Source organism: Oncorhynchus nerka, linkage group LG17 (genome assembly GCF_034236695.1).
Source record: "Oncorhynchus nerka isolate Pitt River linkage group LG17, Oner_Uvic_2.0, whole genome shotgun sequence".
NCBI classification, from domain to species: Eukaryota; Metazoa; Chordata; class Actinopteri; order Salmoniformes; family Salmonidae; genus Oncorhynchus; species Oncorhynchus nerka.
In genome coordinates, this window is record NC_088412.1 from 12,305,605 (window position 1) to 12,449,783 (window position 144,179).

The 144,179-nt window shown below is 43.1% G+C and overlaps 2 protein-coding genes across 6 annotated transcripts in view; one reads left to right on the forward strand and one right to left on the reverse strand.

Moving 5' to 3' along the window:
• Nucleotides 1-4,400, forward strand: part of LOC115144698 (microtubule-associated protein 1A-like) — a 26,099-nt gene extending 21,699 nt beyond the window's left edge. The window contains exon 5 of the mRNA XM_065002971.1: nt 1-4,400. This exon is cut by the window's left edge and continues 1,690 nt beyond it. The gene's annotated coding sequence lies outside the window, so the exon portion shown is untranslated.
• A 28,198-nt stretch (nt 4,401-32,598) lies between these two features.
• LOC115144699 (inositol hexakisphosphate and diphosphoinositol-pentakisphosphate kinase 1-like) lies at nt 32,599-113,543 on the reverse strand. Of its 5 annotated transcripts, none has more exons than XM_029685721.2 (29): nt 113,473-113,543; nt 94,696-95,316; nt 94,261-94,456; nt 92,480-92,570; nt 92,294-92,379; nt 91,729-91,883; nt 91,298-91,399; nt 85,786-85,947; nt 85,364-85,485; nt 83,447-83,548; nt 82,964-83,050; nt 82,203-82,278; nt 79,960-80,069; nt 76,664-76,749; nt 74,891-75,016; nt 67,174-67,295; nt 66,808-66,990; nt 66,133-66,274; nt 65,611-65,834; nt 63,110-63,237; nt 61,402-61,516; nt 61,056-61,163; nt 60,847-60,963; nt 59,582-59,719; nt 54,392-54,491; nt 50,830-50,892; nt 39,451-39,588; nt 38,610-38,732; nt 32,599-34,952 (listed from the first exon to the last, which is right to left on the reverse strand). In XM_029685721.2, exons 2-29 carry the CDS (start codon nt 94,858-94,860, stop codon nt 34,861-34,863), a joined length of 3,459 nt encoding a protein of 1,152 aa, XP_029541581.1. In that variant the 5' UTR covers nt 94,861-95,316; nt 113,473-113,543; the 3' UTR covers nt 32,599-34,860. The 5 variants fall into 5 exon arrangements, with proteins under 5 accessions (XP_029541581.1, XP_029541582.1, XP_029541580.1 ...); XM_029685722.2 differs by having other exon boundaries at nt 32,599-34,948; nt 94,249-94,456; XM_029685720.2 differs by having other exon boundaries at nt 94,249-94,456.
• Between the last annotated feature and the right edge of the window lie 30,636 nt (nt 113,544-144,179).

Below are 144,179 nucleotides of genomic sequence, written 5' to 3' on the forward strand. Positions count from 1 at the left end.
TGGTAGTAGCTTCGTAAGTCTCCTAAATCAGACTACGCACAATGTTGTATAATGGTAGTAGCTTCGTAAGTCTCCTAAATCAGACTACGCACAACGTTGTATAATGGTAGTAGCTTAGTAAGTATCCTAAATTGAGGCTTTGTTTTCGATATATAAGACAATACTCCTGTTCGGAGATATTACGTAAGATGCAGCTCTAGATGCTGTACCATTTGACTTTCTCAGTACTCTTAACTACGTCAACTGGTGTTACAGAGGACTATTACCACATCGCTTGTCGTGAAGCTTTAGGAGGGGCCGGAAAGTGCTACTTTCAGTTGAAATAACTAGCTAGCTTTTATGAATTATTTTTCCTCAGTAGCTGAAGCATGATTCTTGCATTTAGCTCAGACTCCTCCCTCAAGGAAGTAGAGTTTTTTTTTTTTTTTGACCGTGTGTCTAGTCCTTGCAGTCTCCAAGTAGGGAGCAGCCTAAAAACATGTTCCAATACTTTACCGCTTGGCTGTGTGTTTGCTAAAATGAACATTACACTGTAGCACCAGGCAAAGAGATTGTTCTCTTGTATTTGCTATATTTGTGCTGGATATAATGGTTCTTTATCAATATATGAAGCAGTGGAGGCTGCTGAGGGGAGGGACGGCTCATAATAATGGTCGGAACAGAGTGAATGGAATGGCATCAAACACCTGGAAACAATGGAAACCATGGAAACAATGTGTTTGATGTATTCGATAACATTCCACTGACTCCGTTCCAGTCGTTACCACGAGCCAGTCGTCCTGTGATCTGAAGCCATTATCATGGTCTTTGTTGGTATGTTGATATGTTGATACATGGAGAGATTGTGTTATAACACATTAGAGGAGGATGTTTAAATGAATGCAGCTGACTGGTTGAGACAGAGGCAACCGAGATGAATTTATTACATGACATGACTGCGGTGGTAGACAATCGCTCTCATGTTCCTTCTGGTTGGGGTATATCGATCAAGTGAGAAGGGTTACTTTTATAGTAGGCATTGTGGAGAGGGGAACCTGGATCCAGGGATAACACAAGGAACTGTGGAGAGGGGAACCTGGATCCAGGGATAACACAAGGAACTGTGGAGAGGGGAACCTGGATCCAGGGATAACACAAGGAACTGTAGAGAGGGGAACCTGGATCCAGGGATAACACAAGGAACTGTAGAGAGGGGAACCTGGATCCAGGGATAACACAAGGAACTGTAGAGAGGGGAACCTGGATCCAGGGATAACACAAGGAACTGTAGAGAGGGGAACCTGGATCCAGGGATAACACAAGGAACTGTAGAGAGGGGGACACTTTAGAATATCAAACAAATCCATAGTTGTTGTCCAGGAATAGTGCATCTAGTCTGATCCATGTGGATGGATGCTGTATCCTGTATACACACAGTTGGTAGGCAAAAAGGTCATTAGCCAGCTTAGCCAGCACATTTAGCCAGCACATTTTAGATTCAGTTTCTTATCGGTTTATTGCTGGTTAGCATTTGTCCCCTATCTTAAAGTGCCGCCCAGAAAATGCATCATACAATAACGTGGTCAAAGGGGAGAAGAGGAGCTTAGGAGTGGGGCTGTGGTTCTAGTGAGAGAAGCACACATGTTCTTTACATTTTCATTCAGCGTTCTTTACCATAACGTGGACTATGGTAGCCTTTGATTTTAGAATAGGTGGCTAGAGCAAACGCTCCATACTGTATGTTAAGACGTTCCAACAATAACAATAAAAACAATTACAAAATACTTTTCAACCCTAAGATCATATTTATGAAACGAACATGAATGTGATGTTGTCGATTGTAGTGGATAGAGATGTGGCACGTGTACCACAGGTCTTACGAGTAGGATGCCGTTTTGTGTTGTAGTACGTGCTTGAGTGACACACACAGAGAGACGGGGACAACATAGTGGGTCTTAGAAGTGACCGTTTGTGGTGGGTAACCAGAGGTGGAGATACTTACTTTGTCGCACTGCTCATCGGAACTCATTACAAAACGTGATTCAGATTTGCATTCAATTCCATAGAGATTATAGAGTCACTTTTTTGATTGTTTTGCGTTTTATTATACTTTTCTGGTAGTTATTTTGTAGTTTTATTAGTTACATTTAATTCATGAACAAATTATCAGTATTAGATTTTTTATTTTATTGATTTGAAATCTTTTTCAATATTTCAGTTACATGTAGAACTAACAATTATGATTGTCTCTTTTGTTTACATTTCTTAGATTGTATTTTTGAAAAGACTGGCTAAAAATGTATTTTATAATAAGCGTCTGATTTTCAGCATTATTTTTTGCTTAGTGATTCTTAAATGTAAGGTGTTTCTGTTTAGAGCTGCTGTGTTGTGTGTTTGGGGCTCCTGGCTTAAGGCCAGAGAGAGTGGACTGGGTGGGGCAGACAGAGGTTGCTGGAGAGTCTGTCTATGATATCCTTTACATCAAACTGCAAGAGGAACATTCTCTCCCTCTATTGGATCCAGAACCTAACGGAGTCTCCTCTTAGGCTAAACCCATAAAGCCACAGTCTGTAGCCATCTTGCACTAGCCTGAGAACAGTGCCATCTTTGTCTGTTTTTTTTCTTCTGAACTTACTCAAATGTACGCTGCTATAATAGGCTGCAGGACAGCTTCCCCCAGGTCTGTTCCTAGCCCGGCCCACTCTCTGACTAGCAACGCGGCAGAGCCAGCCGGACTCGCGGCTCCGGCTGAATGGTTTCTTTCAGTATTATTGAGATACTCAATTTTGTTCGCTTTAGAGTCAGTATGCTTGTCATGTTGATTAATAGGAAGGTCAGAATAGCTGCTACGCTGAGTGAGAGCATCTCTATCCCCCGGAGGATAGAGATGGAGGATGTTTATCAAATAGCTGTGTATGAGCCACACTAAGCCTACGACAGGTTGTCAGTGATGGTATAAATAAATGGCTTTGGATATATTACAATGTCGTCACGAACTACTGTTTCTAAACTGATCATATCAATCTAAGTCTCTCTACCCCTTTTTGGCACTCTATGGCAGGTACAGATCTAGTACAGGGAAGGTAAGGGGGAAATCTGAACCAGGCTCAAGATTGGCTGTTTAACATATACTGTCTATGACATGGGTTTTCTGAATGGGCTGATATGGTGTATTGTCCTCAAGTCTGACTTAAGTCTGAGTTTTGTTTTAAGTTGTGGTGGAGCATCTTGGTGGTTCGATTCCAAATACCCAGCCTTAGGATCAAGCACCCTGGGGCCTTGGCAGATGGCTGTGAAATACTAAATAAAAAATAATATACAAAATATGACTTTGCAGAATGCACTAAACCTGAAATAATACTATTGATACAGTTGGTACTGTACTGAATGTTGCTGGACAAAACCCCGCGAAGAAAACAGAATTGTACGCAAATATCTAAGAGATATATCAGTGGAGGAAAGCCTAAGGAAGAGACAGACTACTGTATTCAGATTTAATTTCTAGAACAATGATTGTAACTCAAAACAGATAGTACAGTTTATTCATAATGCAGTGGCTGTTGTTTCATTTGCGGTTCTGTCCCAAGAGGAGAAAACTGTCATTTATGACAACACAAAGACTCGGTGTCCCATACAAACAGAAACATACTTACAATAACACAGAAACTAACTGCAGCTGAAACTTTCCTGAATATGACTTGAAAACACATTGGAGACAGAAGAAAATAACGAATGAGTCAAATGAAAGATACATGTACATGTATGTACTGTACACAACTATGTATATACACCTTAAAACAAAATCTAAATAGATATGTTATGAAACGTATGATCCTACTTGTTATTTTAGCAGATTTTAATCAAGTGTATGATCAAAACTTCCCAAGCCTTGAACAAAGAAACATAGCCAATGCTAACTAGGTAGCTACAGATGAAAAATAAACGTCTTTCAGTTTCATTTCCATTCTCCCAACTTTCTCATCATAAAAAGATTTGAACTCTTTTGAACATGTATCATTGTCCCATCTTATCTCTCTGCATGTGAACTATTTGGTTATAATCCTGAATGTAATTGTTTATTAACATGAAAATGAAAACAGGAAATGCTCTTTTAAAATGGTATATTTGAAACAGCTGATTGTTTAACTGGTACTGGGATGGCATATATTATTACCGTGCTGTGCTTGACTGTTTTACCCTAAGATGTTGTTATAATAAAAAATGTTGTAGTTCTTCGGTCTTTGTCGCTGTATTAATCTTAGTTCTGTTACTATCTTCAATGCAATTGTAGAAAATTGTCTCTCTCTCTCGCTCGCTCTTTAAATCTAAAATGCAAAACTACAACTAGGCCTACCGCAGATTAATTGTAAAAGGGAAACAGCCTGGTGATCACCAATAAAAATGCATTTATTGAAATCAGACCACGAGCCTCTTGTTGTTTTGGGATCTTTCTCTTTCATGTGAGTCAGTTTTGTGTTGTGACTCCTATGTAAACGAAGGGGGAGGGGCATATGCAGACTAAAAGGAACACATTGTGAAAGATTTATTAGCCCAAAAATGTAGCCAAATGTAGAAATTAATGAAATAACTATGAAAACATTGTACTCTGAGGCTGTCCTAATATGGACACCATACATTATATGGACACCAAACAATGAATGAATTCCTTCACAAATCCATTCGGGTTGAAATGTTTGAGGAAGGGATAGTATAGAGAGAATTGATGATAGTGTAGGATATTATAGATTAGGATAGTATAGAGAGTATTGATAGGGTATTATAGAGTATTGGTAGGATAGTATAGGATATTATAGATTAGGATAGTATTGTAATGGGTCCTATGTGTAGCTGGTGTAGAGAGTCAGGCGCAGGACAGCAGATATGAGTAATCAATGTACTTTTACTCAAAATGTCAAATATACAAAGTAACAAATACACGCACACCATGACAGACTGAAAATACAATAAACAATCACTCACAAAAAACCATGGGGGAACAGAGGGTTAAATAATGAACAGGTAATTGTGGGTTTGAAATCAGGTGTGTAAAACAAAGACAAAACAAATGTAAAATGAAAAGTGGATCGACGGTGGCTAGATGGCCGGTGACGTCAACCGCCGAACGCCGCCCGAACAAGGAGAGGGATCGACTTTGGCAGAAGTCGTGACAAGTATAGATTATTGGTAGGGTAATATAGAGTATTAGTAGGATCATATAGAGTATTGTTAGGGTAATATAGGATATTATAGATTAGGATAGTATAGAGTATTGGTAGGATAATATAGAGTATTGGTAGGATAGTTTAGGATAATATAGATTACGATAGTATAGAGAGTACTGGTAAACTAATATAGAGTATTGATAGGATAGTAAAGGATATTATAGATTAGGATAGTATAGAGAATATTGGTAGGATAGTATAGGATATTATAGATTAGGATAGTATAGAGATTTGGTAGGGTAATATAGAATATTGGTAGGGTAATATAGAGCATTGGTAGGATTATATAGGATGTTATAGATTAGGATAGTATAGAGAATATTGGTAGGATAGTACAGGATATTATAAACTCAGGAAAAAAAAGAAACGTCCCTTTTTCAGGACCCTGTCTTTCAAAGATAATTCGTAAAAATCTGAATAACTTCACACATCTTCATTGTGGGTTTTAACACGGTTTCCCATGCTTGTTCAATGAATCATAAACAATTAAAGAACATGCACCTGTGGAACGGTCGTTAAGACACTAACACCTTCAGACGGTAGGCAATTAAGGTCAAAGTTATGAAAACTTAGGACACTAAAGAGGCCTTTCTACTGACTCTGAGAAACACCAAAAGAAAGATGCTCAGGATCCCTACTCATCTGTGTGAACGTGCCTTAGGCATGCTTCAAGGAGGCATGGGGACTGCAGATGTGGCCAGGGCAATAAATTGCAATGTCCGTACTGTGAGACGCCTAAGACAGCGCCATATGGAGACAGGACGGACAGCTGATCGTCCTCACAGTGGCAGACCATGTGTAACAACACCTGCACAGGATCGGTACATCCGGACATCACACCTGTGGGGCAGGTACAGGATGGCAACAACAACTGTCCGAGTTACACCAGGAACGCACAAACCCTCCATCAGTGCTCAGACTGTCCGCAATAGGTTGAGAGAGCCTGGACTGAGGGCTTATAGGCCTGTTGTAAGGCAGGTCCTCACCATACATCACCGTAAACAACGTCACCTATGGGCACAAACCCACCGTCGCTGGACCAGACAGGACTGGCAAAAAAGTGCTCTTCACTGACGAGTCGCGGTTTTGTCTCACCAGGGATGATGGTTGGATTCGCGTTTATCGTCGAAGGAATGAGCCTTACACCGAGGCCTGTACTCTGGAGTGGCATTGATTTGGAAGTGGAGGTTCCATCATGGTCTGGGGCGGTGTGTCACAGCATCATCGGACTGAGGTTGTTGTCATTGCAGGCAATCTCAACACGGTGCGTTACAGGGAAGACATCCTCCTCCCTCATGTGGTACCCTTCCTGCAGACTCATCCTGACATGACCCTCCAGCATGACAATGCCACCAGCCATACTGCTCGTTCTGTGCATGATTTCCTGCAAGACAGAAATGTCAGCGTTCTGCCATGGCCAGTGAAGAGCCCGAATCTCAATCCCATTGAGGTCATCTATAAGTCTTTGCTAGGTAAAGCCCCGCCTTATCTCAGCTCACTGGTCACCATAGCAGCACCCACCCGTAGTACGCGCTCCAGCAGGTATATTTCACTGGTCATCCCCAAAGCCAACTCCTCCTTTGGCCGCCTTTCCTTCCAGTTCTCTGCTGCCAATTACTGAAACGAATTGCAAAAATCGCTGAAGCTGAGACTCATCTCCCTCATTAACTTTAAGCATCAGCTGTCAGAGCAGCTCATAGATCATTGCCCCTGTCCATAACCCATCTGTAAATAGCCCAAACAACTACCTCAGCCTCATATTATTTTTTTGCTCCTTTGCATCCCAATATCTCTACTTGCAATTTCATATTCTGCACATCTATCACTCCAGTGTGTCATTGCTAAAATGTAATTATTTCACCACTAAGGCCTATTTTTTTTGCCTTACCTCCCTAATCTTACCACATTTGCACACACTGTATATATACTTTTCTATTGTGTTATTGACTGTACATGTGTTTATTCCATGTGTAACTCTGTGTTGTTGTATGTGTCGCACTGCTTTGCCTTATCTTGGCCAGGTCACAGTTGTAAATGAGAACTTGTTCTCAACTGGCCTACCTGGTTAAATAAAGGTGAAATAAAGAAATTAATATAACAATATTCAACAACTGAGACATAAACTGTACAAGTTCCACAGACATGTGACTAACATAAATTGAATAATGTGTCCCTGAACAAAGGGGGGGGGGGTTAAAATCAAAAGTAACAATCAGTATCTGGTGTGGCCACCAGCTGCATTAAGTACTGCAGTGCATCTCCTCCTCATGTACTGCACCAGATTTGCCAGTTCTTGCTGTGAGATGTTACCCCACTCTTCCACCAAGAAACCTACAAGTCCCAGAGACGCTCAATTTTTTTATACAAATATTTACACATGTTAAGTTTACTGAAAATAAACGCAGTTGACAGTGAGAGGACATTTCTTTTTTTGCTGAGTTTAGATTAGAATAGTATAGAGAATTGGTAGGGTAATATAGAGTATTGGCCGGGTAGTATAGGATAGTATAGAGAGTATTGGTAGGGTAATATAGAGTATTGGTAGGGTAGAGTATTGGTAGGGTAATATAGAGTATTGGTAGGGTAGTATAGATTATTGATAGGGTAGTATAGAGTATTGGTAGGGTAATATAGAGTATTGGTAGTGTAGAATAGAGTATTGACAGGGTAGTATAGGATAGTATAGAGAATATTGGTAGGGTAGTATAGGGTAGTATGGAGAGTATTGGCAGGGTAGTATAAAGTATTGGTAGGGTAGTATAGAGTATTGACAGGGTAGTATAGGATAGTATTGGTAGGGTAGTATAGAGTATTGGTAGGATAGCATAGGATATTATAGTATAGGATAGTATAGAGAGTATTGGTAGGATAGTATATGATATTATAGAATCGGATAATTTAGAGTAATATAGGGTAATATAGAGGACTGGTAGGGTAGTATAGAGTATTGATAGGGTAGTTTAGGATAGTATAGAATAGAATGTATTGGTAGGGTGGTATAGAGTATTGGTAGGGTAGTATATATTGGTAGGGTAAAATAGAGTATTGGTAGGGTAGTATAGAGTATTGCTAGGGTAGTATATATTGGTAGGGTAAAATAGAGTATTGGTAGGGTAGTATAGAGTATTGATACGGTATTATAGGATAGTATGACTACCCTGACATAGAATATGTGGACAACTACAAATACCTAGGTGTCTGGCTAGACTGTAAACTCTCCTTCCAGACTCATATTAAGCATCTCCAATCCAAAATTAAATCTAGAATTGGCTTCCTATTTCGCAACAAAGCCTCCTCCACTCACACCGCCAAACATACCCTCGTAAAACTGACTATCCTACCGATGCGCGACTTCGGCGATGTCATTTACAAAATAGCTTCCAATACTCTACTCAGCTAACTGGATGCAGTCTGTCACAGTGCCATCTGTTTTGTCACCAAAGCCCCATACACCACCCACCACTGCGACCTGTATGCTCTAGTCGGCTGGCCCTCGCTACATATTCGTCACCAGACCCACTGACTCCAGGTCATCTATAAGTCTATGCTAGGTAAAGCTCCGCCTTATCTCAGCTCACTGGTCGCGATAACAACACCTACCCGTAGCACGCGCTCCAGCAGGTATATCTCACTGGTCGTCCCCAAAGCCAACACCTCCTTTGGCCGCCTTTCCTTCCAGCTCTCTGCTGCCAATGACTGGAATGAATTGTAAAAATCGCTGAAGCTGGAGACTTTTATTTTCCTCACCAACTTTAAACATCAGCTATCTGAGCAGCTAACCGATTGCTGCAGCTGTACATAGCCCATCTGTAAATAGCCCACCAATCTACCCATCTCATCCCCATAGTTTTTATTTACTTTTCTGTTCTTTTGCTCACCAGTATTTCTACTTGCACATCATCATCTGCTCATCTATCACTTCAGTGTTAATTTGCTCAACTGTAATTACTTCGCTACTACGGCCTATTTATTGCCTTACCTCCTCACGCCATTTGCACACACTGTTTATAGACTTTCTTTTTTTCTATTGTGTTATTGACTGTACGCTTGTTTATTCCATGTGTAACTCTGTGTTGTTGTTTGTGTCGCACTGCTTTGCTTTATCTTGGTCAGGTCGCAGTTGTAATTGAGAGCTTGTTCTCAACTAGCCTACCTGGTTAAATAAAGGTTAAATAAAAAATAAATGAACAGTATATAGAGTATTGATAGGGAAGTATAGAGCATTGATAGGGTAGTATAGAGCATTGATAGGGTAGTATAGAGCATTGGTAGGGTAGTATAGAGTGTTGATAGGGTAGTATAGAGCATTGGTAGGGTAGTATAGAGTGTTGATAGGGTAGTATAGAGCATTGATAGGGTAGTATAGAGTGTTGATAGGGTAGTATAGAGTATTGATATGGTAGTATAGAGTATTGGTAGGGTAGCATAGAGTATTGATAGAGTAGTATAGAGTATTGATAGGGTAGTATAGAGTATTGATAGGGTAGTATAGAGTATTGATAGGGTAGTATAGAGTATTGATAGGGTAGTATAGAGTAGTGATAGGGTAGTATAGAGTATTGATAGGGTATTATAGAGTATTGGTAGGGTAGTGCAGAGTATTGATAGGGCAGTATAGAGTATTGATAGGGTAGTATAGAGTATTGATAGGGTAGTATAGAGTATTGATAGGGTAGTATAGAGCACTGATAGGGTAGTATAGAGCATTGATAGGGTAGTGCAGAGTATTTATAGGGTAGTATAGAGTATTGGTAGGGTAGTATAGAGTATCGGTAGGGTAGTATAGAGTATTGATAGGGTAGTATAGAGTATGATAGGGTAGCATAGAGTATTGGTAGGGTAGTATAGAGTATTGATAGGGTAGTATAGAGTATTGGTAGGGTAGTATAGAGTATTGATACGGTAGCATAGAGTATTGGTAGGGTAGTATAGAGTATTGATAGGGTAGCATAGAGTATTGATAGGGTAGTATAGAGTATTGATAGGGTAGTATAGAGTATTGATAGGGCAGTATAGAGTATTGATTGGGTAGTATAGAGTATCGATGGGGTGGTATAGAGTATTGATGGGGTAGTATAGAGTATTGGTAGGGTAGTATAGAGTATTGGTAGGGTAGTATAGAGTATTGATAGGGTAGTATAGAGTATTGGTAGGGTAGTATAGGGTATTGGTAGGGTGGTATAGAGTATCGATAGGGTAGTATAGAGTATTGGTAGGGTAGTATAGAGTATTGGTAGGGTAGTATAGAGTATTGATAGGGTAGTATAGAGTATTGATAGGGTAGTACAGAGAGTATATATAGGGTAGTATAGAGTATTGATAGGGTAGTATAGAGTATTGGTAGGGTGGTATAGAGTATTGATAGGGTAGTATAGAGTATTGGTAGGGTAGTATAGAGTATTGATAGGGTAGCATAGAGTATTGGTAGGGTAGTATAGAGTATTGATAGGGTAGCATAGAGTATTGGTAGGGTAGTATAGAGTATTGATAGGGTAGTATAGAGAGGGGAAAGGAAACGGGGCATGTCAGAGGGAGCGTTCCTTTCATGTACTGTCCAGGGTTTATTTACAGTGCATTTGGAAAGTATTCAGACCCCTAGACTTTTTACATATTTTGTTACATTACAGAGTAATTAAAAAATTCATTCAATTATTTTTTTCCCCTCATCAATCTACACACAATACCCCATAATGACATCACAATACCCCATAATGACATCACAATACCCCGTAATGACAAAGCAAAAATATGTTTTTAGAAATGTTTGCAAAATGATTACAAATAAAAAATGGAAATACCTTATTTGCATAAATATTCAGATCCTTCGCTATGAGACACGAAATTGAGCGCAGGTGCATCCTGTATCCATTGATCATCCTTGAGATATTTATACAATTTGTGGTCACCTGTGGTCAATTCAATTGATTGGACATGATTTGGAAAGGCACACACCTGTCTATGTAAAGTCCCACAGTTGATAGTGCATGTCAAAGCAAAAACTAAGCCATGAGGTCAAAGGAATTGTCTGTAAAGCTTCGAGACAGGATTGTGTCGAGGCACAGATTTGGGGAAATGTACCAAAAAAATGTCTGCAGCATTGAATGTCCCCAAGAACACAGTGGCCTCCCATCATTCTTAAACGGAAGAAGTTTGGAACCACCAAGACTCTTCCTAGAGATGGCCGCCCAGCCAAACTGAGCAATCGGGGGAGAAGGGCCTTGGTCAGGGAGGTGACCAAGAACCCGATGGTCACTCTGACAGAGCTCCAGAGTTCCTCTGTGGAGATAGGAGAACCTTTCAGAAGGACAACCATCTCTGCAGCACTCTACCAATCAGACCTTATGGTACAGTGGCCAGATGGAAGCCACTCCTCAGTAAAAGGCACATGACAGCCTGCTTAGAGTTTGTCAAAGGGCACCTAAAGTACTCTCAGACCATGAAAAACAAGATTCTCTGTTCTGATGAAACCAAGATTGAGCTATTTGGCCTGAATGCCAAGTGTCACGTCTGGAGGAAACGTGGCACCATCCCTACGGTGAAGCATGGTGGTGGCAGCATCATGCTGTGGGGAAAGATAGTATTGCCCACACAGAAAGCTAACACTGATCACACACAAAGCTAACACTGACCACACAGAAAGCTAACACTGACCACCCAGAAAGCTAACACTGACCACCCAGAAAGCTAACACTGACCACACAGAAAGCTAACACTGACCACACAGAAAGCTAACACTGACCACACAGAAAGCTAACACTGATCACACAGAAAGCTAATACTGACCACACAGAAAGCTAACACTGACCACACAGAAAGCTAACACTGATGACACAGAAAGCTAACACTGATCACACAGAAAGCTAACACTGATCACACAGAAAGCTAACACTGACCACACAGAAAGCTAACACTGATCACACAGAAAGCTAACACTGATCACACAGAAAGCTAACACTGACCACACAGAAAGCTAACACTGATCACACAGAAAGCTAACACTGACCACACAGAAAGCTAACACTGACCACACAGAAAGCTAACTCTGATCACACAGAAAGCTAACACTGACCACACAGAAAGCTAACACTGACCACACAGAAAGCTAACTCTGATCACACAGAAAGCTAACACTGACCACACAGAAAGCTAACACTGACCACACAGAAAGCTAACACTGATCACACAGAAAGCTAACACTGATCACACACAAGTCAACACTGAGCTGTTTACAGAAACACAAAACAAATGGGCAGACTGGGTGGTTGTTGACGCCACATTCATCCTGTCTAGTCTCACTTACAATAAACATTTATTGATTAAAGTCACGAAAGACTGAGATTACAAATTAAATCTAATTCAAACTTCTGCAACCAATGATGAATGGATGTTTATACACTGAGTGTACAAAACATTAAGAACACCTGCTCGTTCTATGAAATACAAGAGGACATGTATAACATGATATTTTCTCCCAACAATGTGTCAGGCTTCTGTCAGGACTTCACCCAATAAATGACTGGGAATTTATACCTGTGGAGTGTGTGACTCTCTTTGTTTTTCATATCTTCCTGTTTATTCTCCGTTAGTCAGCACCTCCACACTAAATAATGTTCTCTGGGTGTGTGCTAGCTCAATGCTTTTTATAGGAATGAATCTAAAATCAATTCGTTTTCCATAACAACAACAAAAATGTACCTGCTCAAACAAAAATTACGCTATTGGTTCTCTAATACCTTATGTGGACTTTTTATTTAATTTGTAATAATAACATGTTTATTATTTCCCAATATAAAAAAATAAAATAAAAAAAGACAGCAATACTAACAATGACATTCATTGTACTGTTGAATGGGATGGCCAATTTAGAGGACAAAACAAAACTTAACTCACACATACACAAAGTAAAACTAAATCCTATTAGGTGGTACATGTATAAGAAGACAGCATATAGTCATTACAAGCAGAGTAGCAGCATTACAGCCCAGAGTAGCAGCATTACAGCCCAGAGTAGCAGCATTACAGCATTACAGCCCAGAGTAGCAGCATTACAGCCCAGAGTAGCAGCATTACAGCCCAGTGTAGCAGCATTACAGCCCAGAGTAGCAGCATTACAGCCCAGAGTAGCAGCATTACAGCCCAGAGTAGCAGCATTACAGCCCAGAGTAGCAGCATTACAGCCCAGAGTAGCAGCATTACAGCCCAGAGTAGCAGCATTACAGCACAGAGTAGCAGCATTACAGCCCAGAGTAGCAGCATTACAGCCCAGAGTAGCAGCATTACAGCATTACAGCCCAGAGTAGCAGCATTACAGCCCAGAGTAGCAGCATTACAGCCCAGAGTAGCAGCATTACAGCATTACAGCCCAGAGTAGCAGCATTACAGCCCAGAGTAGCAGCATTACAGCCCAGAGTAGCAGCATTACAGCCCAGAGTAGCAGCATTACAGCCCAGAGTAGCAGCATTACAGCCCAGAGTAGCAGCATTACAGCCCAGAGTAGCAGCATTACAGCCCAGAGTAGCAGCATTACAGCCCAGAGTAGCAGCATTACAGCCCAGTGTAGCAGCATTACAGCCCAGAGTAGCAGCATTACAGCCCAGAGTAGCAGCATTACAGCCCAGAGTAGCAGCATTACAGCCCAGAGTAGCAGCATTACAGCACAGAGTAGCAGCATTACAGCCCAGAGTAGCAGCATTACAGCCCAGAGTAGCAGCATTACAGCATTACAGCCCAGAGTAGCAGCATTACAGCCCAGAGTAGCAGCATTACAGCCCAGAGTAGCAGCATTACAGCATTACAGCCCAGAGTAGCAGCATTACAGCCCAGAGTAGCAGCATTACAGCCCAGAGTAGCAGCATTACAGCCCAGAGTAGCAGCATTACAGCCCAGAGTAGCAGCATTACAGCCCAGAGTAGCAGCATTACAGCATTACAGCCCAGAGTAGCAGCATTACAGCCCAGAGTAGCAGCATTACAGCCCAGAGTAGCAGCATTACAGTATTACAGCCCAGAGTAGCAGCATTACAGCCCAGAGTAGCAGCATTACAGCCCAGAGTAGCAGCATTACAGCATTACAGCCCAGAGTAGCAGCATTACAGCCCAGAGTAGCAGCATTACAGCCCAGAGTAGCAGCATTACAGTATTACAGCCCAGTGTAGCAGCATTACAGCCCAGAGTAGCAGCATTACAGCCCAGAGTAGCAGCATTACAGCCCAGAGTAGCAGCATTACAGCCCAGAGTAGCAGCATTACAGCCCAGAGTAGCAGCATTACAGTATTACAGCCCAGAGTAGCAGCATTACAGCCCAGAGTAGCAGCATTACAGCCCAGAGTAGCAGCATTACAGCATTACAGCCCAGAGTAGCAGCATTACAGCATTACAGCCCAGAGTAGCAGCATTACAGCATTACAGCCCAGAGTAGCAGCATTACAGCCCAGAGTAGCAGCATTGCAGCCCAGAGTAGCAGCATTACAGCCCAGAGTAGCAGCATTACAGCCCAGAGTAGCAGCATTTCAGCCCAGAGTAGCAGCATTACAGCCCAGAGTAGCAGCATTACAGCCCAGAGTAGCAGCATTACAGCCCAGAGTAGCAGCATTGCAGCCCAGAGTAGCAGCATTACAGCCCAGAGTAGCAGCATTACAGCCCAGAGTAGCAGCATTACAGCCCAGAGTAGCAGCATTACAGCCCAGAGTAGCAGCATTACAGCCCAGAGTAGCAGCATTACAGCCCAGAGTAGCAGCATTACAGCCCAGAGTAGCAGCATTACAGCCCAGAGTAGCAGCATTACAGCCCAGAGTAGCAGCATTACAGCCCAGAGTAGCAGCATTACAGCCCAGAGTAGCAGCATTACAGCCCAGAGTAGCAGCAGATCGTCAACCCAGTTATGAAGCGGGACTAGACCATTTATCCAGTATCGGCTGCCATATTTTGTAAAACATTGGACTTCTATTGGAGGTATTGTATCGTATCTTTTCCATATGTATTACATTCCCCAAATCCTGTAACCACATTTCAAAGGTGGGTACAGTCTCCAGTTTCCAGAATTGTAATATGAGCCTTTTGGCTAATAGAGTACAAAGAGAGACAGCTTTCCCTTCCTGGTTATTCCCATAGACTGTACCAAACAGAGCGATCAATGGGTCTGGGGCTAGAACTCTATCAAAGGCTTTAGATAAGTAATCAAAAATGAGAGCCCAGTAAGCATGTAACTTAGGACATGTCCAGAATAAGTGGGTCAACGTCCCCTCATCCTGCTTGCAACTCTCACACAGTGGTGGGGTGTCCGGGAATATTTTATGCAGTTTCACTTTTGAGTAATGTAACCTGTGTATCACCTTAAACGGTACAAGGTTGTGTCTGGCATTCACTGAGCTGTGGTTTATATTCCTGAGAGCTTCTACCCAGTCCTCATCTGAGATTTCTGAACCAAGTTCTTGTTCCCAAGCCCTTTTAATAGTGTCTGTGGATACCTCTATGTGGGCCTGTAGCACATCATACAGTCTAGAGACCAACCCTTTTGAATGGGGTTTGACAAGGATCAAGCTATCTAATGTAGGACTATTTGTCTTCATGCCATACTGTGGGATATGTGTCCTTAAGAAATTCCTGATTTGGAGGTATGTGTTGTTGAAATGACTGTTGAAATGAAGCTAACTGACCATCTATGTATAGATTACCAATTGTTGTGAGCCCCTTCTCCCTCCACTGTGAAAACACCACATCATCCAATGCAGGGTGGAAAGCATGATTCAGGCAAATTGGGCTGTCAATGTATACAGTGGGTATGTTAAGAAAATACCTAATCTGTTTCCAGATCCTAAGCGTATGACAAATGACTGGGTTAGAGTCATAAGTGTATTATTTCACATATTATGGGCTATTAACAAGTGCAGGGAGTGAGGAACGTTGACAGGAGGCCTGCTCAATCAAAAGCCATGCAGGCATATCCTTCTGTCTCATCGCAGGTTTCCCTCCAGAAAGACACAATGTTCAGATTAGCAGCCCAATAATACAGTTTAAAGTGAGGAAGGCCAAAGCCCCCCTCTATCTTGTACTTGCAAAAATGCTTCTTTGAAATTCTGGCTGCCTTGTTATCCCATAAAAATGGAGTTACTATTGAATCCAGTTTCTTAAAATAGCTTTGTGGTATGAAATTGGGTAGACATTTGAAGAGGTAAAGAAACCTGGGTAGGACAACCATTTTAATAGCGTTTATATGACCAACCAAGGAAATAGGCAGAGTTTTCCAAAAATCTATATTTTATTTAAGCTGATATATTTTCATGTCCCAGTTCGCTTTCAATAGCTCTTGTCACTACAATGCCAAGGCTGTTCTAAACGGGGTAGATTATATTGGCATCAACTCACTTTTTTTGCCAGTTTATCTTGTTGCCAGAGAAGGAGCCGAATGTGTTTATCAAGTTAAGTAAGGGTGGAATAGAAGTTTTAGGCTTGGTCAAAAACAAAAGAACATCGTCTGCAAATAGGGACATTTTGTGCTGGGTGTCTTTTATTTTAACAGAAGCTATATCGGCACATGCCCGAATGCGAGTAGCAAGGGGTTTCATGGCTATAGAGAAGAGAGCAGGCGAAATAGGGCACCCCTGTCGGCACCCCTTGAACAAGCGGAATGACTGCGACATTTCTTGATTGGTTACCACGGACGCCAATGGGTGTGCATAAATCATTCTTATCCAATTAATACATTCCTTTCCGAACCCGAAATGCTCTAGAACCGTCATCATATACTTCCACTCAATCTGATCAGACGCCTTCTCTGCATCAAGAGCTATTACCACTGCCTCAACCTTCTCTGCATCAAGAGCTATTACCACTGCCTCAACCTTCTCTGCATCAAGAGCTATTACCACTGCCTCAACCTTCTCTGCATCATGAGCTATTACCACTGCCTCAACCTTCTCTGCATCAAGAGCTATTACCACTGCCTCAACCTTCTCTGCATCAAGAGCTATTACCACTGCCTCAACCTTCTCTGCATCAAGAGCTATTACCACTGCCTCAACCTTCTCTGCATCAAGAGCTATTACCACTGCCTCAACCTTCTCTGCATCATGAGCTATTACCACTGCCTCAACCTTCTCTGCATCAAGAGCTATTACCACTGCCTCAACCTTCTCTGCATCAAGAGCTATTACCACTGCCTCAACCTTCTCTGCATCAAGAGCTATTACCACTGCCTCAACCTTCTCTGCATCAAGAGCTATTACCACTGCCTCAACCTTCTCTGCATCTAGAGCTATTACCACTGCCTCAACCTTCTCTGCATCTAGAGCTATTACCACTGCCTCAACCTTCTCTGCATCAAGAGCTATTACCACTGCCTCAACCTTCTCTGCATCAAGAGCTATTACCACTGCCTCAACCTTCTCTGCATCATGAGCTATTACCACTGCCTCAACTGTCTCTGCATCATGAGCTATTACCACTGCCTCAACCTTCTCTGCATCAAGAGCTATTACCACTGCCTCAACTGTCTCTGCATCAAGAGCTATTACCACTGCCTCAACCTTCTCTGCATCAAGAGCTATTACCACTGCCTCAACCTTCTCTGCATCATGAGCTATTACCACTGCCTCAACTGTCTCTGCATCATGAGCTATTACCACTGCCTCAACCTTATGATCGTGATACATTACGTTGAAAAGGCGTCTCAAATTGTAGTATATATGTCAGCCCGGGAGAAAACCTGTCTGGTCAGGGTGTATGATGTCGGAAATATATTTTTTCAATCGGTTTGCCAATATCTTTGTCAACACCTTGTTTTCTATGGGGAGTAACGACACGGGGTGATAAGACATCATCTCTATCTTTTTTCAAGATCAGTGCTATTGTAGCCTCATACAGTGTTTGAGGGAGTTTGGCATTTTCTTTGGATTGTTTAAACATTCACAACATAAGGGGAGATAGACTGGCGCAGTACATTTAAGACATTTAAGTCATTTAGCAGACGCTCTTATCCAGAGCGACTTACAAATTGGTGCATTCACCTTATGACATCCAGTGGAACAATAGTGCATCTAAGTCTTTTAAGGGGGGGGTGAGAGGGATTACTTTATCTTATATCCTAGGTATTCTTATAGAATTATATTACTGCCAGGGGCCTTGCTGTTTGGGAATTGTGCTATCGCTGTGTTAATTTCCTCTAAAGTTATCCCTGCATCGAGTGCAGAAGCTGCCCCTCTGTCTAGTTTAGGAAGTTCACATTCAGCGAGAAAGCGTGCCATAGTTTGTGGATCAGTAGCATCACATTTTGATTGGTATAGCTCTGAGTAAAACTGTGCAAAGCATTTATTAATATCCTGCGGATCTGTTACTATTTTACCCTTCTTGTCTTTTATTTTGTGAATAGCTCTAGATGCCTGTACATGCCTTAGCTGTCTTGCTAATAATTTATGTGGATTGTCACCCAGTTCAAAATAACTTTGTTGCGTTCTAGCAAATAAAGAGCCCACCCGTTTCGAAAGGATGGTATTGTATTCATATTTTAACTTTGTGATCTTCTGAAGGACTGTATACGAGGAATTCGTCCTAAAAACGTTCTCCTGTTCCCCTAACTCTCAATTTCTCTCAGCCTAGTATTGACGCGTTTCTTCCTCTCTGATGTATAAGAAATAATGTAACCTCTAATCACAGCCTTTAGAGATTCCCAAAGGGTGGAGTCGTCAACATCCCCCGTGTCGTTAGTTCCGAGGAAAAAGGCAATCTGCTCCTTCAAATACTGACAAAAAGCCTCATCTTTCAACAGGCATGCGTCTAAGCGTCACGGTCGCCGACTTGTCGACATATTGTTGAGTTTCAGCACCATGGACAGAGGAGAGTGGTCCGTAATTAGAATAGGGGGATAGGTAACCGACTCAGCTGCTGTAATTAGTTTGGAGTCCAACAAAATATGATTTATGAACTGATGAAAAGGAAGAGTAATCCCTGTCTGTTGGGTGCGTTAGTCTCCAAATATCGACAATGTTAAGGTTTGTCATCAATGTATTTAGACAGACACTGGCATTTGATTGTTGAAGTGACCTTGATAGCTGTTGATCTAAAAGAGGATCTAACGTACAGTTAAAGTCCCCTCCAACAATAACACTTGTATCTGAGATATTTGGTATGTCCTTAAATACCCTTTGAAAAATAATGGATCATCGAAGTTGGGTCCATATAAATTGACCAAGGTTACTGGTTTCGAATTCAGTGTACCAGCCACAATAATATCCCGACCATTAGGATCTGAAATCGAGGATGAGTAACCGAAAGGAATGTTTTTCCTTATCAGGATTGCTACCCCTCTCGCTTTTGCATCAAAGTTAGACTGGTATATCTGACCGATCCAGCCGACTCGTAGCTTGGCCTGAGCGGAGCGTTTAATATGAGTTTCTTAATAAAGAAGCACTATGTCAGCACCCAGTGATTTAAGATGAGAAAAAAACCTTAGCTCGTTTCACCACATGCCCGAAGCCATTACAGTTCCAGCTGACTATCTTTATTCCACCTGGTCTACTCTGTGCTCTGTCACTATGTGGCATTTCTTATTTTAGAGCAAATTGTTGCTGTCATACAAAACTCAGATGAAAAACGTCCCGCCGTGTGGGAGCTTGTCATGCCACCTGTACTAATAATAAACGTGAACATAAAACACAGACCCCATCCCCCCTCCCGTCCCTCCTCCCGTCCCTTTACTGAGTGACTTCCCCAAACGAAGCACTCCTTGGCTAACACACAAAGCTTAGGGTGTCTAGACATACAGCTTGAACTAACTCATCGTCTATAGATGCTCCGCATATAAACTAATATTAAATAACACTTAACTCTCACGTTAGGGGGTGAGTGGCGCTAATACATGATATGCTAAACAATGCTATATTAGCCACAACATCTCACCTATCATATAAGTCCCAATTTCTGATCTTCTGATCAAAAAGAAATTCAAACACATTCCTGGCCTGTATTTGGCCATTTAGCCGGCTGACACAGCCGTTCTGTATCCTCAGCCAGGGAGCTGACACAGCCGTTCTGTATCCTCAGCCAGGGAGCCGTTCTGTATCCTCAGCCAGGGAGCCGTTCTGTATCCTCAGCCAGGGAGCCGTTCTGTATCCTCAGCCAGGGAGCCGTTCTGTATCCTCAGCCAGGGAGCCGTTCTGTATCCTCAGCCAGGGAGCCGTTCTGTATCCTCAGCCAGGGAGCCGTTCTGTATCCTCAGCCAGGGAGCCGTTGTGTATCCTCAGCCAGGGAGCCGTTGTGTATCCTCAGCCAGGGAGCCGTTGTATCCTCAGCCAGGAGCCGTTCTGTATCCTCAGCCAGGGGAGCCGTTCTGTATCCTCAGCCAGGGAGCCGTTCTGTATCCTCAGCCAGGGAGCCGTTCTGTATCCTCAGCCAGGGAGCCGTTCTGTATCCTCAGCCAGGGAGCCATTCTGTATCCTCAGCCAGGGAGCCGTTCTGTATCCTCAGCCAGGGAGCTTGTCAAGAACAGATCGGCCTCTTTTGGGTTGTCGAACGTACGTGTTGATCCTTTGACTGTCACCTTAAACCAGGCTGGGAAGAGGAATCCATATCGGATGTTGGCCGCCCTGCATTTGTTGCGTACCTCATCATACTCTTTCCGTTGGTTCCTCACCTCCAAGGTAAGATCTGGGTAGAAAGCCACCCTGGCTCCGTTGAAGTTAAGGGGGAACTTTTGACTAGCCAGCTTGAGGATGAGATCCCTGGTCTGGGGATAGTGCAGCCGTACAATGAATGGCCTTGGTGGCCCGCCCTTGGCTGGCTTCGTTGCCTGAGATCTGTGTGCGCGGTCGATCAGGATGGCCGTTTTGAAGTGTTCACTCCCCAGCAGGGCCGGTATCAGCTCCGAGACAAATTCAGTGCGTTTCCCTTTCTCAGTGTCCTCGTGGATCCCACATATTCAGATGTTCTGGCGTCTTGAATGGGACTCGAGTATTTCCATTCGGGCTTTCTGGGTTTTGTTGTCATTTTTGAACGTTGCGCACTGTTTCTCTATGTCCCGTAGCCTGGCCTCGTGATCGACTGTCGTTTGCTCAACCTCATGCACCCTTCCCTTAGTTGCTTTCACAGTTTCGTCCAAAGTCCCAATACACTTTGAGATATCAGCCAACCTTGTGTCCACCTTCTTGTTTAGCGAGTTTATGGCAGCCAGTATGTCACTTTGAGTAGACTCTGTGGGGAACTCTTGGAAGCTAGCCTCTTCAGCTAACTCCTCGTGGGTCGGCGACGTTGAAATTGGTTCGTTGTCTGTCTCATTCAAATTATCTTGTTTAGCGCCCCCTTTTTTTGGTGCCTTTTACCTTTGTCATATTTGTTTGAAGTTCTAGGTCGTGAGAGGTTAAGATAAATACTAATTTGTTTCAAAATAGAGCAGAGCTCTTCCAAAGCACGTCTACTCCATAGCACGCTCTCTAGCGCCCCCCTATTTGGACATTCTTGTTAGCCAGGTATTTGCAAACCTTGATTAATGCCTATTAATGCCTATTCTTCAATGCTGTTAAGACAAATAGCCATTAATAATCCTCACAAAAATGTACTAAGTTTAAAGTAGCACGATATGCTTTGGTCTATAAATTGCTATTGTCAATCTTGGGAGACTATAATATAGGTTCATAGTCAAATATATGCTAATAATTAATATTTAATCATTCAGCAAGAGCCAAGTCAATGTCTGTCAATCTTTTTACATTGTCTAAGGGCTGAATCCTGACTTAACATACTGCATAATTCAAACCAGAAAACTGTAAAGTAGGAGAAAATGCAGGGATGATATCTTACTTTCCGTTCTGCAAATGTTCCCTTTACATCAGTGCATGATTTACGAATGCATACAGTATGTCAGGTTAGGAGGCAACTGTATGTCAACAGAATATGTACGGAGAGACGTCAGAGAGCATGTTACAGACTTGGTCACCATATAATTTGACAGGTAAATATTACTGTTACCCCTGTTGCCTACAGGAGGTTTGAAAAGTTAAAGATACATATGGGAAATATGAGAGTAAGCTTTACCAGTGCAGACTGCACCACACTCACACTGTACAGTGCCTTCAGAAATGTGGCTAAGTAAGTATTCAACCCCTTTGTTATGGCAAGCCGAAAATAAGTTCAGGAATTTTCTTTAACAAGTCACATAAGTTGCATAGACTCGTGTGCAATAATAGTGTTTAACATGATTTTTGAACGACTACCTCATCTCTGTACCCCACACATACAGTTATCTGTAAAGTCCCTCAGTTGAACAGTGAGCCGCCCTGTGGGTCTCCCGATCACAGCCGGTTGTGATACAGCCCGGGATCGAACCACGGTCTGTAGTGACGTCTCTAGGACTGAGATGCAGTGCCTTAGACCACTGTGCCACTCAGGAGCAGTTATTAATTGCACTTTGGATGGTATATCAATACACCCAGTCACTACAAAGATACAGGCGTCCTTCCTAACTCAGTTGCCGGAGAGGAAGGAAACCGCTCAGGGATATTCCAAAACATGTATCCTGTTTGCAACAAGGCACTAAAAGTAATACTGCAAAAAATGTGGCAAAGCAATTCACTTTTTTTCCTGAATACAAAGTTTTATGCTTGCGGCAAATACAATAAAACAAATTACTGAGTACCACTCTCATATTTTCAAGCATCGTGGTGGCTACATCCTGTTATGGTTATGCTTGTAATCATAAAGGACTGGAAGTTTTTTCAGGATTTTTTTTTTTTACTGAATGGAGCTAAGCAAAATCCTAGAGGCAAAATCTAGGAAATGCAAAATCCTAGAGGGTTGAATACTTACCCAGAAAGATTCACAGCAAGGTGATTCTAGAATGTATTGACTCAGGGGGTTCCTGAGGTCTGCAGTTGGGTGACCAGACCCACACACAGCCTCTCTGCCACCCTCAAGCCAAGCAAAACAGCCCCTTGCAGGTTGTCTCCCTAGGAACGGAACAGGGGTTGCCATGGTGACCCATTTCGCTTTAGAAAGTGTAATTGGATACCGATGGCTGCATGTCTGATGTTCCAGTCAGAGGACCATAATGGTGAGAGAGAGGCCCCTTGATTAGGTTTGTGCTCATTAGAGCACACAGCGGGAAATCGTTTTACAAGGGACATTTGTATTTTGTATTTTTTTGGGGGGGCCCATTTGAACACAACCCATTTGAAATCTAATTTGGGTGAATAGCCTTACATAATATAACTTTCACTCGCAGTCAATATCTGATTCTCTCTCACACTGTCTCACACACACTATGACCTAGAAAATCTGTACAAAAATCTGGACCTAGAAAATCTGTATTTGCTGTTTGTATATCAAGTTCTGGTTACAAGGATAAAAGGCATTGCTAGGACATCTCAGTGCAGAATGGAATGTTCAGTAAAGGATTTACATGGTCCTTGTGGGGAACAGCCGGAGACCACTGGCACCAGTTCGATTCCCCTCTGGCTGTGAGCTCCTCATAAATCATTGAAATAGCAATGAGCTGATTGTGCTGTGTGTGTGTAAGAGAGAGGGAGGTGTGTGTGTGAGAGATAGATTGTGTGTGAGAGAGAGAGGGGGGTGTGTGAGAGAGAGAGAGAGAGAGAGAGAGAGAGAGCGAGAAAGGGAAGTGTGAGAGAGAGAAAGGGAGGTGTGTGAGGAAGAGGTGTGTGTGTGTGTGTGGTGTGTGTGTGTGAGAGAGAGAGCTCCACTTCCTAACCTCCTGCCAAACGTATGACCATATTAGAGACATATTTCCCTCAGATTACACAGACCCACAAAGAATTTGAAAACAAGCCCAATTTTGATAAACTCCCATATCTACTGGGTGAAATACCACAGTATGCCATCACAGCAGCAAGATTTGTGACCTGTTGCCACAAAAAAAGGGCAACCAGTGAAGAACAAACACCATTATAAATACAACCCATATTTATGTTGATTTATTTTAAATTTTTTACTTTAACTATTTGCACATTGTTACAACACTGTATATAGACATAATATGACATTTGTAATGTCTTTGCTCTTTTGGAACTTGTGTGAGTGTAATGTTTAATGTTTACTTTTATTGTTCATTTCACTTTTGCATATTCTCTACTTCGTTTGCTTTGGCAACGTTAACATATGTTTCCCATGCCAATAAAGCCCATTGAATTGAATGGAGAGAGAGAAAGACAGAGAGAGATATGTGTGTGTGAAAGAGAAAGCGAGAGAGAGTGATGTGTGTGTGTGTGTGTGTGTGTGTGTGTGTGTGTATGTGTGGTTGCCAGTGGTAGGTATGAATGACATCAGTGTTTGGTATGAATGACATCAGTGTTTGGCATCCGGTGAAGAAACACAGCTTTCACCGTCTCTCTCCCTATCGGGTGACACAGCTCTCTGCATTCACCCACCGTCTCTCAGGAGAAGTCAATTACGTGGGGGGGGGTAGCTAAAATGAAGCGGTTTCCATAGCAACGCATTGGGCGCCGGAGCCGAGGAATGAGTCATCATTATTGTTTACGGATAGGGAGGGAGCGGGGAACAGAGGGTGGGTGAGAGGAGAGAGAAAGCGAAGGAGAGGGACACAGAAAGGTGTCCCATCCCAGAGCAGTGACTCAGCTGTCAGGCAGCACCCTCTCTTTCTTTATAGATCAACAACACAACCCAGCCTGTAGACCTTAAGCAGAGACCAGGAACAACATTCCCTGTCTGGACTGGTCAACCAGATGGGACCAGTCTCACGCATACAGAGATACAGTGTACAAAAAAATTAAGAACACCTTGCTAATATTGAGTTCCACCCCTTTTTTCCCTCAGAACAGCCTCAATTCATTGGGGCATGGACTCTACAAGGTGTTGAAAGCGTTCCACAGGGATGCTGGCCCATGTTGACTCCAATGTTTCCCACAGTTGTGTCAAGTTGGTTGGATGTCCTTTGGGTTGTGGACCATTCTTAATACACACGGGGAACTGTTGAGCATGATAAACCAGCAGCGTTGCAGTTCTTGACACAAGCCAGTGCCCCTGGTACCTACTACCGTACCCCATTCAAAGACACTTAAATATTTTGTCTTGCCCATTCACCCTCTGAATGTATATTGATGTCGTGGAGAGATTTACACAGTTATCAAAACGTGGCCCCAGGGTGAGCCTACACGAAACACAGCCCTTACTTTAAGTGTTTCTAAAATACCCCGTGGGACAATAAAAGGGTGGAAAAACAAGTGGAACCATTTCCTCGTTTAATAGCTAGGTTTTATGGGTATTGTGACTCATTCTGTGGTACTCAATATTTAAAAAGTAGGGGACTGAGCCTCATGGATGGATCATTTCTGTTTCAGAATGAGAGGTGGTTTATCTCTGCTGGTGTTGCTGCTCTGTCCGCCTGGGGGAACGGGCTCAGGGAGAGAGAGTGGAGAGGTCAGACAGAATGACATCACTCAACATAGACCACGCGACCTGACATGAGAATGCCGTGACACATGGTGGTGGAACAGAGAGTGAAGCTGAGGAACACAGAAGGCAAGAGCATAGAGAATGAGATAGGCCTCTAGTTGCCAAAAGGCTGTTTTAGCATGGGCAGCGCCATTGAGGGCATCCACCATGATTCCGCCATTTTAAAGTAGTCATAGTAGGAATTCCTATGGGTTGTAGCCTCAGTAGCGCTGCTCATGTCACAGACGCTCTAATGGCACCGATATAAAGATGAGTCCCCTATCTCTATTGGGCTGAAGAACAGCCAATGAGAGCCAGATGGACTGGAGAGAACGCAAACAGACCATAGGTAGCATTCTTGGCTACTTTTAGGTAGTTGCGATGGGACCCTACAATAACAATATTAAATCTGGTCTCCACTAAATGTCACCACTAACATCGGCAACGTCTACAGTCCAGTTACAGGGAGGGGGGGACTCGAGGGAGCTAGAGGTTATGAATAGGTTTACCAATGCAGTGACTCGAGGGAACTAGAGGTTATGAATAGGTTTACCCATGCAGTGACTCGAGGGAGCTAGAGGTTATGAATATGTTTACCAATGCAGTGACTCGAGGGAGCTAGAGGTTATGGATAGGTTTACCAATGCAGTGACTCGGGGGAACTAGAGGTTATGAATAGGTTTACCAATGCAGTGACTCGAGGGAGCTAGAGGTTATGAATAGGTTTACCAATGCAGTGACTCGGTGGAACTAGAGGTTATGAATAGGTTTACCAATGCAGTGACTCGAGGGAGCTAGAGGTTATGAATAGGTTTACCAATGCAGTGACTCGAGGGAACTAGAGGTTATGAATATGTTTACCAATGCAGTGACTCAAGGGAACTAGAGGTTATGAATATGTTTACCAATGCAGTGACTCGAGGGAACTAGAGGTTATGAATATGTTTACCCATGCAGTGACTCAAGGGAACTAGAGGTTATGAATATGTTTACCAATGCAGTGACTCGAGGGAACTAGAGGTTATGAATAGGTTTACCAATGCAGTGACTCGGGGGAACTAGAGGTTATGAATAGGTTTACCCATGCAGTGACTCAAGGGAACTAGAGGTTATGAATATGTTTACCAATGCAGTGACTCTAGAGGGAACTAGAGGTTATGAATAGGTTTACCAATGCAGTGACTCGAGGGAACTAGAGGTTATGAATAGGTTTACCCATGCAGTGACTCGAGGGAGCTAGAGGTTATGAATAGGTTTACCAATGCAGTGACTCAAGGGTTAACCCATGCAGTGACTCGGGGAACTTTATGAATATGTTTACCAATGCAGTGATTCGAGGGAGCTAGAGGTTATGAATAGGTTTACCAATGCAGTGACTCGAGGGAACTAGAGGTTATGAATATGTTTACCAATGCAGTGACTCAAGGGAACTAGAGGTTATGAATATGTTTACCAATGCAGTGACTCGAGGGAACTAGAGGTTATGAATAGGTTTACCAATGCAGTGACTCGAGGGAACTAGAGGTTATGAATATGTTTACCCATGCAGTGACTCAAGGGAACTAGAGGTTATGAATATGTTTACCAATGCAGTGACTCTAGAGGGAACTAGAGGTTATGAATAGGTTTACCAATGCAGTGATTCGAGGGAGCTAGAGGTTATGAATAGGTTTACCAATGCAGTGACTCGAGGGAGCTAGAGGTTATGAATAGGTTTACCCATGCAGTGACTCGAGGGAACTAGAGGTTATGAATATGTTTACCAATGCAGTGACTCGAGGGAGCTAGAGGTTATGAATAGGTTTACCAATGCAGTGACTCTAGAGGGAACTAGAGGTTATGAATATGTTTACCAATGCAGTGACTCTAGAGGGAACTAGAGGTTATGAATAGGTTTACCAATGCAGTGACTCTAGAGGGAACTAGAGGTTATGAATATGTTTACAAATGCAGTGACTCTAGAGCTGGAGGTTATGAATCTGTATCAATTGCAGTGGCTCTAGAGCTGGAGGTTATGAATATGCGTACATTGCAGTGGCTCTAGAGCTGGAGGTTATGAATATGCGTACATTGCAGTGGCTCTAGAGCTGGAGGTTATGAATATGCGTACATTGCAGTGACTTGAGCTGGAGGAGGGGATGTGTCCTACATGGTACTTATAAGCTTCAAGATCGTTGGTGATCACAATAAACATAGCAACTTCAGTGGCTTCCCACTCTTCCCTATGTGAGGAGAACTAATAAATTAAAAGATTGAAGGAGTTTGTCTTTATAGCCTTCAGGATCGTTGGTGATCATGATAAACATAGCAACTTCAGTGGCTTCTGTCTTTCTCTTGATTCTGTAAATGTTGCATTAAATCTCTGTGTGGGCATTCCTGAATCGTACAATAAAGGCTTAGTAAAGGATCAATGGAGATGTTTTTATAGCAATACCAAATCATTTCTGGGTAACAGTTAAGTACTGTACTATAATAGAGCTCCACTAAAATTGGCCCAACATTTTTGCATTTTAGCAAAGCAAGAATTTTGCTAGGACTGTATGGGGGTGATGTGAGTTGGAAAACTGAAAACTAGCTGTTATTGGCAGAGGGGTTTGGAACTCTTTCTAATTGGTCTATTAAAAAATGTACTGCCTTTGTGATGTCACCAGGCAGGCCAAGACTTAATCCCACCAAAAGAGGCTGACATTTCAGCAGTTTTTTTCTCTCCCAACAGCTCTTACACTAAAAGGGCATTATAGTTTTTACAATATTATTCCAACCTCCGTGTGGAAATACTGAACAAAAATATAAAAACGCAACATGTAAAGTGTTGGACCCATGTTTAATGAGCTTCAGTAACAGATCCCAGAAATTTTGCATATGCACAAAAAGCTTATTTTTCTAAAATGTTGTGGACAAATTTGTTTACATCTCTGTTAGTGAGCATTTCTACTTTGCCATCCATCCACTTGACAGGTGTGGCATATCAAGAAGATGATTAAACAGCATGATCATTACAAATCAAATCAAATTTTATTTGTCACATACACATGGTTAGCAGATGTTAATGCGAGTGTAGCGAAATGCTTGTGCTTCTAGTTCCGACAATGCAGTGATAACCAACAAGTAATCTAACTAACAATTCTAAAACTACTGTCTTATACACAGTGTAAGGGGATAAAGAATATGTACATAAGGATATATGAGTGAGTGATGGTACAGAGCAGCATACAGTAGATGGTATCGAGTACAGTATATACATATGAGATGAGTATGTAGACAAAGTAAACAAAGTGGCATAGTTAAAGTGGCTAGTGATACATGTATTACATAAGGATGCAGTCGATGATGTAGAGTACAGTATATACGTATGCATATGAGATGAATAATGTAGGGTAAGTAACATTATATAAGGTAGCATTGTTTAAAGTGGCTAGTGATATATTTACATCATTTTCCCATCAATTCCCATTATTAAAGTGGCTGGAGTTGGGTCAGTGTCAATGACAGTGTGTTGGCAGCAGCCACTCAATGGTGGCTGTTTAACAGTCTGATAGCCTTGAGATAGAAGCTGTTTTTCAGTCTCTCAGTCCCAGCTTTGATGCACCTGTACTGACCTCGCCTTCTGGATGATAGCGGGGTGAACAGGCAGTGGCTCGGGTGGTTGATGTCCTTGATGATCTTTATGGCCTTCCTGTAACATCGGGTGGTGTAGGTGTCCTGGAGGGCAGGTAGTTTGCCCCCGGTGATGCGTTGTGCAGACCTCACTACCCTCTGGAGAGCCTTACGGTTGAGGGCGGAGCAGTTGCCGTACCAGGCGGTGATACAGCCCGCCAGGATGCTCTCGATTGTGCATCTGTAGAAGTTTGTGAGTGCTTTTGGTGACAAGCCAAATTTCTTCAGCCTCCTGAGGTTGAAGAGGCGCTGCTGCGCCTTCTTCACGACGCTGTCAGTGTGAGTGGACCAATTCAGTTTGTCTGTGATGTGTATGCCGAGGAACTTAAAACTTGCTACCCTCTCCACTACTGTTCCATCGATGTGGATAGGGGGGTGTTCCCTCTGCTGTTTCCTGAAGTCCACAATCATTTCCTTAGTTTTGTTGACGTTGAGTGTGAGGTTATTTTCCTGACACCACACTCCGAGGGCCCTCACCTCCTCCCTGTAGGCCGTCTCGTCGTTGTTGGTAATCAAGCCTACCACTGTTGTGTCGTCCGCAAACTTGATGATTGAGTTGGAGGCGTGCGTGGCCACGCAGTCGTGGGTGAACAGGGAGTACAGGAGAGGGCTCAGAACGCACCCTTGTGGGGCCCCGTGTTGAGGATCAGCGGGGAGGAGATGTTGTTGCCTACCCTCACCACCTGGGGGCGGCCCGTCAGGAAGTCCAGTACCCAGTTGCACAGGGCGGGGTCGAGACCCAGGGTCTCGAGCTTGATGACGAGCTTGGAGGGTACTATGGTGTTGAATGCCGAGCTGTAGTCGATGAACAGCATTCTCACATAGGTATTCCTCTTGTCCAGGTGGGTTAGGGCAGTGTGCAGTGTGGTTGAGATTGCATCGTCTGTGGACCTATTTGGGCGGTAAGCAAATTGGAGTGGGTCTAGGGTGTCAGGTAGGGTGGAGGTGATATGGTCCTTGACTAGTCTCTCAAAGCACTTCATGATGACGGAAGTGAGTGCTACGGGCGGTAGTCGTTTAGCTCAGTTACCTTAGCTTTCTTGGGAACAGGAACAATGGTGGCCCTCTTGAAGCATGTGGGAACAGCAGACTGGTATAGGGATTGATTGAATATGTCCGTAAACACACCGGCCAGCTGGTCTGCGCATGCTCTGAGGGCGCGGCTGGGGATGCCGTCTGGGCCTGCAGCCTTGCAAGGGTTAACACGTTTAAATGTCTTACTCACCTCGGCTGCAGTGAAGGAGAGACCGCATGTTTTCGTTGCAGGCCGTGTCAGTGGCACTGTATTGTCCTCAAAGCGGGCAAAAGTTATTTAGTCTGCCTGGGAGCAAGACATCCTGGTCCGTGACTGGGCTGGGTTTCTTCTTGTAGTCCGTGATTGACTGTAGACCCTGCCACATGCCTCTTGTGTCTGAGCCATTGAATTGAGATTCCACTTTGTCTCTGTACTGACGCTTAGCTTGTTTAATAGCCTTGCGGAGGGAATAGCTGCATTGTTTATATTCGGACATGTTACCAGACACCTTGCCCTGATTAAAAGCAGTGGTTCGAGCTTTCAGTTTCACGCGAATGCTGCCATCAATCCACGGTTTCTGGTTTGGGAATGTTTTTATCGTTGCTATGGGAACGACATCTTCGACGCACGTTCTAATGAACTCGCACACCGAATCAGCGTATTCGTCAATATTTTCATCTGACGCAATACGAAACATGTCCCAGTCCACGTGATGGAAGCAGTCTTGGAGTGTGGAGTCAGCTTGGTCTGACCAGCGTTGGACAGACCTCAGCGTGGGAGCCTCTTGTTTAAGTTTCTGCCTGTAGGCAGGGATCAACAAAATGGAGTCGTGGTCAGCTTTTCCGAAAGGGGGGCACAGGTGCACCTTGTGCTGGGGACAATAAAAGACCAGTTTGGTCACACAACAATGCCACAGATGTCTCAATTTGAGGGAGCGTGCAATTGGCATGCTGACTGCAGGAATGTCCACCAGAGCTGTTTAAGGTACAGGCAGGCATACACTACAGACAACGAAAACAATAGCATTTTATCGATGGCAATTTGAATGCACAGAGAGACTGTGACAAGATCCTGAGGCCCATGGTCTTGCTGTTCATCCGCCGCCATCACCTCATGTTTCAGCATGATAATTCACAGCCCCATGTCGTAAGGATCTGTACACAATTCCTAGAAGCTGAAAATGTCCCAGTTCTTCCATGGTCTGCATACTCACCAGACATGTCACCCACTGAGTATGTTTTGGATGCTCTGGATCGTCTTGTACGACAGCGCGTTCCAGTTCCCGCCAATATCCAACAACTCCGCACAGCCATTGAAGAGGAGTGGGACAACATTCCACAGACCACAATCAACAACCTGATCAACTCTATGTGAGGGAGATGTGTAGCACTGAATGAGGCAAATGGTGGTCACATCAGATATTGACTGGTTTTCTGATCCACACCCCTACCTACCTTTGTTTTTAAGGTATCTGTGACCAACAGATGCATATCTGTATTCCCAGTGATGTGAAATCCATAGATTAGGGCCTAATGAATGATTTCATTATATGAACTGTAACTCAGTAAAATCTTTGAAATTGTCGCATTTATATTTTTGTTCAATATATATATATATATATAAAACACACACACATACATACAGTATATATAAATAAACACAGGTATATCACGTTTTTTTGACTGCACTGGGCCTTTAACCAATTTACCGCATGGTGATGTCACCATGGAATACCGAGACTCCGCCCATGAAAACCTGCTGACCAGAAGGTCTTGTGTCGATTTTGTATTTTCAACCAGCAATTATCAGGAAATAACACTGATCACATTGTTTCACACTTCTTCAGTGTTAGTTTCATCAGCTGTTGAACAATATAGTATAAAAACAGGGCCGTTAAATATCTCTCCGTCTTTCTCTTCGTTGCCTAAACAGACAGGAACTGTTCCACTCACTCCTCTTCATATAAAGTACTAATGGAAGCCAGCTGTATTTTGTGATCTGATGTGTGAAGCCACTGTGAGAGCATATCTTCCTCTATAACAGGGGTATTCAACTCTGACCCTACGAGGTCCGGAGCCTGCTGGGTTTCTGTTCTACCTGATAATTAATTTCACCCACCTGGTGTCCCAGGTCTAAATCAGTCCCTGATTAGAGGGGGAACAATGAAATAATGCAATGGAACTGGTTTCGAGGTCCAGAGTTGAGTTTGAGGGCTTTATAATATGATAGTAAACCTTGCTATACCCGCATGCCCACACACACACTTGTGCACCCATCAGACTAGTTAAAATGATGGATTTGTAATGCCTGAGCTTAATGGAGAAACACAACCTTCAGAGAGCCGATATGACTTTTAATAAAACAACCTTGGTATTGTATTTTGAAAGTCTAAGGAGAGGATTCTACACAACATCAACATGTCTTTGGCTGACATTACATGCCACATGAAGTCAAATCACAAATACAGCCCTACATTTCACCTACAAAAACACCAATCGTTAAATAAATCATTACTATCACGATAAAAAACAATGTGAAGTAAAGTCAAAGAAAAGTTTGTTGTACAGATTCAGCAGTGCTACTGTAGGTCTGCATTAGTGCAGTTGAGAACTTCCTTGAGAAAGCATACAAGACTACATACAAAAAGAAGACGTACAAACTACAAAACACAATGACAAGCATGTTCTCTTCAAAATCTATTGAAACGTTTCAGGTTTACAATTCTGAGAATTATGTCAAGAATGTAATGGCACTGTACAAGAAAAAAAAAACATTTTGTATGAAGTTGTATCCATAACGATATGTTTTGTATGAAGTTGTATCCATAACGATGTGTTTTGTATGAAGTTGTATCCATAACGATGTGTTTTGTATGAAGTTGTATTCATAACGATGTGTTTTGTATGAAGTTGTATCCATAACGATGTGTTTTGTATGAAGTTGTATCCATAAAAATATGTTTTGTATGAAGTTGTATCCATAACGATATGTTTTGTATGAAGTTGTATCCATAACGATATGTTTTGTATGAAGTTGTATCCATAACGATGTGTTTTGTATGAAGTTGTATCCATAACGATGTGTTTTGTATGAAGTTGTATCCATAACGATGTGTTTTGTATGAAGTTGTATTCATAACGATGTGTTTTGTATGAAGTTGTATCCATAACGATGTGTTTTGTATGAAGTTGTATTCATAACGATGTGTTTTGTATGAAGTTGTATTCATAACGATGTGTTTTGTATGAAGTTGTATTCATAACGATGTGTTTTGTATGAAGTTGTATCCATAACGATATGTTTTGTATGAAGTTGTATCCATGACGATGTGTTTTGTATGAAGTTGTATCCATAACGATATGTTTTGTATGAAGTTGTATCCATGACGATATGTTTTGTATGAAGTTGTATTCATAACGATGTGTTTTGTATGAAGTTGTATCCATAACGATATGTTTTGTATGAAGTTGTATTCATAACGATATTTTTTGTATGAAGTTGTATCCATAACGATATGTTTTGTATGAAGTTGTATCCATAACGATATGTTTTGTATGAAGTTGTATCCATAACGATATGTTTTGTATGAAGTTGTATCCATAACGATGTGTTTTGTATGAAGTTGTATCCATAACGATATGTTTTGTATGAAGTTGTATCCATGACGATATGTTTTGTATGAAGTTGTATTCATAACGATGTGTTTTGTATGAAGTTGTATTCATAACGATGTGTTTTGTATGAAGTTGTATCCATAACGATATGTTTTGTATGAAGTTGTATCCATAACGATGTGTTTTGTATGAAGTTGTATTCATAACGATGTGTTTTGTATGAAGTTGTATCCATAACGATGTGTTTTGTATAAACGATTTAACGGATCCCTCCCTCCCATCTCATTTTTATTAATTTTTTTTGCCCTAATTACATATTCAATATACGTTTATTATCCTCTCAGGTGCAACACGGATGGCAAAATAATATACATTACAACATATGATATAGAATCGTTTAAATTCATACTAAACACTTAACTATGGCAAAACAGCAGACATGTTTAAACTAGTATGAGGACTGGATCCAGTACATTACATTACATTACATTTAAGTCATTTAGCAGACGCTCTTATCCAGAGCGACTTACAAATTGGTGCCTTCACCTTATGACATCCAGTGGAACAGCCACTTTACAATAGTGCATCTAGGTCTTTTAAGGGGGGGGGAGGGGGGGGGGGGGTGAGAAGGATTACTTTATCCTATCCTAGGTATTCCTTAAAGAGGTGGGGTTTCAGGTGTCTCCGGAAGGTGGTGATTGACTGTCGCTCAACTGGGGCAGAGTGTTGGTTGGCCAGTGGGTTTTGGCTTGTTTTTGTCCACAAAATGAGACTGGGCGGACCTTAGGGTCCAGCACTGTATGTGACTGTGATTAGTTTGAAAGCACTCACAGGCGGGGAGAAGTCATAGTGTGGATGGATGAATGGCTGGGTGGGTGGACAGATGAATAGATGGGTGGGTGGATGGATTAATAGGGAGTGGATCCAGGTGTTGTGTTGTCCTCTAGTTTCTCTGTGGGATCCGGTGAGGGGGCGGTGGTCTACTCACTGAAGCTGAAATTTTTGTCTGGGTTCACTGAGGTGGGGGAAGAGGACCTTCCACTGAACACTGTGCTAGAGGGGCCACTGCTGTCTGCACACACACACACACAAAGAAAAAGAGAGAGAGAGACCCACACAAACATGAACATAAACAAGTAATTGTGATGGGATAATTATTTTGTACCTTCATTTATACATGTAAATCAATTAAAAACAAATGATTATTTACAATGCGTCAAACAACCTATCAAATTTGAAGTGTAATATCAGTCACTCTACCGCTGGGCGGGCGAAACTCTACCGCTGGGCGGGCAAAACTCTACCGCTGGGCGGGCAAAACTCTACCGCTGGGCGGGCAAAACTCTACCGCTGGGCGGGCAAAACTCTACCGCTGGGCGGGCAAAACTCTACCGCTGGGCGGGCAAAACTCTACCGCTGGGCGGGCAAAACTCTACCGCTGGGCGGGCAAACTCTACCGCTGGGCGGGCAAAACTCTACCGCTGGGCGGGCAAAACTCTACCGCTGGGCGGGCAAAACTCTACCGCTGGGCGGGCAAAACTCTACCGCTGGGCGGGCAAAACTCTACCGCTGGGCGGGCAAAACTCTACCGCTGGGCGGGCAAAACTCTACCGCTGGGCGGGCAAAACTCTACCGCTGGGCGGGCAAAACTCTACCGCTGGGCGGGCAAACTCTACCGCTGGGCGGGCAAAACTCTACCGCTGGGCGGGCAAAACTCTACCGCTGGGCGGGCAAAACTCTACCGCTGGGCGCTGGGCGGGCAAACTCTACCGCTGGGCGGGCAAAACTCTACCGCTGGGCGGGCAAAACTCTACCGCTGGGCGGGCAAAACTCTACCGCTGGGCGGGCAAAACTCTACCGCTGGGCGGGCAAAACTCTACCGCTGGGCGGGCAAAACTCTACCGCTGGGCGGGCAAAACTCTACCGCTGGGCGGGCAAAACTCTACCGCTGGGAGGGCAAAACTCTACCGCTGGGCGGGCAAAACTCTACCGCTGGGCGGGCAAAACTCTACCGCTGGGCGGGCAAAACTCTACCGCTGGGCAAAACTCTACCGCTGGGCAAAACTCTACCGCTGGGCAAAACTCTACCGCTGGGCAAAACTCTACCGCTGGGCAAAACTCTACCGCTGGGCAAAACTCTACCGCTGGGCAAAACTCTATTGGTGTTGAATCTAATTTGTTTCCATACATATACAAATCACAGACGTATATCTAATTTCCCGTAAAACTGTTTACCTTCTGCAATGAATTTAGTCTACAGAGTCTAGTGAGAAAATAAACAAATGTCACGCCACACTCAAATGAGAACAAAGCTGCTATTCATCAGAGGGACACTTCTAACCTCCAGCATGCTTTCTACTCCTCCTCTACACCCTAATAAACATTACATGGGTTATTAAGACTGAAGAGAGACAGATAAAGCTATGGTTAGTGCAAGTTCAATTTTGGGGCGAGAGCGAAAGAGATAAAGGAGTGAGACAGAGAAAGGAGAAAGAGAGAGATAAAGGAGAGAGACAGAAATAAAGGAGGGAGACAGAAAGAGAGACACAGAGAAGAGAGAAAGAGAGAGAGAGATAAAGGAGGGAGACAGAAAGAGAGACCGAGAAGAGAGAAAGAGAGAGACAGAGATAAAGGAGGGAGACAGAAAGAGAGAGACAGATATAAAGGAGAGAGACAGAGAAAGAGAGAGACAGAGAAAGGAGAGAGACAGAGAAAGGAGAGAGACAGAAAGAAAGGAGAGATACAGAAAGAAAGGAGAGATACAGAAAGAAAGGAGAGAGACAGAAATAGAGACAGAGAAAGGAGAGAGACAGAAATAGAGACCGAGAAAGGAGAGAGACAGAAATAGAGACAGAGAAAGAGAGAGAGAAATAGAGACAGAGAAAGAGAGAGAGACAGAGAAAGAGAGAGAGACAGAGAAAGAGAGAGAGACAGAAGAGACAGAAAGAAAGGAGAGAGACAGAAAGAAAGGAGAGAGACAGAAAGAAAGGAGAGAGACAGAAAGAAAGGAGAGAGACAGAAAGAGAGGAGAGACAGAAAGGAGAGAGACAGAAAGAGAAAGACAGAAAGAGAGAGACAGAGATAAAGGAGAGAGGCAGAAAGAGAGAGGCAGAAAGAGAGAGACAGAAAGAGAGAGAGAGAGATAAAGGAGAGAGACAGAGATGAAGGAGAGAGACAGAGATGAAGGAGAGAGACAGAGATGAAGGAGAGAGACAGAGATGAAGGAGAGAGACAGAGATGAAGGAGAGAGACAGATGAAGGAGAGAGACAGAGATGAAGGAGAGAGACAGAGATGAAGGAGAGAGACAGATGAAGGAGAGAGACAGAGATGAAGGAGAGAGACAGAGATGAAGGAGAGAGACAGAGATGAAGGAGAGAGACAGAGATAAAGGAGAGAGACAGAAAGAGAGTGAGAGAAAGGAGAGAGACAGAAAGAGAGAGAGAGATAAAGGAGAGAGACAGAAAGGAGACAGAAAGAGAGAGACAGAAAGAAAGGAGAGAGACAGAAATAAAGGAGAGAGACAGAAAGAGAGAGACAGAGATAAAGGAGAGAGACAGAAAGAGCGAGACAGAAAAAGAGAGAGATAAAGGAGAGAGACAGAAAAAGAGAGAGATAAAGGAGAGAGACAGAAAGAGAGAGACAGAGATAAAGAAGCTCACAGCAGCTGTTGAAACTAAAAGACTGGTGAAGGACCAAATTAATCCCCACTGGGGGGGGGCACCGACAACAATGGACCCCAGCGGAGAGGCAGAGATGGCTAGATAAAACTAAGGGGGGGGTTATTATCCCGAGTCCTACTTTTACAGAAGTCTTAAATTGATAGCGCCTCTCTTCTTGGCAAAGAAAGACTACAACACAGCGCTCTTATTTAGTTAATCTGACAGTTTTAGGCGTTTTATATGTCCTGCTCTGGGAAACCTCTGTCTCTGGTGCTGGTTGGCCTGGTAACCATTAGGCAATAATAGACTCCAAACGGACTGTTCAATAAGACATTCATTTTGTTTTAAAACATTCTCTGTTGCCCCACTGAACACCAATGGAGATGTGCATTACTACTGTAGTGTTGAGTCCTAAAACATTCTCTGTTGCCCCACTGAACACCAATGGAGATGTGCATTACTACTGTAGTGTTGAGTCCTAAAACATTCTCTGTTGCCCCACTGAACACCAATGGAGATGTGCATTACTACTGTAGTGTTGAGTCCTAAAACATTCTCTGTTGCCCCACTGAACACCAATGGAGATGTGCATTACTACTGTAGTGTTGAGTCCTAAAACATTCTCTGTTGCCCCACTGAACACCAATGGAAATGTGCATTACTACTGTAGTGTTGAGTCCTAAAACGAACCCTTTTCCCTAGCATCACTTTGATGTTTTCACATCTGAAGGGACTGAGTGGGTGTAATCTCAAACTAACCTACCCACGGGGTTGTGGTCGGACTGACATGCACCTGAACCTGCGTTTGATTGTAAAGATGTGCATATGCATCTACTGTAACTCACTATAGCACTTTGAGAAGCAGAGGTGCCAGACTGCCAGGTTGACCTACTGTAGCTAATTGGTACTCAAAAGAACGCAGCATATTACTCTGTGGTAATAGTATAGTACGGTGATGTTAATGCTCAGTATTTAGTTTAGCGTTTAATATTCTCACATTTAAAAGAGCTAGATATGTTTTAAAGAAATATGTATGAAGACTGAAGAATGTGGACGTCGCTATACTCACACCAAAGTGGGCATTCGGGGGACCGGACAGGAGTTTCTGAGGAGGACAGGGCTTTCGGTGGGGGGGGGTGGATGTGTGTCTGGCTGTACCCCTGACTCGACGTGTCGAACAAGGCAGAGAGAGCTGGAGGGAAACGATCATGTTCGCTACTAAACATCAGAAAAAGGTGGATGTATGATATGCCACTGAGAAAGACAGTGATGATTGACACCAAATATATTCATTTGTTTGCTTGGTCCCAGATCTTTTTCTCCAATCTTGCCAACACTTATGGTCATTATCAGGCCAATGGCCATAGGAGTTGGTACGACAGCACAAGCAGATCTTGGATCAGGTCTGTATTGTAGAGGCTAGGTATGTTGTTCCTAGAATGAATGTTGTAGTTTCATGTAAATGCATCATAATGCTCATTCTTGACATTCTATTCCCCATGAAATGTTAATGGGGGAGCCAACATGGCTGCCATAGAATGTTGTAGTTTCATGTAAATGCATCATAATGCTCATTCTAGACATTCTATTCCCCATGTAATGTTAATGGGGGAGCCAACATGGCTGCCATATAATGTTGTAGTTTCATGTAAATGCATCATAATGCTCATTCTAGACATTCTATTCCCCATGTAATGTTAATGGGGGAGCCAACATGGCTGCCATAGAATGTTGTAGTTTCATGTAAATGCATCATAATGCTCATTCTAGACATTCTATTCCCCATGTAATGTTAATGGGGGAGCCAACATGGCTGCCATAGAATGTTGTAGTTTCATGTAAATGCATCATAATGCAGAAACTTCAATGGCCCTACTCTCTAAATGCATGGCTCTGACTAGAATGCCTACCTTTCATGGTCTTGGCGTGGGCATCGCTGCTATGCTCACACACGGCATTGAGAAACTTGTCCACCTGCTTGAGGGACAGCGAGTTGTGTAATGTCTCCAGCGGGTAGATAGAGGGCACCATGGAGCAGCCTTCAAAGCCTGCATGGGAGAGGAGACACAAACACACAGTGGCACCACCCCTCCATCTGAGCTGTGAGACGTAGCGACACAGTAATATAGCACGTAGCCCCGCCCCCTTTCAATGTGACATCACTCAACGGAGAAATATAGACATTGGGCATTGGGCCATTGGCCTGATAATGACCATAAGTGAATGACCTTCTTGATCCAAATCAGTCAGGTTTCAAGACTAGTCATTCAACTGAGACTGCTCTTCTCTGTATCACGGAGGCGCTCCGCACTGCTAAAGCTAACTCTCTCTCCTCTGCTCTCATCCTTCTAGACCTATCGGCTGCCTTCGATACTGTGAACCATCAGATCCTCCTCTCCACCCTCTCCGAGTTGGGCATCTCCGGCGCGGCCCACGCTTGGATTGCGTCCTACCTGACAGGTCGCTCCTACCAGGTGGCGTGGCGAGAATCCGTCTCCTCACCACGTGCTCTCACCACTGGTGTCCCCCAGGGCTCTGTTCTAGGCCCTCTCCTATTCTCGCTATACACCAAGTCACTTGGCTCTGTCATAACCTCACATGGTCTCTCCTATCATTGCTATGCAGACGACACACAATTAATCTTCTCCTTTCCCCCTTCTGACGACCAGGTGGCGAATCGCATCTCTGCATGTCTGGCAGACATATCAGTGTGGATGACGGATCACCACCTCAAGCTGAACCTCGGCAAGACGGAGCTGCTCTTCCTCCCGGGAAGGACTGCCCGTTCCATGATCTCGCCATCACGGTTGACAACTCCATTGTGTCCTCGTCCCAGAGCGCTAAGAACCTTGGCGTGATCCTGGACAACACCCTGTCGTTCTCAAATAACATCAAGGCGGTGGCCCGTTCCTGTAGGTTCATGCTCTACAACATCCGCAGAGTACGACCCTGCCTCACACAGGAAGCGGCGCAGGTCCTAATCCAGGCACTTGTCATCTCCCGTCTGGATTACTGCAACTCGCTGTTGGCTGGGCTCCCTGCCTGTGCCATTAAACCCCTACAACTCATCCAGAACGCCGCAGCCCGTCTGGTGTTCAACCTTCCCAAGTTCTCTCACGTCACCCCGCTCCTCCGCTCTCTCCACTGGCTTCCAGTTGAAGCTCGCATCCGCTACAAGACCATGGTGCTTGCCTACGGAGCTGTGAGGGGAACGGCACCTCACTACCTCCAGGCTCTGATCAGGCCCTACACCCAAACAAGGGCACTGCGTTCATCCACCTCTGGCCTGCTCACCTCCCTACCACTGAGGAAGTACAGTTCCCGCTCAGCCCAGTCAAAACTGTTCGCTGCTCTGGCCCCCCAATGGTGGAACAAACTCCCTCACGACGCCAGGACAGCGGAGTCAATCACCACCTTCCGGAGACACCTGAAACCCCACCTCTTTAAGGAATACCTAGGATAGGATAAAGTAATCCTTCTCCCCCCCCCCCTTAAAAGACCTAGATGCACTATTGTAAAGTGGCTGTTCCACTGGATGTCATAAGGTGAAAGCACCAATTTGTAAGTCGCTCTGGATAAGAGCGTCTGCTAAATGACTTAAATGTAAATGTAAATGTAATCCCCCAGGGCATTCTGCAAGGACCATGCCAAAATCCAGCCAGTCATTCACACAAAAGTACCAAGCCATAGAGCAGCTCGACCAAGGACAGGCTTTGCGTCTCGAAATGGCGTACAGTACACACGTCCTGCCCTGAGGCCTTGTGTTGTGTGACGACAGGCTTTTCACACACCAACAGGCCTGTGCAGCCAATCAATCCTTTGACATACAGTGCAGCCCGAGATAACACCACAATGGAAGTGACAGCACCACACAAAAACAAGGAATGTATGAGGTCAAGCAATGAGTCATCCAGTCATCCATTTCCCAGAATGCACGCTGTCAGCCTTCTCCCCGAACTGTCCAACTGTTGTAACCTAAATCCCAACAGCACTTCGATGGTCAGCACAAATGGCTTTCAAGGCATTTTACAGTTTCCGCCATAATGTTTCTTCCCCAACCAACTGACAGTTTCATTGAGATTAATCAACGTGTTCATGTCACAAATAACAAGTCAACTTGGTCAGGATGGACTTTTACCAACCCCCAAAAGAGTGTTGTTGTGATTGGTGAAGCCTTTTGTGGAGTCTTTGAGTTTGCAGAGTTTCAACCAGAAGCAATTTTCAGCATCATTATTCACCTGGGTAAGACAAGGTCAGAGTACAACATGAGAGTCTGCCTAAAATTCTCTGATAACGTCGCTAAAGAATATCAACCCATACGTCTGTGGAGAAGGCCTGATAAGATCTCTAGCTTTCTGTTGTCTTTCCCTTCCTCCCTCTGCTTGCCTCGCTCTGTCTCCACCCCTCCCTCGCTACGTGTTGCAGCCTACCACTCCGTAAGGATATTTCATTCAGCTCACACACACCAGATGTAGCAGAAGACACTGATGCTACACTGCGCCATTAATTTACTACCCGTGAAACAGAGTGGAAGAGCAAGAGAGGGAGAGAGACGTAGCGAATTAAGATATGTAATGGAAAAAAAAGTGAGAGGAGGAGGGAAATGGAAAAATAAAGTAAGATGAGAGAAGAAAAAAAAACCCGGCAGGCTTTGACAATTCAAGTGTGCCCAGTCAATTACCTATGGAAATGTAATATTCCTATCAGTCAATTACCTATGGAAATGTAATATTCCTATCAGTCAATTACCTATGGAAATGTAATATTCCTGTCAGTCAATTACCTATGGAAATGTAATATTCCTATCAGTCAATTACCTATGGAAATGTCATATTCCTATCAGTCAATTACCTATGGAAATGTAATATTCCTATCAGTCAATTACCTATGGAAATGTCATATTCCTATCAGTCAATTACCTATGGAAATGTCATATTCCTATCAGTCAATTACCTATGGAAATGTAATATTCCTATCAGTCAATTACCTATGGAAATGTAATATTCCTATCAGTCAATTACCTATGGAAATGTCATATTCCTATCAGTCAATTACCTATGGAAATGTAATATTCCTATCAGTCAATTACCTATGGAAATGTCATATTCCTATCAGTCAATTACCTATGGAAATGTCATATTCCTATCAGTCAATTACCTATGGAAATGTAATATTCATCAGTCAATTACCTATGGAAATGTCATATTCCTATCAGTCAATTACCTATGGAAATGTCATATTCCTATCAGTCAATTACCTATGGAAATGTAATATTCCTATCAGTCAATTACCTATGGAAATGTCATATTCCTATCAGTCAATTACCTATGGAAATGTCATATTCCTATCAGTCAATTACCTATGGAAATGTCATATTCCTATCAACCTCTTCCAAGTCTACCAAGTCATTTCCTGTCCAGTTACAGAGTTCTGGGGCTGATGTCTAGTACTCTCCTGTGGGGATGCGTAGGCTTAAAAGAGGGAAGCAGAAGCTCCAGATACTCTCCTAAAACTCTGTGGTTTAAGGACAGACTACCGCTTACTCGGCCAATTAAAATGAGGTGAGCCAAGATGACCTAGATATTCTTCGCAGATCTCAGATCTTAAATCTGGTCAAAATACCAAAACATCATTCATGAGAGCGAAGGGATTTTCAATGGTAGCCAGGAGGGCCTCCAAAAGTGCAGTCTCCACATCACTCCAATCAAGTGTCCATATGTAGAGCAACTAGTCTCCACATCACTCCAATCAAGTGTCCATATGTAGAGCAACTAGTCTCCACATCACTCCAATCAAGTGTCCATATGTAGAGCAACTAGTCTCCACATCACTCCAATCAAGTGTCCATATGTAGAGCAACTAGTCTCCACATCACTCCAATCAAGTGTCCATATGTAGAGCAACTAGTCTCCACATCACTCCAATCAAGTGTCCATATGTAGAGCAACTATCTTGACAGTCATAATACCCAACTGGACTGTAAAAGGTAAAATAAGGGGTGCTTATATTTTCCTGTTTCAAATATATGAAAGTGTGTGGTGTGAAATGCAAATGTGTTTTTGTTGCATATCGCACTCCCCTGCGACACCCTCGGAGAGCGGGGTCACGGCCCTCGAAGAGCGGGGTCACGACCAGGGATCAGCCAATATTGACGGCGACCCTGGACCAATTAGGGTTAAGTGCTTTTCTCAAGGGCAGATCGACATTTTTCCACCTAGCAGGGACTTTTTTTCCTTCTCATTTCACCGTAAAGATCTGGAAGAGAAAGCTGGCAAACATCCTTTTGGATTAAAAGCCGCAGAAAAATGAGTAAGGGATATTGAGCCATCGATTGGAGAATGAACACTCCCTTTATAGTTGTCACGGCTGCATTCGCAGAGACAGAGAGACACAGACAGAAAGGAGAGAGACAGACAGGTTAACAGAATGACATGAAGGAATAGGCCAACAAACGTCATGTAGACAGTGACAGTGAATTAGATATAAAAAAGTAATGAGGACAGAAGCGACCGTAGAGGCACTCTGGGAGGTCTACAGGGGTCCGACCGAAGAGGCACTCTGGGAGGTCTACAGGGGTCCGACCGTAGAGGCACTCTGGGAGGTCTACGGGGGGGGGTTGATCGTAGAGGCACTCTGGGAGGTCTACAGAGGTCCGACCGTAGAGGCACTGTGGGAGGTCTACAGGGGTCCGGCCGTAGAGGCACTGTGGGAGGTCTACAGGGGTCCGACCGTAGAGGCACTGTGGGAGGTCTACAGGGGGGGCCGACCGTAGAGGCACTCTGGGAGGTCTACAGGGGCTAGCCGACCGTAGAGGCACTCTGGGAGGTCTACAGGGGCTAGCCGACCGTAGAGGCACTCTGGGAGGTCTACAGGGGGCCGATCGTAGAGGCACTCTGGGAGGTCTACAGGGGTCCGACCGTAGAGGCACTCTGGGAGGTCTACAGGGGGGGCTGATCGTAGAGGCACTCTGGGAGGTCTGCAGGGGTCTGACCGTAGAGACACTCTGGGAGGTCTGCAGGGGTCCGACCGTAGAGGCACTCTGGGAGGTCTGCAGGGGTCCGACCGTAGAGGCACTCTGGGAGGTCTGCAGGGGTCCGACCGTAGAGGCACTCTGGGAGGTCTACAGGGGAGGGCTGACCGTAGAGACACTCTGGGAGGTCTACGGGGGTCCGACCGTAGAGGCACTCTGGGAGTCTACAGGGGTCCGACCGTAGAGGCACTCTGGGAGGTCTACAGGTGGGGCCGACCGTAGAGGCACTGTGGGAGGTCTACAGGGGGGGCCGACCGTAGAGGCACTCTGGGAGGTCTACAGGGGCTCCGACCGTAGAGGCACTCTGGGAGGTCTACAGGGGCTCCGACCGTAGAGGCACTCTGGGAGGTCTACAGGGGGCCGATCTGGCACTCTGGGAGGTCTACAGGGGTCCGACCGTAGAGGCACTCTGGGAGGTCTGATCGTACAGGCACTCTGGGAGGTCTGCAGGGGTCTGACCGTAGAGACACTCTGGGAGGTCTGCAGGGGTCCGACCGTAGAGGCACTCTGGGAGGTCTGCAGGGGTCCGACCGTAGAGGCACTCTGGGAGGTCTGCAGGGGTCCGACCGTAGAGGCACTCTGGGAGGTCTACAGGGGAGGGCTGACCGTAGAGACACTCTGGGAGGTCTACGGGGGTCCGACCGTAGAGGCACTCTGGGAGTCTACAGGGGTCCGACCGTAGAGGCACTCTGGGAGGTCTACAGGTGGGGCCGACCGTAGAGGCACTCTGGGAGGTCTACAGGGGGGGCCGACCGTAGAGGCACTCTGGGAGGTCTACAGGGGGGGCCGACCGTAGAGGCACTCTGGGAGGTCTACAGGGGGCCGACCGTAGAGGCACTCTGGGAGGTCTACAGGGGGGGCCGACCGTAGAGGCACTCTGGGAGGTCTACAGGGGGGGCGACCGTGGAGGCACTCTGGGAGGTCTGCAGGGGTCTGACCGTAGAGGCACTCTGGGAGGCCTACAGGGGGGCGACCGTAGAGGCACTCTGGGAGGTCTACAGGGGGGCGACCGTAGAGGCACTCTGGGAGGTCTTGGCTGGACACCAGACGGTTCCGGAAGAAGGCGCCGGTAGTAAGGGCACTGTTGCAGGTAGAGGGCCATGGCCCCCGTCCAGAGGAACAAGACAGGAGGACCGTGTCAGTGGAGAGCCCCTTCAGCAGCTGGGCTACATGGTGCTAGTCTCAGGGCTCTGAGGAAGAGTAGTGAAAGGCTGTAGGCGGGCCAGCATGTTCACAATATTAAAGAGGCTGTGACTCTCTCATTCAAAAAGAAACGAGGCGGCAGGTCCCAGGCTCTCTCCCATCCATTCGATAAGACAGATGGAGAAACATCTCACCGCTGTCCAGAGCTACAGTCTCTCCATCGTTGATGTTCATGGGGTAATACACATTGGAAGATGACAGGCATGTCAGTCAAAACACCTCCTTGCTGGTCACGATCACCAGTAAGTAAACAAGGCTTCTCAACATCAAAGAAAGGACAATGCTTTCTTTCCAGACATAAAACCGAACTGCAACTACAAAACGAGGCTTCAATGTTTTCATGTAGAATCCAAACAGGGTGAAATCTGGAATTCATAGAACGGTCAACAACCGGAACAGAGGCTTATGTATCTACAGTGCATTCGGAAAGTATTCAGGGTCAACCAGAATACCAGACAACGGGAAAAGAGAGACTTATTGGTAATATGGGTAGTACCTACAGTGCATTCGGAAAGACCTCTTGACTTTATCCACATTTTGCTACGCTACAGCCTTATTCTAAAATCAATCTCTGTACTATGCGCCATTTATTTTTTCCCTCAATCCTGACTAGTCTCCCAATCCCTGCTGCTGAAAAACATCCCCACAGCATAATGCTGCCACCACCATGCTTCACCGTAGGGATGATGACAGGCTTCCTCCAGGCGTGACACTTGGCATTCAGGCCAAATAGCTCAATCTTGGTTTCATCATACCAGAGAATCATGTTTCTCACGATCTGAGTACTTTAGGCACCTTTTGACAAACTCCAAGCGGGCTATCATGTGCCTTTTACAGAAGAGTGGCTTCCGTCCGACCACGCTACCATAAAGGCCTGATTGGTGGAGTGCTGCAGAGATGGTTGTCCTTCTGGAAGGGTATCCAATCTCAACAGAGGAACTCTGGAGCTCTGTCAGTGTCGCCATAGGGTTCTTGGTCACCTCCCTGACCAAGGTCCTTCTCCCCCGATTTCTCAGTTTGGCCAGGCGGCCAGCTCTTGGAAGAGTCTTCCGTTGAAGAATGATGGAGGCCACTGTGTTCTTGGGGACCTTCAATGCTGCAGAAAGGTAATGGTACCCTTCCCCAGATCTGTGCCCCAACACAATACTGTCTCTGAGCTCTATGGACAATTCCGTCGACCTCACGGCTTGGTTTTTGCTCTGACATGCACTGTCAACTGTGGGACCTTATATAGACAGGTGTGTGCCTTTCCAAATCATGTCAAATCAATTGAATTTACCACAGGTGGACTCCAATCAAGTTGTAGGATCAATGGAAACAGGATTACAACGGAGCTCAATTTCAAGTGTCATAGCAAAGATATTTCTCAAAACCTGTTTTCTCTTTGTCATTATGGGGTATTGTGATGTCATTATAGGGTTATTGTGTGTAGATTGAGGATAAAACATATATATTTAATCCATTTTAGAAGGCTGTAACACAACAAAATGTGGAAAAAGCCAAGGGGTCTGAATACTTTCTGAATGCTCTGTACATCACCCCAGAAAGACAAAACAACTGCACAGACAGAGATATCTGCCTCAGACAAGGACTAGTCGATCTCAGACCTTTCCTTTGATCTAATGCATCTTTCATGCCAGCACAGTATTGTGACACCTTGACTGTGGATGGATAACTTCAAAATGGCAGAACAACCATCTGGATAGAGGTCTGAACCAAAGACAACAGTTGTTCATGAGCAGACGGAGAAGGTTGGTTACACGGATGAGGAAGTCTTGTTGAGAACTACAGGTCGTATGAATAGAAGCGTTACTGTGCCTCTAATCTGAGCACACACCTGTTCACGCTCGTTTCAAGAACTGGTATCACACTATGGAGTTAGGAGACAATACACCATTGTCCACCTCACTTTTCGGTAAGTACTGCCAACTTATACAGCTTTCTTTATACTTCATACTTGATGCAGGGCTAGACCTTACTGAATCCAGCACACCTCTCGACATGGGCTGCACTGACCCTAAGTTAGGGCCTAATATAAAACCACTGATCACTGTAGCCACTGCAGTGAGTAGCTAGCAGAAGTTCATCCAAAACTCTGTCAACACAGACGCAGAAACCATAAATCGAATATCGCAATTAATCTTGTCCATCCTGTCCTAGGACTGGGGGGGGGCCCGAGTTGCGTCCGGTCCTAGGGGGGACACACGTCGCATCCGGTCCTAGTACGGGGGGGACGCGTCCGGTCCTAGTAGCCAGATGACCCAGGCACTTGGTCTAATACTGCTATTTACCTAGAATTCAATGCCAAATTCACTCAGTTTAACTAGGTGAGAGCCAGGCCTAGAGTCAGCAGTTTCAATGTGTCCCCTCTCCTTCGTCATTCTCCAAGCTACAGGAAAATACAATCAAGCGCAATTCACAAAACATTGACTTGTATCTGTACAGCCCAACAGTAAAGTCATTGTGTCGGGCAAAAATTCTCAATTCAACCACTTACTTTCTTACCACAGCAGCTCCGGTCCTAAAACATTGTTTGAGAGATACCACAGCAGCTCAGGTCCTGTACATTGTTTGAGAGATACCACAGCAGCTCAGGTCCTGTACATTGTTTGAGAGATACCACAGCAGCTCAGGTCCTGTACATTGTTTGAGAGATACCACAGCAGCTCAGGTCCTAATACATTGTTTGAGAGATACCACAGCAGCTCAGGTCCTGTACATTGTTTGAGAGATACCACAGCAGCTCAGGTCCTAAAACATTGTTTGAGAGATACCACAGCAGCTCAGGTCCTGTACATTGTTTGAGAGATACCACAGCAGCTCAGGTCCTGTACATTGTTTGAGAGATACCACAGCAGCTCAGGTCCTAAAACATTGTTTGAGAGACACCACAGTTGTTTGAGAGATACCACAGCAGCTCAGGTCCTGTACGTTGTTTGAGAGATACCACAGCAGCTCCGGTCCTGAAACATTGTTTGAGAGATACCACAGCAGCTCAGGTCCTAAAACATTGTTTGAGAGATACCACAGCAGCTCAGGTCCTGTACGTTGTTTGAGAGATACCACAGCAGCTCAGGTCCTGTACGTTGTTTGAGAGATACCACAGCAGCTCAGGTCCTAAAACATTGTTTGAGAGATACCACAGCAGCTCAGGTCCTAAAACATTGTTTGAGAGATACCACAGCAGCTCAGGTCCTGTACGTTGTTTGAGAGATACCACAGCAGCTCAGGTCCTAATACATTGTTTGAGAGATACCACAGCAGCTCAGGTCCTAATACATTGTTTGAGAGATACCACAGCAGCTCAGGTCCTAAAACATTGTTTGAGAGATACCACAGCAGCTCAGGTCCTGTACATTGTTTGAGAAATACCACAGCAGCTCAGGTCCTGTACATTGTTTGAGAAATACCACAGCAGCTCAGGTCCTGTACATTGTTTGAGAGATACCACAGCAGCTCAGGTCCTGTACATTGTTTGAGAGATATGTGAAAGATATGTGAATGCCCCCTCTCTCTATGTGAATGCCCCCTCTCTCTCTGTGAATGCCCCCTCTCTCTCTGTGAATGCCCTCTCTCTCTCTGTGAATGCCCTCTCTCTCTCTGTGAATGCCCCCTCTCTCTCTGTGAATGCCCTCTCTCTCTCTGTGAATGCCCTCTCTCTGTGTGAATGCCCCCTCTCTGTGAATGCCCCCTCTCTCTGTGTGAATGCCCCCTCTCTCTGTGTGAATGCCCCCTCTGTGTGAATGCCCCCTCTCTGTGTGAATGCCCCCTCTCTGTGTGAATGCCCCTCTCTCTGTGAATGCCCCTCTCTGTGTGAATGCACCCCTCTCTCTGTGAATGCCCCCTCTCTATGTGAATGCCCCCTCTCTCTATGTGAATGCCCTCTCTCTATGTGAATGCCCCCTCTCTCTGTGTGAATGCCCCCTCTCTCTGTGTGAATGCCCCCTCTCTCTGTGTGAATGCCCCCTCTCTCTATGTGAATGCCCCCTCTCTCTATGTGAATGCCCCCTCTCTCTATGTGAATGCCCCCTCTCTCTATGTGAATGCCCTCTCTATGTGAATGCTCTCTATGTGAATGCCCCCTCTCTCTATGTGAATGCCCCTCTCTATGTGAATGCCCCCTCTCTCTATGTGAATGCCCCCTCTCTCTCTATGTGAATGCCCTCCTATGTGAATGCCCCCTCTCTATGTGAATGCCCCTCTCTCTATGTGAATGCCCCCTCTCTCTATGTGAATGCCCCCTCTCTCTATGTGAATGCCCCCTCTCTCTATGTGAATGCCCCCTCTCTCTATGTGAATGCCCTCTCTCTATGTGAATGCCCTCTCTCTATGTGAATGCCCTCTCTCTATGTGAATGCCCTCTCTCTATGTGAATGCCCTCTCTCTCGTTTGAACACCAACCATCCCTTCAAATGAAATGAATAGATTCACTGACATGGTGATGAGTGATGGGACAGGTTTTAAAACCCTTCCATTCCTTACCCACCATATTAAATTAGTAGGTTTAGCATGAACTCACTTTTCATTGGGTCAAATTGAAACATCGCTCAAGAGTTGAACAAGAGGTTTGCCAGTTACTTCAGAAATAAAAGGATGTTTTTTGAAAGGCTATTAAAATAGCTGTAAACAACACACGGGTTATCCTCATCAAAAAGTCAACTGGAATGGTGGAGGAGCTAACCGTCTCTCCAGAGAATGGGGTTTGAATGAACAGAAGGAGCATGTGATGGTATGTACACACAGCCACACAAGGCGATATATTCCACATACATGTACCCCTCCCGTGGGAAAACGGTAGGGTCAGAGAGACGTGTATTAACAGGTGAAATCAGTGTCAAGGCAGAACACGGATGGTGTTAAGAGAGTGAGGGTCCAAACCAAAACAGATGGTGAAGGCAGGAAGTCTTGTGAAGTAGAAAACTCAAAGAGAAATTGACATTCTGGCATAATGACGTCATTATGCAGCCAATATCAAACCAAAATAAGAGTTGTTTCCCCAAAAAGACATGCAAGATGAAGGGAAACTGAGTGGCGAGGTATATTTAAACGGACGTACCATTAGTCGGATGCCTGGCAAACGACACAGAAAATCTCTTTACTGCCGGCATAGAGAAGAGCTCTGAGGAAATAAGAAGGGTAATGGTGTTACTGGGGCCCGCAGGTTAACTGTGAACACGCTTGTACCTAGTATCTGAGGGCATACGTACGTCTGTGTGTGTATACGTACGTGTGTGTGTGTGTATGTACGTACGTGTGTGTGTGTATACGTACGTGTGTGTGTGTGTATACGTACGTGTGTGTGTGTGTGTGTGTATACATACGTGTGTGTGTGTGTATACGTACGTGTGTGTGTATATACGTACGTGTGTGTGTACGTACGTGTGTGTGTGTATACGTATGTGTGTGTGTGTGTATACATACGTGTGTGTGTGTGTATATGTGTGTGTGTGTTCCTGACCCCATGTGAGTCTTCATACTCTCCGAAGTAGAGCCTCTCTCTAATGTTGCAGCCTTATTATGTGTGCACAGTGCATGTTTGTCTGTGTCTCTCTGTCGGTGTCTCTCTGTTGGTGGTGAGACATACGCAGCATGGGAAGGGCTAACAGAGGAATGACAGAGAATGTGAAGGGAAAAGGGAGATACCTAGTCCGTTGTACAACTGAATGCCTTCAACTGAAACGTGTCTTCCGTGGATGAGTGAATGAACAACTCAGCTTGTGATTGTTCTGAATTCAGACAGAGGAGTGACATTATTATTTAGATTTATTTAACTAGGGCAAGTCAGTTAAGAACAAATTCTAATTTACAACGATGGCCTACCACGGGCCAAACCCGGACGACGCTGGGCCAAATTGTGCGCCGCTCTATGGGACTCCCAATCACGGGCCGGATGTGATACAGCCTGGATTCGAACCAGGGACTGTAGTGACACCTCTTGCACCGAGATAGCAGTGCCTTAGACCTCCTGCGCAACATTAGGCACTGGTGAATTGGGCTTTTGAAGAAGTTACCTAAAATGTCCTTTAGCTCATTTTAAATCTTTCTGGAACACTGACTGACTGTTCCATGCCAAAATGATCTGAAACGTACGAGATGAAACGTACGATGAAGGCAAGTGACATTTGACCATTCTGTTATATTGAACATGTGTTATATTAAAATACTGTAATCATCTGGATTACGCGAGGTGTATCTGTAAACACAATCATTATTGTGCATTCGTCTTTGTAACCTACCAGTGCATTACGAGAAATAGACGTTTGCAAAAACACACACTTTAAAACAACCGAGACAACCCCCCCCCTCCCCACCCACCCATACATCATAGAAAAACATTGGTGTTATTTCAACAACCCACACTTGTCACACTCTGTAGTCTCATACAAGCAAACAGTGAAGTAACATCTCAAAGCATAATATTAAAGCAACCGTTTCAAAAAGTGTGACATCACTTGCATAGTGGAAACAGTACACAATGCCACCCAGTGGACAACGTGGGGAACTTCAGTTCAACCCACAGTGGGACAACCTGTCCTCTCCACATGCATGGGGCAGGTCATACAGTATTGTCCTTTATGCCAGGGTTTTTAACAAATCATGCTCTGCATACACTGTATGGGGACAAACAATTCTTAGCATGTAATCACGAATGTGGTCACCATCATGCTGTTGGGGGAGAGGGGGAAATCACTCAAGCAGAGGACTGCTCTAAAGCAGGCCTGTCAAACGACTAAAACCACATCGAAAACTGTAGAACTGATAATGGGCCTGAAATTCATAAACAGTTTCTTGACTGTGCCCGACGTGCTAATAATTACCCCAAATGAAAGCTAGGACAGTCAGGGAGCATAGAAAATTCACCCACATTTCTTTGGCAAATTTTGACAGCAAGGTCACAACCGATTTTCAGTGTGGCTCTTCCTGGAACTGGTTGAAGAGCGAATTAGTTCGACAGCGCTGCTCTTCGAGGCTGATGAAAAGAGGCAGGAAAAGAGGAGGGCTCTTGGATAACTTGTCTGATCAAATAATAACCTCTTGTCCACTAAAGGTTGGAAGAAACAGGATCTAAACATCAGCTCGCGACGCCATTTCAAATCTTCAAGGTAGTCTTACACTATATAGTAGGGCTTCTTCCACGAAGAAGAGATGGGAGATAGAGGTCGATTAAGGAGCTCAGATTTGGAGGGAGGCGTACCATCTCGAAAAGGCAAACAGGGGGGCATGGGGGGGTAGACACAGTCCCAAAGGTTGGGGGTGCTAGAGGACACCCCCAGGACAGAGGTACTGAATAGGCCCGAGCACAGGGACCCTGTTGTGGAAGATCCGCGGGATGGGGGTAGGGAGGAAATGGTTAGTCCTCATTGCATATCATGCAGTTCTTAGTAAGAGCAGATCACTGTTGCCAAGGGAGCTGTGTGTGTGTGTGTGTGTGTGTGTGTGTGTGTGTGTGTGTGTGTGAGAGAGATACTCCTAACACCTGCACCTCTTCCCTGATCAGAGGTGGTGAAGCCCCTCTAAGGCCTTCTGGGGAAGGTGACTGACATTAACAACTGGTGGGATCATGGACTCGTAGGACGTCATGGATTTAAGAAATAAGGGGTCTTTCTAATATGAACACATTTGGGACACTGTCTTAGATACATTCTCTCTCTATTGACCTTTGACCTACATAGTCTAGGCTACTCTGGCCTACATAGTCTAGGCTACTCTGACCTCTGGCCTACATAGTCTTGGCTACTCTGACCTACATAGTCTAGGCTACTATGACCTACATAGTCTTGGCTACTCTGACCTACATAGTCTAGGCTACTCTGACCTACATAGTCTAGGCTACTCTGACCTACATAGTCTAGGCTACTCTGACCTACATAGTCTAGGCTACTCTGACCTACATAGTCTAGGCTACTCTGACCTACATAGTCTAGGCTACTCTGACCTACATAGTCTAGGCTACTCTGACCTACATAGTCTAGGCTACTCTGACCTACATAGTCTAGGCTACTCTGGCCTACATAGTCTAGGCTACTCTGGCCTACATAGTCTAGGCTACTCTGGCCTACATAGTCTAGGCTACTCTGGCCTACATAGTCTAGGCTACTCTGGCCTACATAGTCTAGGCTACTCTGGCCTGGGAGCTTTGGTTGCTGGACCTACCTACTGTACGCAATGATGGCAGCTATGCAGCCATCAGGAAAAGAGAGAACACGAAAGAGAGAGAGAGAGAGAGAGAGAGAGAGAGAGAGAGAGAACACGAGAGAGAACACGAGAGAGAACACGAGAGAGAGAGAGAGAACACGAGCGAGAGAAAGAGAGAGAGAGAACACGAGAGAGAGAGAGAGAGAACACGAGAGAGAGAGAGAGAGAGAGAGAGAGAGAGAAGAGAGAGAGAGAGAGAGAGAGAACACGAGAGAGAGAGAGAGAGAACACGAGAGAGAGAGAGAGAGAGAGAGAGAGAGAGAGAGAGAGAGAGAGAGAGAGAGAACATGAGCGAGAGCCAACAGATAGTGAGGTAGTTCACATAACCCAGAGAGATCAGTGAGATAGTGTTGATGTCAGGGGGCAGAAATATGACAGTGGCAGCAGTGGTTGGTCCAGGGGAACAGAAACCAGATACCCACCTAGGCCAGTCTGTTTAATCTCGGGGGACTGACACGAGCACGAGGGGAAGAGGCGATAGGAGGTGCCCTTGGAGGAGGTGGGCAAGGTCTCGGAGAGGACCTGGTTGGGGACAGGGACACATGGTCACAGTGAGACAGACAGCGATAGACAAACAGCTGACTGTCAGACAGGTAGTTAAATAACCAGGAATAACTTGTAAAAACACAAACATGACTTGACTAATCATCACTAATAAGGACACAGTACACAGACCATATAGTCTACTGTGCCCGAGATTAATAATCAGTGGTGTGAAGCACTTAGGTAAAAATCATTTAAAGTAGTTATGGGTATCTGTACTTTACGATTTATATTTTTGACATCACTACATTCCTAAAGAAAATAATGTATTTTTTACCATACATTTTCCCTGACACCCAAAAGTACTCGTTACATTTTGATGCTTAGCAGGACAGGAAAATGTTCCAATTCACACACTAAATCAAGAGAACATCCCTGGTCATCTCTACTGCCTCTGACCTGGTGGACTCACTAAACACAAATGCTTTGTTTGTAAATGATGTCTGAGTGTTGGAGTATGCCCCTGGCCATCCGTAAAAATTAAATTAAACTTGAAAAGTGACATCTGGTGTGCTTAATATAAGGAATTTGAAATGATTTTTATACTTTTACTTTTGATACTTAAGTATATATTAGTAATTACATTTACTTTTGATACTCAACAGAAAAATCCACCCAAAACCACTCATTCCTTTAATTTACAGTGTTAAATAACACTCATATTTGAGAACAATAATTTTGTGATCAAATTATTCATTTTGACTTTCTAAAACGGTCGGTTGCAACATGGATCGTTGTGTAAATCTGTTGCATCTCAAGTGGACTACAAAATCCACAATGCAATGCGCTCTATACGATTATATGATTGACCGACAGATTTGTCTGCCGTTGATGAACCAGCCTGTCAACCAAAGCTAGCAAAGTTCCCTTCAAGTATGATAAATGGCAAATTACGCTGCTTCTCTTCAAGGTGGTATGACCAGTTCGTGTGGATTGAGTATAGTAATGCATAAGTCTTGTAGGCACTTTCCTGTGGCTAATGTCGGATTCAGATTTATACGAGATGGATTTAAAAACTGGAAAATCACTAGGAATGCTTGCTGCAAACACGAGAATAGCAAGTTGCATGCTAGTGCTCTTGCAGAATGTGAATCCTACAAGGTGACCCACGGGCCTAGAAGTTGTGGGACTGTGTTGAACCAAATACATGGTGATGCCTAGAAGTTGTGGGACTGTGTTGAACCAAATACATGGTGATGCCTGGAAGTTGTGGGACTGTGTTGAACCAAATACATGGTGATGCCTAGAGGTTGTGGGACTGTGTTGAACCAAATGCATGGTGATGCCTAGAAGTTGTGGGACTGTGTTGAACCAAATACATGGTGATGCCTAGAGGTTGTGGGACTGTGTTGAACCAAATACATGGTGATGCCTAGAAGTTGTGGGACTGTGTTGAACCAAATACATGGTGATGCCTAGAAGTTGTGGGACTGTGTTGAACCAAATACATGGTGATGCCTAGAGGTTGTGGGACTGTGTTGAACCAAATACATGGTGATGCCTAGAGGTTGTGGGACTGTGTTGAACCAAATGCATGGTGATGCAAACATGGATTTCATAGAAAGTGGCTGTTCCACTGGATGTCATAAGGTGAAAGCACCAATTTGTAAGTCGCTCTGGATAAGAGCGTCTGCTAAATGACTTAAATGTAAATGTAAATGAAAGAAACCGTGCCCATGTTAAAGTGGTCATAGATATGGTCCTAATGTGTGCAGAGCAGGATATTCCAATCAGAGGACATAGAGAAACCCGAAGAGGCAACCAACAAAGGTAACTTTTAGAAATCTTCAATTTCATCTCAAAGTATGACTCAGAAATACAGGCTTTATGCGCTACCTCGCAATGCCACGCTTATGAGCCCCGGAATTCAGAACGAGTTGCAGCATCGTTGTTACTGTGGAGGATAAAAGATGAAGCTCATTCTGCGTCTTCCACGTATTTTGCCAAACTAGCAGATGAATATAAAGATCAATCTAAACAAGAACTTATTGCTGTGTGTCCAATACATTCATGCTGGAATGATTAAAGAAAAGAGCTGTTGGTTTTAATGAAACTGCTGATTTATCTGCACAAGGAATCTCTCTGAGAATACTTAGTGTTGTAACCCCTGGAGTTGGATCCCCCTGTGTGGGTTTTTATGTCGATGGCACTTCAGTCATGTCAGTGTAACAGTTTTGCTTCCGTCCCTCTCCTCGCCCCTACCTGGGCTCGAACCAGGGACCCTCTGCACAAATCGTCAACAGCTACCCTCAAAGCATCGTTACCCATCGCTCCACAAAAGCCGCGGCCCTTGCAGAGCAAGGGGAACCACTACTTCAATGTCTCAGAGCGAGTGACGTCACTGATATAAACACTATTAGCGCGCACCCCACTAACTAGCTATCCATTTCACACCGGTTACCTCAGGGAACAGAGGAGGGGTACCTGTCCTACTAAAGCAAACATTTAAGCAAGTGGTATATGTGCATTGCCACTCCCACCGTTTGAATTTGGTTCTGTGCAGCGCGGAAAAAGTGTCAGGACCTTTTTTTGGACACAGTAATACATCAGCTACACACATTTATGAGTGGATCCCACAGACATGCTGGATTCATAGAAGTACAGAAAGAGTTGCATCCCCATTAGACTCATGTATCGATCTAGAAAGATCCACGGTGGAGTTCAAAGTCAGGGTCTGTGAGTAAAGTGCTGTTAACACTAGATGTCATTTTTAGAGGTTCTTGCAGAATTTGAGGCTTGAGGACGAACCAAATTAGAGGCCGATGACCTCTTACAACAAATCCAGAACAAGACGTTTTTATTCCTGTTAGTCACGTTTAGTAAATTGTTTTGACATTTAGTGATTTTGCGATGAAGGGATTACAAAGCTCTACATTATCTGTGATAATATGGTTTAAATATGGTTTAATTGAAATCCTCAAAAGCAGCTTTTCTACGTTCAGAGAACTCAGGGGGAGACTTTGATAAAGTTCAAGCTAACTGAAGAGATGATGATGAAGAATGATATTAGTAATTGGGATGTGACGACGTCACGGCAGAGAAAACTGACTGTAAAATTGGCAGACAGTCACAATGTCATTAGGGAAAACATCCAGCATCAAGAGTGACAGTGACCTGAGGCAACTTTGGAACAATATTCTAGACCGACAGATTACGGAGTTGAACTCAAGAAGACACATATGGGATCATGCAAGCGGCAGCCTCCTTTTCCAAAGAATCCCAAACCTGCGGCCTTAAAGAGCAGCTGAAGACCACATGCGATCATTATGCAACATCAATTGAGGATGCTGAATTCACTGTTTTTATTCAGCAGTTGAGTTGCAAAATGAAGATGGGAAAGAGTCTTTTCCTCCATAATGAGTGGACTCGACAGCTGCCCTGATGATATTTTCCCCGATATAAACTCTGTTAAGGATCATTGTCACATTTCCAATGACATCATGCAGCGTGGAGAGACTTTTCTCAACAACAACTAGGATAAAACATAGTCTTCACACATCAGTGACCAGGGCCCAGCTGAACCACTTCAGTTTGCTGTCTTTAGAGCGTCAACTGACAGATCCATTGGATTGTGATGAAATCATCACCATATTCAACTCAAAGCTCGGCACCTTGTGATGTAGGTCACGACTTATTGATATGTCTACTAAAAGGTAAGGTATATAGTACTACTGCCCGTCGTGGTATAAATGGTAACATCAAATATAGGCTTGTTTGCCCATCGAGATTAAAGTGCGTCTGAAGATGAGGTTTATGTTGTTGGCAACTGGTCTGAAGTTAGTCTTATTTTAATATGCTGGGATGGGTAATTATTTGTATATTTAACGAGGTTGCTCCGTGTACTATGCACTAGTATACAATTATTGTATTACGAAATAATATGGTGTGTGTCGCAAAATAAATTAAATAAATAAGCAGAAAAATACCTATCCAAATTTCTCTTGGCCTATCCCCCCAAATAAATATGGCCCCTGATCTATAGTATCAGACAGCTTTGGAATCGTGACATTACGTAGTTGCGAGGAAAATAGGTACGTTTCCCGACATATACACTGATTTTGAGAAGGGATTGCATTACGATTAGCTTAGCTAAAGATTCTAATCTTTTGACAACGTGAACGCGATTGGTCGACAGTCTGCTGGGCGTTTTATGTTCCTTTATTCATTAGATTCCAATCTTTGGATAATATCTCTTGCACGGCACCATGCAATGCATCCTGGTCTAAAAAGGCTAGACCGTCGGTTAAATGACACATTTCTCCAGTTAGGAAAATGGCAAAAATATGATCAACGGCTCATCCGAGAGAAGACAATCTGACATGAAATCTGACATGTATGATAGACGTTTTCACCATCTAAAATATGTTGTATTCCAGTGAACTTCCAGTGTAGTGAGAGAGACTTGACCCACTGTGCTATGTCCTACTGGACGGATTTCTACCTGCTTGAACGCCAGTAACTCAGATACACATGAAAACCGTGAAATGACCCAGGTGATCGATTGAACATCACTCAGAGATGCACAAAAACAATATAACATTCAAAATGGGTGAACCTTCCCTTTAAGTACATTTAAAACCAAATACCTTTAGACTTGTACTCAAGTAGTATTTTACTGCGTTACTTTTACTTGTCATTTTGTCTTAAGGAATCTTTATTTTTTACTCAAGTAGGACAAAGTGCGTACTTTTCCCACCACTGTGAATAATCATCACTAATAGGGTACAAAGACTACGTGATCTGAGATGAGTTGCAAAGTGCACACAGATACCTGGATGTTGTTCATCAGGCTACACAACAGAAAACGTTTAATAAAGTTTTGCAACGGGAAACAGACGTCTGGTCAAGGTAAATCGCTCGCTCTCTCAAATGATTTTTTCCATTATTATTTGGTACCTATGAACAGCCGTCTTAGAAAAATCAGGTCTATCCTAGAGAGTCAATATCTGAACAGATTCACGCTATGCCTGTGATTCAGAAGTGGACTGTACTGAATGTGGGAGAGAGGGCTAGGGTCATGCTAGGGTTAGAGAGGGCACACAGTCATGGACGTGACCCTGGTCAGCTACCTCCATGGAGCCAGTCTTGCGGTTGCGGATCATGGGGGATCTTTTGATGCTGATTGGCTCAGAGAGCGACAGGGCCCGGTCAGTCTCGTCCTGTGATAGGTCCTCCAGACTGCCTTGGTTGGTCTGCTTCTCCTGGTTCTGGATTGGATCAAAGAGACCGTTAACGGCGGTTGTGGACACACACACACACACACACACACGGACACACACACACACGGACACACACCACACACAGACACACACCACACACACACGGACACACACCACACACAGACACACACCACACACACACGGGGACACACCACACACAGACACACACCCCACACACACAGACACACACACCACACACACACCACACACATGGACACACACCACACACAGACACACACACACACACACACACACACAGACACACAGACACACACACACACACACGGACACACACCACACACACACGGACACACACCACACACAGGACACACACCCCACACACCACACACGGACACACACCACACACGGACACACACCACACACAGACACACACCACACACAGACACACACCACACACAGACACACACACACACACACAGACACACACACACACACACACACACACAGACACACACAGACACACACAGACACACACACACAGACAGACACCACACACACAGACAGACACCACACACACAGACAGACACCACACACACGGACAGACACCACACACACGGACAGACACCACACACACGGACAGACACCACACACACGGACAGACACCACACACACGGACAGACACCACACACACGGACAGACACCACACACACGGACAGACACCACACACACGGACAGACACCACACACACAGACACACACCGGACACACACCGGACACACACACCACACACAGACACACACCACACACCACACACAGACACACACACCACACACAGACACACACACCATACACACAGACACACACCACACACAGACACACACCACACACAGACACACACACACAGACAGACACCACACACACAGACAGACAGACACCACACACACAGACAGACACCACACACACAGACAGACACCACACACACAGACAGACACCACACACACGGACAGACACCACACACACGGACAGACACCACACACACGGACAGACACCACACACACGGACAGACACCACACACACGGACAGACACCACACACACGGACAGACACCACACACACGGACACACACCACACACACGGACACACACACGGACACACACTCAGCGGAGGCTGGGCGGAAGCCAAAGCCCAGAGGGACGTTCTCCTCGCCCTCACAGCCCTTCACCCCGGGACTGAAGTGGAGCTCCACGTGGAAACGCTCCTCTGACCCAGGGTCCTGTTCAACACAAACACACGGAAACAAAACAACATGAAAAATGATGTTAAACTACACAGATAGGTACAGAGAGACAGAGACACCTAACTGACCTTGTTGTTATCCTCATACAGCATGATGACTATCTGGGTCATGTAGTTGAGTTCAGAGACGGCGCTGAGGTAATCCATGGCCTGTTTCCACTGCTGGTCCTTCACTTCCTGTCACACACACAACATTACAACCAGAGATATCTGGATCCTGACGATTCATTCTGCCTATATGAGACAACTGCAAAACAAACAAAAACATAGTATGTGAACCCAGGTCTGCAATATTCATGACCACATCTAAATCACAGTTGGTATTTTCAGTGAACTATTCCTTTACATTACAACAACAAATCTGATCCCAGATGATCATTGTCGTGCCAAACAGATCTGAGAGCAATGTACTTACGTCCAGTAATCCCCCGTAGCGGAAGATGCTGAGCAGTGAGTGGACGTGGCTTTCGCTGGTGAAATAGAGACGGGTCCTGACGTGGCGCCCCGGAGACATGACCCCCCGCGAGTACCTGGAACACCAGAGGGAATGAAAGGAAAATGGGTGATCACTCACTGGGGCAAAGAGAGAGATGCTTCAGGGGAGGGTTAACTGGTCCTGGGACAGTGGCTCAACTCAGTGGTATGCCATCGTTGTAACAACAGGGTCTACTAAGAACTGGTCCTGGGACAGTGGCTCAACTCAGTGGTATGCCATCATTGTAACAACAGGGTCTACTAAGAACTGGTCCTGGGACAGTGGCTCAACTCAGTGGTATGCCATCATTGTAACAACAGGGTCTACTAAGAACTGGTCCTGGGACAGTGGCTCAACTCAGTGGTATGCCATCATTGTAACAACAGGGTCTACTAAGAACTGGTCCTGGGAGAGTGGCTCAACTCAGTGGTATGCCATCATTGTAACAACAGGGTCTACTAAGAACTGGTCCTGGGACAGTGGCTCAACTCAGTGGTATGCCATCATTGTAACAACAGGGTCTACTAAGAACTGGTCCTGGGACAGTGGCTCAACTCAGTGGTATGCCATCATTGTAACAACAGGGTCTACTAAGAACTGGTCCTGGGACAGTGGCTCAACTCAGTGGTATGCCATCATTGTAACAACAGGGTCTACTAAGAACTGGTCCTGTGACAGTGGCTCAACTCAGTGGTATGCCATCATTGTAACAGGGTCTAAGAACTGGTCAGTGGTATGTAGGGCTGGGTGACATAGTGAGAAAATCGAGATTTGATTTTTAGGCTAACTCATGGCCGATTCACGAAACAATATATATATTTTTTTTTCTTCATTTTTTCTTAGTAGGATCTGTACTGTTGTAAATTTTGGGAGAGATGAGACATGAAACAGATATCGTTAAAGGTTAAGTTCTCCATTACAGTAAAATAGAGAGTTGAAAAGAAATTTGTGAGTTGAAACTGCTCATTGTCAGAGAGGAAGTAGTGACCTTTCCACTCTTTGTTGTTGTGAGTGGCAGGGGCTCGGAGTCTGTGGACGAGTGGGAAGGTTCACAGTGCACACAGCACAGAAGGTGGTGCTTAATGTCAGGGGGGAGGGGCTTGGTGTCTGGGGGAGGGACTTGGTGTGGTGTCTGGGGAGGGGCTTGGTGTCTGGGGAGGGGCTTGGTGTGGTGTCTGGGGAAGGGGCTTGGTGTGGTGTCTGGGGGAGGGGCTTGATGTCTGGGGGAGGGGCTTGGTGTCTGGGGGGAGGGGCTTGGTGTCTGGGGGGAGGGGCGTGTTGGTGTCTGTGTGTGTCTGGGAAGGTGTACAGTGTACACAGCACAGTCAGAAGGCTGGAAGGAGACACCAAAACAATTAATAAATAACCCCCCAAAAAATGAGGGGGAAAAAATGTGAACTTCGATTCTTGCGATACAGACATTTCAAACATCGCGCTAAAACATTAATTCAGATTAATTTGATATATCGCCCTGCCCCAGTGGTTATGTCATCATCACAGGGTCTACCAAGAACTGGTCCTAGGACAGAGGCACACTCACAGTGATGTGTACCTACAACAACTGATCCTAGATCAGTGGCACTGAGTGTATTAGAGACTGACTCCAGAAACCAGACAAGTGCATCATACAGGTGGCACTGCGACTCACAGCGGGTGCAGCTTATTGACGGCCTCGTCCTCGTGGGTCCTCTGCAGGTCCAGCTGAATCTTCTTCATCAGGGGAAGGCAGTAGGCCTGGGCAATGTCCATCTTCTCTGCCTTATTGATGCCATACTCCTAGAGAGAGACAAACATGCTCAAAAGGTATGTTAAAAAAATACCAGCTTCAACCCAAGTTTTTACTTCTGTTGATCATTTTCTGAAAAGACAGAACTGTCATCAGGAGCTAGGTTTACTGTACTTGAAAAGGCAGAACAGTCGTCAGGAGCCAGGTTTACTGTACTTGAAAAGACAGAACAGTCATCAGGAGCCAGGTTTACTGTACTTGAAAAGACAGAACAGTCATCAGGAGGCAGGTTTACTGTACTTGAAAAGACAGAACAGTCATCAGAAGGCAGGTTTACTGTACTTGAAAAGACAGGTTTCCTGGAACAGTCATCAGGAGCCAGGTTTACTGTACTTGAAAAGACAGGTTTCCTGGAACAGTCATCAGGAGCCAGGTTTACTGTACTTGAAAAGACAGGTTTCCTGGAACAGTCATCAGGAGCCAGGTTTACTGTACTTGAAAAGACAGAACAGTCATCAGGAGCCAGGTTTACTGTACTTGAAAAGACAGGTTTCCTGGAACAGTCATCAGGAGCCAGGTTTACTGTACTTGAAAAGACAGAACAGTCATCAGGAGGCAGGTTTACTGTACTTGAAAAGACAGAACAGTCATCAGGAGCCAGGTTTACTGTACTTGAAAAGACAGAACAGTCATCAGGAGCCAGGTTTACTGTACTTGAAAAGGCAGAACAGTCATCAGGAGCCAGGTTTACTGTACTTGAAAAGGCAGAACAGTCATCAGGAGCCAGGTTTACTGTACTTGAAAAGACAGAACAGTCATCAGGAGGCAGGTTTACTGTACTTGAAAAGACAGAACAGTCATCAGGAGCCAGGTTTACTGTACTTGAAAAGGCAGAACAGTCATCAGGAGGCAGGTTTACTGTACTTGAAAAGACAGAACAGTCATCAGGAGCCAGGTTTACTGTACTTGAAAAGACAGAACAGTCATCAGGAGCCAGGTTTACTGTACTTGAAAAGGCAGAACAGTCATCAGGAGCCAGGTTTACTGTACTTGAAAAGACAGAACAGTCATCAGAAGGCAGGTTTACTGTACTTGAAAAGACAGAACAGTCATCAGGAGCCAGGTTTACTGTACTTGAAAAGGCAGAACAGTCATCAGAAGGCAGGTTTACTGTACTTGAAAAGACAGAACAGTCATCAGGAGCCAGGTTTACTGTACTTGAAAAGACAGGTTTCCTGGCTTGAAAAGACAGGTTTCCTGGAACAGTCATCAGGAGCCAGGTTTACTGTACTTGAAAAGACAGAACAGTCATCAGGAGCCAGGTTTACTGTACTTGAAAAGACAGAACAGTCATCAGGAGCCAGGTTTACTGTACTTGAAAAGACAGGTTTCCTGGAACAGTCATCAGGAGCCAGGTTTACTGTACTTGAAAAGACAGAACAGTCATCAGGAGCCAGGTTTACTGTACTTGAAAAGACAGAACAGTCATCAGGAGGCAGGTTTACTGTACTTGAAAAGAACAGAACAGTCATCAGAACAGTCAGCCAGGTTTACTGTACTTGAAAAGACAGGTTTCCTGGAACAGTCATCAGGAGCCAGGTTTACTGTACTTGAAAAGACAGAACAGTCATCAGGAGGCAGGTTTACTGTACTTGAAAAGACAGAACAGTCATCAGGAGGCAGGTTTACTGTACTTGAAAAGGCAGAACAGTCATCAGGAGCCAGGTTTACTGTACTTGAAAAGACAGAACAGTCATCAGGAGGCAGGTTTACTGTACTTGAAAAGACAGAACAGTCATCAGAAGCCAGGTTTACTGTACTTGAAAAGACAGGTTTCCTGGAACAGTCATCAGGAGCAAGGTCACTTGAAAGGGTAACAAAGTAAGCTGATATTAATAATTAAAAAAGGGAATGCCAAGGAGTAAGAAAGGAGGTAGATGAGCCAAGAATCATCCTCAGATTGAGGGGACTGAGAATTCCCCCTCCTCCTCCCTCTGTGTGTGTGTGTGTGTACGTTGACGTTTCTTTATCCAACCAGGAACATTCAGAAGTCATGGTCCCCACCATAGCAGGTCTACACCACAGCAACAGTCCCCACAATCGGTCTACACCACAGATATAGTCCCCACAGTCAGTCTACACCACAGCTATAGTCCCCACAGTCGGTCTACACCACAGCTATAGTCCCCGCAGTCGGTGTACACTACAGCTATAGTCCCCACAATCGGTCTACACCACAGATATAGTCCCCGCAGTCGGTCTACACTACAGCTATAGTCCCCGCAGTCAGTCTACACCACAGCTATAGTCCCCACAGTCGGTCTACACCACAGCTATAGTCCCCGCAGTCGGTGTACACTACAGCTATAGTCCCCACTTAAGTAGGTAAACATGTGTGTGATAAATAATGTCTTCCCCCTCACCTGAGGTATGACGATGTCGGCCAGGGCTCGGGACAGCCTGAACAGCTCCAGTGTGTCCTCTAGGTCCAGCGTGGCGTTGTGCTGCGTGTCGTACTTCACACAGTCGTAGATGTCTGGGATCTTACTGATGTCGTAGCGACCGCTCTTATTCCGGAAGTCCCTTTCCAGCTTGGACCAGCGTTGCAGCATCAGTTCCAGGGTCTCACTGTGGTACAGCTGCAGGTCTGGGAACAGGACTTAGCTTACAGGTACAGCTGCAGGTCTGGGAACAGGACTTAGCTTACAGGTACAGCTGCAGGTCTGGGAACAGGACTTAGCTTACAGGTACAGCTGCAGGTCTGGGAACAGGACTTAGCTTACAGGTACAGCTGCAGGCCTGGGAACAGGACTTAGCTTACAGGTACAGCTGCAGGTCTGGGAACAGGACTTAGCTTACAGGTACAGCTGCAGGTCTGGGAACAGGACTTAGCTTACAGGTACAGCTGCAGGTCTGAGAACAGGACTTAGTTTACAGATACAGACCTGCAGATTTGGGGTCCTCCAGCCTCCTGCGGATCTGGGAGGTGAGTCTCTGGATGAGGGCGTAGACCTGGTCACACGTGCTCACTGGGTTCCCTATGGTCTTCATAGAGGTGACCAGGGAGGGGCTGCCTGTAGGGGCCAGCTGCAACACATGGTAACAGACCCACTTTAATACAGTGGTACTAATAGTGCAGAACGTAATGGAACGGCGTAACGCTGGTATCCATAACAACCAGTGATGAAATGCGAGATCTCTTATCTGGAGATTGACAGAGATGTCATGCTCAGTTGATGGCTGTACGGTAAGGAATGACTAGGAAATATTGTTTTTAAATCTCAAGAATACTGAAAGACTTGATGGAATTGACGATGGAGCCTCCCATCAGTGAAACAGTTTTAATTTGGGTGACCATTTCTCTACTTCAACCCCGCAGGTAAAAATACATTGATGCAGTGTAAAACTTGTAATAATGACACGTCTTAATATCTCAATGATTCTTAGTTGAATGCCTTATGAGACATTATAAGCTCATTCATGGTTATAACAACTCATAAGCAATTACACCTGCATGCAGTGAATGAAATGTTATTAACCATTAAACAGGGCTTATGTTGTTTTCCAACCCCGATTGGGTGGTTAGTAGTGGTCTAGGTGAACGGGTCTGCTGACTGTACCTTCTGGTAGTCGGCCTCAGTGAAGTCCTGGTCTTTCTGCATGATCTCATGGAGCCGTACCTTCACCCTCTGCTGGCAGTCGGTCAGAGACTCGCTGTCGCTGTCCAGCATGCCGTTCATGTTGGCACTCTTCACCATCTGCACCAGGATGGGAGTCAGCTCCCCCTCCAGAGCCAGCAGACCCTACACACACACACACACACACAGTTAAGAGATATACACATATGTTCACACGTACTGTACACAGAAAGGGTTGAAATATGCAGGGTTGGAGATATATTGACACTGAACACAAATGAAAGAAACAAGGCTAGTGAGCATACTGTACACACGTATACTGAAACATCTACAGACATACGCACGCACCTTGGCAAAAGCAGCAGCGGTCATTTGAACACGGCCTTCGTCTGAGGCGTAGATCTTGAGGTCGTGGCGGTAGGTGCTGTGTAAACGGAGCAGACCACAGCCAGGGAAACCAGCGTAGTCCCCTTCAGAGTCAAACACACAGAGGAAGGAACATCAGCCTTGCAGGACATCACAGAGGAATGAACATCACAGAGGAAGGAACATCAGCCTTGCAGGACATCACAGAGGAATGAACATCACAGAGGAAGGAACATCAGAGAGGAAGGAACATCACAGAAGGAAGGAACATCACAGTGGAAGGAACATCACAGAGGAAGGAACATCACAGACGAAGGAACATCACAGAGGAAGGAACATCACAGAGGAAGGAACATCACAGAGGAAGGAACATCACAGAGGAAGGAACATCACAGAGGAAGGCACATCACAGAGGAAGGCACATCAGAGAGGAAGGAACATCACAGACGAAGGCACATCACAGAGGAAGGCACATCACAGAGGAAGGAACATCAGAGAGGAAGGAACAACAGAGGAAGGAACATCACAGAGGAAGGAACATCACAGAGGAAGGAACATCACAGAGGAAGGAACATCACAGAGGAAGGAACATCACAGAGGAAGGAACATCAGAGAAGGAAGGAACATCATAGTGGAAGGAACATCACAGAGGAAGGAACATCAGAGAGAAAGGAACATCAGAGAAGGAAGGAACATCAGAGAGAAAGGAACATCATAGTGGAAGAAACATCACAGAGGAAGGAACATCAGAGAAGGAAGGAACATCAGAGAAGGAAGGAACATCAGAGAAGGAAGGAACATCACAGAGGAAGGAACATCACAGAGGAAGGAACATCACAGAGGAAGGAACATCACAGAGGAAGGAACATCAGAGAAGGAAGGAACATCAGAGAAGGAAGGAACATCAGAGAAGGAAGGAACATCAGAGAAGGAAGGAACATCAGGCTTTTGCAGAACATCAGAGAGGAAGGAACATCACAGAGGAAGGAACATCAGAGTAGGAAGGAACATCAGGCTTTTGTAGAACATCAGAGAGGAAGGAACATCACAGAGGAAAGAACATCACAGAGGAAAGAACATCAGGCTTTTGCAGGACAACACAGAGGAAGGTAAAGCGTGAAGAAAGGGTACCCACTTACGCAACGGCACAGACTCTGCAAAATGTCGCTAACATTGGTGATTCAAAAAGACGTCAACTGGATTTTTAAAATTGAACTAGGTAAGTCAGTTAAGAACAAATTCTTATTTGCAATGACGGCTTACCCCAGCCAACACTGGGCAAATTATGCGCCGCCCTATGGGGCTCCCAATCACGGCGGGATATGATAGAGCCTGGATTCGAACCAGGGACTGCAGTGACGCGTCTTGCACTGTCTTAGACCGCTGTGCCACTCGGGATTCTGTTTGCATGAAAAAGAAAGTCCTTCGCATCTCATACCTGGGATGAAATATGGTTCATGTAATGAGGTTGAAATCAAACCACTAAAGACCTGGGAAATTCCATAATGGATCCTCCTGCAGGTTGTTTAATAGTCTTCCATGATGAATCCTCCTGCAGGTTGTTTAATAGTCGTCCATGATGAATCCTCCTGCAGGTTGTTTAATAGTCGTCCATAATGAATCCTCCTGCAGGTTGTTTAATAGTCGTCCATGATGAATCCTCCTGCAGGTTGTTTAATAGTCGTCCATGATGAATCCTCCTGCAGGTTGTTTAATAGTCTAACATAATGAATCCTCCTGCAGGTTGTTTAATAGTCGTCCATGATGAATCCTCCTGCAGGTTGTTTAATAGTTTAACATAATGAATCCTCCTGCAGGTTGTTTAATAGTTTAACATAATGAATCCTCCTGCAGGTTGTTTAATAGTTGTCCATAATGAATCCTCCTGCAGGTTGTTTAATAGTCGTCCATGATGAATCCTCCTGCAGGTTGTTTAAAAGTTGTCCATGATGAATCCTCCTGCAGGTTGTTTAATAGTCGTCCATGATGAATCCTCCTGCAGGTTGTGTAATAGTCGTCCATGATGAATCCTCCTGCAGGTTGTGTAATAGTCGTCCACAATGAATCCTCCTGCAGGTTGTTTAATAGTCATCCATGATGAATCCTCCTGCAGGTTGTTTAATAGTTTAACATAATGAATCCTCCTGCAGGTTGTTTAATAGTCGTCCATGATGAATCCTCCTGCAGGTTGTTTAAAACCTCTTGAAGCTATGGGGGCGCTATTTCATTATTGGATAAAAAAACGTGCCCGTTTTAAGCGCAATATTTTGTCATGAAAAGATGCTCGACTATGCATATAATTGACAGCTTTGGAAAGAAAACACTCTGACGTTTCCAAAACTGCAAAGATATTATCTGTGAGTGCCACAGAACTGATGCTACAGGCGAAACCAAGATGAAACTTCAAACAGGAAATGAGCAGAATTTGAGGCTCTGTTTTCCATTGTCTCCTTATATGGCTGTGAATGTGCCCTGAACGAGCCTACGCTTTCTGCCGTTTGCCCAAGGTGTCTGCAGCATTGTGACGTATTTGTAGGCATATCATTGGAAGATTGGCCATAAGAGACTACATTTACCAGGTGTCCGCCCGGTGTCCTTTGTCGAAATTGGTGCGTAATCTTCAGCTCCGGGCATTTTTCCATGGGATTCAGAGGAGAAAGCACACTTCCACGAACGATATATATGTGAAAAACACCTTGAGGATTGATTCTAAACAACGTTTGCCATGTTTCAGTCAATATTATGGAGTTAATTTGGAAAAAAGTTTGGCGTTTTGATGACTGAATTTTTTGGGGGTTTTTTGGTAGCCAAACGTGATGTACAAAACGGAGCGATTTCTCCTACACAAAGAATATTTTTGGACATATTGAACATTTGCTATCTAACTGAGAGTCTCCTCATTGAAAACATCCGAAGTTCTTCAAAGGGAAATGATTTTATTTGAATGCTTTTCTTGTTTTTGTGAAAATGTTGCCCGCTCAATGCTACGCTAGCTATCAATACTGTTACACAAATGCTTGTTTTGCTATGGTTGAAAAGCATATTTTGAAAATCTGAGATGACAGTGTTGTTAACAAAAGGCTAAGCTTGAGAGCTAGCATATTTATTTCATTTCATTTGTGATTTTCATGAATAGTTAACGTTGCGTTATGGTAATGAGCTTGAGGCTGTATTCACGATCCCGGATCCGGGATGGCTAGTATTTAATAGTCGTCCATGATGAATCCTCCTGCAGGTTGTTTAATAGTCGTCCATAATGAATCCTCCTGCAGGTTGTTTAATAGTCGTCCATAATGAATCCTCCTGCAGGTTGTTTAATAGTCTCCCATAATGAATCCTCCTGCAGGTTGTTTAATAGTCTAACATAATGAATCCTCCTGCAGGTTGTTTAATAGTTGTCCATAATGAATCCTCCTGCAGGTTGTTTAATAGTTGTCCATAATGAATCCTCCTGCAGGTTGTTTAATAGTTGTCCATAATGAATCCTCCTGCAGGTTGTTTAATAGTTGTCCATAATGAATCCTCCTGCAGGTTGTTTAATAGTCTTCCACGATGAATCCTCCTGCAGGTTGTTTAATAGTCTTCCACGATGAATCCTCCTGCAGGTTGTTTAATAGTCGTCCATGATGAATCCTCCTGCAGGTTGTTTAATAGTCGTCCACGATGAATCCTCCTGCAGGTTGTTTAATAGTCGTCCATGATGAATCCTCCTGCAGGTTGTTTAATAGTTGTCCATAATGAATCCTCCTGCAGGTTGTTTAATAGTCATCCACGATGAATCCTCCTGCAGGTTGTTTAATAGTCGTCCATGATGAATCCTCCTGCAGGTTGTTTAATAGTTTAACATAATGAATCCTCCTGCAGGTTGTTTAATAGTTGTCCATAATGAATCCTCCTGCAGGTTGTTTAATAGTTGTCCATAATGAATCCTCCTGCAGGTTGTTTAATAGTTGTCCACGATGAATCCTCCTGCAGGTTGTTTAATAGTCTTCCACGATGAATCCTCCTGCAGGTTGTTTAATAGTCTTCCACGATGAATCCTCCTGCAGGTTGTTTAATAGTCTTCCACGATGAATCCTCCTGCAGGTTGTTTAATAGTCGTCCACGATGAATCCTCCTGCAGGTTGTTTAATAGTCGTCCACGATGAATCCTCCTGCAGGTTGTTTAATAGTCGTCCATGATGAATCCTCCTGCAGGTTGTTTAATAATCCTCCTGCAGGTTGTTTAATAGTCGTCCATGATAATCCTCCTGCAGGTTGTTTAATAGTTGTCCATAATGAATCCTCCTGAAATCCTCCTCCTGCAGGTTGTTTAATAGTTGTCCATAATGAATCCTCCTGCAGGTTGTTTAATAGTTGTCCATAATGAATCCTCCTGCAGGTTGTTTAATAGTCGTCCACGATGAATCCTCCTGCAGGTTGTTTAATAGTCGTCCACGATGAATCCTCCTGCAGGTTGTTCAATAGTCGTCCATGATGAATCCTCCTGCAGGTTGTTTAATAGTCTTCCACGATGAATCCTCCTGCAGGTTGTTTAATGATGAATCCTCCTGCAGGTTGTTTAATAGTCGTCCATGATGAATCCTCCTGCAGGTTGTTTAATAGTCGTCCATAATGAATCCTCCTGCAGGTTGTTTAATAGTCGTCCATAATGAATCCTCCTGCAGGTTGTTTAATAGTCGTCCATAATGAATCCTCCTGCAGGTTGTTTAATAGTTGTTTAATAGTCGTCCATAATGAATCCTCCTGCAGGTTGTTTAATAGTAATGAATCCTCCTGCAGGTTGTTTAATAATGAATCCTCCTGCAGGTTGTGTAATAGTCGTCCATAATGAATCCTCCTGCAGGTTGTGTAATAGTCGTCCATAATGAATCCTCCTGCAGGTTGTGTAATAGTCGTCCATAATGAATCCTCCTGCAGGTTGTGTAATAGTCGTCCATAATGAATCCTCCTGCAGGTTGTTTAATGAATCCTCCTCCTGCAGGTTGTTTAATAGTCGTCCATAATGAATCCTCCTGCAGGTTGTTTAATAGTTTAACATAATGAATCCTCCTGCAGGTTGTTTAATAGTTGTCCATAATGAATCCTCCTGCAGGTTGTGTAATAGTCTAACATAATGAATCCTCCTGCAGGTTGTGTAATAGTCGTCCATGATGAATCCTCCTGCAGGTTGTTTAATAGTCGTCCATAATGAATCCTCCTGCAGGTTGTTTAATAGTCGTCCATAATGAATCCTCCTGCAGGTTGTTTAATAGTAATGAATCCTCCTGCAGGTTGTTTAATAGTTTAACATAATGAATCCTCCTGCAGGTTGTGTAATAGTCGTCCATAATGAATCCTCCTGCAGGTTGTGTAATAGTGTAATGAATCCTCCTGCAGGTTGTGTAATAGTCGTCCATAATGAATCCTCCTGCAGGTTGTTTAATAGTCGTCCATAATGAATCCTCCTGCAGGTTGTTTAATAGTCGTCCTGCAGGTTGTTTAATAGTTTAACAATCCTCCTGCAGGTTGTGTAATAGTCGTCCATGATGAATCCTCCTGCAGGTTGTTTAATAGTCGTCCATAATGAATCCTCCTGCAGGTTGTTTAATAGTCTAACATAATGAATCCTCCTGCAGGTTGTGTAATAGTCTAACATAATGAATCCTCCTGCAGGTTGTTTAATAGTCGTCCATAATCCTAATGAATCCTCCTGCAGGTTGTTTAATAGTCTAACATAATGAATCCTCCTGCAGGTTGTGTAATGAATCCTCCTGCAGGTTGTTTAATAGTCTAACATAATGAATCCTCCTGCAGGTTGTGTAATAGTCGTCCATGATGAATCCTCCTGCAGGTTGTGTAATAGTCTAACATAATGAATCCTCCTGCAGGTTGTGTAATAGTCGTCCATGATGAATCCTCCTGCAGGTTGTGTAATAGTCTAACATAATGAATCCTCCTGCAGGTTGTGTAATAGTCGTCCATGATGAATCCTCCTGCAGGTTGTGTAATAGTCATCCATGATGAATCCTCCTGCAGGTTGTGTAATAGTCGTCCATAATGAATCCTCCTGCAGGTTGTTTAATAGTCGTCCATAATGAATCCTCCTGCAGGTTGTTTAATAGTCTAACATAATGAATCCTCCTGCAGGTTGTTTAATAGTCGTCCATAATGAATCCTCCTGCAGGTTGTTTAATAGTCGTACATAATGATGAATAATGAAATTGAGTTGGACTAATGATCATCTTGGCAATACAATGCATCTTCTAAAAATGTCCATATGATTAAGGAAGAGGGGGAAAAGCAGCAGGCAGACGGTTCAGAAGTCTTGAGGGTCTGTCTCTTCCACTGAACCTAGAACAAGCTCCTCAATCACACCCTGCATGTTACAATGCAGTTGCAACGTGACGTCATGGTTGAGTGTCTGTCTCTTCCACTGAACCTAGAACAAGCGCCTCAATCACACCCTGCATGTTACAATGCAGTTGCAACGTGACGTCATGGTTAAGTGTCTTTGGTGGTTGGGGGAGGGGGGTTCACAGTGTAAAATGTCAAACACAAAGAAAAGGTGTGTCCACCAAGAGGACTGAGAGCTCCTCAAGTACATGGTCAACACAAGAAGACGTTTGTCTTTGTTTGAGATGTGATTTCCCTTCAGCAGTGAGAAAGGCAGAAGTGACGTTGGAACAAATCCCAACTTTAGAGCCGCATGCCTAATTTGAGCTCGTACAAAAAAATACCCCCATTAACCTCAACGCATGATTTACTAAAAACTGAGTTATGATTTTGGCCAATATGTCCCAAGTTCTCCCTGACCATGTGACCTCATGAGGACAAACCCAGGGCTCTAGAAAAGTGTTACTGTATGTATGGACAAGCAGGGAAGTTTTCTTATCAAACACTGTACAGCGTAATCTACATGTAGTTCAACTGAATTCAATTGAAACCAGGGCTGCTTTTGATGTCAAATCATTTGGGTTTGACCAAATAGTGAATAGGTAGTATATAGTGTAGAGGTAGTATATAGTGTAGAGGTAGTATATAGCGTAGAGGTAGTATATAGTGTAGAGGTAGTATATAGTGTAGAGGAGAGGAGTGTAGAGGTAGTATATAGTGTAGAGGTAGTATATAGTGTAGAGGTAGTATATAGCGTAGAGGTAGTATATAGTGTAGAGGTAGTATATAGTGTAGAGGAGAGGAGTGTAGAGGTAGTATATAGTGTAGAGGTAGTATATAGTGTAGAGGTGAGGAGTGGAACCAGAGGTAGTGTATAGTGTAGAGGTAGTATATAGTGTAGAGGTAGTATATAGCGTAGAGGTAGTATATAGTGTAGAGGAGAGGAGTGTAGAGGTAATATATAGTGTAGAGGTGAGGAGTGGAACCAGAGGTAGTATATAGTGTAGAGGTAGTATATAGTGTAGAGGTGAGGAGTGGAACCAGAGGTAGTATATAGTGTAGAGGTAGTATATAGTGTAGAGGTAGTATATAGTGTAGAGGAGAGGAGTGTAGAGGTAGTATATAGTGTAGAGGTGAGGAGTGGAACCAGAGGTAGTATATAGTGTAGAGGTAGTATATAGTGTAGAGGTAGTATATAGTGTAGATGTAGTGTAGAGGTAGTATATAGTGTAGAGGTGAGGAGTGGAACCAGAGGTAGTATATAGCGTAGAGGTGAGGAGTGGAACCAGAGGTAGTAGAAGTGTCCAGTTGTAGAGTGCTGTACCTTGTCCTCCTGGGTACATGCAGCGGAAGGCCCTGCCCAGCTCCTCAGCCTGTACCCTGCCTGCCGGGGTCAGCTCCCCGCCCCACTTCAACACCAGCAGCAGAGACGGACCCTCCGTTGGACACTCTGAACACACACAAAAACAACTGCATTCGTTCCTTCAGGCCAAGAATGTGTATGTTAAACATACAGTTGAAGTCAGAAGTTTACATTCACTTAGGTTGGAGTCATTAAAACTCGTTTTTCAACCACTCCACAAATTTCTTGTTAACAAACTATAGTTTTGGCAAGTTGGTTAGGACATCTACTTTGTGAATGACACAAGTCATTTTTCCAACAATTGTTTACAGACATGTTGTTTCACTGTATCACAATTCCAGTGGGTCAGAAGTTTACATAAACTAAGTTGACTGTGCCTTTATACAGATTGGAATATTCCAGAAAATGATGTCATGGATTTAGAAGCTTCTGATAGGCTAATTGACATAATTTGAGTCAATTGGAGGTGTACCTCTGGATGTATTTCAAAGTGTACCTTCAAACTCAGTGCCTCTTTGCTTGACATCATGGGGAAATCAAAAGAAATCAGCCATGACCTCAGAAAAAAAACATTGTAGACCTCCACAAGTCTGGTTCATCCTTGGGAGCAATTTCCAAACGCCTGAAGGTACCACGTTCATCTGTACAAACACCATGGGAACACGCAGCCGGCATACCGCCCAGGAAGGAGACGCATTCTGTCTCCTAGAGATGAACGTACTTTGGTGCGGAAAGTGCAAATCAATCCCAGAACAACAGCAAAGGACCTTGTAAAGATGCTGGAGGAAACAGGTACAAAGGTATCTATATCCACAGTTAAACACGTCCTATATCGACATAACCTGAAAGGCCGCTCAGCAAGGAAGAAGCCACTGCCATAAAAAAAGCCAGACTACGGTTTGCAACTGCACATAGGGACAAAGATCGTACTTTTTGGAGAAATGTCCTCTGGTTTGATAAAACTAAAATAGAACATGAAGCACGGGGGTGTCAGCATCATGTTTTGGGGGTGCTGTGCTGCAGGAGGGACTGGTGCACTTCACAAAATAGATGGTATCATGAGGGAGGAAAATTATGTGGATATATTGAAGCAACATCTCAAGACATCAGTCAGGAAGTTAAAGCTTGGTCGCAAATGGGTCTTCCAAATGGACAATGACCCCAAGCATACTTCCAAATTTGTGGTAAAATGGCTTAAGGACAACAAAGTCTAGGTATCGGAGTGGCCACCACAAAGCCCTGACCTCAATCCCATAAAAAATGTGTAGGTAGAACTGAAAAAGTGTGTGCGAGCAAGAAGGCCTACAAACCTGACTCAGTTACACCAGCTCTGTCAGGAGGAATGGGCCAACATTCACCCAACTTATTGTGGGAAGCTTGTGGAAGGCAACCCGAAACGTTTGACCCAAGTTAAACAATTTAAAGGCAATGCTACCAAATACTAATTGAGTGTTTAACTTCTGACCCACTGGGAATGTGATGAAATAAATAAAAGTTGAAATAAATAATTCTCTCTACTATTATTCTGACATTTCACATTCTTAAAATAAAGTGGTGATCCTAACGGACCTAAGACAGGGAATTTTTACTAGGATTAAATGTCAGGAATTGTGAAAAACAGTTTAAGTGTATTTGGCCAAGGTGTATGTAAATGTCAGACTTCAACTGTGTGTGTAAGAAGTGAATCATGAACATGAGCAGAGATGGTGTATGCCTGCGACTCCTCCTCCCTACCTTCTTCCTCACTGGAGGCTTTGGGCTGTCCGTTGGGCAGGTAGGTGAGCTGCACCTTCCTGTTGATGCCTGAGAAATGGCCGTACCTGGAAGAGACACGCACACAGGGGGCAGGTATCAACCCTTAATGAAGATCAGTCATCATTATACAGGTATCCACCCTTAATGAAGATCATCATTATACAGGTATCCACCCTTAATGAAGGTCAGTCATCATTATACAGGTATCCACCCTTAATGAAGATCAGTCCTCATTATACAGGTATCCACCATTAATGAAGATCAGTCCTCATTATACAGGTATCAACCCTTAATGAAGATCAGTCCTCATTATACAGGTATCCACCATTAATGAAGATCAGTCCTCATTATACAGGTATCAACCCTTAATGAAGATCAGTCCTCATTATACAGGTATCAACCCTTAATGAAGATCAGTCATCATTATACAGGTATCCACCCTTAATGAAGATCAGTCCTCATTATACAGGTATCAACCCTTAATGAAGCTCAGTCCTCATTATACAGGTATCAACCCTTAATGAAGAGCAGTCCTCATTATACAGGTATCAACCCTTAATGAAGATCAGTCCTCATTATACAGGTATCCACCCTTAATGAAGAACAGTCCTCATTATACAGGTATCAACCCTTAATGAAGATCATCATTATACAGGTATCACCCTTAATGAAGGTCAGTCCTCATTATACAGGTATCCACCCTGAATGAAAATCAGTCATCATTATACAGGTATCCACCCTTAATGAAAATCAGTCCTCATTATACAGGTATCAACCCTTAATGAAGATCAGTCATCATTATGCAGGAGATCAGTCCTCATACAGGTATCCACCCTTAATGAAGATCAGTCCTCATTATACAGGTATCCACCCTGAATGAAAATCAGTCATCATTATACAGGTATCCACCCTGAATGAAGATCAGTCCTCATTATACAGGTATCAACCCTTAATGAAGATCAGTCCTCATTATACAGGTATCCACCCTTAATGAAGATCAGTCCTCATTATACAGGTATCCACCCTTAATGAAGATCATCATTATACAGGTATCAACCCTTAATGAAGAACAGTCCTCATTATACAGGTATCCACCCTTAATGAAAATCAGTCCTCATTATACAGGTATCAACCCTTAATGAAGATCAGTCATCATTATGCAGGAGATCAGTCCTCATACAGGTATCAACCCTTAATGAAGATCATCATTATACAGGTATCCACCCTTAATGAAGGTCAGTCCTCATTATACAGGTATCCACCCTGAATGAAAATCAGTCATCATTATACAGGTATCCACCCTTAATGAAAATCAGTCCTCATTATACAGGTATCAACCCTTAATGAAGATCAGTCCTCATTATACAGGTATCCACCCTTAATGAAGATCAGTCCTCATTATACAGGTACAGTACACACTCCTTACAGACATGTGACAAGAGCTTAGCATTGAGCTCAACTCCAATCGAACTCTGTCAATTTAGGAAGTACATTTTAAATATCCTTTAAAAAAAAAAAACATTTTAATAACACTTTTCTTGAACTGAAATCAATTAATTATGGAATGGAATTGGCCATTTTTAAATGGAGCAATGGACAACAGACACAGCAATGACACGGAGGAGGTTTCTACACTGGACTACAGACACAGCAACACGGAGGAGGTTTCTACACTGGACTACAGACACAGCAATGACACAGAGGAGGTTTCTACACTGGACTACAGACACAGCAATGACACAGAGGAGGTTTCTACACTGGACTACAGACACAGCAATGACACAGAGGAGGTTTCTACACTGGACTACAGACACAGCAACACGGAGGAGGTTTCTACACTGGACTACAGACACAGCAATGACACGGAGGAGGTTTCTACACTGGACAACAGACACAGCAATGACACGGAGGAGGTTTCTACACTGGACTACAGACACAGCAACACGGAGGAGGTTTCTACACTGGACTACAGACACAGCAATGACACAGAGGAGGTTTCTACACTGGACTACAGACACAGCAATGACACAGAGGAGGTTTCTACACTGGACTACAGACACAGCAATGACACAGAGGAGGTTTCTACACTGGACTACAGACACAGCAACACGGAGGAGGTTTCTACACTGGACTACAGACACAGCAATGACACAGCAACACGGAGGAGGTTTCTACACTGGACTACAGACACAGCAATGACACAGAGGAGGTTTCTACACTGGACTACAGACACAGCAATGACACAGAGGAGGTTTCTACACTGGACTACAGACACAGCAATGACACAGAGGAGGTTTCTACACTGGACTACAGACACAGCAATGACACAGAGGAGGTATCTACACTGGACTAGACACAGCAATGACACAGAGGAGGTTTCTACACTGGACTACAGACACAGCAATGACACAGAGGAGGTTTCTACACTGGACTACAGACACAGCAACACGGAGGAGGTTTCTACACTGGACTACAGACACAGCAATGACACGGAGGAGGTTTCTACACTGGACTACAGACACAGCAATGACACAGAGGAGGTTTCTACACTGGACTACAGACACAGCAATGACACAGAGGAGGTTTCTACACTGGACTACAGACACAGCAACACGGAGGAGGTTTCTACACTGGACTACAGACACAGCAATGACACAGAGGAGGTTTCTACACTGGACTACAGACACAGCAACACGGAGGAGGTTTCTACACTGGACTACAGACACAGCAATGACACAGAGGAGGTTTCTACACTGGACTACAGACACAGCAATGACACAGAGGAGGTTTCTACACTGGACTACAGACACAGCAACACGGAGGAGGTTTCTACACTGGACTACAGACACAGCAATGACACGGAGGAGGTTTCTACACTGGACTACAGACACAGCAATGACACAAGGACACACTGGACTACAGAGCAACACGAGGAGGTTTCTACACTGGACTACAGACACAGCAATGACACAAAGGAGGTTTCTACACTGGACTACAGACACAGCAACACGGAGGAGGGTTCTACACCAAGCATGGATAAAATGATGGATAGATTAGAGCGTGACGTGTGCACTTAGGATACCAGATTTTCCATGGCAACAAAATAAAAAATACAAAAACGAAGCAGACTTTGTTCCTCGTCAACATTAGGACTGTTTTCCATAAGAAATGAAGTCTACTTCATGTTTTGTTTCCTTGCCAAAATATTTCTGAGTATCGCAATACTGGTCACATGATTGGTCAACCCTGGTGTGAGTGTGTGTGACGTCTCTCACATCTCTAGGACAGTCTTGAGCTGCTCCAGTTTACCCTTCTTCTCCTCGATCTCACAGTCTGTGTGCTGTCCCAACTCAGCCAGTAGGAGCCGGGCAATGTCCAGCACTTCCTACACAAAACACACACAACAGTCAATCGAACTGACATTTGTCACAAAGTGCTTAACCTCTACAGGATTGGTGACCACCACCCCCACCTCACGGGACGGTTGAGCTAACGTGCGCTAATGTGATTAGCATGAGGTTGTAAGTAACAAGAACATTTCCCAGGACATATCTGATATTGGCAGAAAGCTTAACTTCTTGCTAATCTAACTGCACTGTCCAATTTACAGTAGCTATTACTGTGAAAGAATACCATGCTATTGTTTGAGGAGAGTGCACTGTTATGAACTTGAAAATGTATTAATAAACCAATTAGGCACATTTGGGCAGACTTGATACAATATTTTGAACAGAAAAGCAATAGTTCATTGGATCAGTCTAAAACTTTGCAGTGTAGCTAACTACTGGAACTACACACTACTGTTTTACCATGTAGCGGTGTAGCTAACTACTGGAACTACACACTACTGTTTTACCATGCCATCTGTAAATACGAATCAAATTTATCAATTACGAGCCTAGTTGGTTTAGCCACGGAAAAAGTCGGCAACCTTCCTGCTAGCTAACGCAGCTTTTTATAAAGATACCACGTAGTAGAACTACATAAGTGCTGCTCTCCACTTTCTAGAGGACCGAGCTTTGAAATCAGTGGAATTAGAGTATGATAGCTAAAACAGATGGAGAACATCCTGGCGTTTTATTGCAAATACGCAGACGGAGTCGAAAAGAGAACACAGAAGGCTGTTGTATAACCTGTCTCCAACTTTAGCCAGTTAGCTTGGGTGCTTGACTGCTGTTGTTAGGTCAGAATGCTCGGATCAACCCTACTCCTCGGCCATAGCATCCAGTGTGCGCTCGAAACGCTCTGAACTTACAAACAGACAATCTGACAACGCTCTGAGTTTACGAACACCGGGCCTCCCGGGTGGCGCAGTGGTTAAGGGCGCTGTACTGCAGCGCCAGCTGTGCCACCAGAGACTCTGGGTTCGCGCCCAGGCTCTGTCGTAACCGGCCGCAACTGGGAGGTCTGTGGGGCGACGCACAATTGGCCTAGCGTCGTCCGGGTTAGGGAGGGTTTGGCCGGTAGGGATATCCTTGTCTCATCGGGCACCAGCGACTCCTGTGGCAGGCCGGGCGCAGTGCACACTAACCAAGGTTGCCAGGTGTTTCCTCTGACACATTGGTGCGGCTGGCTTCCGGGTTGGAAGCAGTGCGGCTTGATTGGGTTGTGTATCGGAGGACGCATGACTTTCAACTTTCGTCTCTCCCGAGCCCGTATGAGAGTTATAGCGATGAGACAAGATAGTAGCTACTAACAATTGGATACCACGAAATTGGGGAGAAAAAGGGGTAAAAATTAAATAAAAAATGTTTTTAAAAATAAAGAGTTTACGAACACCAAGAGAGCTCCAGATTGAATTTACCAACAAGGCATCCTCTGCCTTCTCCCTCTATCCCTCCATGAATCCTCTGCCCTCTCCCACCCTCTCCTTCCTCTATCCCTCTCAGCCTTTAGTATTGAAATCTTAGGTTGTTTAGTACATAACCTCACATGTGAATCCTTAAAGGGATGGGTGGGGCTAAAGCTTGAGGGTGTGAACGATGCTGAATGGGTGTAGACAAAGAGCTCTCCAGTAGGTACCAAAACATTCAAGGGCCATTTTCTCAAATGTGAGGTTACAAGTTTATCAACTTTCAAAGCAGAATTACTTTCCTATTGTTCCTCAACTGTAGTGTATGATATACCATTTGAGTCTCTACATTTATCCAATGTAAAATACACAATTTCAAATTTTGCTACATAAAATTGAATCAAGCCGGTCGGTCACATATGGGCAATAATTAACTATATTTTTCGACATTAGACTTGCCTAATGCACACCATTTCAGATTAACATATGATCATTTTTCATAATAATAACAAAGTACTGTAGTTTGGATGTAGTGAACTACTTTTTCAAAATAACTTAAGTAAACAAACTGTATTTTTCTTAAGGGTAGCTTAACTTCTTTCAGTGTGAAGTCATTGGTAGCTTGGTGAACTATATTTTCAGAGTAGCTTCCCCAACACCACAAATAGGCTTCCGCTCAACAGAGGGTTTCTGTGTTATGGGAAAAGAAGATATACTTGGACTGACCTGTAGCTGTTTGGGTTTCTTCAACTTCAGTTTCCCTGACTTGTAGCCTCCATACTTTTCAAACAGCGCAAAGAATCTAAAAACAACAGATTCAACACTGAAATGCAACAGGACTGGGGAAGGTGAATTACAAGTTGTATTTGTTATATGGACGAACAGAAAATGAAGTCATTCATTTTGTCAGCGTGTAAAATTTTGCCCACTGTGAATGGGGAGAGGGGGTATTTGAGGTATATAGATTTAGAGGGGGTGTAGATAGACCCACAGAGGGGGTATTTGAGGTATCTAGACTCACAGAGGGGTATTTGAGGTATATACTCACAGAGGGGGTATTTGAGGTATCTAGTCTCACAGAGGGGTATTTGAGGTATATAGACTCACAGAGGGGGTATTTGAGGTATCTAGACTCACAGAGGGGGTATTTGAGGTATCTAGACTCACAGAGGGGGTATTTGAGGTATCTAGACTCACAGAGGGGGTATTTGAGGTATCTAGACTCACAGAGGGGTATTTGAGGTATATAGACTCACAGAGGGGGTATTTGAGGTATCTAGACTCACAGAGGGGGTATTTGAGGTATCTAGACTCACAGAGGGGGTATTTGAGGTATCTAGACTCACAGAGGGGGTCTTTGAGGTATCTAGACTCACAGAGGGGGTATTTGAGGTATCTAGACTCACAGAGGGGGTATTTGAGGTATCTAGACTCACAAAGGGGGTATTTGAGGTATATAGATTTAGAGGGATTGTAGATAGACTCACAGAGGGTGTCGGACTTCCATCTTCATCTTCTGTTTGGGGGTGCGGTCTCCGTGGCGGATGATGGCGATGACACAGCGCAGCTCCATCCTGTGGGATAGGTGACATTATGGAGTTGTTTACTGTACTCATCCTTTGTTATTGAGAATCTCAATAGGCTGAGGGCTGGAAAACCAATAGGCTAAAGGACATGTAAATCAGTCATATACACCGGGTATCAAACTAGGTCATTTATGTGACTCAGGACTGTGTTCAGTCCAATGAGATGAAGCCTAGATGTTAGCTGTGGGAGCTCACAAGTCTTCAAGTCTCGAGAGAGGTTAAATCACCATGTGAGTATAGTTCACTAAACTACCTCAGACTACCTCTAGAAGAGATGAGCAAGGAAGAGTGGGGGGACAGGAAGAAGAGGAGAAAGAAGCAGAAGGATGAGAGGAGAAATGAAAAAAAGGAAGAGGAGGAGAGAAAGAGGAGAGGGGTACTCACATGGTTCCTGAGGTGGTGGGGACTATGGGTATGTCCTCAGCCTCCAGGGGGATGGACCAGGGGATGTGGAACTGAGGGGCCAGCTCTCGCATCACCATGTTCCTGTGTGTGGGGGGGGGGAAACAACTAATAGTGTGAGCTATAGCAGATTTTACTTTGTCAATGTACAGTATGGCTCTAGGTACCCAGCTGTCCCCTGGGTGTCAACGTACAGTATGCTCTAGTTACCCAGCTGTCCCCTGGGTGTCAACGTACAGTACGGCTCTAGTTACCCAGCTGACCCCTGGGTGTCAACGTCAGTATGCTCTAGTTACCCAGCTGACCCCTGGGTGTCAACGTACAGTACGGCTCTAGGTACCCAGCTGACCCCTGGGTGTCAACGTACAGTACGGCTCTAGTTACCCAGCTGACCCCTGGGTGTCAACGTACAGTACGGCTCTAGGTACCCAGCTGACCCCTGGGTAGCAACGTACAGTACGGCTCTAGGTACCCAGCTGACCCCTGGGTAGCAACGTACAGTATGCTCTAGTTACCCAGCTGTCCCCTGGGTGTCAACGTACAGTACGGCTCTAGTTACCCAGCTGTCCCCTGGGTGTCAACGTACAGTACGGCTCTAGTTACCCAGCTGACCCCTGGGTGTCAACGAAGTACGGCTCTAGTTACCCAGCTGACCCCTGGGTGTCAACGCAGTACGGCTCTAGTTACCCAGCTGACCCCTGGGTGTCAACGTACAGTATGGCTCTAGGTAAGCTGTCCCTGGGTAGCAACGTAGAGACGGCTCTAGTTACCCAGCTGACCCCTGGGTGTCAACGTACAGTACGGCTCTAGTTACCCAGCTGTCCCCTGGGTAGCAACGTATGCTCTAGTTACCCAGCTGACCCCTGGGTGTCAACGTACAGTATGGCTCTAGGTACCCAGCTGTCCCCTGGGTAGCAACGTAGAGTACGGCTCTAGTTACCCAGCTGACCCCTGGGTGTCAACGTACAGTACGGCTCTAGTTACCCAGCTGTCCCCTGGGTAGCAACGTACAGTATGCTCTAGTTACCCAGCTGACCCCTGGGTGTCAACGTACAGTACGGCTCTAGGTACCCAGCTGTCCCCTGGGTGTCAACGTACAGTACGGCTCTAGTTACCCAGCTGACCCCTGGGTGTCAACGTACAGTACGGCTCTAGTTACCCAGCTGACCCCTGGGTGTCAACATACAGTACGGCTCTAGGTACCCAGCTGACCCCTGGGTGTCAACGTACAGTACGGCTCTAGTTACCCAGCTGTCCCCTGGGTGTCAACGTACAGTACGGCTCTAGTTACCCAGCTGACCCCTGGGTGTCAACGTACAGTATGCTCTAGTTACCCAGCTGACCCCTGGGTGTCAACGTACAGTACGGCTCTAGGTACCCAGCTGACCCCTGGGTGTCAACATACAGTACGGCTCTAGTTACCCAGCTGTCCCCTGGGTGTCAACGTACAGTACGGCTCTAGTTACCCAGCTGACCCCTGGGTGTCAACGTACAGTATGCTCTAGTTACCCAGCTGACCCCTGGGTGTCAACGTACAGTATGGCTCTAGGTACCCAGCTGTCCCCTGGGTAGCAACATACAGTACGGCTCTAGTCACCCAGCTGACCCCTGGGTAGCAACGTACAGTACGGCTCTAGTTACCCAGCTGACCCCTGGGTGTCAACATACAGTATGGCTCTAGTTACCCAGCTGACCCCTGGGTAGCAACGTGGAAATCAGAGGGCTAAACCAGGGACTGCAGTTGGAAATTAGGCGGCTGGCTAAAACTGGCACTTTCATAGTAATGTTGATTCAAGTGCACACTGTCCCTGTAAAACTAAAAACGTACTAAAGTAAAGGAATGGAGATGTAAGGATGAGCGCTAGTTGAACCTTCAGCATGACAGCCTGCCTCACCTACCCCAAGACCTTGGCACAATCGTCATAGTACTTCATGGAGTTCTTCACGAAGCTGAAGCCGTTGACGTCACAGACGAAGGAGTGGCCGTTTGCTCTCAAGAGGTCGAAGCCACACACAGTTTGCTGGGATAGAAAGAGAGTGTCGCAAGTCAGACATTGAAACTGAATGTAGCCAATCAAGTGGAGTGCATCGCAGTAGTCTAAAGAGGGTTCCTCCCTTCATTCATCAGCACTTACCTGAAAAAACACCACAGATGCTTTTACCAAACGCAGCTCTTGCAGATGAAGGAGATAAGACGAGGTTGAAGAGGAAGCCTCTTCAGACTATTGGGATGCACCGCGAGTTTAAGATGGCTTCAGATTGATTGGGTGAGATGACACTCACACAAACAGCGAGTGGTCTGATTGGTTGAAAAGCCTCACCTTGAAGGCCAGGCAGACCTTGCGAGCCACCAGTTTCTCCATGGCGGAGAGCATGACAGGGTAGCGGATCTCTTTCCCCTCGCTGTCCCTCTCCACCTTACCGTCCAGGGCTGGGGACTTCCTGGCCTCAGCATGGGCATAGTCAGGGCCCACTGTGTACACCTGACATCATATCATAGTCAGGGCCCATTGTGTACACCTGACATCATATCATAGTCAGGGCCCACTGTGTACACCTGACATCATATCATAGTCAGGGCCCACTGTGTTCACCTGACATCATATCATAGTCAGGGCCCACTGTGTTCACCTGACATCATATCATAGTCAGGGCCCACTGTGTTCACCTGACATCATATCATAGTCAGGGCCCACTGTGTACACCTGACATCATATCATAGTCAGGGCCCACTGTGTACACCTGACATCATATCATAGTCAGGGCCCACTGTGTTCACCTGACATCATATCATAGTCAGGGCCCACTGTGTTCACCTGACATCATATCATAGTCAGGGCCCACTGTGTTCACCTGACATCATATCATAGTCAGGGCCCACTGTGTTCACCTGACATCATATCATAGTCAGGGCCCACTGTGTTCACCTGACATCATATCATAGTCAGGGCCCACTGTGTTCACCTGACATCATATCATCGTCTGGGCCCACTGTGTTCACCTGACATCATAGACACATAGTCAGGGCCCACTGTGTACACCTGACATCATATCATAGTCAGGGCCCACTGTGTTCACCTGACATCATATCATAGTCAGGGCCCACTGTGTTCACCTGACATCATATCATAGTCAGGGCCCACTGTGTTCACCTGACATCATATCATAGTCAGGGCCCACTGTGTACACCTGACATCATATCATAGACACATCATCAGGGCCCACTGTGTTCACCTGACATCATATCATAGACACATCGTCAGGGCCCACTGTGTTCACCTGACATCATATCATAGTCAGGGCCCACTGTGTTCACCTGACATCATATCATAGTCAGGGCCCACTGTGTTCACCTGACATCATATCATCGTCTGGGCCCACTGTGTTCACCTGACATCATATCATAGACACATCGTCTGGGCCCACTGTGTTCACCTGACATCATATCATAGACACATAGTCAGGGCCCACTGTGTACACCTGACATCATATCATAGTCAGGGCCCACTGTGTTCACCTGACATCATATCATAGTCAGGGCCCACTGTGTACACCTGACATCATATCATAGTCAGGGCCCACTGTGTTCACCTGACATCATATCATAGTCAGGGCCCACTGTGTTCACCTGACATCATATCATAGACAGGGCCCACTGTGTTCACCTGACATCATATCATAGTCAGGGCCCACTGTGTTCACCTGACATCATATCATAGTCAGGGCCCACTGTGTTCACTTGACATCATATCATAGTCAGGGCCCACTGTGTTCACCTGACATCATATCATAGTCAGGGCCCACTGTGTACACCTGACATCATATCATAGACACATCGTCAGGGCCCACTGTGTTCACCTGATATCATATCATAGACACATCGTCAGGGCCCACTGTGTTCACCTGACATCATATCATAGTCAGGGCCCACTGTGTTCACCTGACATCATATCATAGTCAGGGCCCACTGTGTTCACCTGACATCATATCATAGTCAGGGCCCACTGTGTTCACCTGACATCATATCATAGTCAGGGCCCACTGTGTACACCTGACATCATATCATAGACACATCGTCAGGGCCCACTGTGTTCACCTGACATCATATCATAGACACATCGTCAGGGCCCACTGTGTTCACCTGACATCATATCATAGTCAGGGCCCACTGTGTTCACCTGACATCATATCATAGTCAGGGCCCACTGTGTTCACCTGACATCATATCATAGTCAGGGCCCACTGTGTTCACCTGACATCATATCATAGTCAGGGCCCACTGTGTTCACCTGACATCATATCATAGTCAGGGCCCACTGTGTTCACCTGACATCATATCATAGTCAGGGCCCACTGTGTACACCTGACATCATATCATAGACACATCGTCAGGGCCCACTGTGTTCACCTGATATCATATCATAGACACATCGTCAGGGCCCACTGTGTTCACCTGACATCATATCATAGTCAGGGCCCACTGTGTTCACCTGACATCATATCATAGTCAGGGCCCACTGTGTTCACCTGACATCATATCATAGTCAGGGCCCACTGTGTTCACCTGACATCATATCATAGTCAGGGCCCACTGTGTTCACCTGACATCATATCATAGTCAGGGCCCACTGTGTACACCTGACATCATATCATAGACACATAGTCAGGGCCCACTGTGTTCACCTGATATCATATCATAGACACATCGTCAGGGCCCACTGTGTACACCTGACATCATATCATAGTCAGGGCCCACTGTGTTCACCTGACATCATATCATAGTCAGGGCCCACTGTGTTCACCTGACATCATATCATAGACAGGGCCCACTGTGTTCACCTGACATCATATCATAGTCAGGGCCCACTGTGTACACCTGACATCATATCATAGACACATAGTCAGGGCCCACTGTGTTCACCTGATATCATATCATAGACACATCGTCAGGGCCCACTGTGTACACCTGACATCATATCATAGTCAGGGCCCACTGTGTTCACCTGACATCATATCATAGTCAGGGCCCACTGTGTTCACCTGACATCATATCATAGACAGGGCCCACTGTGTTCACCTGACATCATATCATAGTCAGGGCCCACTGTGTTCACCTGACATCATATCATAGTCAGGGCCCACTGTGTTCACCTGACATCATATCATAGTCAGGGCCCACTGTGTACACCTGACATCATATCATAGTCAGGGCCCACTGTGTACACATGACATCATATCATAGACACATCGTCAGGGCCCACTGTGTTCACCTGATATCATATCATAGACACATCGTCAGGGCCCACTGTGTTCACCTGACATCATATCATAGTCAGGGCCCACTGTGTTCACCTGACATCATATCATAGTCAGGGCCCACTGTGTTCACCTGACATCATATCATAGTCAGGGCCCACTGTGTTCACCTGACATCATATCATAGTCAGGGCCCACTGTGTTCACCTGACATCATATCATAGTCAGGGCCCACTGTGTTCACCTGACATCATATCATAGTCAGGGCCCACTGTGTTCACCTGACATCATATCATAGTCAGGGCCCACTGTGTACACCTGACATCATATCATAGACACATCGTCAGGGCCCACTGTGTTCACCTGATATCATATCATAGACACATCGTCAGGGCCCACTGTGTTCACCTGACATCATATCATAGTCAGGGCCCACTGTGTTCACCTGACATCATATCATAGTCAGGGCCCACTGTGTTCACCTGACATCATATCATAGTCAGGGCCCACTGTGTTCACCTGACATCATATCATAGTCAGGGCCCACTGTGTACACCTGACATCATATCATAGACACATAGTCAGGGCCCACTGTGTTCACCTGATATCATATCATAGACACATCGTCAGGGCCCACTGTGTACACCTGACATCATATCATAGTCAGGGCCCACTGTGTTCACCTGACATCATATCATAGTCAGGGCCCACTGTGTACACCTGACATCATATCATAGTCAGGGCCCACTGTGTACACCTGACATCATATCATAGTCAGGGCCCACTGTGTACACCTGACATCATATCATAGTCAGGGCCCACTGTGTTCACCTGACATCATATCATAGACACATAGTCAGGGCCCACTGTGTTCACCTGACATCATATCATAGTCAGGGCCCACTGTGTTCACCTGACATCATATCATAGACACATAGTCAGGGCCCACTGTGTTCACCTGACATCATATCATAATCAGGGCCCACTGTGTACACCTGACATCATATCATAGTCAGGGCCCACTGTGTTCACCTGACATCTTATCATAGTCACGGCCCACTGTGTACACCTGACATCATATCATAGTCAGGGCCCACTGTGTTCACCTGACATCATATCATAGACACATAGTCAGGGCCCACTGTGTTCACCTGACATCTTATCATAGTCACGGCCCACTGTGTTCACCTGACATCATATCATAGTCAGGGCCCACTGTGTTTACCTGACATCTTATCATAGTCAGGGCCCACTGTGTTCACCTGAAATCATAGTCAGGGCCCACTGTGTACACCTGACATCATATCATAGACAGGGCCCACTGTGTTCACCTGACATCATATCATAGACAGGGCCCACTGTGTTCACCTGACATCATATCATAGACAGGGCCCACTGTGTTCACCTGACATCATATCATAGTCAGGGCCCACTGTGTTCACCTGACATCATATCATAGTCAGGGCCCACTGTGTTCACCTGACATCATATCATAGTCAGGGCCCACTGTGTTCACCTGACATCATATCATAGTCAGGGCCCACTGTGTTCACCTGACATCATATCATAGTCAGGGCCCACTGTGTTCACCTGACATCATATCATAGTCAGGGCCCACTGTGTTCACCTGACATCATATCATAGTCAGGGCCCACTGTGTTCACCTGACATCATATCATAGACACATAGTCAGGGCCCACTGTGTTCACCTGACATCATATCATACACACATAGTCAGGGCCCACTGTGTTCACCTGACATCATATCATAGACACATAGTCAGGGCCCACTGTGTTCACCTGACATCATATCATAGACACATCGTCAGGGCCACAGTAGTGTCACAATACAGTGACATATGGGTATATTATTTTGGATGATATATCGTATCGTTTTGACAATATTATTTTTGCACTAGTTGGGTGTACCTGCATGTTCATTTCCATGACTGATCTATACTTGTTTTCCCGTGGCATCTATCGTGTCCCTCTGCAGCAGACATACGCTGATATGTGTTATGTTTAATATGTTTAGTTGTTTCTATTAAATCACCATTTCTAAATCACAATACATATCGTATCGGCACCTTGGTATGGTGATAATATCATATCGTAAGGTCGCTGAAAATTCACAGCTCTAGTCCCCAGTGTACACCTGATGCAGTATTAAAAAATGTACGGAGAAACTCCCCAAATACAGGTGTGCCAAGCTTATAGCGTCATACCCAAGAAGACTTGAGGCTGTAGTCACTGCCAAAGATGCTTCAACAAAGTACTGATTAAAGGGTCTGAATACTTGTGCAAATATATCCTCTTTTATTTTTTTATAAATTAGCACAAAAAAAAAACTAAAAACACATTTTTGCTTTGTCATTATGGGGTATTGTGAGTAGATTGATGAGGAAAAAACTATTTAATTTTATAATAAGGACGTAACGCAACAAAATGTGGAAAAAGGGCACTATATACATACAGTCCACCAATCGATTAACCTAAACATCAACAAGACACACACCCCATACAGCCGATCAAACAAATGACTGACTGCAACCAGGCTCACACAACAACACACACTTACCTTGACATCAGTGCCGTCCGTTGGCATGAACTCCTCGTATATGTAGGAGCCAGTCTTCCTCACACAGCTCTCTGGGGAGTAAACACTGCTGCGGCTCCCTATCTACAGGAGAGAGGAGACAATCAGACCTGGGTTCAAATAGTATCGACAGAGCGCTTGGTTGAGCCAGCAAGATGGGACGGGGGGGACGGGGGCGGGGTGTTGCACTTTTGGGACTATTCCATTTGTTTGATTCTTTCAAGAAGAAAAAAAATCTAATAAAGTGCAACTAAAATATCTAAATAAGGGGTTGAAAGTTTGGTTTGAGTACTAAGTGTGTACAGTTGAGTTTCAACCCATTCTGTACAGCATGGCTCCAAAAAACTCCACCCATCCACTATAATTCCAACAGCAGTTCCTATACAATACAGCGTCCGACTGTCCCTCAGTACCTTGCGGAAGAGTCTCTGGCTGCCTCCTCCAGCTGAGGTGGGGTAGTAGACGTAAACGTTATGGTCCTCAGCACTCACAGGCTTCTCCACAAAGGGCTTGGGGAACAACTCCCCGTTCACCTCCACATGATCCTCCCCCTCCACCAGGTTACATTCTAGAATGAAAAGCCACCCAGCCAATCAGAGACAGGGCCTCGAAGCACACTTGAATTATGCCCGACTGGTTAGGGGTTGGCGATACGGTAACAGCCTTCATCTTCATTAGGCTAGGTGGAACTTGAGGTCTACAGAAAATGCATATGTAAAAGGAAGTGGCTGTGCTTCCTTAGCTGCAGCACTTCCTCCTGATCTAGCTCATACTGAGACTCGAGCACATTGAACCACCCTCCTGAAGCATTCTAACCAATTGCACTATGGAAAAAGGCCACATTCAGCAGTGCAAGTGGCTACACTTGTAATCTTGGCACCCAGAAACAAATTGTGGGTCCATGCTAGCTAGCTAGCTAGCTAATTGATTTAATAGTACCAGTCTGGCACAAGAGACAGGATGCGTTGTAACACTTACCTTCAGGTCGGTCTGGGTCTCGGGTTAACACTGCGTAACGAGGAAGATCAATGCCCTCCTCCTGCAAGATACGATACACCTCCCTCCTGAGGGGACAGAATACAACCATTATATAATGGAACGAGTCAGTAGACTTTTACAAAAAGTATGAACAGGCTAGGAATGACTGAGTGTTTCCCATCATACCTGTCTTGTATGTAGTACTGCATGTTCAGGTCATTGATGAGAAGCGGGTTTCTGAGTTTGGCGTACTCTACCGCTTTGTCCAATGGGAAACCTACACACCCACCCCAACACATACATAAACACAACCATGTAAATAAATACAGGAAACACATGTCTTAACCATGACATTATTGTTCCATGGGTCTGTATACAGGCTAAATACATGACATTATTGTTCTGTATACAGGCTAAATACATGACATTATTGTTCCATGGGTCTGTATACAGGCTAAATACATGACATTATTGTTCTGTATACAGGCTAAATACATGACATTATTGTTCCATGGGTCTGTATACAGGCTAAAAACATGACATTGTTGTTCCATGGGTCTGTATAAAGGCTAAATACATGACATTATTGTTCTGTATAAAGGCTAAATACATGACATTGTTCCATGGGTCTGTATACAGGCTAAATACATGACATTATTGTTCCATGGGTCTGTATAAAGGCTTAATACATGACATTATTGTTCTGTATAAAGGCTAAATACATGACATTATTGTTCTGTATAAAGGCTAAATTACATGACATTATTGTTCTGTATAAAGGCTAAATACATGACATTGTTCCATGGGTCTGTATACAGGCTAAATACATGACATTATTGTTCCATGGGTCTGTATACAGGCTAAATACATGACATTATTGTTCCATGGGTCTGTATACAGGCTAAATACATGACATTATTGTTCCATGGGTCTGTATACAGGCTAAATACATGACATTATTGTTCCATGGGTCTGTATACAGGCTAAATACATGACATTATTGTTCCATGGGTCTGTATAAAGGCTAAATACATGACATTATTGTTCCATGGGTCTGTATACAGACTAAATACATGACATTGTTGTTCCATGGGTCTGTATACAGGCTAAATACATGACATTATTGTTCCATGGGTCTGTATAAAGGCTAAATACATGACATTATTGTTCCATGGGTCTGTATACAGACTAAATACATGACATTATTGTTCCAGTATACAGGCTAAATACATGACATTATTGTTCCATGGGTCTGTATACAGGCTAAATACATGACATTATTGTTCCATGGGTCTGTATACAGGCTAAATACATGCCATTATTGTTCCATGGGTCTGTATACAGGCTAAATACATGCCATTATTGTTCCATGGGTCTGTATACAGGCTAAATACATGCCATTATTGTTCCATGGGTCTGTATACAGGCTAAATACATGACATTGTTCCATGGGTCTGTATACAGACTAAATACATGACATTATTGTTCCATGGGTCTGTATACAGACTAAATACATGCCATTATTGTTCCATGGGTCTGTATACAGGCTAAATACATGACATTATTGTTCCATGGGTCTGTATACAGGCTAAATACATGACATTATTGTTCCATGGGACTGTATACAGGCTAAATACATGACATTATTGTTCCATGGGTCTGTATACAGGCTAAATACATTTCCATGTAGATTTAATTTTTCTGAACTCTGTTCTAAGACCATGCCAGACGTATACTACGGCTACACACTGGCAAGACGGGAATGTGTGTGTGTGTGTGTGTGTGTGTGTGCACATTCGGTATTTCCTTCCTTTGTGCATGCTTAATGTAGAGATTGTGTACGCATGTATACTACAGGCATGCATATACAGTATTTATCTGTAGCTTTGCAATGTGCATGTGAGAAAACCAGTACCTGATGCACTCAATAGTGTACGGTGGGTGCACGTACGTACGCTGGTTTGTACCTTTGGAGTGGAAGGAGACGAGGCAGTCACACAGGGGCCATTTGTCCACGGGCTGGCTGAGGATGACCTCCTCGGGGAAGATGACCACCGTGATGTACTCAAACTTACACAGCCTTTCCATGATCTCGGTCATGGGCTTTGACTTGGACTTCTTCATCATGGAGCAGATGCCCACCACGATCTGCCTCTCTGGAGGCTGGGGGAACCAGAGAGAAAGGGGGGGTGTAAAGATCACTGTTTGTCATTTAATGTACATGATGTGTTATAAGATTACTTTCTAAGGCAATTTGTTTTTCCTGTTCCGTCATCTCTCCTCTTTTTCAAAATGCATTTGGAGAAGCGGGATCTTGGATTCTTCCCCTCAAATGCGGTTCGAGAAGGAGGTGAGGAAGCAGGTAAAGATTAGTCTTTTTTTCCCTGCTTCCACATACACACCGAGTCATCATCCTTGTCATCGTCCTCCTCCTCTCCTTTTCGCATCTCTCCCTCGTTCTTTATTCTTCCTCCTTCTTCTGAGCCTCGGTGGTCTTCATCGACACAGCCAACCACAAACGAGAGATTCCCACTCTGGTCCTGCCCCTCTCCTCTAGCCTCTGACATCACAGAGTGGGGACGTCACTCGAAGTTCAGCAGCATCGTCACGTGCCAGTACACAGGCTTAGAGCACCCTACTGAGGATACACTCTGGGCACAAAATGGACACCAGGGAGTAGGCACTGACAATGCTTTTTTAAATTCCCCCTGTTGATGTATTGAATGTAATGTAATACTCCGGAGGGTGGGGACAGAGCAGTTTAAGAGCAGCAGGTTTACATAGAGGAGAGTGTTGAGGTAGTAATTAGAGGGGAGGGTTTATGGGTTAGTCAGTGGTGAGGTAATGGGGGTCAGGGGTGAGGTAGGTAGGTAGAGAGAGTCCGGGTTGCTAAGGTTGGGGGGAGGAGTACCCTCCCTGTGTCAGGAGAAGGGTCTCATTCTGCAAAGTGGCATCGCTCTAAGCTGAGGACAATGAGATGACTGGTTCACAAAGGTCCCTCCAGTCTCACCACCAGGCAACACCTACAGAGGACAACACAGAAAGAAAAACTGAGAAACAGACCAACCCTGAGAGACTGAGTTCAGTGCCTGTGAAGAAGTCTGCATGCTGTCTAATAATGCTGCCTCATCTCTCTAACTCAGCCCTACTCATCTACTGGGTGTCGTACCACTGTTTGGAGTTGCTATGGCCACATGCCGTGAAGAGCATAACTAAAACGGTCCTTCTTTTTTGTCCTGTGATATACAGTCGTTTGTTAAAGTTAGTCCATCTTTATTTTCTAGCCGAAATCACATAGTATCTAAATGGACAAACACATAATTGATATGCAAATTAGCCATCGCAACTTCCGACGGATTATGATTGAGCATGTCACATATGCACAGTGCGGTGTCCCTCAGGGCAGTTCCCTTGGGCCATTACTTTTCTCTATTTTACATATGATTTGCCACTGGTCTTACACAAATCTAGAATGATTATGTACACTCTACATGTCAGCACGCAAAGCCAGTGAGCTCACTGAAATTCTAAATAAGGAGTTACAGTCATCAGAATTGCTGATGGTGAACAGAAATTACAATAAGCATTGTAGATCTCCGCTTACAAAACACAGCAAGAGATTTCTTAAGCACTTTGTTTTTTTCCTGCGTGAAAAATAAAGAAATCTCTGTTGCTCGTTATCGAAGTAATTTACTGAATTAATAAATTGACGGGCCATCATATGGGACCGACAGGCACGAGTCGGTCTTATGTAGCAAAATTTGAAATTGTGTTGTTTTTTAAAGTTTTTTATTTTATTTTTTACATCAGATAAAAGTAGAGACTCAGAGCTAGAAAATGGTATATCATACACTAGAGATGAGGAACAATAGGAAAGTAATTCTACTTTGAATGTTGATAAACTTGTAATCTCACTTTTGAGAAAATGGCCCTGGAATGTTTTGGTACCTACTGGAGAGCTCATTGTCTACACCCATTCAGCATTGTTCACAACCTCTTAAGCTAAGCCACACCCACCCATTTAAGGATTCACACGAGGCCTTGTACTAAACAACCAAAGATTTCAAGACTAAAGGCTGTTATATACTACGGGTGTGTTGGTAAATTTAACCTGGAGTGCCAGAGTGTGGCATTTGTAAACTCAGAGCGTTGTCAGATTGTCTGTTCATAAATTCAGAGTGTTTCTCTCGGAGACAGGTTATACAACAGCCTTCTGTGTGTTCTCTTTTCGACTCAGTCTGCATATTTGCAATGAAACACCAGAATGTTCTCCATCTCCTTAGCTATCATACTCTAATTCCACTGATTTCAAAACTCGGTCCTCCAGAAAATGGAGAGCAACACTTATGCAGTTCTACAACGCGGTATCTGACAAAATAGCCCTGTTAGAAAGGATTATCTACACATACTGACCAGCTCATGATATAGACAGAAGGATGCTACATGGCAGACCAATGCAAACTCATCTCTCGGCATGTCCAGCCCACTCATTATCTCAGCCAATCATGACTAGTGGGAAGGTTGCTGACTTTTTCTGCAGCTAAACCAACTAGGCTCCTAATTTAACAATTGTATAATGTATTTAGATGGTATACACGTTTGTTATTAAGGCATATGAAAGTTCACATGTTGCAGAACACATTTCTGCCAAAAATATATATATATTTTTTTATTCAAATGGCTCTCCTGTGAAGTAGTGCCATGCGACATACACATAGTTTCATGAAACGAGTCACATATTGTGTGAGCTTTCTGCCATGTTTAAGAAGTCAAAGCCCTTTGGAGGAGTTATGTACAGCTGCCACCATCTTGATTTGATTTATGCCTTTTTTCTGCTCTCCATTCTCGGCCAGTCTGCTCTTCCCAGTCATCTCCTCCCGCCCCTTCTCCCTCCAGACAGACGCAGTGTACACATGCTGCTTCAGAGCAGACAAGCATGGGTAAAAACTTTGTTCATTCGCTTGTAAAATATCAAAACTTACCAAAAATGACATTCAGTAGCTTCTACTTAAACATGCATCAATTTATGCGCTGGATTGCCTGTTTTTTTACAATGAGTTTATTTTAGTTTCTGCTCATTGGCATATTTATCTCGCAACCTCCAAGGCCCTAAAACGGTCAAAGACTCCAGCCACCCAAGTCATAGACTGTTCTGTCAACGTGGATGAGGGTGTGTTCGGCCCTTCGTTTCCACGATCAGCTCCTTTGTGTTGCTGACGTTGAGGGAGAGGTTGTTGTCCTGGCACAACACTGCCAGGTCTCCGACCTCCTTCATTTAGGCTGTCTCATAAGTGATACCAACAGGATCCTAAACAGCTTCTACCCCCAAGCCATAAGTCTGCTAAATACACTCAGTATGCAAAACATTTGTGTATTTATTCCTGGTCTTACTTTATATGACTTCACTTTTTTTTCTTCCTCTCTGTAATGTTGGGAAGGACCCAGTAAGTAAGCATTTCTCTGTTAGTCTACACCTTTTGTTAATAAGCATGTGACAAATTCAAATTTGATCTGATTTGAAACAAAACCAACTCCTTTCATGATATGCTATAGAATGCTATAGAATGCTATAGAATGCTAGCACGCTAGCTAAAACCACATGCTACTTTTAGACAGATCCTGCCCACACATATCTCAACTTTGTCACACATAACATGTGACCGTGGGTAACCCCAGTCCCCAGAATAGCCTGCCCTCCTTTCAGGGGGGTTGAAAGAGGGCCAGGGGTGGACAGGGTAGAGAAAAGTATATCGGGTGCAGAGGCCTACACTAGTAACGCTACTCAAACATAACTCATCACTCTCCTCTACGGCGTTGACACGGACAGGCCGCACTAAACCAAGTGGAAGCCCGTCTCGGACAGCCGAGGACGGGAGATAAACTCATAAATACACAGCTACAAAGACAGTGTGAAGACACTCAACAACCCTGCGCTCAAAGAAACACAGCAGTAAGGTTATCAGGCCTTGAGTGACTGGGGGAGATAGAACTGGTGGGTTGAGGAGAATAGTGGTACTGGAAGGCCGGCCTCTTCAGTGTCCTTCATTAATTGATGGCTAATGTATGATGGTTGAACACCTAGTGTTGATGGTTGAACAACTAGTGATGATGGTATAACACCTAGTGTTGATGGTTGAACAACTAGTGATGATGGTTGAACAACTAGTGATGATGGTTGAACAACTAGTGATGATGGTTTAACAACTAGTGTTGATGGTTGAACAACTAGTGTTGATGGTTGAACAACTAGTGATGATGGTTTAACAACTAGTGATGATGGTTGAACAACTAGTGATGATGGTTGAACAACTAGTGATGATGGTTGAACAACTAGTGATGATGGTTTAACAACTAGTGTTGATGGTTGAACAACTAGTGTTGATGGTTGAACAACTAGTGATGAAGGTTTAACAACTAGTGATGATGGTTGAACAACTAGTGTTGATGGTTGAACACCTAGTGTTGATGGTTGAACACCTAGTGTTGATGGTTGAACACCTAGTGTTGATGGTTGAACAACTAGTGATGATGGTTGAACAACTAGTGATGATGGTTGAACAACTAGTGATGATGGTTGAACAACTAGTGATGATGGTTGAACAACTAGTGATGATGGTTGAACAACTAGTGTTGATGGTTGAACACCTAGTGTTGATGGTTGAACACCTAGTGTTGATGGTTGAACACCTAGTGATGATGGTTGAACAACTAGTGATGATGGTTGAACAACTAGTGATGATGGTTGAACACCTAGAGTTGATGGTTGAACAACTAGTGTTGATGGTTGAACACCTAGTGTTGATGGTTGAACAACTAGTGATGATGGTTGAACAACTAGTGTTGATGGTTGAACACCTAGTGATGATGGTTGAACAACTAGTGATGATGGTTGCACAACTAGTGATGATGGTTGAACAACTAGTGTTGATGGTTGAACACCTAGTGTTGATGGTTGAACACCTAGTGTTGATGGTTGAACACCTAGTGTTGATGGTTGAACACCTAGTGTTGATGGTTGAACAACTAGTGATGATGGTTGAACACCTAGTGATGGTTGAACACCTAGTGATGATGGTTGAACAACTAGTGTTGATGGTTGAACAACTAGTGTTGATGGTTGAACAACTAGTGATGATGGTTGAACACCTAGTGTTGATGGTTGAACAACTAGTGTTGATGGTTGAACAACTAGTGTTGATGGTTGAACAACTAGTGTTGATGGTTGAACAACTAGTGATGATGGTTGAACAACTAGTGTTGATGGTTGAACAACTAGTGATGATGGTTGAACAACTAGTGTTGATGGTTGAACAACTAGTGATGATGGTTGAACACCTAGTGTTGATGGTTGAACACCTAGTGTTGATGGTTGAACAACTAGTGTTGATGGTTGAACAACTAGTGATGATGGTTGAACAACTAGTGTTGATGGTTGAACAACTAGTGTTGATGATGGTTGAACAACTAGTGTTGATGGTTGAACACCTAGTGTTGATGGTTGAACAACTAGTGTTGATGGTTGAACAACTAGTGTTGATGGTTGAACACCTAGTGTTGATGGTTGAACAACTAGTGATGATGGTTTAACAACTAGTGATGATGGTTGAACAACTAGTGATGATGGTTGAACAACTAGTGTTGATGGTTGAACAACTAGTGATGATGGTTGAACAACTAGTGATGATGGTTGAACACCTAGTGTTGATGGTTGAACAACTAGTGTTGATGGTTGAACAACTAGTGATGATGGTTGAACAACTAGTGATGATGGTTGAACAACTAGTTTTGATGGTTGAACAACTAGTGTTGATGGTTGAACAACTAGTGTTGATGGTTGAACACCTAGTGTTGATGGTTGAACAACTAGTGTTGATGGTTGAACAACTAGTGTTGATGGTTGAACACCTAGTGTTGATGGTTGAACAACTAGTGATGATGGTTGAACAACTAGTGATGATGGTTGAACAACTAGTGTTGATGGTTGAACAACTAGTGATGATGGTTGAACACCTAGTGTTGATGGTTGAACAACTAGTGTTGATGGTTGAACAACTAGTGATGATGGTTGAACAACTAGTGATGATGGTTGAACACCTAGTGTTGATGGTTGAACACCTAGTGTTGATGGTTGAACACCTAGTGTTGATGCTTGAACACCTAGTGTTGATGGTTGAACACCTAGTGTTGATGGTTGAACAACTAGTGATGATGGTTGAACAACTAGTGATGATGGTTGAACACCTAGTGATGATGGTTGAACACCTAGTGTTGATGGTTGAACAACTAGTGTTGATGGTTGAACAACTAGTGATGATGGTTGAACAACTAGTGAACAACTAGTGTTGATGGTTGAACAACTAGTGTTGATGGTTGAACACCTAGTGTTGATGGTTGAACACCTAGTGTTGATGGTTGAACACCTAGTGTTGATGGTTGAACACCTAGTGTTGATGGTTGAACACCTAGTGTTGATGGTTGAATACCTAGTGTTGATGGTTGAACAACTAGTGTTGATGGTTGAACAACTAGTGATGATGGTTGAACACCTAGTGTTGATGGTTGAACACCTAGTGTTGATGGTTGAACAACTAGTGATGATGGTTGAACAACTAGTGTTGATGGTTGAACAACTAGTGTTGATGGTTGAACAACTAGTGATGATGGTTGAACAACTAGTGTTGATAGTTGAACAACTAGTGTTGATGGTTGAACAACTAGTGATGATGGTTGAACAACTAGTGATGATGGTTGAACAACTAGTGTTGATGGTTGAACACCTAGTGATGATGGTTGAACAACTAGTGTTGATGGTTGAACACCTAGTGTTGATGGTTGAACAACTAGTGTTGATGGTTGAACAACTAGTGTTGATGGTTGAACAACTAGTGTTGATGGTTGAACAACTAGTGATGATGGTTGAACAACTAGTGTTGATGGTTGAACACCTAGTGTTGATGGTTGAACAACTAGTGTTGATGGTTGAACACCTAGTGTTGATGGTTGAACAACTAGTGTTGATGGTTGAACAACTAGTGTTGATGGTTGAACAACTAGTGTTGATGGTTGAACAACTAGTGATGATGGTTGAACAACTAGTGTTGATGGTTGAACACCTAGTGTTGATGGTTGAACACCTAGTGTTGATGGTTGAACACCTAGTGTTGATGGTTGAACACCTAGTGTTGATGGTTGAACAACTAGTGATGATGGTTGAACAACTAGTGATGATGGTTGAACACCTAGTGATGATGGTTGAACACCTAGTGATGATGGTTGAACAACTAGTGTTGATGGTTGAACAACTAGTGATGATGGTTGAACAACTAGTGATGATGGTTGAACAACTAGTGAACAACTAGTGTTGATGGTTGAACAACTAGTGTTGATGGTTGAACAACTAGTGTTGATGGTTGAACACCTAGTGTTGATGGTTGAACACCTAGTGTTGATGGTTGAACACCTAGTGTTGATGGTTGAACAACTAGTGTTGATGGTTGAACAACTAGTGATGATGGTTGAACACCTAGTGTTGATGGTTGAACAACTAGTGATGATGGTTGAACAACTAGTGTTGATGGTTGAACAACTAGTGATGATGGTTGAACAACTAGTGATGATGGTTGAACAACTAGTGTTGATGGTTGAACAACTAGTGTTGATGGTTGAACAACTAGTGTTGATGGTTGAACAACTAGTGTTGATGGTTGAACACCTAGTGATGATGGTTGAACAACTAGTGTTGATGGTTGAACAACTAGTGATGATGGTTGAACACCTAGTGTTGATGGTTGAACACCTAGTGTCGATGGTTGAACAACTAGTGTTGATGGTTGAACAACTAGTGATGATGGTTGAACACCTAGTGTTGATGGTTGAACACCTAGTGTTGATGGTTGAACAACTAGTGATGATGGTTGAACAACTAGTGTTGATGGTTGAACAACTAGTGATGATGGTTGAACAACTAGTGATGATGGTTGAACAACTAGTGTTGATGGTTGAACAACTAGTGTTGATGGTTGAACACCTAGTGATGATGGTTGAACAACTAGTGAACAACTAGTGTTGATGGTTGAACAACTAGTGTTGATGGTTGAACACCTAGTGTTGATGGTTGAACAACTAGTGTTGATGGTTGAACAACTAGTGTTGATGGTTGAACAACTAGTGTCGATGGTTGAACAACTAGTGATGATGGTTGAACAACTAGTGTTGATGGTTGAACAACTAGTGTTGATGGTTGAACAACTAGTGATGATGGTTGAACACCTAGTGTTGATGGTTGAACAACTAGTGTTGATGGTTGAACAACTAGATGGTTGAACAACTAGTGTGATGGTTGAACAACTAGTGTTGATGGTTGAACAACTAGTGTTGATGGTTGAACAACTAGTGATGATGGTTGAACAACTAGTGATGATGGTTGAACACCTAGTGTTGATGGTTGAACAACTAGTGATGATGGTTGAACAACTAGTGATGATGGTTGAACAACTAGTGTTGATGGTTGAACAACTAGTGTTGATGGTTGAACAACTAGTGTTGATGGTTGAACAACTAGTGATGATGGTTGAACACCTAGTGTTGATGGTTGAACAACTAGTGATGATGGTTGAACAACTAGTGATGATGACTAGTACAACGCTCTAACCACTAGGCTACCCTGCCACCCCAATACCCTTCAATCATTCATTTAAAAAGTTTTAAAAATAAATATAAAAGATGTAGCAACTGCAGATTGCCCCTTTAAAGAATTAGGTCCGCCCGTCAGCCTGTCCTATAGCCTGCGTGTCAGCCTGTCCTATAGCCTGCCTGTCCTAAAACCTGTCCTATAGCCTGCCCGTCCGCCTGTCCTATAGCCTGCGTGTCAGCCTGTCCTATAGCCTGCGTGTCAGCCTGTCCTATAGCCTGCCTGTCCTAAAGCCTGCGTGTTAGCCTGTCCTATAGCCTGCCCGTCCGCCCATCAGCCTGTCCTAAAGCCTGCCCGTCAGCCTGTCCTAAAGCCTGCCCGTCAGCCTGTCCTAAAGCCTGCACGTCAGCCTGTCCTAAAGCCTGCCCGTCAGCCTGTCCTATAGCCTGCGTGTCAGCCTGCCCTAATGCCTGCGTGTCAGCCTGCCCTAATGCCTGCGTGTCAGCCTGCCCTAATGCCTGCGTGTCAGCCTGTCCTATAGCCTGCGTGTTAGCCTGTCCTATAGCCTGGGTGTCAGCCTGCCCTAATGCCTGCGTGTCAGCCTGCCCTAATGCCTGCGTGTCAGCCTGCCCTAATGCCTGCGTGTCAGCCTGCCCTAATGCCTGCGTGTCAGCCTGCCCTATAGCCTGCGTGTCAGCCTGTCCTATAGCCTGCGTGTCAGCCTGTCCTATAGCCTGCGTGTCAGCCTGTCCTATAGCCTGCGTGTCAGCCTGTCCTATAGCCTGCGTGTCAGCCTGTCCTATAGCCTGCGTGTCAGCCTGTCCTATAGCCTGCGTGTCAGCCTGTCCTATAGCCTGAGTGTCAGCCTGTCCTATAGCCTGCGTGTCAGCCTGTCCTAAAGCCTGCGTGTTAGCCTGTCCTATAGCCTGCGTGTCAGCCTGTCCTATAGCCTGCGTGTCAGCCTGTCCTAAAGCCTGCGCGTCAGCCTGTCCGAATGGCTGCGCGTCAGCCTGTCCTAAAGCCTGCGTGTCAGCCTGTCCTATAGCCTGCGTGTCAGCCTGTCCTATAGCCTGCGTGTCAGCCTGTCCTATAGCCTGCGTGTCAGCCTGTCCTATAGCCTGCGTGTCAGCCTGTCCTATAGCCTGCGCGTCAGCCTGTCCTAATGCCTGCGCGTCTGTCTGTCTGAATGCCTGCACGTCTGTCTGTCCTAATGCCTGTGTGCTTGCCTGCCTGCCTGTCCTAATGCCTGCGCGTCTGTCCTAATGCCTGGGCGCACAATGCTCCATCTTTGTTTCTAGTCTCCAATCTTCCAATCCTTGCTGTGCTTCATTCATCCCTTTACCTCGCCATCTCAATTTTTGTAAGATTCACCCTTCATTAAAAGGCACTACTTCTGCCGAATCCTACGACGTCCTCCTCCGACAACTATGATTAATTAAATCCAAGATGGCTGATAGAACACGTCCCCATCTCCCTCTGGCATCGACCGACCCACTGTCTGTCTGGCAGTGGGTCACCTCCACCACCCAAAGTGTGACGAACCCAATAAAGGCTTTTAACCTTTGAGACAGTAACCTTTGTGACAGTGTCCCTGTAGAAAGGCCTTGCTTCCACCAATGTTTATGATTAGGGTGGGATCATCAACTGAGCTCTCAGAAAAGGCACGCACTATCCGACTCACTGATAACAGGCCCAATGACAGCCACTGATTGGTTGAATAGTAGGGGAGTGAGGTGGTTGGAGTCATCAACAAAGCTGCATGAATAAAATATGATGCCAAGCTTTCAAACTACCGGGAGTTTTTTTTGTGAAGACATATAAAGTGATCTGTGCATTTGAACAGCAGCATAAACACACCCATTTTACTTCTGCATGTCAAAAACCGAATGAACGCAGCTTCACACTGACACGGATTAGATTATACTATTTAAAATGAGCAGTCAGCTCACGAACGAACGCACGCACCAGGGAGAACGCAACAAGCATGCAGATGCAATCTGACTGGGGATAGCTAGCTAACATGCCACAACTAGCCAGTTAGCTAGCTATCCCCAGTCAGATTGCAAGTTAACATGTCACAACTAGCCAGTTAACTTGCAATCTGACTGGGGATAGCTAGCTAACATGCCACAACTAGCCAGTTAACTTGCAATCTGACTGGGGATAGCTAGCTAACATGTCACAACTAGCCAGTTAACTTGCAATCTGACTGGGGATAGCTAGCTAACATGTCACAACTAGCTAGCTAACATGTCACAACTAGCCAGCTAACTTGCAATCTGACTGGGGATAGCTAGCTAACATGTCACAACTAGCCAGCTAACATGTCACAACTAGCCAGTTAACATGTCACAACTAGCCAGCTAACTTGCAATCTGACTGGGGATAGCTAGCTAACATGTCACAACTAGCCAGTTAACTTGCAATCTGACTGGGGATAGCTAGCTAACATGTCACAACTAGCCAGTTAACTTGCAATCTGACTGGGGATAGCTAGCTAACATGTCACAACTAGCCAGTTAACTTGCAATCTGACTGGGGATAGCTAGCTAACATGCCACAACTAGCCAGTTAACTTGCAATCTGACTGGGGATAGCTAGCTAACATGTCACAACTAGCCAGCTAACTTGCAATCTGACTGGGGATAGCTAGCTAACATGTCACAACTAGCTAGCTAACATGTCACAACTAGCCAGCTAACTTGCAATCTGACTGGGGATAGCTAGCTAACATGTCACAACTAGCCAGTTAACTTGCAATCTGACTGGGGATAGCTAGCTAACATGTCACAACTAGCTAGCTAACATGTCACAACTAGCCAGTTAACTTGCAATCTGACTGGGGATAGCTAGCTAACATGTCACAACTAGCCAGTTAACTTGCAATCTGACTGGGGATAGCTAGCTAACATGTCACAACTAGCCAGTTAACTTGCAATCTGACTGGGGATAGCTAGCTAACATGTCACAACTAGCTAGCTAACATGTCACAACTAGCCAGCTAACTTGCAATCTGACTGGGGATAGCTAGCTAACATGCCACAACTAGCCAGTTAACTTGCAATCTGACTGGGGATAGCTAGCTAACATGCCACAACTAGCCAGTTAACTTGCAATCTGAGATAACTTCATACAGTGGCAAGAAAAAGTATGTGCATAAATTTGATCTGATCTTCATCTAGGTCACAACAATAGACAGTGTGCTGAAACTAATAACACACAAATTATTGTATTTTTCTTGTCTATATTGAATATATCATTAAAACATTCACAGTGTAGGTTGGGAAAAGTATGTGAACCCCGAGGCTAATGACTTCTCCAAAAGCTAATTGGAGTCAGGAGTCCGCTAATCTGGAGTCCAATCAATGAGACGAGATTGGAGATGTTGGTTAGAGCTGCCCTGCCCTATAAAAAACTCTCACAAAATGTGAGTTGGCTATTCACAAGAAGCATTGCCTGATGTGAGCCATGCCTCGAACAAAAGAGATCTCAGAAGACCTAAAATTAAGAATTGTTGACTTGCATAAAGCTGGAAACGATTACAAAAGTATCTCTTCAGTCCACAGTAAGACAAATTGACAAAAAGTTTAGCACCGTTGCTACTCTCCCTAGGAGTGGCCATCCTGCAAAGATGACTGCAAGAGCACAGTGCAGAATGCTCATTGAGGTTAAGAAGAATCCTAGAGTGTCAGATAAAGACTTACTGAAATCTCTGGAACATGGTAGAGGTCGACCGATTATGATTTTTCAACGCCGATACCGATAACGATTGTTGGAGGACCAAAAATAGCTGATACCGATTAAATCGGATGATTTTTTTTATTTGTAATAATGACAATTACAACAATACTGAATGAACACTTATTTTAACTTAATATAATACATCAATAAAATCTATTTAGCCTCAAATAAATAATGAAACATGTTCAATTTGGTTTAAATAATGCAAAAACAAAGTGTTGGAGAAGAAAGTAAAAGTGCAATGTGCCATGTAAGTTCCTTGCTTGAACATATGAAAGCTGGTGGTTCCTTTTAACATTAGTTGTCACCAAAGCCCCATATACTACCCACCATTGCGACCTGTACGCTCTCGTTGGCTGGCCCTCGCTTCATACTCGTCGCCAAACCCACTGGCTCCATGTAATCTACAAGACCCTGCTAGGTAAAGTCCCCCCTTATCTCAGCTCGCTGGTCACCATAGCATCTTCCACCTGTAGCACACGCTCCAGCAGGTATATCTCTCTAGTCACCCCCAAAACCAATTATTTCTTTGCTCGCCTCTCCTTCCAGTTCTCTGCTGCCAATGACTGGAACGAACTACAAAAATCTCTGAAACTGGAAACACTTATCTCCCTCACTAGCTTTAAGCACCAACTGTCAGAGCAGCTCACAGATTACTGCACCTGTACATAGCCCACCTATAATTTAGCCCAAACAACTACCTCTTTCCCTACTGTATTTCATTAATTTATTTATTTTGCTCCTTTGCACCCCATTATTTTTATTTCTACTTTGCACATTCTTCCATTGCAAATCTACCATTCCAGTGTTTTACTTGCTATATTGTATTTACTTTGCCACCATGGCCTTTTTTTTGCCTTTGCCTCCCTTATCTCACCTCATTTGCTCACATCGTATATAGACTTGTTTCTACTGTATTATTGACTGTATGTTTGTTTTACTCCATGTGTAACTCTGTGTCGTTGTATGTGTTGAACTGCTTTGCTTTATCTTGGCCAGGTCGCAATTGTAAATGAGAACTTGTTCTCAACTTGCCTACCTGGTTAAATAAAGGTGAAATAAATAAATACATAAACATGAGTCTTCAATATTCCCAGGTAAGAAGTTTTAGGTTGTAGTTATTATAGGAATTATAGGACCATTTCTCTCTATACGATTTGTATTTCATTCACCTTTGACTATTAGATGTTCTTATAGGCACTTTAGTATTGCCAGTGTAACAGTATAGTATAGCTTCCATCCATCTCCTCGCCGCTTCCTGGGCTCGAACCAGGAACACAACGACAACAGCCACCCTCGAAGCAGCGTTACCCATGCAGAGCAAGGGGAACAACTACTCCAAGTCTCAGAGCGAGTGACGTTTGAAACTCTATTAGCGCGCACCCCGCTAACTAGCTAGCCATTTCACATCGGTTACACCAGCCTAATCTCGGGAGTTGATAGGCTTGAAGTCATAAACAGCGCAATGCTTGAAGCATTGCGAAGAGCTGCTGGCAAAATGCACGAGAGTGCTGTTTGAATGAATGCTTACGAGCCTGCTGCTGTCTACCATCGCTCAGTCAGACTGCTCTATCAAATCATATATTTAATTACAACATAATAACACACAGAAATACGAGCCGTAGGTCATTAATATGGTCGAATTCGGAAACTATCATCTCGAAGACAAAACATTTATTCTTTCAGTGAAATACGGAACCGTTCTGTATTTTATCTAACGGATGGCATCCATGAGTCTAAATATTGCTGTTAGATTGCACAACCTTCAATGTTATGTCATAATTATGTAAAATTCCGTCAAATTAGTTCGCAATGAGCCAGGCGGCCCAAACTGTTGCATATACCCTGACTCTGCGTGCAATGAACGCAAGAGAAGTGACACGATTTCACCTGGTTAATATTGCCTGCTAACCTGGATTTCTTTTAGCTAAATATGCAGTTTTAATAATATATACTTCTGTGTATTGATTTTAAGAAAGGCATTGATGTTTATGGTTAGTTACACATTGGAACAACGACAGTCCTTTTTAGCGAATGTGCACCGCATTGATTATATGCAACACAGGACACGCTAGATAAACTAGTAATATCATCAACCATGAGTAGTGATAACTAGTGATTATGATTGATTGTTTTTTTATAAGAACAGTTTAATGCTAGCTAGCAACTTACCTTGGCTTCTTACTGCATTCGGGTAACAGGCAGGCTCCTCGTGAGGCAGGTGGTTAGAGCGTTGGACTAGTTAACCATAAGGTTGCAAGATTGAATCCCTGAGCTGACAAGGTAAAAATCTGTCGTTCTGCCCCTGAACCTACTGTTCCTTGGCCGTCATTGAAAATAAGAATGTGTTCTTAACTGACTTGCCTGGTTAAATAAAGGTTAAAAAACAAAACAAAAATCATAAAAATACATTAAAAAAAATATATGTTTTAAATCAGCGTCCAAAAATACCGATTACAGATCGTTATGAAAACTTGAAAATCGGCCCTAATTAAATTGGCCATTCCGATTAAACGGTCGACCTCTAATGCTAACATCTGTTGAGTCTACGATACGTAAAACACTAAACAAGAATGGTGTTCATGGGAGGAAACCACGGAAGAAGCCACTGCTGCCCCCCAAAAAACACTGCTTCACTAATAATAGACTAACAGGTATTATGAGAACAGACTTCATACAGCCTAACAGGTATTATCAGAACACTGAGACTTCACACAGCCTAACAGGTATTATCAGAACACTGAGACTTCACAGCCTAACAGGTATTATCAGAACAGACTTCATACAGCCTAACAGGTATTATCAGAACACTGAGACTTCATACAGCCTAACAGGTATTATCAGAACAGACTCAACAGGTAACACACTGACTTCATACAGAACAGGTATTAATGAGAACAGCCTAAACAGGTATTATCAGAACACTGACTTCACTTCAACAGGTATTACAGCCTAACAGGTACTTATCAGAACAGGTATTATCAGAACAGACTTCATACAGCCTAACAGGTATTATCAGAACACTGAGACTTCATACAGCCTAACAGGTATTATCAGAACACTGAGACTTCATACAGCCTAACAGGTATTATCAGAACACTGAGACTTCATACAGCCTAACAGGTATTATCAGAACACTGAGACTTCATACAGCCTAACAGGTATTATCAGAACACTGAGACTTCATAACAGGTATTATCAGAACACTGACTTCATACAGCCTAACAGGTATTATCAGAACACAGACTTCATACAGCCTAACAGGTATTATCAGAACACTGAGACTTCATACAGCCTAACAGGTATTATCAGAACACAGACTTCATACAGCCTAACAGGTATTATCAGAACAGACTTCATACAGCCTAACAGGTATTATCAGAACACAGACTTCATACAGCCTAACAGAGACTTCATACAGCCTAACAGGTATTATCAGAACACTGAGACAGAACACTGAGACTGTACAGCCTAACAGGTATTATTATTATTTATTTATCAAACAAGACTTCATACAGCCTAACAGGTATTATCAGAACAATGACTTAAATCTTTAACAAATCTGTTCATCATTATGTTCAATAGTCTGGAGTGGTATTATCAGAACACTGAGACTTCATACAGAACAGGTATTATCAGAACACTGACAATACCTAACAGGTATTATCAGAACACTGAGACTTCATACAGCCTAACAGGTATTATCAGAACACAGACTTCATCAACAGAAATAACACTGCTTCAAGCCCAGGTCTTATCAGAACACTCTCCATACCCCAGCACACCTTGACCCAGATGCCATCTACAGCACAGACAAACCTCACAGTATTCATTACAGCCTAACAGAACACTGGCACGCGCGACAAAAGACTTACAGCCTGGTATTACAGCCTAACAGGTATTATCAGAACACTGAGACTTCATACAGCCTAACAGGTATTATCAGAACAGACTTCATACAGCCTAACAGGTATTATCAGAACAGACTTCTTACTGTATTTACAACCAACCTGAGACTTCACACAGCCTAACAGGTATTATCAGAACAGACTTCATACAACAATTATCAGAAAACAAGGCAAATTGTCAAACAATGAAACAGAAGTTTAAAAAATGTTAAAACATTTTTTTTTTAAAGTCACCACTGACTGATTGCTGACATTAGCAAACATCACTTTAGCTTAAGAGGTAGTTGACTAAACTCCACTGTGAAGGAAGTTTCTGATGAACTCCACTCAAGAGTATGTGAGTGGAGTTGAGAGGTCAGAAATCATAGCTCATGGAGGAGTGCCTTCCCACTGCTTCTGTGCTCCACATCCTTTCCACCTGCTCTGCTAAAAATCTCAACAACAAAAAACTGACACTCCAAATTTGTATTTTTATTTAATCAATTTAACCAATAACCATCTATTTTTCTGATGACCTGGAACTACCATTTGGTTAAAGTATTGAAACCAAAATGGATTTGAATTTAAAAAGTATTTGAATAAACATGAACAGGTGACTAAGAAGCGCTCATCATTTCAAATAGGCTACATGTCATATTAAACAGCATATAAACACTAAATAGGTCAGGAGCCAGACAGGAAACGTAAGAAGGAACTAAATCTATTATTTAGGCTATATTACTTCCATTATTTCAAGGCTATAGCCAACAAAGAAATACACTGAAGCATTTGCAAGTGCGACACAATAGGCTTGTATTTTTTTAAATTTTATTTCACCTTTATTTAACCAGGTAGGCCAGTTGAGAACAAGTTGTCATTTACAATTGCGACCTGGCCAAGATAAAGCAAAGCAGTTCGACACATACAACAACACAGAGTTACACATGGAGTAAAACAAACATACAGTCAATAATACAGTAGAAAAATAAGTCTATATACGATGTGAGCAAATGAGGTGAGATAAGGGAGGTAAAGGCAAAAAAAACACAAAAAATATGTATGGACATAAAGCTCTCAGTATTTAAACAGTATTTAGTTGTATGTACACTAACAAAAACGAACTAAACTTAAGTTTAACTAAACTTTTTTAAATAAATACTTTACTACAAACGTATTAGCTACCTACCTCATTCCTTTCTTTATCATGTGCACTTTATCATGTGCAATTTATCATGTGCAATTTATCACGTGTAATTTATCACGTGTAATTTATCACGTGTAATTTATCACGTGTAATTTATCATGTAATTTATCATGTGTAATTTATCATGTGTAATTTATCATGTGTAATTTATCACGTGTAATTTATCACGTGTAATTTATCACGTGTAATTTATCATGTGTAATTTATCATGTGTAATTTATCATGTGTAATTTATCATGTGTAATTTATCACGTGTAATTTATCACGTGTAATTTATCATGTGTAATTTATCATGTGTAATTTATCATGTGTAATTTATCACGTGTAATTTATCACGTGTAATTTATCATGTGTAATTTATCATGTGCACGTAGTGATTTAGCACCTGTGTGTTATATCAGTTTCTGTATTAAAATATTCCATGCCAGTAGCTAAAGCAATAGCAGCACACAAATGCATGGGATGGACCTGTCTGTAAGAAGAGAGCTGCATTCTCTTTTAGTTATATATAAAAGCAATCTGACAGAAACTCCCTCCATATGGAACATCATTAATTAAGATCACAAGTTACCAAACCTGTTCCATGGGAATGGATAACACTAGAGATCCCTTCAGTCGCCACAGATTTGGGAAAATCTGCATTTTGTTTTTATGCCCCAGATTTGTGTAACAATCTGCAGAGTTCACTGCAGTTAGATTTGGTGGTGTCACTCAGGCAGTTTAAATTATTGATTGAGGACTTATTTGTAGCTGAATGTGATTGCTTTAATTAAATGTTTTTTAAAACATTTTAATTGTCTTATTGTGCTGAATTTTATTGCTTTATACACATGTTGTTTTAATATTCTGTTTTTATTGTTATGTGTACAGGGCTCTCTTGTAAAAGGGGTTTTAATCTCAATGTGACTTCCTGTTTAAATAAATGATGGGCGGCCATGCGTGAGCACTACTGGAGCAGGCAAGAAGACCAATACTTCAGCCTTTGAGAATTTCTGTCCCACCTCCAGTCAAAATTGGCCATGCTCAGTTCCAGCTCCACTTCACCAATGGAGTGGAGCAAAGACCAGGCTTTGTGGAATTCAACTCCAACTACATCGATTCACCCAAGGTCAATACTTCAAAAAAATGTAAATGATTAATTCCAACAAACCTGGGGTGTAATCATTATGAAATTGTTGCAAACAGTTTACTCCAAACAATAGTTTATATTGGACAAATTCAGGAAGTTCCCTTCCCCGTTTACTTCTGTTTGGTTCTTAAACGGTAAACGTTTTCCGCAATGAATACACCCATGAGGCAATTGTTGCAAAAACGTTTATTAAACAGAAGCAAACGGAACGCAGCGGGGAGGGACCTAACATAATTTGTCCAATATAAACTTCGTTTTGTTCCGTTTGGTTCATAAACGGTTTCCGTAATGTGAATACGGCCCAGGTCTCTGCTCCATTCCGTTGGAGTTCATCAGAGTTTAGTCAGCTATATTTTTCTTTTGGGAACAAGCTTTGGAACCGGTCTGTCACGAATGGTTCATGTGTATTCCTGTCAAGAAAGTGTGCACACTGTAACAACCTTGCCTCCATGCCAAATGTTTTTGCGTGCAAATAAATAGTTACAACGTAGCCCACTTCGCTAGTCAACTTTACATTACAGCCAACACACTGCAGTGACGATAAAAATTGGTAAATGAGTGTTGCGGTGCTCAATTAAAGTTACTTACCACTAAATATTAACCAGCTGTCAACTTCCTTCCCCCTCGGTAGTTGTTGTGTCGTGCACGCGGGCTTCGCCTTTCCTTTGAAGTAGGATTTGGTTCTTTAAAACAAAGGCCTTTGTCACTGCCATCTACCGTCTGGAGTGTGCCGGAACATGACCTTGACTGGAAATCAATTTTGTGTTTCTGATAATGAGCTCACAGTGCTATCATAAGTACATAGAAACAAATTATTTACAATGTTTTAAATTATTACGTTCTTGGTAAGGTTATTTCATTTAGAAGGAGAATTCTGCTACCTGTTATACATCTGACAGGCTAGGGATATGAAATCCTGGGGAGGGTGTCTTTGTCAACCATTTGATTTACAATGTTGCCTTTTGTAAATAAAAATACAATTCAATGTCAAGAAAAACATTGTAGGCTGAAGGATTGGTACAGAGCACAGGTAGGTAGGACTCAATTGATTGAAAAGCCATAATGTTCTCTCATCGGTTTAAAAAACAACAACAGCTAAATCAAATGTCTCAACATAAAATGACACTCAAGGTGTAAAAGAGTTCACTGAGAAACAGTATTGTTGTGTCAACCTGACAAATAAACATTCTACCTACACGGGGAAAAAATGAACCTTATTAAATGGTTCTTCCTCAGATTTTAAGGTTCCTTGGAGAACTGTTGCCTGATAAAAAAAAAAGTTGAGTGGGGGGGGGTTCTTGACATGGCATCTAGGGTTCTTTAGAATTCTGAAAGGTTATTGAAATGTATCCCTTTCATAGAACACAGCAAATTGGCCAGTGTTTAACTAGTGTTGATTTTTCAATGTTACATTTCTAGTGTTGATTTTTCAATGTTACATTTCTAGTGTTGATTTTTCAATGTTACATTTCTAGTGATTCAGGAGTTAAATTAACACTGTGAAGAGTTTTACATTTGACGTTTTCAGACGCTCTTATCCAGGGCGTCTTACAGTTAGTGCATTCATCTTAAGATAGCTAGGTGGAACAACCACAGATCTCAGTCATAGTAAGTACATTTTTCCTCAATATCGTAGCTATCGGCAAAGTCAGTACTAGTAGAAAAAAAATAGCTCCATTCAAATTCAGTGGCATAAAAGAACCCCAGTGTTGGTGTAATGCCGCATTCACGTGCTAGTCGGACCGAGGAAACAACAAATTAGCAAGTCGGAAATGTCTGCATTTCCTGTTCCGACTAGCACCAGAACACAGCATTTATAAGCAGAGTTTAACCAAAACCATGGCCATCATTATCATATTTCCCAGCATGCTGTATTGCAGGTTGATTTCATTTTATTTTATGTTTTTGCATTGATTGATCGATTAATTAATGTTATGCTACTCAAATATAAATAACATACATTTTTCTAAACTAATCCAATCGATTATTTTGACTTATTTTACCCGTTATTGAAATGGTTGTTCCATTTTAGATGCTTCACGTCCCTCAAACTCAACTCTGGATCTTGAAACCAGTTCCACTGCATTTTTTCATTGTTCCCTTCTAATCAGGGACTTATTTAGACCTGGAACACAGGTACTGTACCTATCAGGAAAAACAGAAAACCAGCAGTCTCCGGACCTCGTGGGGTAAGAGTTGAATACCCCTGCTTTGGGTAGTCTCATATTTTAATCTTCCTAACCTTGACAGTCTTTCTGAATGCAGATTGTGGGTGAATTAAAATTCAAAATGTTTGTTATCCCCACTCTGGGTGGATTCCAATAGAAATTACACAATACTTTGCAAGCCAGCATAATGTGACTTGCAGGCCTGATGTGGCCCGTAAATCATGAGTTTCAGTCCACTTTATTAGGGTAAAACTAGGCCCTCAAAGTAAGGCCTTATGAAATGTGTGTTTTGTTGTCTTCAATCATTTCATTTTAATGATAACATCACTTAGGATCTCACTTGGTGATGGCCACAGAACTGAAAATGAATGAATGCAACAACCATGTCTCTGTCACTAGCAAACACAGTCATGGGTGATACTGGTAACTCTAAAATTCACTCGAAAGGGACACTGGGATATATGAAAATAAGGCTCAACACCAGTGGAGGCTCATAATAATGGCTGGAATGGAGTATAATGGCTGGAATGGAGTCAATGGAATGGTATCAAACACATCACTCTATTCCGGCCATTATTATGAGCCGTCCTCCCCGCAGCAGCCTCAAATGTTTCACTGTTAGTCTACGAAGCGTGTGACAAATACATTACATGGCTTAATTGTATTTAATTTGTGTGTTGTATTTTCAGGGAAACATGTTCCATCATATCACATAGGAACAGGAGTGGGACCTCCCTTTTTTGCTCAGGTCCATTGTTTGTATATCGTTGTATTTCAAATTTGTGTCCCAGGAAGAATAGCTACTGCTTTGTCAAAAGCTAATGGGGATCCGAATAAACCAAACCAAACCAGGACACGAGGCTATTCTAGCTGACACGGGGACATTGAGGAGAAAGGCCCTACATAAAAACCTGGATCGAGAGCTCAGTTAATATGGTCTCAAATAAGTGCAGGAGGGTTAATGTGTCTTGGGAGATGGGATAGAAGGACAGCATGCCGGTTTGCCAGTCCAGATACACTCTTACTCTATTGGAGAAGGGGTTACTTAAGAAAGTGCCCTTATCATTGTGCCAGGCAGTGTATATGTCATTATAACACCTCAGACTCCAATATATGTCATTGTGGCCTAGCACTATGTAGTGTTGTGTTGTCTCTCTTGTCGTGATGTGTGTTTTGTCCTATATATACATTTTCTTAAATCCCAGCCACTGTCCCCGCAGGAGGCCTTTTGGTAAGTCGTCATTGTAAATAAGAATTTGTTCTTAACTGACTTGTTAAAGAAAGGTTAAATAAATTTGACTCAACCTCCCAGTAACATTGCTCAGTCAGAACCATTGCTCAGGAGGCACTTGTGATCGTTTCTCAAATCTCTCTGGGTGTTCAGGATACGACTGTTCATTTCTCCCACATCACCTTTTTGATCATGTCCGTTAGAGAGAGGAGTCTGTGTGCTGTTTTTAGGTCCAGTGTGAGCTCCAGACATCTGATGGGGAAGACCAATAAAAATAAGAGAATGTCACTTAATAATCTCAAATAACGCTTTTCAGAAAACCTCTGACAGATTCTAAAAGATTCCAGAAACCAGACCACTTAAGAGGCACAACACAAGTACCGTAGGTGCAGAGAAGGGAACTGTACCTAGTAGTATTACTGTACGTTTAGGGTTAAGTACATTACTCAAGGTTACAATGGCAGGAGACGGTATCTAGGATACCTAGAATCCCCTCAGATACTTTGGATTCAAAGTTTTTTGTGAACACAAATCTGTCTTCCGAGCCTACACCCTCCTCATATTTCATTGGATATACTACTGTGACTTGTCATCGTTATTTTTCACTGCGGCCATCAAACTTAGATTTCTGGAACCGGAACTCTCCATCATGGGCCACACTATAGAGAAAAGTAGAACCGGAACTCTCCATCATGGGCCACACTATAGAGAAAAGTAGAAAAAAAATGAATCGTCATTCAGTATCACATACACAAAGACACGCGCCGATGTCCCACCCTGCTGTCCTATTAGTGACAACTCAATAGTAGCCAACCTTAGAGGTCTGCGACATTAAAAGGCAAAGAAAAGAGGTCAACAAACAGTTACCACATTACTGTTTGTCACGGGTGTCATGGGATGAAGGATGAGACCAAGACACAGAGTACTTTGAGTTCTACATAATTTATTAACAAAGTGAAACTTTAGAATAGAAAAGACAAAACAATAACGAAAACAACGACCTAACAGCTTCGTTGTGCAAACTACCTGCACACAAACAAAGACAAGATCCCACCCAGAAGGAGGGAAAAGGGCTGCCTAAGTATGATCCCCAATCAGAGACAACGATAGACAGCTGCCTCTGATTGGGAACCACACTAGGCCAAAGAAATAAAGAACATAGAAAGCCCATCCAAATCACACCCTGACCAAACCAAAATAGAGACATAAAAAGGTTCTCTAAGGTCAGGGCGTGACACTGTTCTTACCATTATGGGAGTTATACTATCAATGTCTAGGTCTAAACAAAATCATTTAAAAGTTTGTTTGGCACAATTTCAATAATGATAACTACCCTTAAAATTCATGTCACATGAATACTGTTGACACAAATATCTACATACTCAGAGTTTCACCAGTCTACAGTGCGGATCTCTCAGTACAGCAGACAGTAGCGTAACTCCTGAACGGCCTAGGTGATTGTAGTGCATGTCCAGCTCTCTCAGGTGTGAGGAGCTGAGAGCTGAGGCCAATGCAATACAGAATTTGGGAGTCAGATTACATTCGACCTAAAGACGTGTAAGGCCTTGTCCACAGCTGTCAGGGGGGATTGCGTTCGAGGCTTGCATTCTATGTTTTCTGGATGATTTTTGTTTTTTTGGCCCAAAGATACACATTGCTGTTGAGAAATGTAGGAAACACATACTGTATGAAGTAGTGTTGGATGAAGTATAAAGTAGTGTTGGATCAAGTATAAAGTAGTGTTGGATCAAGTATAAAGTAGTGTTGGATCAAGTATAAAGTAGTGTTGGATCAAGTATAAAGTAGTGTTGGATCAAGTATAAAGTAGTGTTGGATCAAGTATAAAGTAGTGTTGGATCAAGTATAAAGTAGTGTTGGATCAAGTATAATTCGTTAAGAATTCAAGCTGAATACAAGTTGAATGAGCTAAATATAGTAAAATTCAAACATGGCCATCGGAGATGTGACATTAGTAACAGACCTTATACATTTCCACGGACATACAGTAGCTATGTAAATGAGGATGATCCGTTTGCACACTGACAGAGACGGCCCTGGCGTGTCTGCAGACGGGTCTGTATCGGTCCTGTGGGCTCTCTGTCAAGAAGAAGCCGGCGTGGGGAGGCTCCCGGTCCCATCAAGAAACAGGACATGAGAGGCCAGTCTGTACTGTGGCATAAGGATTCAGTGTTCCCTAAAAACCAACACTCACCCCTCTCAAATCCCCCCTCCACCTCTCAGACACCACTCGGGCTCTACAGTGTACATTTGGATATGATTATGTAGTAAAGGCGAAGGCAGTGGAGGTTGTAATAACCTCTTAGGCGCCCTTTTTCTTCTCCCCAGAGCCTAATTGGTCGACCGGCCGCCTCTGGTGCCAGTACTCTTGGGTCAGTGGTGGCCATCTTGTTTTTTTACCCGGGAAGAAACTAGGGCCTTGTTCCTAGTAAATAGTTTCCAAGGGAAGAGAACTAGAGGACATCTGGGGTGAAGAGGTTTGTGTAAAGAACGCAGTGGCATGTCATTTAGCTCAGGTGCAGAGTGAGCTGTTTAGAACATTAGGAGCCATCAGAGAGAGGTATATGAGCTTCGATACATCTTGTGACAGAGGGAAAAAAACAGTTGGATAAACTCTGTGTATGTCATTGTTTGTCCTGACTAAATTAGCCACATAGTCAATGGTAAAAAATTAAAAAAAAAAAAAAAACTGTCCAGTTAGAGACTTACAGTGAGTTTCAAAAGTATTGGGACAGTGACTATTTTGTTGTTGTTTTGGCTCTGTACTCCAGCACTTTGGATTGGGAAATAATACAATGACTAGGAAGTTAAAGTGCAGACTGTCAGCTTTAATTTGAGGGTTTTTTCATTCATATCAGGTGAACCGTTTAGAAATTGGGACAAATTCACTTATGTGTATTAAAGTAGTCAAAGATTTAGTCTTTGGTCCCATATTCCCAGCACAGAATGACTACATCAAGCTTGTGACTCTACAAACTTGTTGGATGCATTTTGCTGTTTGTTTTGGTTGTGTTTCAGATTAATATTTTGTGCTTAATAAAAATGAATGGCAAATAATGTATTTTGTCATTTTGGGGTAACTTTTATTGTAATTATGAATATAATATGTTTGTAAACATTCCTACATTAATGTGGATGCTACCATGATTACAGATCATACTGAATGAATCGTGGATAATGATGAGTGAGAAAAGTTACCCACAAATGTCATACCCCTAAGACATGCTAACCTCTCAACATGACAATAACAGGAGCTGTTAATTTCTCACGAATCATTATTCATAGGAATTTACAATGTGCTACATTACACACGTGTGTTCCTGTATAGTAGCTAAGCTAGCTACTGTATAACAGTTACAACTTCCACTCTAGTCTCAGTGTGTGATTAAAACATCACTTTTGAGACACTGTTTTGTCGCCTAACAAAATGTTTACAGCACATCAATAGACTGTGCCTTTAAGTGCCTACCTGTTACTTATACACGTTCACCAGTCTATTCCCATCATACAATGTTCAACAGATGATTTCCAGTAGGTCCAGTTTGCCTAGACATCCCAATAAGTTGGTATAGCAGAGGGAGCCATAAATTGGGGTATAAATTGCGTAAACACATATGTAGGCTATATATTTAGTGACTAGGCCCTACCTCCCATAATACAGCTAGCTATTCATTTATATGGAGGGCTGTGAGAAAAAAAAAATCTGTCTTCTCCCTTGACAGACAGTGAGAGGCTGTGTCAACAGAGCCCTGAGCGGGGGGAGAGTAGATGGAAGGCTGAGTGAAAGGAGCCCTGAGCGGGGGTGAGGAGATTGAAGGTTGAGTGAAAGGAACCATTATGTCTAGCCCTGTGGCCCCAAGTCATGATGGAGGAGAGTGATGAGTAGAAGCATTAACGCCAGGGGAGGGACTATTACAGTGCAGTATACAACTAAACCCCATAGAGATGACTGGAGAGTTTGGATAATCCCCTGCGGCTCATTACGGTCTCCAAGTGACAGCGCCATCTGTTGGTTGTGAAGATTACCTGCAGGAGTGAATGTCAGGAATCCATCAATGCAAATATATTTTATCCACCTCAAAATGAAGTCTGGAGTCTGTGTGTTAGTGTTAATGTCCCTTGGAAATATTGTAATGTTTATTTAAAAATGTTCTCTATCTCTTTATCAGACCAGGGTTCAAATTATATTTATATTGTATTTCAATTACTTTCAAATACATTTCGAGATATGCATTTCAATATTTTTTCTTTGAAAGTACAAATAGTTGAGTATTGAATTGTATTTGGAAATACATTAGGAAACTATTGGCATGCATTTTAAAATAAAAATATTTAAATACATGTAAATACTTGAGCCCAGGTCTGTTTGGTCCTAAGGGTATTTTAAATGTATTTGGAAACAAGTATTTAAAAAAAGTTGTAAATAGAAAATTACTTGAAAATACTTTTATATACTTCAAATATAAGTAGTTGATTCGGTCACATTATTTAAAAAAAAACTCAAATACACAGAAAATAAGTATTTCAGATACAAATACTTATATACGCATGTATTTTAATATACTTACCAATAAACAGTACTAAATTGTGATAGGTAGCTCATCTGTGTCATCCTTGTGGGTTTGTTAAATTAGACCTACTAAGCTAATTTTCATGGTTATTTAAAAAAAATCTTTATCAAATATTATCATGAGCTTGTAAGAGAAGCATTCTGACATAGTCAAGCAGAGTAAATAACGGCATATGACAGGACTGTAAATGTATGGACCGCGCCTTGCGACACTATTTTATGTCTCAGGGCGTCTTATTTGAGAATCTCTATTTTAGGTGTGAACGCAGCCTCGTTCAGAGGGGTGTTTTAAAATCATGCAGGTATTTTGGAGCCTCGTTCATCAGCCTTTATGAAGGTAAACCAGGCTCTGTCTGTCTGCCTGTCTGTAAATGTGAGCTTGTGTGAGCATGTGTGTGTGTGTGTGTGTGTGTGTGTGTGTGTGTGTGTGTGTGTGCGTGCATGTGTGTGTGCACACGTATATGCACACAGTATAACAGTTTCAGTTTGAAGTTTTAATGTCACGTGCACAATTACAGTCAAACGCCTTTCTTGCCAACTCTAACTCCAACAATGCAGTAATCAATATCAATGTAGTACTAAAAACAACAAGGTAGAACAAAAACACACAACATATCAAATAAGAAATAGGAGAACACGAGAAAGTAAGAAGCTATATACAGGGTCAGTTCAGTACCATATTAACAATGTGCAGGGATACTGGAGTGATAGAGGTAGATATGTATAGGGGTAAGGTGACAGGAATACTGGAGTGATAGAGGTAGATATGTATAGGAGTAAGGTGACAGGGATACTGGAGTGATAGAGGTAGATATGTATAGGAGTAAGGTGACAGGGATACTGGAGTGATAGAGGTAGATATGTATAGGGGTAAGGTGACAGGGATACTGGAGTGATAGAGGTAGATATGTATAGGGGTAAGGTGACAAGGATACTGGAGTGATAGAGGTAGATATGTATAGGAGTAAGGTGACAGGGATACTGGAGTGATAGAGGTAGATATGTATAGGGGTAAGGTGACAGGGATACTGGAGTGATAGAGGTAGATATGTATAGGGGTAAGGTGACAGGGATACTGGAGTGATAGAGGTAGATATGTATAGGAGTAAGGTGACAGGGATACTGGAGTGATAGAGGTAGATATGTATAGGAGTAAGGTGACAGGGATACTGGAGTGATAGAGGTAGATATGTATAGGAGTAAGGTGACAGGGATACTGGAGTGATAGAGGTAGATATGTATAGGGGTAAGGTGACAGGGATACTGGAGTGATAGAGGTAGATATGTATAGGGGTAAGGTGACAGGGATACTGGAGTGATAGAGGTAGATATGTATAGGGGTAGGTGACAAGGATACTGGAGTGATAGGGGGGTAAGGTGACAAGGATACTGGAGTGATAGAGGTAGATATGTATAGGGTAAGGTGACAGGGATACTGGAGTGATAGAGGTAGAGGTATAGGGGTAAGGTGACAGGGATACTGGAGTGATAGAGGTAGATATGTATAGGGGTAAGGTGACAGGGATACTGGAGTGATAGAGGTAGATATGTATAGGGGTAAGGTGACAGGGATACTGGAGTGATAGAGGTAGATATGTATAGGGTAAGGTGACAGGGATACTGGAGTGATGTAGAGGTAGATATGTATAGGAGTAAGGTGACAGGGATACTGGAGTGATAGAGGTAGATATGTATAGGGTAAGGTGACAGGGATACTGTATAGATATGTATAGAGTAAGGTGACAGGGATACTGGAGTGATAGAGGTAGATATGTATAGGAGTAAGGTGACAGGGATACTGGAGTGATAGAGGTAGATATGTATAGGAGGTGACAGGGATAAGGTGACAGGGATACTGGAGTGATAGAGGTAGATATGTATAGGGGTAAGGTGACAGGGATACTGGAGTGATAGAGGGGATAGATATGTATAGGAGTAAGGTGACAGGGATACTGGAGTAATAGAGGTAGATATGTATAGGAGTAAGGTGACAGGGATACTGGAGTGATAGAGGTAGATATGTATAGGAGTAAGGTGACAGGGATACTGGAGTGATAGAGGTAGATATGTATAGGGGTAAGGTGACAGGGATACTGGAGTGATAGAGGTAGATATGTATAGGGGTAAGGTGACAGGGATACTGGAGTGATAGAGGTAGATATGTATAGGGGTAAGGTGACAGGGATACTGGAGTGATAGAGGTAGATATGTATAGGGGTAAGGTGACAGGGATACTGGAGTGATAGAGGTAGATATGTATAGGAGTAAGGTGACAGGGATACTGGAGTGATAGAGGTAGATATGTATAGGGGTAAGGTGACTATATACAGGGTCAGTTCCTGTATATTAACAACGTGCAGGGAGTCACTGGAGTGATAGAGGCAGATATTTATTGGGGTAAGGTGACTAGCCATCAGGATATAATAAACAGAGTAGCAGGAGCGTGAGGTGGCGCTGTGAGTGGGCCCTGTGAGGTGGCCCTGTGAGTGGGCCCCGTGAGTGGGCCCTGTGAGGTGGCCCTGTGTGGTGGCCCTGTGAGTGGGCCCTGTGAGTGGGCCCTGTAAGTGAACCCTATGAGTGGAACCTGTGAGAGGGCCCTGTGAGGTGGCCCTGTGAGTGGGCCCGGTGAGTCCCTGTGAGTGGGTCCTGTGAGTGGGCCCTGTGACTGGGCCCTGTAAGTCCCTGTGACTGGGCCATGTGAGTGGGCCCTGTAAGTGGGCCTTGTGATTGGGCCCTGTGAGTCCCTGTGAGTGGGCCCTGGTGTCCCTGTGAGTGGACCATGTGAGTGGGCCCTGTGACTGGGCCCTGTGACTGGACCCTGTGAGTGGGCCCTGTGACTGGGCCCTGTGAGTCCCTGTGAGGTGGCCCTGTGAGTGGGCCATGTGAGTCCCTGTAACTGGGCCATGTGAGTGGGCTCTGTGAGGTGGCCCTGTGAGTGAACCCTGTGAGTGGACCTTATGAGTCGACTCTGTGACTGGTCCCTGTGAGTGGACCCTGTGAGGTGGCCCTGTGAGTGGACTCTGTGACTGGGCCCTGTGAGTGGGCCCTGTGAGTGTTTATGGAGACACTGCAAAAATGTAATTAAATATGAGGGTCAACTCAGATAGTGTGTGTAGCCATTTTGTAGAAGGGGAGTCAATACACCTTCTGAAATAGTCACATCAGCACTTTTCCACAGATTTCAAATGTATCACCCTGAATAAAAACCTCTGTATCCATGTTGATCCCATACAAACTGCAAGCACCAGCAATTCCCAACGTGTTTCCTGCTATCAGTGTATGCATGGCCCTATTCTGATATTTTGAGTCGTGGTGTAGAGAGAGAGAGAACTCACAGACCTGTGTTTACCCCTCAAGGCAGAAACAGCTCTCACAGAGAGAAGGTATGTAATACTTGCAGAGGCCGGTCAGAGTCAGAGCTTTATTCATTGGTACTCATGAACCATAGTTAGCTGAGAGGGGACATGATGCTGGTCTCTCTTCATAGTTAGCTGAGAGGGGACATGATGCTGGTCTCTCTCTATAGTAAGCTGAGAGGGGACATGATACTGGTCTCTCTCCATAGTTAGCTGAGAGGGGACATGATGTTGGTCTCTCTTCATAGTTATCTGAGAGGGGACATTATGCTGGTCTCTCTCCATAGTAAGCTGAGAGGGGTCATGATGCTAGCCTCTCTCCATAGTAAGCTGAGAGGGGACGTGATGCTGGTCTCTCTTCATAGTTAGCTGAGAGTAGACATGATGCTGGTCTCTCTCCATAGTAAGCTGAGAGGGGACATGATGCTGGTCTCTCTCCATAGTTAGCTGAGAGGGGACATGATGCTGGTCTCTCTCCATAGTTAGCTGAGAGGGGACATGATGCTGGTCTCTCTCCATAGTAAGCTGAGAGGGGACATGATGCTGGTCTCTCTTCATAGTTAGTTGAGAAGAGACATGATACTTGTCTCTCTCCATAGTTATCTGAGAGGGGACATTATGCTGGTCTCTCCATAGTAAGCTGAGAGGAGACATGATACTGGTCTCTCTCCATAGTTAGCCGAGAGGGGACATTATGCTGGTCTCTCTCCATAGTAAGTTGAGAGGGGACATGATGCTGGTCTCTCTCCATAGTTAGCTGAGAGGGGACATGATGCTGGTCTCTCTCCATAGTAAGCTGAGAGGGGACATTATGCTGGTCTCTCTCCATAGTTAGCTGAGAGGGGACATGATGCTGGTCTCTCTCCATAGTAAGCTGAGAGGGGACATGATACTGGTCTCTCTCCATAGTAAGCTGAGAGGGGACATGATACTGGTCTCTCTCTATAGTTAGCTGAGAGGGGACATTATGCTGGTCTCTCTCCATAGTTAGCTGAGAGGAGACATGATGCTGGTCTCTCCATAGTAAGCTGAGAGGGGACATTATGCTGGTCTCTCTCCATAGTTAGCTGAGAGGGGACATGATGCTGGTCTCTCTCCATAGTAAGCTGAGAGGGGACATGATACTGGTCTCTCTCCATAGTAAGCTGAGAGGAGACATGATGCTGGTCTCTCTCCATAGTTAGCTGAGAGGGGACATGATGCTGGTCTCTCCATAGTAAGCTGAGAGGGGACATTATGCTGGTCTCTCTTCATAGTTAGTTGAGAAGAGACCATTATGCTGGTCTCTCCATAGTAAGCTGAGAGGAGACATGATGCTGGTCTCTCTCCATAGTTAGCTGAGAGGGGACATTATGCTGGTCTCTCTCCATAGTAAGTTGAGAGGGGACATGATGCTGGTCTCTCTCCATAGTTAGCTGAGAGGGGACATTATGCTGGTCTCTCTCCATAGTAAGCTGAGAGGGGACATTATGCTGGTCTCTCTCCATAGTTAGCTGAGAGGGGACATGATGCTGGTCTCTCTCCATAGTAAGCTGGTGATACTGGTCTCTCCCATAGTAAGCTGAGAGGGGACATGATGCTGGTCTCTCCATAGTAAGCTGAGAGGGGACATTATGCTGGTCTCTCTCCATAGTTAGCTGAGAGGAGACATGATGCTGGTCTCTCCATAGTAAGCTGAGAGGGGACATTATGCTGGTCTCTCTCCATAGTTAGCTGAGAGGGGACATGATGCTGGTCTCTCTCCATAGTAAGCTGAGAGGGGACATGATGGTCTGGTCATGATGCTGGTCTCCATAGTTAGCTGAGAGGGGACATGATGCTGGTCTCTCCACTGATTATGCTGGTCTCTCCATAGTAAGCTGAGAGGAGACATGATGCTGGTCTCTCTCCATAGTTAGCTGAGAGGGGACATTATGCTGGTCTCTCTCCATAGTTAGCTGAGAGGGGACATTATGCTGGTCTCTCTCCATAGTTAGCTGAGAGGGGACATGATGCTGGTCTATCTCCATAGTTAGCTGAGAGGGGACATTATGCTGGTCTCTCCATAGTAAGCTGAGAGGGGACATGATGCTGGTCTCTCTCCATAGTTAGCTGAGAGGGGACATTATGATGGTCTCTCTCCATAGTTAGCTGAGAGGGGACATGATGCTGGTCTCTCTCCATAGTTAGCTGAGAGGGGACATGATGCTTGTCTCTCTCCATAGTTAGCTGAGAGGGGACATGATGCTGGTCTCTCTTAATAGTTAGCTGAGAGGGGACATGATGCTGGTCTCTCTCCATAGTTAGCTGAGAGGGGACATGATACTTGTCTCTCTCCATAGTTAGCTGAGAGGGGACATGATGCTGGTCTCTCTCCATAGTTAGCTGAGAGGGGCCATGACGCTGGCCTCTCTCCATAGTTATCTGAGAGGAGACATGATACTGGTCTCTTCATAGTTATCTGAGAGGGGACATGATGCTGGTCTCTCTTCATAGTTATCTGAGAGGAGACATGATACTGGTCTCTTCATAGTTATCTGAGAGGGGACATGATGCTGGTCTCTCTCCATAGTTAGCTGAGAGGGGACATTATGCTGGTCTCTCCATAGAACATACTGTAGGTCTATCAATGACACCTGCTGAAAGTCTGTCAGTCTACCTTTGTCTCTGAAAAATCACAATATACAATGGCAAGAAAAATTATGTGAGAAATTTCAGCACTGTTGCTACTCTCCCTAGGAGTGGCCATCCTGCAAATATGATTGCAGGAGCACAGTGCAGAATGCTCATTGAGGTTAAGAAGAATCCTAGGGTGTCAGCTAAAGACTTACAGAAATCTCTGGAACATGCTAACATTTCTGTTGACGAGTCTACGATTACGTAAAACACTAAACAAGAACGGTGTTCATAGGAGGACACCACGGAAGAAGCCACTGCTGTCCAAAAAAAAACATTGCTGCACGTCTGAAGTTTGCAAAAGTGCACCTGGATGTCCAACAGCACTACTGGCAAAACATTCTGTGGACAGATTAAACTACAGTTGAGTTGTTTGGAAGGATCACACAACAATATGTGTGGAGAAAAAAAGGCACAGCACACCAACATCAAAACCTCATCCCAACTGTAAAGTATGGTGGAGGGAGCATTGTGGTTTGGGGCTGCTTTGCTGCCTCAGGGCCTGGACAGCTTGCTATCATCGACGGAAAAATTAATTCCCAAGTTTATCAAGACATTTTGCAGGAAAATGTTAGGCTATCTGTCCACCAATTGAAGCTCAACAGAAGCTGGGTGATGCAACAGTACAACGACCCAAAACACAGAAGTAAATCAACAACAGAATGGCTTCAACAGTTGAAAATACACCTTCTGAAGTGGCCCAGTCAGAGTCCTAACCTCAACCTGTTTGAGATGCTGTGGCATGACCTTAAGAGAGCAGTTCACACCAGACAGCCCAAGAATATTGCTGAACTGAAACAGTTTTGTAAAGAGGAATGGTCCAAAATTCCTCCTGACCGTTGTGCAGGTTTGATCCGCAACTACAGAAAACCAGTTCAATAAAGACATGAAAACGTATAATTGTTTGTGTGTTATTAGTTTAAGCAGACTGGTTGTCTATTGTTGTGACCTAGATGAAGATCAGATCCAATTTGATGACCAATATATACAGAAATCCCGGTATTTCCAAAGGGTTCATGTACTTGTTCTTGCCGCTGTATGTGCTTTATTGAATTGGCCAACTACATTCAAAAGCCCAGGAGACCTGCCCAAAAAAATGTAGTCTTCACTGTCTAACAAATTGACAGGTACCTTGTATTCTGCCATGGGAAACAGCAGACTGAGAAACACACGCTGCTCACAAAAGGGGAGGCATATACCATCTTATAGTTGTTTTTGTGAGTCATTCCTTCAGTCATGCCTTCCTCACACATTCAGGCCCCCTTCCATAAAAACCATGAAAACACTATGTCTGGTTCTGAGCACTCCCTATTGGCCCTAAAACGAAGTGACCCCTCAAGTCATAAAGTCTCTACACTCAGCACTTCTACCGACCCAGTACAACTCTACACAACTGTACTATACTATTGGCATCGGCCCATTTGCCCCAGACAAGAATACTTCATTGTCCAAGGAGTGCGTGTTTCAGTTTTCTTACTCCATAAAACATCACTCGTTAGGTCTGATATGATTGTGTGTTTAATAATATTAGCAGAGCTCAATATGTCAATGGTTGTCATGGTATAAATGATTATTAATGGAGAGAACAAAATGGAGGTGGGGGGGAGGAATGAAAATTGGAAATGTTTTCTTTTAAGTTTTTATTGTATTAAAAGAAAAAGAAGGCAACTGTACAATACATCAGAGGTAAGAATACAGACAGTAGTCCCACCTCTCTGTATAAACCATACAGGCAGTAGTCCCACCTCTCTGTATAAACCATACAGACAGTAGTCCCACCTCTCTGTACAAACCATACAGGCAGTAGTTCCACCTCTCTGTATAAACCATACAGGTAGTAGTCCCACCTCTCTGTATAAACCATACAGGCAGTAGTCCCACCTCTGTTCAAACCATACAGGTAGTAGTCCCACCTCTCTGTATAAACCATACAGGCAGTAGTCCCACCTCTCTGTATAAACCATACAGGTAGTAGTCCCACCTCTCTGTATAAACCATACAGGTAGTAGTCCCACCTCTCTGTACAAACCATACAGGTAGTAGTCCCACCTCTCTGTACAAACCATACAGGCAGTAGTCCCACCTCTCTGTACAAACCATACAGGCAGTAGTCCCACCTCTCTGTATAAACCATACAGGCAGTAGTCCCACCTCTCTGTATAAACCATACAGGCAGTAGTCCCACCTCTCTGTATAAACCATACAGGTAGTAGTCCCACTCTCTCCATACAGTAGTCCCACCTCTCTGTTCAAACCATACAGGCAGTAGTCCCACCTCTCTGTATAAACCATACAGACAGTAGTCCCACCTCTGTTCAAACCATACAGGCAGTAGTCCCACCTCTCTGTATAAACCATACAGACAGTAGTCCCACCTCTGTACAAACCATACAGGTAGTAGTCCCACCTCTGTACAAACCATACAGTATCTACTGTACCTATTATGGACCTAAACCACTGTACCTAAACCATGGAGTATCTACTGTACCTATTATGGAGTATCTACTGTACCTATTATGGAATATCTACTGTACCTATTATGGAGTATCTACTGTATCTATTATGGAGTATCTACTGTATCTATTATGGAGTATCTACTGTATCTATTCTGGAGTTTCTACTGTATCTTAGTCCCTATTATGGAGTATCTACTGTATCTATTATGGAGTATCTACTGTATTTATTATGGAGTATCTACTGTATCTATTATGGAGTATCTACTGTACCTATTATGGAGTATCTACTGTACTTATTATGGAGTATCTACTGTACCTATTATGGAGTATCTACTGTATCTATTATGGAGTATCTACTGTATCTTAGTCCCATGCCCCTTTGACATATATGTGTATGTAGTATATATTCTTAATCCATTCCATGTATTTTCGGGTATATGTTATGAAATTGTTACATATTACTGCGCTGTCAGAGTTAGAAGCACAAGCATTTCACTACATTCGCAATAACATGTGTTAGTCACGTGTGCGTGACCAATAACATCTGCTAAACATGTCCATGTGACCAATAACATCTGCTAAACATGTGTACGTGACCAATAACATCTATTAAATATGTGTATGTGACCAATAACATCTGTTAAATATGTGTATGTGACCAATAACATCTGTTAAATATGTGTATGTGACCAATAACATCTGCTAAACATGTGTATGTGACCGATAACATCTGCTAAACATGTATGTGACCAATAACATCTGTTAAACATGTCCATGTGACCAATAACACCTGCTAAACATGTCCATGTGACCAATAACATCTGCTAAACATGTATGTGACCAATAACATCTGTTAAACATGTACATGTGACCAATAACACCTGCTAAACATGTCCATGTGACCAATAACATCTGCTAAACATGTCCATGTGACCAATAACATCTGCTAAACATGTGTATGTGACCAATAACATCTGTTAAACATGTCCATGTGACCAATAACACCTGCTAAACATGTCCATGTGACCAATAACACCTGTTAAACATGTCCATGTGACCAATAACATCTGCTAAACATGTGTATGTGACCAATAACATCTGCTAAACATGTGTATGTGACCAATAACACCTGCTAAACATGTCCATGTGACCAATAACATCTGTTAAACATGTCCATGTGACCAATAACATCTGTTAAACATGTCCATGTGACCAATAACACCTGCTAAACATGTCCATGTGACCAATAACACCTGCTAAACATGTCCATGTGACCAATAACATCTGTTAAACATGTCCATGTGACCAATAACATCTGCTAAACATGTGTATGTGACCGATAACATCTGCTAAACATGTCCATGTGACCAATAACATCTGCTAAACATGTGTATGTGACCAATAACATCTGTTAAACATGTCCATGTGACCAATAACATCTGTTAAACATGTATGTGACCAATAACATCTGCTAAACATGTCCATGTGACCAATAACATCTGCTAAACATGTCCATGTGACCAATAACATCTGTTAAACATGTGTATGTGACCAATAACATCTGTTAAACATGTGTATGTGACCAATAACATCTGCTAAACATGTGTATGTGACCAATAACATCTGTTAAACATGTGTATGTGACCAATAACATCTGTTAAATATGTCCATGTGACCAATAACATCTGTTAAACATGTGTATGTGACCAATAACATCTGCTAAACATGTGTATGTGACCAATAACATCTGTTAAACATGTCCATGTGACCAATAACATCTGTTAAACATGTGTATGTGACCAATAACATCTGCTAAACATGTGTATGTGACCAATAACATCTGTTAAACATGTCCACGTGACCAATAACATCTGTTAAACATGTGTATGTGACCAATAACATCTGTTAAACATGTCCATGTGACCGATAACACCTGCTAAACATGTGTATGTGACCGATAACATCTGCTAAACATGTGTATGTGACCAATAACATCTGTTAAACATGTCCATGTGACCAATAACATCTGCTAAACATGTCCATGTGACCAATAACATCTGCTAAACATGTGTATGTGACCAATAACATCTGCTAAACATGTCCATGTGACCAATAACATCTGCTAAACATGTGTATGTGACCAATAACATCTGTTAAACATGTGTATGTGACCAATAACATCTGTAAACATGTCCATGTGACCAATAACATCTGTAAACATGTCCATGTGACCAATAACATCTGCTAAACATGTCCATGTGACCAATAACATCTGTTAAACATGTCCATGTGACCAATAACATCTGTTAAACATGTCCATGTGACCAATAACATCTGCTAAACATGTCCATGTGACCAATAACATCTGCTAAACATGTGTATGTGACCAATAACATCTGTTAAACATGTGTATGTGACCAATAACACCTGTTAAACATGTCCATGTGACCAATAACATCTGCTAAACATGTGTATGTGACCAATAACATCTGTTAAACATGTCCATGTGACCAATAACATCTGCTAAACATGTCCATGTGACCAATAACACCTGTTAAACATGTCCATGTGACCAATAACATCTGCTAAACATGTGTATGTGACCAATAACATCTGCTAAACATGTGTATGTGACCAATAACATCTGTTAAACATGTGTATGTGACCAATAACATCTGCTAAACATGTGTATGTGACCAATAACTCCTGCTAAACATGTGTATGTGACCAATAACATCTGCTAAACATGTGTATGTGACCAATAACATCTGGTAAACATGTGTATGTGACCAATAACATCTGTTAAATATGTCCATGTGACCAATAACATCTGTTAAACATGTGTATGTGACCAATAACATCTGCTAAACATGTGTATGTGACCAATAACATCTGTTAAACATGTCCATGTGACCAATAACATCTGTTAAACATGTGTATGTGACCAATAACATCTGCTAAACATGTGTATGTGACCAATAACATCTGTTAAACATGTCCACGTGACCAATAACATCTGTTAAACATGTGTATGTGACCAATAACATCTGTTAAACATGTCCATGTGACCGATAACACCTGCTAAACATGTGTATGTGACCGATAACATCTGCTAAACATGTGTATGTGACCAATAACATCTGTTAAACATGTCCATGTGACCAATAACATCTGCTAAACATGTCCATGTGACCAATAACATCTGCTAAACATGTCCATGTGACCAATAACATCTGCTAAACATGTCCATGTGACCAATAACATCTGCTAAATATGTGTATGTGACCAATAACATCTGCTAAACATGTGTATGTGACCAATAACATCTGCTAAACATGTCCATGTGACCAATAACATCTGCTAAACATGTGTATGTGACCAATAACATCTGTTAAACATGTGTATGTGACCAATAACATCTGCTAAACATGTCCATGTGACCAATAACATCTGCTAAACATGTCCATGTGACCAATAACATCTGCTAAACATGTCCATGTGACCAATAACATCTGTTAAACATGTCCATGTGACCAATAACATCTGTTAAACATGTCCATGTGACCAATAACATCTGCTAAACATGTCCATGTGACCAATAACATCTGCTAAACATGTGTATGTGACCAATAACATCTGTTAAACATGTGTATGTGACCAATAACACCTGTTAAACATGTCCATGTGACCAATAACATCTGCTAAACATGTGTATGTGACCAATAACATCTGTTAAACATGTCCATGTGACCAATAACATCTGCTAAACATGTCCATGTGACCAATAACACCTGTTAAACATGTCCATGTGACCAATAACATCTGCTAAACATGTGTATGTGACCAATAACATCTGCTAAACATGTGTATGTGACCAATAACATCTGTTAAACATGTCCATGTGACCAATAACATCTGCTAAACATGTCCATGTGACCAATAACATCTGCTAAACATGTCCATGTGACCAATAACATCTGCTAAACATGTCCATGTGACCAATAACATCTGCTAAATATGTGTATGTGACCAATAACATCTGCTAAACATGTGTATGTGACCAATAACATCTGCTAAACATGTCCATGTGACCAATAACATCTGCTAAACATGTGTATGTGACCAATAACATCTGTTAAACATGTGTATGTGACCAATAACATCTGCTAAACATGTCCATGTGACCAATAACATCTGCTAAACATGTCCATGTGACCAATAACATCTGCTAAACATGTCCATGTGACCAATAACATCTGTTAAACATGTCCATGTGACCAATAACATCTGTTAAACATGTCCATGTGACCAATAACATCTGCTAAACATGTCCATGTGACCAATAACATCTGCTAAACATGTGTATGTGACCAATAACATCTGTTAAACATGTGTATGTGACCAATAACACCTGTTAAACATGTCCATGTGACCAATAACATCTGCTAAACATGTGTATGTGACCAATAACATCTGTTAAACATGTCCATGTGACCAATAACATCTGCTAAACATGTCCATGTGACCAATAACACCTGTTAAACATGTCCATGTGACCAATAACATCTGCTAAACATGTGTATGTGACCAATAACATCTGCTAAACATGTGTATGTGACCAATAACATCTGTTAAACATGTACATGTGACCAATAACACCTGTTAAACATGTCCATGTGACCAATAACATCTGTTAAACATGTCCATGTGACCGATAACATCTGCTAAACATGTCCATGTGACCAATAACATCTGTTAAACATGTCCATGTGACCAATAACACCTGCTAAACATGTCCATGTGACCAATAACACCTGTTAAACATGTCCATGTGACCAATAACATCTGCTAAACATGTGTATGTGACCAATAACATCTGCTAAACATGTGTATGTGACCAATAACATCTGTTAAACATGTACATGTGACCAATAACACCTGTTAAACATGTCCATGTGACCAATAACATCTGTTAAACATGTCCATGTGACCAATAACACCTGCTAAACATGTGTATGTGACCAATAACATCTGCTAAACATGTGTATGTGACCAATAACATCTGTTAAACATGTGTATGTGACCAATAACATCTGTTAAATATGTCCATGTGACCAATAACATCTGTTAAACATGTGTATGTGACCAATAACATCTGCTAAACATGTGTATGTGACCAATAACATCTGTTAAACATGTCCATGTGACCAATAACATCTGTTAAACATGTGTATGTGACCAATAACATCTGCTAAACATGTGTTACGTGACCAATAACATCTGTTAAACATGTCCACGTGACCAATAACATCTGTTAAACATGTGTATGTGACCAATAACATCTGTTAAACATGTCCATGTGACCGATAACACCTGCTAAACATGTGTATGTGACCGATAACATCTGCTAAACATGTGTATGTGACCAATAACATCTGTTAAACATGTCCATGTGACCAATAACATCTGCTAAACATGTCCATGTGACCAATAACATCTGCTAAACATGTCCATGTGACCAATAACATCTGCTAAACATGTCCATGTGACCAATAACATCTGCTAAATATGTGTATGTGACCAATAACATCTGCTAAACATGTGTATGTGACCAATAACATCTGCTAAACATGTCCATGTGACCAATAACATCTGCTAAACATGTGTATGTGACCATCTGTTAAACATGTGTATGTGACCAATAACATCTGCTAAACATGTCCATGTGACCAATAACATCTGCTAAACATGTCCATGTGACCAATAACATCTGCTAAACATGTCCATGTGACCAATAACATCTGTTAAACATGTCCATGTGACCAATAACATCTGTTAAACATGTCCATGTGACCAATAACATCTGCTAAACATGTCCATGTGACCAATAACATCTGCTAAACATGTGTATGTGACCAATAACATCTGTTAAACATGTGTATGTGACCAATAACACCTGTTAAACATGTCCATGTGACCAATAACATCTGCTAAACATGTCCATGTGACCAATAACACCTGTTAAACATGTCCATGTGACCAATAACATCTGCTAAACATGTGTATGTGACCAATAACATCTGCTAAACATGTGTATGTGACCAATAACATCTGTTAAACATGTACATGTGACCAATAACACCTGTTAAACATGTCCATGTGACCAATAACATCTGTTAAACATGTCCATGTGACCGATAACATCTGCTAAACATGTCCATGTGACCAATAACATCTGTTAAACATGTCCATGTGACCAATAACACCTGCTAAACATGTCCATGTGACCAATAACACCTGTTAAACATGTCCATGTGACCAATAACATCTGCTAAACATGTGTATGTGACCAATAACATCTGCTAAACATGTGTATGTGACCAATAACATCTGTTAAACATGTACATGTGACCAATAACACCTGTTAAACATGTCCATGTGACCAATAACATCTGTTAAACATGTCCATGTGACCAATAACACCTGCTAAACATGTCCATGTGACCAATAACACCTGCTAAACATGTCCATGTGACCGATAACACCTGCTAAACATGTGTATGTGACCGATAACATCTGCTAAACATGTCCATGTGACCAATAACATCTGTTAAACATGTCCATGTGACCAATAACACCTGTTAAACATGTGTATGTGACCAATAACATCTGCTAAACATGTGTATGTGACCAATAACATCTGTTAAACATGTGTATGTGACCAATAACATCTGTTAAATATGTCCATGTGACCAATAACATCTGTTAAACATGTGTATGTGACCAATAACATCTGCTAAACATGTGTATGTGACCAATAACATCTGTTAAACATGTGTATGTGACCAATAACATCTGTTAAATATGTGTATGTGACCAATAACATCTGCTAAACATGTGTATGTGACCAATAACATCTGCTAAACATGTGTATGTGACCAATAACATCTGTTAAACATGTGTATGTGACCAATAACATCTGCTAAACATGTGTATGTGACCAATAACATCTGCTAAACATGTGTATGTGACCAATAACATCTGCTAAACATGTCCATGTGACCAATAACATCTGTTAAACATGTGTATGTGACCAATAACATCTGTTAAACATGTCCATGTGACCAATAACATCTGTTAAACATGTCCATGTGACCAATAACATCTGTTAAACATGTCCATGTGACCAATAACATCTGTTAAACATGTCCATGTGACCAATAACACCTGTTAAACATGTGTATGTGACCAATAACATCTGTTAAACATGTCCATGTGACCAATAACACCTGCTAAACATGTCCATGTGACCAATAACATCTGTTAAACATGTCCATGTGACCAATAACATCTGTTAAACATGTCCATGTGACCAATAACATCTGTTAAACATGTCCATGTGACCAATAACATCTGCTAAACATGTCCATGTGACCAATAACATCTGCTAAACATGTCCATGTGACCAATAACATCTGCTAAACATGTCCATGTGACCAATAACATCTGTTAAACATGTCCATGTGACCAATAACATCTGCTAAACATGTCCATGTGACCAATAACATCTGTTAAACATGTGTATGTGACCAATAACATCTGCTAAACATGTCCATGTGACCAATAACATCTGCTAAACATGTCCATGTGACCAATAACATCTGCTAAACATGTCCATGTGACCAATAACATCTGCTAAACATGTCCATGTGACCAATAACATCTGCTAAACATGTCCATGTGACCAATAACATCTGTTAAACATGTCCATGTGACCAATAACATCTGTTAAACATGTCCATGTGACCAATAACATCTGTTAAACATGTCCATGTGACCAATAACATCTGTTAAACATGTCCATGTGACCAATAACATCTGCTAAACATGTCCATGTGACCAATAACATCTGCTAAACATGTCCATGTGACCAATAACATCTGCTAAACATGTCCATGTGACCAATAACATCTGTTAAACATGTCCATGTGACCAATAACATCTGTTAAACATGTCCATGTGACCAATAACATCTGTTAAACATGTCCATGTGACCAATAACATATGTTAAACATGTCCATGTGACCAATAACATCTGTTAAACATGTCCATGTGACCAATAACATCTGTTAAACATGTCCATGTGACCAATAACATCTGTTAAACATGTCCATGTGACCAATAACATCTGTTAAACATGTCCATGTGACCAATAACATCTGCTAAACATGTCCATGTGACCAATAACATCTGCTAAACATGTCCATGTGACCAATAACATCTGCTAAACATGTCCATGTGACCAATAACATCTGCTAAACATGTGTATGTGACCGATAACATCTGCTAAACATGTGTATGTGACCGATAACATCTGCTAAACATGTGTATGTGACCAATAACATCTGCTAAACATGTGTATGTGACCAATAACATCTGCTAAAAATGTCCATGTGACCAATAACATCTGCTAAACATGTGTATGTGACCGATAACATCTGCTAAACATGTGTATGTGACCAATAACATCTGCTAAACATGTCCATGTGACCAATAACATCTGCTAAACATGTCCATGTGACCAATAACACCTGCTAAACATGTATGTGACCAATAACACCTGCTAAACATGTGTATGTGACCGATAACACCTGCTAAACATGTGTATGTGACCGATAACATCTGCTAAACATGTGTATGGGACCAATAACATCTGCTAAACATGTGTATGGGACCAATAACATCTGCTAAACATGTGTATGTGACCAATAACATCTGTAAACATGTCCATGTGACCAATAACATCTGCTAAACATGTCCATGTGACCAATAACATCTGCTAAATATGTGTATGTGACCAATAACATCTGCTAAACATGTCCATGTGACCAATAACATCTGCTAAACATGTCCATGTGACCAATAACATCTGCTAAACATGTCCATGTGACCGATAACATCTGCTAAACATGTCCATGTGACCAATAACATCTGTTAAACATGTGTATGTGACCAATAACATCTGTTAAACATGTCCATGTGACCAATAACATCTGTTAAACATGTCCATGTGACCAATAACATCTGTTAAACATGTCCATGTGACCAATAACATCTGTTAAACATGTCCATGTGACCAATAACACCTGTTAAACATGTGTATGTGACCAATAACATCTGTTAAACATGTCCATGTGACCAATAACACCTGCTAAACATGTCCATGTGACCAATAACATCTGTTAAACATGTCCATGTGACCAATAACATCTGTTAAACATGTCCATGTGACCAATAACATCTGTTAAACATGTCCATGTGACCAATAACATCTGCTAAACATGTCCATGTGACCAATAACATCTGCTAAACATGTCCATGTGACCAATAACATCTGCTAAACATGTCCATGTGACCAATAACATCTGTTAAACATGTCCATGTGACCAATAACATCTGCTAAACATGTCCATGTGACCAATAACATCTGTTAAACATGTGTATGTGACCAATAACATCTGCTAAACATGTCCATGTGACCAATAACATCTGCTAAACATGTCCATGTGACCAATAACATCTGCTAAACATGTGTATGTGACCGATAACATCTGCTAAACATGTGTATGTGACCAATAACATCTGCTAAACATGTCCATGTGACCAATAACATCTGTTAAACATGTCCATGTGACCAATAACATCTGTTAAACATGTCCATGTGACCAATAACATCTGTTAAACATGTCCATGTGACCAATAACATCTGTTAAACATGTCCATGTGACCAATAACATCTGCTAAACATGTCCATGTGACCAATAACATCTGCTAAACATGTCCATGTGACCAATAACATCTGCTAAACATGTCCATGTGACCAATAACATCTGTTAAACATGTCCATGTGACCAATAACATCTGTTAAACATGTCCATGTGACCAATAACATCTGTTAAACATGTCCATGTGACCAATAACATCTGTTAAACATGTCCATGTGACCAATAACATCTGTTAAACATGTCCATGTGACCAATAACATCTGTTAAACATGTCCATGTGACCAATAACATCTGTTAAACATGTCCATGTGACCAATAACATCTGTTAAACATGTCCATGTGACCAATAACATCTGCTAAACATGTCCATGTGACCAATAACATCTGCTAAACATGTCCATGTGACCAATAACATCTGCTAAACATGTCCATGTGACCAATAACATCTGCTAAACATGTGTATGTGACCAATAACATCTGCTAAACATGTGTATGTGACCAATAACATCTGCTAAACATGTGTATGTGACCAATAACATCTGCTAAACATGTGTATGTGACCAATAACATCTGTTAAACATGTCCATGTGACCAATAACATCTGCTAAACATGTCCATGTGACCAATAACATCTGCTAAACATGTCCATGTGACCAATAACATCTGCTAAACATGTCCATGTGACCAATAACATCTGCTAAACATGTCCATGTGACCAATAACACCTGCTAAACATGTCCATGTGACCAATAACATCTGTTAAACATGTGTATGTGACCAATAACATCTGCTAAACATGTCCATGTGACCAATAACATCTGTTAAACATGTCCATGTGACCAATAACATCTGCTAAACATGTGTATGTGACCAATAACATCTGCTAAACATGTGTATGTGACCAATAACATCTGCTAAACATGTCCATGTGACCAATAACACCTGCTAAACATGTCCATGTGACCAATAACATCTGCTAAACATGTGCATGTGACCAATAACACCTGCTAAACATGTCCATGTGACCAATAACATCTGTTAAACATGTGTATGTGACCAATAACATCTGCTAAACATGTCCATGTGACCAATAACATCTGCTAAACATGTCCATGTGACCAATAACATCTGCTAAACATGTGTATGTGACCAATAACATCTGTTAAACATGTGTATGTGACCAATAACATCTGTTAAACATGTCCATGTGACCAATAACACCTGCTAAACATGTCCATGTGACCAATAACATCTGTTAAACATGTCCATGTGACCAATAACATCTGCTAAACATGTCCATGTGACCAATAACATGTTAAACATGTCCATGTGACCAATAACATCTGTTAAACATGTGTATGTGACCAATAACATCTGTTAAACATGTCCATGTGACCAATAACATCTGCTAAACATGTCCATGTGACCAATAACATCTGTTAAACATGTCCATGTGACCAATAACATCTGTTAAACATGTCCATGTGACCAATAACACCTGCTAAACATGTCCATGTGACCAATAACATCTGTTAAACATGTCCATGTGACCAATAACATCTGCTAAACATGTCCATGTGACCAATAACATCTGCTAAACATGTCCATGTGACCAATAACATCTGTTAAACATGTCCATGTGACCAATAACATCTGCTAAACATGTCCATGTGACCAATAACATCTGTTAAACATGTCCATGTGACCAATAACATCTGCTAAACATGTGTATGTGACCACATCTGCTAAACATGTCCATGTGACCAATAACATCTGTTAAACATGTCCATGTGACCAATAACATCTGTTAAACATGTCCATGTGACCAATAACATCTGTTAAACATGTCCATGTGACCAATAACATCTGTTAAACATGTCCATGTGACCAATAACATCTGCTAAACATGTCCATGTGACCAATAACATCTGCTAAATATGTGTATGTGACCAATAACATCTGCTAAACATGTGTATGTGACCGATAACATCTGCTAAACATGTCCATGTGACCAATAACATCTGCTAAACATGTCCATGTGACCAATAACATCTGTTAAATATGTCCATGTGACCAATAACATCTGTTAAACATGTCCATGTGACCAATAACATCTGTTAAACATGTCCATGTGACCAATAACATCTGTTAAACATGTCCATGTGACCAATAACATCTGCTAAACATGTCCATGTGACCAATAACATCTGCTAAACATGTCCATGTGACCAATAACATCTGTTAAACATGTCCATGTGACCAATAACATCTGTTAAACATGTCCATGTGACCAATAACATCTGTTAAACATGTCCATGTGACCAATAACATCTGTTAAACATGTCCATGTGACCAATAACATCTGTTAAACATGTCCATGTGACCAATAACATCTGTTAAACATGTCCATGTGACCAATAACATCTGTTAAACATGTCCATGTGACCAATAACATCTGTTAAACATGTCCATGTGACCAATAACATCTGTTAAACATGTCCATGTGACCAATAACATCTGTTAAACATGTCCATGTGACCAATAACATCTGCTAAACATGTCCATGTGACCAATAACATCTGTAAACATGTCCATGTGACCAATAACATCTGCTAAACATGTCCATGTGACCAATAACATCTGCTAAACATGTGTATGTGACCAATAACATCTGCTAAACATGTGTATGTGACCAATAACATCTGCTAAACATGTGTATGTGACCAATAACATCTGCTAAACATGTCCATGTGACCAATAACATCTGCTAAACATGTCCATGTGACCATAACATCTGCTAAACATGTGTATGTGACCAATAACATCTGCTAAACATGTCCATGTGACCAATAACATCTGCTAAACATGTCCATGTGACCAATAACACCTGCTAAACATGTTGTGACCAATAACACCTGTCATGTGATGTGACCGATAACATCTGTTAAACATGTCCATGTGACCAATAACATCTGTTAAACATGTCCATGTGACCAATAACATCTGCTAAACATGTCCATGTGACCAATAACATCTGCTAAACATGTGTATGTGACCAATAACATCTGCTAAACATGTGTATGTGACCAATAACATCTGCTAAACATGTCCATGTGACCAATAACATCTGCTAAACATGTCCATGTGACCAATAACATCTGCTAAACATGTGTATGTGACCAATAACATCTGCTAAACATGTGTATGTGACCAATAACATCTGCTAAAATGTCCATGTGACCAATAACATCTGCTAAACATGTCCATGTGACCAATAACATCTGCTAAACATGTGTATGTGACCAATAACATCTGATAACCATGTGTATGTGACCAATAACATCTGTTAAACATGTCCATGTGACCAATAACACCTGCTAAACATGTCCATGTGACCAATAACATCTGCTAAACATGTCCATGTGACCAATAACATCTGCTAAACATGTCCATGTGACCAATAACATCTGTTAAACATGTCCATGTGACCAATAACACCTGTTAAACATGTGTATGTGACCAATAACATCTGTTAAACATGTCCATGTGACCAATAACACCTGCTAAACATGTCCATGTGACCAATAACATCTGTTAAACATGTCCATGTGACCAATAACATCTGTTAAACATGTCCATGTGACCAATAACATCTGCTAAACATGTCCATGTGACCAATAACATCTGTTAAACATGTCCATGTGACCAATAACATCTGCTAAACATGTCCATGTGACCAATAACATCTGCTAAACATGTCCATGTGACCAATAACATCTGTTAAACATGTCCATGTGACCAATAACATCTGCTAAACATGTCCATGTGACCAATAACATCTGTTAAACATGTGTATATGACCGATAACATCTGCTAAACATGTGTATGTGACCAATAACATCTGCTAAACATGTCCATGTGACCAATAACATCTGTTAAACATGTCCATGTGACCAATAGCATCTGTTAAACATGTCCATGTGACCAATAACATCTGTTAAACATGTCCATGTGACCAATAACATCTGTTAAACATGTCCATGTGACCAATAACATCTGCTAAACATGTCCATGTGACCAATAACATCTGCTAAACATGTCCATGTGACCAATAACATCTGCTAAACATGTCCATGTGACCAATAACATCTGTTAAACATGTCCATGTGACCAATAACATCTGTTAAACATGTCCATGTGACCAATAACATCTGTTAAACATGTCCATGTGACCAATAACATCTGTTAAACATGTCCATGTGACCAATAACATCTGCTAAACATGTCCATGTGACCAATAACATCTGCTAAACATGTCCATGTGACCAATAACATCTGCTAAACATGTGTATGTGACCGATAACATCTGCTAAACATGTGTATGTGACCAATAACATCTGCTAAACATGTCCATGTGACCAATAACATCTGCTAAACATGTCCATGTGACCAATAACACCTGCTAAACATGTATGTGACCAATAACACCTGCTAAACATGTGTATGTGACCGATAACATCTGCTAAACATGTGTATGTGACCAATAACATCTGCTAAACATGTGTATGGGACCAATAACATCTGCTAAACATGTGTATGTGACCAATAACATCTGCTAAACATGTGTATGTGACCAATAACACCTGCTAAACATGTGTATGTGACCAATAACATCTGCTAAACATGTGTATGTGACCAATAACACCTGCTAAACATGTGTATGTGACCAATAACATCTGCTAAACATGTGTATGTGACCAATAACATCTGCTAAACATGTCCATGTGACCAATAACATCTGCTAAACATGTGTATGTGACCAATAACATCTGCTAAACATGTGTATGTGACCAATAACATCTGATAACCATGTGTATGTGACCAATAACATCTGTTAAACATGTCCATGTGACCAATAACACCTGCTAAACATGTCCATGTGACCAATAACATCTGTTAAACATGTGTATGTGACCAATAACATCTGTTAAACATGTCCATGTGACCAATAACATCTGTTAAACATGTCCATGTGACCAATAACATCTGCTAAACA

What these genes read in the sequence shown, in the direction of transcription:
- LOC115144699 (XM_029685720.2), bottom strand. Translation starts at nt 94,860, where the DNA reads ATGTCAGAGGCTAGAGGAGAGGGGCAGGACCAGAGTGGGAATCTCTCG. An exon ending in ATGGAAGTCCGACACCCTCT is followed by an intron (nt 82,279 to 82,963) that starts GTGAGTCTATCT and finishes TGTTGTTTTTAG; the next exon opens with ATTCTTTGCGCTGTTTGAAA. An exon ending in CCGACATCGTCATACCTCAG is followed by an intron (nt 63,238 to 65,610) that starts GTGAGGGGGAAG and finishes GTCTCTCTCTAG; the next exon opens with GAGTATGGCATCAATAAGGC.